The 144,179-nt window shown below is 38.8% G+C and overlaps 1 protein-coding gene and 1 pseudogene across 1 annotated transcript; both read right to left on the minus strand.

The window, feature by feature from the left end:
* Positions 1–3,584: 3,584 nt before the first annotated feature.
* On the minus strand, positions 3,585–77,039 carry LOC139945792 (lysine-specific demethylase 4A-like). Its single transcript, XM_071943218.1, has 18 exons — positions 76,593–77,039; positions 64,145–64,287; positions 63,447–63,622; positions 61,549–61,727; positions 51,153–51,282; positions 50,406–50,455; positions 49,499–49,602; positions 47,200–47,337; positions 44,355–44,518; positions 30,798–31,882; positions 29,198–29,361; positions 27,623–27,842; positions 26,487–26,560; positions 16,563–16,727; positions 14,836–15,036; positions 11,492–11,662; positions 8,724–8,936; positions 3,585–7,928 (listed from the first exon to the last, which is right to left on the minus strand). Exons 2-18 carry the CDS (start codon positions 64,274–64,276, stop codon positions 7,527–7,529), a joined length of 3,768 nt encoding a protein of 1,255 aa, XP_071799319.1. The 5' UTR covers positions 64,277–64,287; positions 76,593–77,039; the 3' UTR covers positions 3,585–7,526.
* On the minus strand, positions 51,789–58,261 carry LOC139946196 (uncharacterized; annotated as a pseudogene).
* Positions 77,040–144,179: the final 67,140 nt, after the last annotated feature.

Consider the following 144,179-nt stretch of genomic DNA (forward strand, 5'->3'; position numbering starts at 1 on the left):
TCAAAATTTTTACTCCCATAAATGGCCGACCGTGTTAGTTCGCACAGTAGAAGGAAAACCACGCAATTTCGAGGCAAACTTGTGTGGATCATTGTATTCTACTTTTGAAACATCTTTCCAACCATATGCATTTTATAAAAAACGGTTACAAACGCTTTTGTTTTGACCAACTCGTCCGATCCAAGGCAACGTGTTCCTTTAAGCGGGAACGCGCTTGAGCTGAACAGTCATGGATTTGTTATGTAATTCATTGTCCAGAATCTCATTGTCCAGAACGGGTATTTATACAGGGTGCGTTCGATTAGCTTCCCCGGGTCGACCCCGGTTTGTGGCGTTCTTTTTCCAACCCCATACTTCCAACCGCCAGTCTATAGCCCTTTTCACGCTACAGGTATTTCCCGGGAAATTCCCGGGAAATGTTAGTCGATCTGTTCACACTACAAAACATTTCCCGGGAAATAACATTTTCCCGGGAAATAATTTACCCAGTTAAAGGGTAGGGTTAAAGGAGTTAACCCCGGGAAAAAACGTTTTTCCCGGGAAAAGCAGCTAGTGAGAACGAAAGCGGGTTAAACTTACCCCACCTTTTGCTTCCACTGTGTTGAGACGTCACTAATCTCGAAAGGTCACAGACGTCAAAAATAGCGCGCCAAATAATTCGCGTGGTAACAATAGCCCTTTTTTGTTTTCTCCTTCTGAAAGTGTTTACGTTTAGGTACGAAATAAAGTGAATTACATCAGTAATTTACAAATAAATATATGAATTAAAAAAATTGACCACGTGAATGGAATAGGAATAGAATAAAAATAGTTAGCGTGAACAAGCTTCCTACTCGTACACACGCCATGTGAGTATGGTATTTCTTATTTACATGTACTTGGCCGTTGGTGGACTTTTGTTGTCCAGAGTCAGATTGGAGTTCTCCGATCGACATTGCTGTCTACCACCTGACAGTAAATATTTTAGTTCAATTTGTTGCTCAATTTCTTACGATGGGTAGAAGTGACCGATGGAGTGATGATGAAATTTTGAAACTAGTTGCATTTTTGGCCGACGATGCAGTCCAAAAAAAGCTAGATGGGATAGGCCTACAAGAAACGGGAAAGTTTTTTCAAAATTGACTGACTGACTGCCTGCGTGAAGCTGGATATGAACGGACCCCTGCCCATTGCAGAAAAAAACTGAAAACCTAGGTAGGATAATAGTTTTGTTTTTCAAGGCCTAAATATTTCCTATTGCATAAGTGTTCTCCTGCAAAAACTTTTTTCTTTAGAAGAAACATTTAAAAGTCTTTATGAAGCCATGAAAAAATGCTAGCCAATATAGGGTTAAAGCCTATTCCGTGTTCTTTCTTTGCACAATACGGAAAACAGCACTGCTGATGTTGGAAGGGAAGATTGCTTCTTTTCCTTTCTACTTCTATTGTCAGATTGTGCAAAATCGACCACATGCGGTATTTTTTTTATAAAACCTTTAACTATCTTGGCCCTAACATCATGGACATTATTATGCAATTCTTCGAAAATGCCATTCAGAAAATTTCTAGGCCTTACCCCAGGGTTGATTCCCTTAACCCTGCCCCTGAGCAGGGTTAAATATTTCCTGGGAAAACGTCATTTCCCGGGAAATTCCCGGGAGTATTTTTGTAGTGTGAACACTATAGTGTGAACAGGCAAAAATTGATATGAACGCCAACACAAAACCTCTGGGTAAAACACGGACACAAAAGTCCATTCAATTACAGTTCTCAAAAGAAAAAAAAGCTGTCGCAAAGTAGAAAGCTCCCTTTCGCTTTTTCTAATAGCAACTTGCTCCCACCAGTGGCCAATCTTCATGGTAGACCAGATTGACCTTTGACCAATACTTCCAGCAAGTGCCATGAAACCCGTCAATCGCACGACAAATTCCATCCGATTGTTATACCGCATGTCTTTAAAACACTGTCACAGCAATCGTCTTCTCCTGACAAGACGTCAGGGACGTCTTCCCCGCACTGCAAGACTTCTTCTCCGCCGTAATCACACAATACATTGGTATAACAACACGCAAATACACAATTAATGTGCAGCCATTTTGGGTCGCATGTGGCAAGGATTTTGCAGCCGGCCGCGTGGCATTGTGGGAACGGACTTTCGTCCACAAACATTGTAACTTCCGCATGGGCTGACCTGTTTACCACATTTCCTGGGGTTTGATCGTAAGTGTGAAACGACCGTGCATATTCCTAGGAAATAGTACTCCCGGGAGTTACCAAATTGGGATGGTGAGAACGGTTGCTGGGGTGGCACATGCCCCCACCCCCGATTGACGCCCATGGTAATGGGTATATAGCCTAAATCATGGAGGTAGAATTGTTTTTTTCTGTTTTTATTAACAACGGTAATGGGTAAATGGCTTTGCTGTTACCTTTTGAAGATCTCAAAAGGGTAAACGGTAAACGGGTTTCTTTTCCATTTTGTTGTTAAAGATTTTAAATTTGGTCAAGGAAACCGGGTTTTTTTTTCTTTAAAAGATTCAAAAACGACAACAGGTAAATGGCTTGTTTCCCCCTTCTTTTTTAAACGTAAAACTGGTAATCAATAGGATCGTCCCCCCACCATTGAAGATTAACAAACGATAAGGGGAATGGGGTTGTTTTTCCTTTTGAGATTTTTGAACGAAGAGTGAGGGAGTTGTTTTTCCTTTACAGATTTAAAGGAACATTACAGAATTGGTTTTTGCTAACAAAACAGTTGTAGGCAGTGTAAGCACTTTATGTAATCCACCATATACATAAACTGACAAACCTGAAGAAGTTTGAGATCGATCGGCCATCTGGGTCAAGAGAATAGTGAAAAACCGATTACAAATTTTGCATTGCATCGATGCCAAAATAAAAATGAATAAAACGCTCACTGAGCGAGTAACTCCAAACGCAAAGTTAGATTATTAATTTCTCATCAAATATGACATTTCAGACAGAAATATTTCAAGGGATGTTTTCAACTATCATCATCATCATTAGACCGTGTAAGTTTTATGTAAATCTGTGATCTTCACGATGTTTTCCTCACCAATTCTGTAACGTCCCTTTAAGATTGGTAAAAGGTTAATTTTTCCTATTTCTTTCTACAATTTTAAAACGGTAACTGATTGGATGTTATGTAGTACTTGGATCCTCTGACAATAGTTAAGACTTATTTTTTTAGAAGCAGATTACTTGTCAGTTGTTATACCGCCCTCTATTGATCATGTTATAGTTAGTTTCTATTATAATCTAAGGTGGCTGATTAGTGAGAATAACCAAATAATGAAGCATACAAATCGGTCTTGTCCATTGTCTCAGAGGTTAAGCCTAAATGCCACAAAGACTTGGACAGGACAGAAACATCCCGGACCACATGACTGTTTTCCTTTCTCTCTTGAAATTCTACAAAGTTGACACTTCATTATCAATTATTTGATTTTGCCCAATCACTACTCATAACCAGTATCATCAAAAGAAAGTAGGCCCTATTGAACAAATTTTCACGCAATGAGAAGAGCAGAAAATACTTTTTTGTTTTCTGGAAGACTCCAAAAACAAACAAATTTATTAGAGCAAACTTTAACTGGAATTCCTATTCCCATTTTGAGAAACAACATTTATATGTACATCTGTTTCCCCACATTTACAAAGTCTCTTAACAAGATACATTCTATTAAAACGAAAATAGGAAAAACTAAAATGAACAAATCGGCCAGTATAACAACTGAAAACACAACAGAATATATAATAATATTTAACTTATCATGCATCAAACACTGTACACCTAGTTGAACAACTACATTTAAACATTGTCTTACTAATGGACTTCTGTAAACAGCAAAATTACAAGCGATAAACATTTCATTTTAATTACCAAATTCAATTGACCTATGGGCTGGGCACAATTTCTGACAAATTAAATTATTGTAAAATGTTCTCACAAAATATTTGTATATTTACATCAAATAGCACAGACAATTTAAAGAATAGCTTAAAGTTGTAATATTATTACAAATAGTATTATTTTACAAAGTGATTTTTAACTTACATATATTCTTTCAGAAATGATTGTGTATCAAAATTGACTAGTATGACTCACTTATTATGATAGTGATGTCTCTGATGTGTACTGTAAATGGTGTTTGAAGCTTTGCATGGTGTTCAGAATAAGAAGTAACTATAAATACTAAATAGTAAACTTGCGGGTCCAACCATGTATAATATCTCTTTTGAGGGAGTGTTAGCATTCTCCTGAAGACTATTGGTAATCACTCAAAATAATTGTTAGCATCAAAATTTACTTGTTAATGGAGAACTGTTGATAGTGTAAAACATTATGAGAAATGGCTCCCTCTGAAGTAAAATATTTTTTGAGAGAGAAGTAATTTCTCACTAAAATATTTGAATTTGCTTTCGAGACCTCAGAATTTGATTTTGAGGTCTCAAAAATCAACTTGTTGCGACAAGGAAGCTAAATTTGCCACAGGTTTGTTATTTTATGCATATGTTGAGGTACATCAAGTGAGATATTATACATGGTTGTACCTGCAAGTTTACTATTAAGTATTTATAGTTACTTCTGATATGATTTGAGATGCTCTTCAAATCAAAACCCAAAGCAACCAACCTGTTTTAAATGAGTAGGTTTTGAATGTGGAAGCATAGTGAAAATATAGTTCAACGATGCAGGCTAAATAATGTACAACATGAAACCTTGTTTTAAAAGTTGGAATCCATAGGCGAGGTCAGTGTTGGTCTGACATATTTGTCCCTGAACAGTACATTGGTAATTTGAGCTGGACTCTTAACATAAGTATTATTTTTCTGGCAATCGATTTGTAACCCAGCTCGTTCTCACAAAAAAAATTGCAATGAAAGTGCATAGCTTGTGATGCAAAAAATCTCAAAGGAGAAAGTTTGTCCTCATTTTAGTATGAAATATCAAAATTAATCTTCATAGTTTCTTTTAAAGATTATCCACATGTACCAAGGGTTTAAATGAAATCATGACCCTCAACATTCTTGAGCACACACCTCAACCAATACATAAATACATGGTGACAAATGCCCAATTTCCACCCCAATACAAGAAACGGCAAGCAACTCTTCAAGGAATTCGAGAATTTTGAACATGCCAAAGTGCACAATTTGAAAACTCCTACATTTACTAGTTATAAATAAACATGTAATAAGGTTCCCTCCAAGAGTTCCCCAGTTCAGATTAAGGGTTCCCTCCAAGGGTTCCCCGGTTCAGATCAAGGGTTCCCTCCAAGGGTTCCCCGGTTCAGATGAAGGGTTCCCTCCGAGGGTTCCCCAGTTCAGATTAAGGGTTCCCTCCAAGGGTTCCCCGGTTCAGATTAAGGGTTCCCTCCAAGGGTTCCCCGGTTCAGATTAAGGGTTCCTTCCAAAGGTTCCCCGGTCCAGATTAAGGGTTCCCTCCAAGGGTTCCCCGGTTCAGATTAAGGGTTCCCTCCAAGGGTTCCACAGTTAGATTAAGGGTTCCCTCCAAGGGTTCCCCGGTTCAGATTAAGGGTTCCCTCCAAGAGTTCCCCGGTTCAGATTAAGGGTTCCCTCCAAGGGTTCCCCGGTTCAGATTAAGGGTTCCCTCCAAGGATTCCCTGGTTCAGATTAAGGGTTCCTTCCAAAGGTTCCCGGTTCAGATTAAGGGTTCCCTCCAAGGGTTCCCCGGTTCAGATTAAGGGTTCCCTCCAAGAGTTCCCCGGTTCAGATTAAGGGTTCCCTCCAAAGGTTCCCTGGTTCAGATTAAGGGTTTCCCTCCAAGGGTTCCCCGGTTCAGATTAAGGGTTCCTTCCAAAGGTTCCCCGGTTCAGATTAAGGGTTCCCTCCAAAGGTTCCCCGGTTCAGATTAAGGGTTTCCCTCCAAGGGTTCCCCGGTTCAGATTAAGGGTTCCCTCCAAGGGTTCCCCGGTTCAGACTAAGTCTAAATACAAATTCAACTCAAGTTTCTGTGGACTCTCGATGTTGTGCAGAACTCGGAAACTGAATTGCTTTGAAATACAGGTGCAGGAAACACAAGATTACAGGTGTGCTACTTATTATGGAAATTGAACGGAGTATTTCAGCTAATCAGTCTAGCAGTCAAGACATCTACTCTTAACAAATGACGAGCACTGCAAGGTTGAGAACGGTACTTATTATTTGATTTATGGAAATTATTCTGTAACAAAGAAATAGTGTTCTGTCTCTTTTCCAGGGTATAAAGCATGGAGCATAATTTTACAGCCTAAATTGTAGGTTTGATTGAACCATGCAATTACCTGTACAAAAAAGACGAATTTTGTAACTTTGGAAGACAAGAAAGAGAGCGGAATTCCGTTTTTATGACTTTTGCTTAATCATAGAAACTGGTTAGACACAAACTACAACTTATCTTCAAATATTAAAAAATGATACTTGAAGTTTAACAATATATCACATTAACATAGAGACACTCATGCTATCCATAATGATTTCAATAATAACGATAACATTTAAAAGAACTCTTGCTACCAGGGCCCAATTTCATGGTTTTGCTTACCCTAGAAGTCTGCGCTTACGATCACCATTCTCCGCTTGCTGACTTTCTGGGCTAGCTGTGTAAGCACAGAATGCCCAGTAACGTGGAGTACGCACATGCACATTCAAAAATTCTCCGCTAACCTGTAAAATACACTTGACGTAAGCACGGAATCGTCTGCTTTCGTTAGCACCGATTCTTTGCTTACTGCATGCAGAGCCATGAAATTGGGCCCAGTTATAGTCAGATGTCTTATATAAAATAGAACTCTATTTTTAGGAGCTGTTTGAACTTAAGGATAAAGTTTTCTTCTAGCAATATATAAAAATTACAAATCAGAAACGAAAGAAGGGCTTTGTAACACCAAAATAAATTAGCAATTAAAATTGATGAACTCCCATTGCTCAAGAAACCAAAATGCATTGTTCCTTCTTCCTCTATACTATTGAAATATTATATAAACATTAGAAAATCATTATTAACATTTTGTACATAATAAAATGAAGGAAGAAATTATTATACCATGCCATATGAGGGGTGTATGCGAAATGTATAGTGCGCCTTTCTGGTAAACCTAAGACATATTTTGTTGGTCTCTTTTCTTTGTCAATGTCATTGTTCAGGGGTGGCCATTCTGAAGCCATACTACCTGCTCTTTGTTCAATCCCAAATTATTTAGAAAAACACACCTTTCAGTTTCCCTTGTGGTTTATTATTGATGTTTCAATGGGTCAACCTTTGACTTAACTTGAAACAGCAGAAACTTCATTGTCCCTGAAAAGGTTGTGCTTATAAGCACTGATAATTAATTATTGTGCTATGTCAGACTGACCTTGATGCAGTAATTAGGTACAAATGCATATTGCCCTCAATTTGCAGAATACAATGTCAGATTTATTTCTAGAAATACATTGCACACGTCCAATCAGCATCAAGAATTCAAATTTGCTGTGTATATAACCTGACACCAGATATTAACCACTGGCATCAAATCTGTGACATCATTCTGTACCGTTCTCTGCCACCGGCATCTCACCTTCTAATTTCCATTTTTCTTTGAGTTCATGAAAGATTGTCGCCGGTGCCGTCTGTTGCTGATCATCTGGGATACTAGAGACATCTTGAGAAGGGACACTACTGTCTATCGAATCGTTGTCCAGACATTGAGTGTTGATCATCTTCTTGTCGTGCTTGTGGCTCATGCAGTATTTACTACATGCACTTCCCTCTGCTGTTGCTGACTGCATACTATTTTGGCCTGACATCTCGCCAGCATTAGGTGGTGTCATCATGTCATTAGAAGCTTCCAGGTTTGAGGCATAGAGGCTGCAGACATGCCGATGACGATCAGTCACAACCTTACTCTCTAAAAAGCTTTCATGACGCATGTCTGAAGCTGTTGACTGAAAAAAGAAGAAGTCTTATTTGTTTTATGTCTTACAAATGCCACTGAACAGGGCCCAATGTCATAGAGCTGCTAAGCACAAAAATTTCCTTAGCATGAAATTTCTTCCTTGCTAAAAGTAGGATTACCGAACAAACTTCCATTTGTTGCATATTACTTGTTACTGATATTCAGCTGTCGTTTGCTTATCCTCAAAATAACGTGGAAATTTGGTTGGTAATCATGTTTTTGTCACGGAAGAAATGTCATGGTAAGCAAATGTTTGTGCTTAGTAGCTCTATGAAATTGGGCCCTGTTGACTGAGATTAACAGTGTGTGAAATGTTGGATATTTTCCCGCTCCCCCTGGTGTTGAGGTCACCACATTTTACTGTGCACTCCATCAACTAGTGTCCAGTGGGTAAGGCACTGGACACTTTTGGTAATTACTCAAAATAATTGTTGGCATAAAAACTTCTTCGATGAAGAGTAATGGGGAGCTGTTGATAGTAAAAAAACATTGTGAGAAACGGCTCCCTAGAAGTAACATAGTTTTTGAGAAAGAAGTAATTTCTCACTCGAATATTTGAACTGAATTTGATACCTCCGCTGAGGTCTCAAAATCAAACATCTGAAAGCACACAACTTGTTATTATTCTTCCATTATTCTCTTGCAACTTCGACGACCAATTGAGCTCAAATTCTCACAGGTTTCTTATTTTATGCATCCGTTGAGATACACCAAGTGAGAAGATTAGTCTTTGACAATTTCCAAAGGTATCTAGATGCTTTAAGTTACTGTTATTTATACTAACCAACTTTGTGCGAACTTTTTTAGGTAGTGGTTCCTCATGGGTGTAGATGTCTTCACGCTTGACTCTTGAAACAGATCTATCTTCAAATTCCACATCAAACAGCTTGACATTGTAGCTACTCACAAAAGTTCCCTTGTAGACTAGTCCATCAGTCCAGCGTACCTGTACAGCAGCACCTTGATCTGGAAGTCCATCATTCAGGCAGTCATGACTCTATAAAGTAAACAATCAATCAATCAATCAATCAAATCGATCGATAAATCGATCGATAAATCGATCGATAAATCGATCAATCAATCAATCAATCAATCAATCAATCAACCAACCAATCAATCAATCAATCAATCAATCAATCAATCAATCAATCAGTTTATTTCTAAAGTATCAACATCACAATCAAAATTGAATCAAAGAGGTCGTTCACACGCCGTACTAAAGTTGGTCTAAGTCCACTTAGACCGGTTCGGGTTCAACTTTTGTGCGTGTGAACGCAAATAAAGTTAGACCGGATCGGGTTTAAACCCCAAAACTTAAACCGTCCAGCGAGGCGGTCTAAGTCTAAACCGGTTCGGGTTTATCTTTTAACACTGCGTGTGGACAGAATGACATCCGGTTTTAACTCACAACGGACGACCCATTGTGTGGTTCAATGCACACGCCCGGGACCCGGAGTGCTTGTATACGGTTTCTGTTGCCTCTGATGCTGAAAAGCACCGAGTATTTATATTACTTTCTTGCCGCTTACCGAGTTGGCGAAACCCTCTCGATCGGTGTATGCAGTTTAACACAGGCCCACGCCCATGATTTATTAAATTCTGAAACAAAATTATATTTTTCAAGCTTTTTTTGTTGAGTGTCCTACAATAAATTGAAACTGTTTTTCATGCGTATACTACGAGCGCAGCGAAGAAGCATTTTGTAATGCTTCTCACATGTACAGCGCTGCCATCCCATAGTGATCACTCTCTGATATCCCATAGTTACCATCACCGATCCCTTGGATGTGCCTTTCTCTTGCCGTCACCGTTACTAGCGTGCTGTACTTTCAATCTAGGAGAATGAACTGCAGTGGGCACGAGGCTGTGTGTAGGGGAAATTCCCTACGCCAGCAATATCACCACGTTGTTGGGAAGTTGGGAAAATACCGCAAAGTACATGTATTTACGTAACTTGCACGTGTGTAGTTGTGTTTATGAACGAATCAGAATAAAAATCGCGGCACCGGCTTTTGAGAGATGACAACTTCCAATCGATTGAAGTACAAACTAAAAGTACTTATTAAATCGGAAACAGTGGAATAAAACAAAACACAAAAATGAAATGTGTTCTGTTTCATGGAATATGGACAATATTTTGGTGAGTTTTCTCGGCGGTTTGTATCAATATTTTGTTTGTTTAAAAAAATAGTTTGAGTCGTGTTCATGTTTGTTTTAAGTGCTCATATCCTCCCAATGGTAAAAGTGTTACCGCGTTCGATTGAGCCATTTGTATCCAATAATTATGCCCTGTCTGATCATCCATGGCATGGGGCACTCAGTATCTCGGCATACTCGGTGCGTGAATCTGATGAATAAAACCGGATGTTAGAGCAACGGGGTCGCGTCTACTTTGACCTCTTAAAACCGAAGATAAACCGGATCGGGTTTAACTCTCTGCTGTCTGGACGCAATGGGTTTTTATTTTTACGACCACCCCCCGCTGCTCGTAAAAGTTAGACCGGTTCGGGTCTAAGTTAGTACGCTGTCTGAACATACCCAAAGGCAATGTAAATTGGAAGTTAAGAGATAAATAGTTGTTTGATAGATAAAGTAATATTAATTTTGGTTTTTACCCATACACCGATGTGTGTAAGCACTGTATACTCAGTACTTTCCCCAACTGTGAACAAATAATCACAGCCATATTACTCGGGTGGGATTCGAACCCACGACCTTTGCAATTCTAGAGCAGTGTCATACCAACTAGACTACCGAGGTTGCCCGGTAGCTAGAGGCAGTTCGAATCTTATGTTTTGGCATCGGGTACCGCAACGATACATATTATTTAAATAAAGAATAAAGCATGGACATTCATGAAACTGTGGAGGGACCCATAAAGAAGCAAAGCTTGTGGGTCCCTGAGCAAGCGTGTGCATTGAGACGATAATTATTTTGATGTCTTGTGGAACATACCACTCCATGTAGGAAACCCTTATCCTGAAAGGACAGGTGTATTCAAGAAGGCTCAATGCACAAGCTGCTAACAATGAAAGTAGTTACGCACATGCTCCGCGCCTTTGGAACCGTCTCCCTCATCAAATTCGTTCAGCGGAGTCACTCGCAGTTTTCAAGAAACATCTCAAAACTTTCCTGTTCAATGACTGATTGCTTTGACTGTTTTCCCATTATCAGTGCCATTGTTTATTTATTTGGTAATTGTATAGTTTCTTGTAAAGCGCTGTGGTACCTCGTGTAAGAGCGCTATATAAATGTCTTTTTATTATTATTATTATTATTATTATTAGTTACCTAGACAAATAAACAAAGACATGTCAGCAAAGTAAAAACAAAAAAACTGAAAGTACACAAATTTGTGCATTAAGGGTGTTTTTTCCTTTCATTTTTCTCTCGCAACTTCGATGACCAATTTAGTTTCTAATTTATAAAACACACAAATCTGCCAATCCACATAAGTGTCGCATGCCTGTCATCATCACGATCAGCTTCTTAGAGAAAAAAAAAAATTATTGATAGAGATTTGAAAACACTTCAGCTCCCTGTTCATCATACCTCAATATCCTGAGGAAACAGATTCTCACTGTAAGAGCCATCATCAAACTTCACATGTAGAAAGACCTGCTGGCGCTCCCCAGTTATCTCAGACCTGTAGTAACGTCCGTTCTTGTGTTTGGCTATGACTGCATCACTCACTGACACATTCTTAAGCGGAGACTCTCTTGGCTAGAAAACAAATTTGAAGAGGGATGGGTACCAAAATAAGCACAAAAACAAAAGTATACATATCTATCATCTTTTTTTATCAGTTTTTTTGCTGACATTATTTTTAATTTAAATTTTTATCATGATACATTGTATTCAACTAAACACTTACACTGGGCGGCTGGTTTGTCAAATTTAATTTTAGTATTATTTTAGCGGCGTGTTCACGGCCCAAGTTGTGTGATGGCATCTGCAACTCTCAAATTATAAATATGAAGAAAATATTGCTTTAATTATTTAGGTCAAGTCTGTTTAGCCCGGACCATATCTACATACACATACATGTATATAATGGTTAAAGGCACTGGTTACCTTTGGTAATTGTCAATGACAAGTCTTCTCACTTCTCACTTGAGATGTTGCCGTTTCTCACAATGTTTTAAACTATCAACAGCTCTCCATTGCTTGTAACCAAGTAAGTTTTTATGATAACAAATAATTTGAGTAATTAGCAATAGTGTCCAGTGCCTTTAATCCCAGAGTGTGATTTATATCAAAACAAATAACGCATTAACTGCTACATGTAGTCATGGTTGTAGCAAGGATGAAAAAGACCCTTGGAAGTGTCTTGGTCGGCCAGTTAAGAGCACCGAATTCAAACTCTGGTGTCTCTGTTCAGCAGAGTGTGGGTTCGAGTCCCAGTGGTGACACTCGCTTCATCCTTCGGATGGGTAACACCATTGGTTCAGTGTGTTGTGTTATTAACAATAATAATAATTACTGTGTTTTTAACCAGGCATGCAACTGCCCGTTGAAAAAAAAAAGAGGACATTTTCAAAGGCACAATGCAAGTGCGGAGCGAGGCAGCCGAAACGCCACAGGACAATGATACCCACAATGGTACCCTAGAAAATGTTGAGGTTTATGATGCTCTTAGGTGCACTTTTAGCATGTACTAGACTTATTTTACATGATTGTAGTTGTACACTGTTGTTGTCAGGCATATATTAGCCTTAAAAAAAAAAGCAAAAAAAAAAAAAAACGAGGAAGAGGTTCATGCCTGTATAACGCGCCCTTTGCCAAAGGATACAAAGCGCCAGGTATTACTACTGCAAGGAGTGGGACGTAGTTTGAGATATATGACCTAATCCTTAGCACCATGTAACGGGTGGCGCAAAAGAACCCAGCGCATTTATCAAAAAGAGTAGGGGTTCGCCCCTGTGTTCCTGGATTGATTGGCAGCATGTTGCGTCACAGAAGCTTGTAAACCATTACACTGTGCTTTAAAGGAATAGGTCTCATACTTCAAATTGTATCTCCACCAACGTGTTAGCTAGCGAGCCGTGCACGCCGTGTTAGCACGGCCAGTTGGGCTGAAAACACGGGCAAAAATTTGATGCACGGGTGAAGCCGTGCTGTCTAATAATTTCAGTGAAAATTACTGAACTTCTTTTATTATTTTTTTGTTGTTGAACAGTTTAAACAGCAGTGAGTAAAATTAGATTTGGTTTTACCAGATTTCCTTCTTCTTTTTGAATCAAAATTTCAACGACGCAACCATAAAACAATCACTCGAAGCTGCCTCTAAAACGCTGACCACATTGCGACCACACAAAACACAACGCACAAACCACAAATTACTCAACGCACATGCAAATTACACAATGCAAGCAAGACACGCAGACTTCGTTTTAACTGTCAGTCGTCGTCATCGACCGTCATCAGCAGGCAGCATGAACTCCATGCACGCGTGGTATGATAGAGGCGAATTCACACGCGTTTTCGTTCAGATTATTTTAGGTACCAATCTCATCTCCACCATCCTACAAACCAACGCGCTCTGGATTTTTCTACTATGACGTCAGTATCCGTAACTGAGTGACACGCTGCGCAGTGCACCTTTTACCGCATACATTCTGCAGTTGCTTTGTAGATTGGTTCTGCAGTTTTTTCCAACTCGACGGCGGCAAACATGACGATCTTTTTTCCTTCTAGAAATTCAAGGGCACATCGTTTGTTCGTGGTAGAGTTTGTTTGAAACATCAAGTATTTTTTGGATTTCAATGTTTGCATCTCTTGGGTGTTAATGCAGTTGACAAAACGATGTTTATTTTCCGCTCGAAAGGTTCAAAAACTGGTTCATGTTTATTTTCAAATCTCAAGTCGGTTTTGCTGTAGGGGGGATAGACCTCCCAAATTAATTTTTCAATGCATGGTACGTTTTTTTGCCCAGTGGAACTACTTAAATGGCACTGTCTTTCGTAACTATTTGTTCCTTTATTCTCCGCAGACTGTTTACAAATTGCCTTTGCCCCAGTTTCAACAATTAAACAACCTATAAGACTTAAACATTATGAAACCTAAACACATACTAAGGAAAATATTAATTACCATGATCAGTCAGTTTAAATTAAGCAAACAATTATGGTACATGTAAATTACTCTTGGCATTTTTATTGGTTGCAAATACTTGTGTGAATCATTATTTTACATTAATTAATTTATTTGTTTAAATTAAATACATAAACTATTATCAGCTTCTTGACTTTAGGCCTATAGTTCTGAAATCGAATGGACAAGAATGGATAGAAAATTAACATTAGTAAATGATAACTCTTAATTTCTTCAATACCTCTTCATTTGTTTTAGTCTTTAAGCAAAAATTTGTATCAAGAGTAACACATGCCAAAAAATATTTTGTTGACAGCAAACTTGTACTGCATTATTTGATCGCTTTTGAATCATTTCAGGCTAAATGGGTCCAAGCGCAGCTCCATGGTCCAAGTAACTGCTTTGAACTGGCCTATTGACCCAGACACATTTTATAGAGTTTAATAATGTATAGTGGACGTCGATCACCTTTACAATATCTGTGCTTTAAAGCCTCTCATTTTCGAGTTGAAAAAAAAAAAAAAAAATTAAATCAAAATAGTTTACTTGTTAATGTAACAGAAATAGGTACCAGAAATGCTTCCAGGGCCCCTGCGCGCTCGTGTTGTGTGCTACGCACACGTTTCTATTTTTTTGTAGTGATTTTAGGTTGCACTCCCACTTTTTCAGTTTGCACTCCCACTTTCCAAATTCCTGGCTAAGACACTGACCTCCACATACCTTGCAGGGCAAAATACTGAGTGCTTTGATACGCCCCGAGGGATGTTATAAAGCGCTATGTAAGAACTCGTTTAAGAACTCACCTTGTCTCTCATTTTTTCTTGATAGGGATGCCTTAGGCACGTAGCATAAACTGCACACGGCCAATCACATGGCTCCATCACAACTCCAGCAGCTTGAGCACACGTTACATGGAATGCTAATGCACATCTCCCTACTGAACACTGAATCAAACCACCGTACCGGTTCCCCATCTTAATAAACGGCCGGCAGAAAAAACATTTCTGTAATACAAAGGAATAGAGCAACAGTCATTATCTTGTTTATATTTGGTTTGCGGTAACACCATGTGTGTATCTACTTGCCAGGCAGAAAAGGCTAAAAAACAATATAGGTAAGGGGTTACAAGAAGAAAATGGAAGTATGAAAATAACTCAGGGGAGCTGGAGGCAGGAATTGATATTTCTCTCAACACAGTCCAGATTGTAGGATGGGGGAATCATCCACCAGTCAAGGAGTTCTAAAGAGATGCAGTACATGGAATAAAGCTGTTGGAATGGCTCCTTGTTTTACATCTCAACAAATCAAGAGTATATGGGTGAGAAGAAGCAGAAAGTCTGGTTTCACGCTCAAACACCTTAATAGGAAGAACTAGGTTGGACATACTGGTGGCACATTTACCATGAAAATATCTTTAGAAAAAAAACAAGACTGGTTACAGTACAGACCTTCGGTGGGAAAGAGGTTGTAATATTGACCCCAACACTTCTACCGTGGAGTAGATTTATCAGGTTGGTCAGGAGACTTCTCAGTTCTGAAAGGAACTGTCCTGCTTCTTAACTACTACCCGGGCGGAAGGTAGAAAACTGGCGGGGACTATTAATTAACCTTATAAGATCGTTATTAACTGCACTACCACAGAGTGAGTTCTTAAATAGGTCTCAATGTTTCGACTAGCTTGCTCTATTTATAGTCATTACCTTCACAGGAGGGGGTTTATAAATCAGCCTGCAACATGCGGGTGGGTCACATGGCAAAAATTTAAATTTGAACTTAAATTTGTAAATTTAATTTATAACTTTTTTGAAAAGTCCGACCGAGTTGAAACTTAATGTATTGGTAGTTAAGGACATTAAATCTTTCAATTCGTAGTGACATCATAACAACGTCATCATGTTGTATTTTTGCAATTTCAATAATTTATTAAATATATTGAGAACAAAGCAACTGTTTAATTTTCTTCTACCTATTGGTATTGCTATCTGACCTTTATAAGGTAACTGCATGTTTGCTTATATTGTATTATTTGCATGGTGTGTGTGGGAAAAAACATAAAAGAACTGAACTGTGAATTATAATGCTAATAAAGACACTGGACACTTTTTGGATAACAAGGGCCAGTCTTCTCACTTGGTGTATCTCAACAAATGGACAAAATAACAAATCTGTGAAAATTTGAACCCAATTGGTCGTCGTAGTTGCGAGATAATAATGGAAGAAAAAAACACCATGGTCACACAAACTTGTGTACTTTCAGATGCTTGATTACAGCAACTCAAAATTTAAATCTGAGGTCTCAAAATCAAATTCGTCGAAAATTACTTCTTTCTCGAAAACTATGTTTTTTCAGAGGGAGCCGTTTCTCACAATGTTTTATACTATCAACAGCTCCCCATTACTCGTTACCAAGTAAGGTTTTATGCTAATAAATATTTTGAGTAATTACCAAAAGTGTCCAGTGCCTTTAACAAGGCAAACATGAAGGTAGCTCATGTTTTCCCTGTGACTACCACCCACTGTAATTTCTTACCAGTTTTAATCTCGCAGATGAAATGTTTTCAATGTTGATAGAATCTCTTTCCATTACATCTTCAAAAAGAACTTCCGGGATGGCCATCGCACAGACAATGTGAGCCCAGCGACCGTTTGTTGTATGTTTCAACGCTCCCCCACGAAGATTACACAAACAACACTCCTGTGGAACAAACAACAACAAACAAACAAAAATGAGAAAATCGGTCATTTTTTTGTGGATAAAAAGTGTTGAAAGTGCCACGTTGTCTGTAAACGATTGAAGACAATAAATCACTACAATTTCTGGTAGGGTCAGGATACAAGGTCGAATCGGTGTCATGTCAATGTTCATTTCGTTTGCTTTTTCAAGATCTTTCACAGGCCTTCATTTTAAAGGAGCGCGATAGCGCTCCTCAGCGCTCCTTAATATTTTTAAGGAGAGCAAAAAAAACCCGCTCCTTACAAGTTTAACAAGAGCATTTTTAGTTTCAATTTGCAACACATATTTTGCAACATTTATGCTTGATACTTAAGTTGAAAATAATATTTTTTTAAACTTAAATATTTTAGTATATTTCCGCATGAAAACCGATGCTAAATTAATAAGAAATCACAGTCGACAACAAACTTAGTTTCCTCCGTGATTTTCATTCTTTGACACCCTCTAGCAGTAGGGCAAAATCGACCAATGAAATAAATCAGTACTCGCTATGTGGAAATTCAACAGCCAATAGAAATACTTGTCTCTTGACTGGGTCTGGTGTTTGCCTCTACACGGACCAGTACTGTGCAGTTAACCAGACTGTATGGTTGTTTTGACACACGATCACCCACACGTGTATCTGAGCGACGGTGACTTGGGATTAAATCTAAACTGATGTTTCTTCTTGCAAAGTAAGATCAAAAAACTGTTTATTTATTTTAAGAACATCTGCAAGTTATAGTAAATCATTCAAACTGTTGTTTTTTGTTGACATGGAAGCTGGAAAATTGCAAGAACTTCGATCAAATTTTTGTTTAATCGTGTGAAGATACATCGCTACACTATTGAGTCCTGCTCTGCTAATTCAGTGTGCTGCAAAAATACTTTAGCGACGATCGTAGTAGTATATGGAACCCTCCCTCTCCAAAACTGCATATCATAGGTTCAAAAACAATGTCTTTTTTTAACCTCATGTCGTTCCTTTTATTGTTCAATTTGTTTAAAAGTCGTCTCCTAATTTTGCACACTATTATTATTCTTAATAATAATGGAAATTATTGGTTGTCTGTATCCAACATGTCCAAAGATCCTTTCAAACTTATTAGTATTTAATAATAAAACTATTGATTTTTATTTATTACTGTGATTTTAAGGGGGCAATATTTGTGCAATTATTTTTACATTTCAAATCAATTTCAGGAAGTTTTCCCCCTTTTTCATTTATAAATAAACTTGATGCACTGATGCACTGATGCACCGATTGAAGGTTAACTTTAAATTAAGCTTGGGCGATATCGATTTATTTTATTCACGATATATCGCCGACAATATATCACGATATTCGATATAATCGCGATTAATTCAATTTGACATCATCAGTCTTCAAACCCAGTGAAAAATGTAGAAGAGACAGTCACAGCATAAGAGAGGTGTTCTAATGACCTATGCTCCCGGTTTTACTCCAAATCTATGGGGTGCAAGATGTCTCAGCTAGAAAATACATCCCGATATTGCGATATATCTAATATTGCGATATATTTAATCGATATCACGATATATCGCGATATATCGCGATATTTCGATATTTCGATTAAAACCAAATCGATCCGATATCGAAATCGTTTCCAAGTTAGTATCGCGATATTCGATAATATCGTGATATCGCCCAAGCTTACTTTAAATTAAATATTTAAGTATGTTTTTTGGTGTGTTTATTTTATATTAAACCAAGTCTACATTAATTTTGAATCATTCTTTTGTGGATTTGTTTTCTATCTTTCTTCTGCTGGTGTACAGACTTTTATTTTGCACTGGAATGGTATGAAATGGGATTGATTAAAGTTAACTCATTAAATTTAGCAATAAAAAGGATAACTATTGTGCTATTGAGTGTTAATTAAACTTGGGTTTTTTGGAAGAGCAAATCACTCTCCTTAGTTCACTTTCTTGATTTAAGGAGAGCGACTAGGAAATCACTCTCCTTAAATCGCTTGTTTGATTTAAGGAGAGCGATGTACAGCTCTCCTCGATTTTTTTAAAATGAAGGTCTGCTTTCAGATAATAAAATGAAACATTTAATAAAAAAATAAAAAAATAATGAATGATGTAATGTTGTGACTGATGACATGACATTAGTGTTAATAATGAATGATGTAATGTTGTGACTGATGACATGACATTAGTGTTAATAATGAATGATGTAATGTTGTGACTGATGACATGACATTAGTGTTAAAGGAACACGTTGCCTTGGATCGGACGAGTTGGTCAAAACAAAAGCGTTTGTAACCGTTTTTTATAAAATGCATATGGTTGGAAAGATGTTTTAAAAGTAGAATACAATGATCCACACAAGTTTGCCTCGAAATTGCGTGGTTTTCCTTCTACTGTGCGAACTAACATGGTCGGCCATTTATGGGAGTCAAAATTTTGACCCCCATAAATGGCCGACGTGTTAGTCGACGAGGTAAAAGGAAAACCACGCAATTTCGAGGCATGTTTGTGTGGATCATTGTATTCTACTTTTACAACATCTTTCTACCCATATGCATTTTATAAAAAACGGTTACAAACGCTTTTCAAAGACCAACTCGACCGATCCATGGCAACGTGTTCCTTTAATAATGAATGATGTAATGTTGTGACTGATGACATGACATTAGTGTTAATAATGAATGATGTAATGTTGTGACTGATGACATGACATTAGTGTTAATAATGCAATACACCCAGACCTAGCAACATTATGTAGCATAATTTCTCTTCATAACTTTTGGCTGAACACCTCAAACCAATAACAAAGAGCTTTAAACTATTGCCACATTTCGCAGTAGTGTCTTTATCAAACCCCCCTTTTGTCTCAAAATGCGTCAACCAAACGCGACAACCATACAAGTGAATCAAGTACAGTTTAGTGTTTTATGATGTTAAATATATGTATTGTTATTAGCTGTTTCGTAGCGAAGCGAAACAGCTCTTGTTTTTGTTAAAGTTTTTTTTATTATTATTATTATTTTTAATTTTTTTTATTTGTCTGATTCAGTACTCGCAATTTTTTGCATAGTTCCCAAAGAGCAATTGTAATGAAACTTTCAGGGATTGATGGTGACGTCATCAGCCAGTGTCAGCGTTCACGTGACGTCATCTTAAAGGTGTTTTATGTTGAATGTTTGAAAATCTATATCAAATCAGCCACAAGAGACCGTAGGTTTCTGTTTGCGGGATTGGGAAGGGATAAATTAGGTCTTCATTTTGTTTTGTGTGCGTGACCTCACATGACCTCTACTTCCGGTCGAAACTGGAAGTGTCCCTCTAATTCAAATGTTGCAAAAGATATGAAGTTGCTTTTAACGATGTTAGTGCCTAGTAAGAGTGGGCAGTTAAAAAAAAATACCAATGACGTCAAAAAATGCAACAGCGCCCTCTAGCGGCAGGTTGAAACCTCGTCAAAATGGACTTTTTGAAGATGTGTGTGGTGAAGTTTATAACACACGTTAACTGTCAGGCAGCCAATGACGTCATCGGGGGTCACGTGATGCGGCCTTAAAGGTGCACTTTTTGAACTAATATAACTCCCTAAGTAATTATGCGACCATGTTGAAACTTGGTAGGTTGTTGGATATTGACAAGTTCTTGTAAAATGTGAAATGACGTCATGATGACGTCATCACATGATTTTTTTATGATTTTTTTCATTTTTGCACCTTTAATTTATTATTGTTATTATTATTATTATTATTATTATTATTATTATTATTATTATTATTATTATTATTATTATTATTATTATTATTATTATTATTATTATTATTATTATTATTATTATTATTATTATTATTATTATTATTATTATTATTATTATTATTATTATTGTAACCCTGACCCAAATGAGGTCTCAGGTTACAGTATATTTTGTGTTTTACAAAATATGATTTATATTTCATTGTGTAACTTTGATTTCCCTTTTTCATTGCTCATGTGTTTATTCCACATGTGTATTTTCAATTTGCCATGGTGTGCATTTTATCTAGCGATGGTGTCCCTTTTGTTTACTTGTGCTTACCAGCCAGGCTATTCAGCTGGTGCCATGCTATTCAACTTGTGTTTTATTCATGCTCTTTGATCTTCACCTATCTATTCAAGCCTGCTTGAAATCTCTACCATCTTGGAGGAAGTGGAGATTCACCTTTTGTTTATTTCTGGGAATGGCCAGTGCCTTTTTCTTTAATCCACGACCACGAACCCAAGCTGTGAAGTCGTAAAGATTTATCTTTCCTTCACTCCCTCTAGTTCAAATGGACCAATCAACTTTAGAGCATTAAGTGATATTTTTCAAACCATCCAATGAGAGTGAACAGCTGACCTAAGCTGAGGCATGGTCGGAGGGCTGGCTTGGCCCAAAATTCTGGTCAGACCAAGCACTCCACCATTTGCCATCGCTCCAGCTGGATGTGTGTCCGCACATGCCTCTACGACTACCTTTTCTTCAAGTGCTTGTTAAATCATTTCTCCAAGCAACTTTCTTATTCTGGAGCGAAGACAACTTCTACTTTTAAATGAATGTTGGCTCTCTATAATAGGTGAGTTTTAGTATTTAAGTATTTAAGAGTACCTGCCTGTAAGAGTGTACCAAGTGGTGATTCATGGGTTCTCAGATCTTCTTCTAAAAAATTAGAGTGATACATCATCATACCAAACGAATAAATCCAAAATTTGAGTTTGCTGACGCTTTCGGTTTTGGAGTTACCAGTTATCAAAGTTTCGACCTAAAAGCCCTCGAGAAACGAATAGTACATTCCCTGTAAACACAAAAATGTGCGCCAAGGTCATCCCAACAAAAGTAAAACATTTTTTGAAACCTCCAGTTGGGCTTATAACAAAAGTAAAAAAAAAAAATTGGGATCTCGTTGGCGCATCATGTTACGCACACCTGAACCTTTGACGAACAGTGCCCTCGTGCCATTTTCAACGCCTCATAACTCAGCGCGCCTATAAGTTCCCATGAATTAAACAAGTTCAAATGAAAGAGCTTGCATCCCTAAAACAAATTTAAGTGCAAAGTGCGTGGGATCTCGTTGGCGCAGAGAGATAATAGAGGTCAAAGTTCAAATTTTACCAATATATTGCGTTTTTGCACCTCCGTAACTTCGCGCGCCAACAACAAAAAATTGTTTTTATGGCAACTGGGTATTGGAACAGTTTTCATCTAATGACAAATGAAAAAAGAATCTTGAGATCTCTGCATCTTGCATGTCAAAAGATTTTTTGAAAATTTTCTAAAGTATTGTCATTCCACACATTTTGGCCTAAATTGGGACAACATTCACTTTTTTCATCACTGTAAGTATCTGTGCCGACAAGATCCCATCAATGTTTTCTTGTTTTTGGTTAAGTTGAGTGTTCCTAAACAGATTTCAATTGAAAAATAATTGGGATCATGTTGGTCCACCAATATAACAAAGGTCAAAGGTCATATGAAACTACACTACTGCCTATTTCAGGCAATTTTACGTCGTCTAGAAATCCACACGCCAATATGATCCCATTAAATTGTCTGCATTTTATGATTATATAGATTCTCAGCAACACATAAAAAGCAAAAAGCTAATGGGATTTGAGTGGCGCTAACAAATATTACAGATCAAAAGTTTGCAATACATGCCTCTACACATTGTACTTATGCATTGCTGTGGCAACAGAAAGTGAGAAATATCCCCCAATTTGAAAATGTTGGCAAACCATGAAGGGGATAGGTTTCCAAAACGAATTTTGGTCAAGAGATAGACTGGACTTGTTTTTACAAATGGTGTTAGTTTAATGTTGGTGGGTAACTGTTGCCAAGGTCAAAGGTTACACAGAATATGGGTGTTTTTTATATTTCTGTCAAGAGCCAACTTCAGAGCCTTTTCAAGATTTTATTTAAAGAACAAGGGCTCTATCCTTTCAGTTTGGGACAGCCACTTATAATATCTAGGCACATATGGTTGTCCAAAATTAATTATAGAGCCCTTCCTTATTTGATAAAATGTTGACAGGGCTTCGAAGTTGGCTCTCCACAGAAAATGAATTACAAAACACCAATATTTTCTGTGTAAAAACAAGTCCAGTCTATCTCTTGACCAAAATTCACTTTGGAGACCTATCCCCTTCATGGTTTGCCAACATTTTCAAATTGGGGGATATTTCTCACTTTCGGTTGCCACAGCAATGCATAAGTATAGGCATGTATTGCGAACTTTTGATCTGTAATATTTGTTAGCGCCACTCAAATCCCATTTGATTTTTGCTTTTTATGTGTTGCTGAGAATCTATATAATCATAAAATGCGGACAACTTAATGGGATCATATTGGCGCGTGGATTTCTAGACGACGCAAAATCGCCCAAAATAGGCAGTAGTGTAGTTTCATATGACCTTTGACCTTTGTTACATTGGTGGACCAACATGATCCCAAATATTTTTCAATTGAAATCTGTTTAGGAACACTCAACTTAACCAAAAACAAGAAAACATTGATGGGATCTTGTCGGCACAGATACTTACAGTGATGAAAAAAGTGAATGTTGTCCCAATTTAGGCCAAAATGTGTGGAATGACAATACTTTAGAAAATTTTCAAAAAATCTTTTGACATGCAAGTTGCAGAGATCCCAAGATTCTTTTTTCATTTGTCATTAGATGAAAACTGTTCCAATACCCAGTTGCCATAAAAACAATTTTTTGTTGTTGGCGCGCGAAGTTACGGAGGTGCGAAAACGCAATATATTGGTAAAATTTGAAATTTGACCTCTATTATCTCTCTGCGCCAACGAGATCCCACGCACTTTGCACTTAAATTTGTTTTAGGGATGCAAGCTCTTTCATTTGAACTTGTTTAATTCATGGGATCCTATAGGCGCGCTGAGTTATGAGGCGTTGAAAATGGCACGAGGGCACTGTTCGTCAAAGGTTCAGGTGCGCGTAACATGACGCGCCAACGAGATCCCAACTTTTTTTTTTTACTTTTGATATAAGCCCAACTGGAGGTTTCAAAAAATGTTTTACTTTTTTTGGGATGACCTTGGCGCTGGTTTTTGTGTTTACAGGGAATGTACTATTCGTTTCTCGAGGGCTTTTTGGCCCAAACTTTGATAACTGGTAACTCCAAAACCGACAGCGTCAGCAAACTAAAATTTTGGATTTATTCGTTTGGTATGATGGTGTATCACTCTAATTTTTTGGAAGAAGATCTGCGAACCCATAAATCACACCCCCCCTAATTTGGTACATTCTTACAGGCAGGGACTCTTAAGTAATATTTGTAACTTGTTATTTGGAAGTTTCCAGTAAGGTCTCTGTTGAAGTTAGAATTTGATTTATGATTTTTGAACTTCACAGACAACCTTTAAACTTTCATTTTTATTAAATGTATTTCCTTAAATTCTCTGAAGCACTTTTGTTTTATATTTGTTTCCATGATGAAAGATCTATCGTATGCTATTTTCTGAATTTGAGAAATAGATCTTTATGCTTTTAGGCATTGTAGGTTTTAAGTTCTTTGAAATTTGTTACAACTTTTGGTTTATTGAGGAGAGACCTATTTGCTTTCTGCCGATTTATTATTTTGTATTCTTGATAAGAACTAACAGAATAGTCATGATATTTACCACCAGCTGATTCAGTTGATGTATTGTGGTAAGTCATGCTATTTGTGCAGTCCTCATTATTTGGACTGGTTCTAAATACTATCAAGATATATTTTAGGTCTGCTGTGTTTCAAGTTTTACAATGTACATGTATATACTTTATATTTTAATGGCAATCCCGCATAAGACTTAAAGACACAAAGTGTTGTCTAGTGATAGAGTTTTTTGCAGAAAGCCAGATTTTGCTTTTGTACCCGAGGGTACTTCATACCTTATTTTATGTATTGTGCACTTGCTAAGATTTTAGACAACGTGCTGTTTGATGTAAAACTCTTAGCTCATTTAAGCTTGGACGATTTTAAGTTTGCTAAGCTGTCTTAATGAGGCAGATGATTATTTTGACATGCTACATGAGGGAGTAATTTTCTCCTTGTAGCCAGATAGCCAAAAGTATTGGCTTGTCTTTATTTAACTTACTGGCTTGTGGAGTTTTAACAAGTATTTGATATATACTGTATTTCCTGAGCGTTCCATCAGTTAGCTGACTGATATTTTATATTCCTAGAGAGGATTGTATTGTAATATGGCATGGACCATTATCGCTCTCTATAATAGGTACAGAAGACCGAACGTGATGTGGTGAAGAAGATTGACTGGCCCTGTACATACTAATACAAAGGCAGATTCCCATCCACTTCATCTGTAACCTATTGCAAGTATAAATGTTTTTTAACCCTCTTGCAAGCATTATTGGAAGAAGATTCCGTACATGTATACTGACACGTGAAGTGTCCTTCCGCAACAAGAGGAACTGGGTCGTCTCCCAACTGATGTTTGGACCTCGCCTGTAGGACGCGAAACGCGGTTTAGGGTCTATTTTAGATTTGGCGCCCATCTGAGCTCATTTTTGTATTATTTAAATATTACAGGATCCTTTAATTGTATTGTTTAAATCTGCATTTCTTTTATTGGTGATTTATCGTTCAAATAAATCAGAGTTTCTGTTATTGTGCATCATATTTCGAATTCTCTAAACTTGGTTTTATTTCAAAAAGGGAGTTGTAAATTTATTTCGGTTCCCGCTATTTTTGATTGGCGAACCCACAGTTACATTATTATTATTATTATTTTTTTTTTTATTTGTCTGATTTAGTACTCGCAATTTTTTGCATAGTTCCCGAAGAGCAATTGCAATGAAACTTTCAGGGATTGAAGGTTATGGTGCAATAATGATCCTAAAGCAAAAATGTCATGATGACGTCATCACTGGTCACGTGACGTCATCTTAAAGGTGTTTTATGTTAAATGTTTGAAAATCTATATCAAATCAGCCAAAAGAGACCGTAGGTTTCTGTTTGCGGGATTGGATAGGGATTAATTAGGTCTTCATTTTGTTTCGTGTGCGTGACCTCACATGACCTCTACTTCCAAAAGTGGCAAAAGTTATGAGGTTGCTTTCCAAGGACGTAAGTGTCTAGCAAAGGTGGGCAGTTCAAAAAAATATAAATGACGTCACAAATTGCAACAGCGCCCTCTAGCGGCAGGTTGAAAACTCTTCAAAATGGACTTTTTGAAGATGTCTGTGGTGAAGTTTTTTGTAATCACTTCAAATTTTACACACATGGTTACTGTCAGCTAGGCATCATATGTGTGAAGTTTCAGATCAATGACGTCATCGGGGGTCACGTGATGTAGCATTGAAGGTGCACTTTTTGAAGTCGTATAACTCTCGAAGTAACGACACGATTGTGTTGAAACTTTGTAGATTATTAGATATTGGCAAGTTCTCGTAAATTGTTAAATGACGTCATGATGACGTCATCACACGATTTTTTATGATTTTTTTCCATTTTTGCACCTTTAACACATAAATTGCTATCTGAACATGGTATAATCAAAACTTATGTTTTTATTTATGCCACATTGGGCAAATTGCTTTGAATACCCAACAAATTTAAAACTCAGTTGAGAAATTAGAAATTTTTATTGACGAAACAGCTCTGCATTTGTGCACAAATGCAGTTTAGCTCTAGTTTTTCCTGTTATTGGCTCTTGCACTGTTTGGACGTTAAGTAAAATAAAACAAAGTGTTTTTAAAAGCACAATGAACTTACAGCCAGATAATCCTGTTCCTCACAGCGTTTACATTTCCACTTGTCAGATGAAGTTACAGTCGCCCCATAACAGCCTGTCAATAGGTCAATAACAGCAATGTCAATCAATTAATTTTTTGTAATAGAAATGTTGGATTGATTCTCAATTGAATTTCATCAGATCAAACAATAAAAACATAACAATAGACCGATTGTGCTCCATGCGTCACATGACCTACATGTATAGTGGGTATAAGATGTAAACAAACACGGCGTACTGCACATAAACGTGCGTTAAAAAGACATGATTACTGTTGCAAGTTTTGGCCCAATAAAGACTCAATACTTGAAACCACTGATTGAATATTCTGGAGTTTGTAACATGAGACCTTACCTGTGGCTGAACAATGCCAGTAATGGGTAAAAACAGTTCCACTTAAATAATAGGAAATTCCACGAGAATGTTCACACGATGTAATGTGTTTGTACACAGAAAGTGTGGTTTTACATTGCCCTCGTTGTAATGATTTTGCTGCCAATAGTTTTGATAAAATCTCATTAAGAAGCTGCAAATCCCTTTATTATCACCCTCAAATTTTTTGATTAGAAGGGGTAGCTGTCAGCTTTGAGTCGGACAACTTCGCAATCTCCCTTATCACAGCCCGACTTCACGCCGTGCACAACGCAAAATCCACGGCACGTGAGCTCGCTCAAACCTCAGTAATTTACGTAGTCTAACCATACTCTCAAAAGAAACCTCTTTTGTAGAAGAATACTGGAAATATCAAACAGCAAATGTGATTTAAATCAATGTCACAACATTCAACTTTATAAAAAGGGTCCTTTTTTTAACTAAAAGTGTTATTTATCGAAAATCTGATTATGGTCCATCGGTACGAGTCTTCACATGTCTTAACTAAGTAGCGGTGTTTTTCTATACCCACTATAGGTCACGTGATCACATGTTAACATTGGTAGCGCAATTGGTCTCTTAGTGATCAGTGAAAGAGCATGCTGGTCTAGATAGTGCTCCGGTTTGATCCCTAGCTAGATCAGCATGCACCTCATTCAAAAGTTTGCGCTTACGCTAAGAGTAACTGCAAAAAGGTCTATGTTAAATTGTGTAAACATAGTAAGAAAAATTGATATGTACTTACTTGCATGAACTGTAATCTTGCACTGGCTACAGTTCAATAATAAGCTATGGCCTTCATCAGTTAATGAGTCGTTCCAGCAATCAGGAAACCGATTCTCACTGGTTGCAGCAAAACACATCTCTGGAGTCAGCACAAATGTTTTCCTAGGATCGGACAAGGCTGCTTCACTGCTGCCTGAGGTACAAGTCAAATTCTTCTTATCCCAATCTTTTCCATCGATCTGTCAGAAGTCAATGGTCATGATAATAACTTTATATATGTTTGCAGTAACAACATGTGTGTATCTACTTACCAGGTAGAGTCTGTTTTTAGAGAGCTGTCTTTCTTTATTCTACTACTGCGGAGTAGATTTATCGGATGTTTGGGAGACTTCTCAGTTCTGAAAAGAACTGTCCTGCTTTTAACTAGTACCCGGGCTGAAGGTATATCAAATTGGCTGGGACTACGACTTAGCTTATAGGATCATAATTAACTGCACTACCGCAGAGTCAGTTCTTGAATTGGTCTCAATGTTTTGACTAGCTTGCTATGGTCATCATCAAGAGACATTTGTAGAAGTTTGTGTAGTTGTTACACTTTCGGTAAACAGTAATGTCCAAGGCCCACACTTCGTGTATCACAAACCTCTGAAAATTTAAAATAACAAACCTGTAAAAATTTAGGCTCCATCGGTCGTAGGAGTCTGGATAAAATAATGGGAAAACCCACCCTTGTTTCTGCACGTTTCGCCGTGTCATAACATGTGTAAAAAACAAATCCGTAATTTTCGATATCGCAAATTGATATTGTTTTAATGTGTTCTCAAAAAGTAAAGCATTTCATGGAATAATATTTCAAGAGAAGTGTTTCACCATTACCTTCTGTAAACCCTGTAAGTTATTTATAAATCTGTGAACATTTTTTTTTTCTGTACCGAAAGTGTCCATTGGCTTTAAAGGAACACGTTGCCTTGGAACGGTCGAGTTGGTCTTTAAAAAGCGTTTGTAACCGTTTGTTATAAAATGCATGGTTAGAAAGATGATTTAACAGTAGAATACAATGATCCACACAAATTTGCCTCGAAATTCCATGGTTTTCCTTTTACTTTGCGAACTAACACAGTCAGCTATATATGGATTGACTCCCACTAATGGCTGAGCGTGTTAGTCGACGAGGTTAAAGGAAAACCCCGCAATTTTGCGTGATACTTGCATGGATCATTATTTCTACTTTTAAAGTATCTATGTAATCTTATGCATTTTATAACAATCGGTTACAAACGCTTTTTAAAGACCAAATCGATCGATCCAAGGCAACGTGTTCCTTTAATGATATTCAAATTAAAATTTCACACTGCATTTTTACTAGTAGGATGTAAAGTTAATGGTTGTATGGCTTCTGACTGCCCCCCACCCCTCCCACCCAACAAAGACATTGACAAAATAGGGACGCCGCCAACATAGGGCTAGATAGCTCAGTTGGTAGAGCACTGGCACGTTAATCAAGTCAACTATTTGTTGAACCCCAAAATTAATTACAAAATTTACTCGGTCAGTTTCAATTGTAGCTTTTATTGATAAAGTTACAATAGCTCACCTTTTCATTATAGAACAGCATACAGACACAACAGCCTGGTCTTTGATCAGCAATGGAGAGGTTATAGGCAAGTTCCATGTCATAGCTATGGGGTTGTGTAACCCACAGCCCATTCATAGAGCGAGCCCAAGCTTTCATAACGGAGAACTCGTGTGATGTGAAGTCTAAGTAGAAATTAAAAAACATGGTTTAAAGGGTCTATTTACTTTTGTAGGATAAAAAACACAAATGTCCACAGATTCACATTAAACTTTCAGTGAGAAGACTGGTCTTTGACAATTACCAAAGGTGTACACTGCCTTTAACAATTGGATTTAATTGTATTTCATTGAACTTTAAGATGAAACAAACGTCAAGATCGTGAGGTTTCTATTTTAGGAAGCATCTAAATAATCTGAACAGCTGGAACACTCTGCTTGGACTTTGCCATCAATCCTCGTGAGGTATGTAAATGCTGCCATGAAAACTACATGCTCAACAAAACATTCATCTGGGAATACAAATTATAGCAAATTCAAGGGCCAAAAATGTATTACAGCGTGAAGTCCCTAGTCCCTACGGACCTCCTTCAGGACACACCCAACTCATACTCTACTCAGCTCAGTATTTGTGGCCAAACTTTTTAACAACAAAACAAAAACATCAACAACAATTTTTTTTACCACATTTAAAGGCACTGGATGCTGTTGATAGTATAAAACATTGTGAGAAATGGTTCCCTCTAAAGTACTGTAGTCTTTGTATTGAGAAAGAAGTAATTTCTCACTCAAATATTTTGGTTGAATAGGTCTCGAATGCCTATTTACATTAAACTTGCGCGATTTTGAGATAATGATGGTAGAAAGCTTCCCTTAAAATATTGCTAGCCATGAGGTGCTGTAGATTAAAATAAAAATACAAGCCACAAAAATAACTTTCGTCATGACGAAACAAATTATTTTAGCATGTAACAACGCATTAAACAGGTAAAATACCATAACTAGTGAATACTTTTTACATGCTAAAACCGAGAATTTTGTTATAGTTGAGACATTGCTTTACTCATTTCTCAAAAAACTACAGCACTTCATCAATCAATATAGGTTTTCTCGGTCAAATTCAGGAAATGAGCAGCCAATTTCATTTTCATGCGTTCGAGTTAAAGCTGTTTTGCCTCTCCAGTTGTTACTGTGTTTCAAAGTCAGAATTCGGCCATTCAATTTCATTTTGAGTAGATTCAAAATCCTTCAGCACTCTGTTCAATTTAGCGTATCGTCATTCTTTTTTGTGGCAAACACGCCTCAAGAAACATCTGCGAATTTGAATGCTGCTTTAAATAGTTTTTAAATTGAATGATTGTTTTGTTAAATTGAATGTTGCAACATTACATTAGACTAATCATAAAATAAAATAGAGTGACCCCTTTCAGTAGCATTCTATTTCGTGCGAAATAGAATAGCTTGGTGGTTAAATTGGCTGAGAAAACCTATATTTTAAAGGAAGCTTTTTACTTTCATTATCTCCAAACTGTGTAAGTTTATAATACTCTGTGGACATTGTGTTTTGTGTTACAAAAAGTACCAGACCCTTCAAATCGCTTAAGAAATATGATTCTTCTTACCATGTTTTGTCTTTCTTGTTTTGGCCGTGTTCTCAATACCTGCTTTTCCTAAAGTGGGTCTTGCAAGGTTTCCAGCAGCCACATTGCCATCTGTTACTGCAACAGTTTCCGTTTTTACACCATTTTCTGTTTGACTGATGCCATCAAGCTGGTTAACATGCATCTCTCTTGGAATATCAGTCAACTTTGCCCGTTTTGATTTCCCAAAAAGAGTATCCAATTTGAGTGTCTTCCGTTTCCCTTTATTCTTGTCCTTAGTACGACTACTTTTGCTTTGTGCAGCCTGACGTTTAACTTCTTTCACCTTCAACAACCTTTTATTTTCTTTGACAGTTTTTTTCTTCTTGTCTGCTATTTCTTTTTCTAGCAGTAGACCACTTTTCGTAGGGATTTCCTTTGGTCCACCAACGTCCAGTTTTGTTTCACTTAAAAGACCACTGCTGCATTTATGCATTTCTAGATGGTCTCGTCTTTCATTCTCTTCTTGACATTGTGATGGTCTTTTTTTACTATCCTTCAAAGTCCCTGCATTCTGATTTGGTTTTGTGCCGTCCTTTTTCGCCTTGGCGTGTTTCTTATTGGACTTGGCATGCCTTTTTTTCGTCTCGGTGTCATTTCTAAACGTACTGGAAGCATCCCCATTGGAATGCGAGGGTTTCTTCTTAGATTTTGAATCTCTCTTTGTAGACTTTGATTTCTTCTTTTTACTTTTCGGAGTACTGACTTCAGTTTGTTCATGTGATGAGTCAGTGAGACGTGTTACTTGGATTCCTGGTTCCACTTTGACACTGACATCAATACCCTGGAGGGTCTTGGATAAGCTGTTCTGACTGTCATTTACTTCCAAATGTTGTGAGGTAGTTTCAACAGATTCTATTTTCATTTTAAATACAGGTATCGAGACAGTGGGGGACATTTCTTGCAAAATTTGCGTCTTTTTTGTGTCGTCTGTATCATCTTGAAGACTACGTTTGCCATGGCTTGTTGTTCCTGCCTTAGTTCCTGCCTTAGTTCTTCGACCATCCCTCTTGTGAAGTGGTTGACGTCTAGTCTTGAGTGCCACTTCATTGGCTATGGACTTGAGGCTTCAAAGATAAAAATATGTAAACAATTAAAATAATATTAAATGTTTTGTAACTCAAAATGCAAATGTTGAGATGCTTTGTTTTCTTTTCTTTACCAGATAATCAAAAGCGACTGAAAAAAAGTGTGCATGGGCAGTACATACTTTCAACCAATGGAAAACCTATCGGAACGAATGTGCTATTCAGGATTTTTCATCCAACCGGAGTGCCATCAGGCGAGAGCTACTTGAAATGACAACAGATGAGCTTTCTACACACTCATCCGTTTTGCTCTAGAGGTACAGTACAGCCCCATAATTGCCATCGAGGCACGCAAGGGAAACGAGGGCTGTAACGAGCGTGTTATTACCCCTATCGAGTGCACACGCCTCGTAGCGAGCGAGTGAAAAGGGGCCTGTTAGGACCATCTTTTCGAGATGAGGTCTTCGTGTCCGCTGAAGCAGATCAATAGCCCTCGTTACACACAGAGCAAAGATTAAGCCACGTGAGGCACACAGGCTGCTTCTGTAAGGGATGATCTCAGATAGGGATATAACAAAAAACCACTTGGACAGACGGACATGATAATAAAGAATGCAACCAGAAATTCAAGCCGCCCGCTTCCATTGGTGTCGGTGTCGTCATGAATTTCATTCATAATGGAGGAGTTAAACTCTTGGGGGAATGACGTTGCAAAGTTGTAAAACCATGGGAAGGGATAAGAAATAGAAGACTAAAACTCTTCGACTGGAAACTTGTCAGAGTCAGAGTCTGACAATATTTATTTGTTTTTGTTTTTCCTTTTTTTTCTGGTGTGTATCAAAAAAATTCCACGCCTGATTCTCGTTCAAAATTAAATAAACCCATGGATGTGGTTTCGTGTGGTGTTGAAGTTGTTCTGTTGTCAAAAAATACCCACAGATTTCTAGAGTTTATCCCTGCAGTCTGGCTGACAGATTTTGTCGTCCAATGAAACTCCATCTTCTTTTAAAATTGCTGTTTGAGACGTTGTAGTAGTGGAAAACATTTTTTTTTTCATGGTAGCCGAAGATTGTCCAAACTTTGTCTGTTTAATAAATTGCCGTTCAACATTTGTGTGTTCAATTAATGATAAGAATGTCCGACCCACCTGTTCAACTTAAATTCCCATTTTGACATTGGAGTATTGGAAAATAATCAAGAGTGTCCGCCCCGTCTGTTGAATAAATTGCCGTTTTGAGATGTTGGGAGTATTGGAGAAAAAAAAACGTTTCTGAAATGTAAAAAATGTTCAACCCGTCTGTATCAAATTGCTGTTGTGTAACGTTCGAGTAGGCCTATTGGGGGGAAAAATGTTAAAATGGTAAGATTGTCCAAACTCCGTCTGTTTGATAATTTGCCGTTTTGTAACTTCGAGTATAGGAAAAGAATGCCCGGACGTTGGAGTGTTGAACAAGTTTTTTTTTTAAATGGTAAGATTGTCCAAACTCTCTCTCTGTAATAAATTGCCGTTTTGTAACATTCGAGTATTGGAAAACAAATTGTTTAAATGTAAGAATGTCCGATCGGTCTGTTTAATAAATTGCCATTTTGAGACGTTTTATTTCTGGGAAAAAAAAATGTTTTAAACGGCAAGATTGCCGGTTTGTAACGTTCCAGAACTTCCAGTATTGTAAAACATTATTGTTTAAATATTAAGAATGTCCGACCCGTCTGTTAAATAAATTGCCGTAGTGAGACGTTCGAGTGTTAGAAGAAAAAAAAAATCGTTTTTAAAATGTTAAGAATGTCAGACCCGTCTGTTTAATAAATTGCCATTGTGTATCAGTTGGAGTATTGGGGGAAAACGTTTAATTGGTAAGATTGTCCAAACTCCGTCTGTTGAATAAATTGCCATTTTGTAACTTCGAGTATTGGGAAACATTTTAGTTGAAAATTGTATGTCCGGACCCGTCTGTTTAATAAATTGCCGTTGGTGTAACGTTGAGTTTTTGGGGAAAATGTTTAAATGGTAAGATTAGCCAACCGTCTGTTTAATAAATTGCCGTTCGAGACGTTCGAATACTGGAAAACATTTTTGTTTAAATTTTAAGAATTTTTTAGTGTTTAATAAATTGCCGTAAAACGTTTGAGTAATGGAATACGTTTTTATTTAAATATTAAGATTGTCCAAACTCCGTCTGTTTAATAAACTGACGTTCGAGTATTGGAAAACATTTCTGTGTAAATGTTAAGATTGTCCAAACTCCGTCTGTATAATAAATTGCCGTTTTGTAACATTCGAGTATTGAAGAAGAACAAAAAAGAGTCTAAATATAAGAATGTATGACCCGTCTGTTTAATAAATTTCCATTGTGTAACGTTCGAGTTTTTGGGGAAAATTTCCGTTGTTTGGGGAAAAGGGTAATGGGGAAAAGTTGCTGAGTTTTGGGGGAAAATTCTTAAATGGTAAGATTGTCCACACTCTGTCTGTGTTATAAATTTCCGCTGTGTAACGTTTGAGTTTTGGGGAAAATTGCCGTTGTTTGGGGAAAACAAGTTTTGGGGAAAAGTTGCGACTGTTTGGGGAACAAAAATCAAAACTCTGAACAAATTGCCCCGTTTGAGACGTTCGAGTAATGGAAAACAATTTTATTTAACTGATAATATTGTCCAAACTCCGTCTGTTTAATAAATTGAGAAAATAGAATTAGCTGTTGCAAACAACTTACCAACCAAATGGACCGAGATTATAAATGCAATAAATAGTTAATGGCCTGACGTTTCGACCCTAGCAGAGTCTTTCTCGAAGGCTAAATGACAACACAACAAACATGAACAGGTAACTAAGTGAAACATAAGCAGTGAAGTGGAAATACATGAATGGGTTAGAAAGCACACATAAAAAAGCAGGGGGTAAACAATTAATAGGGGAACAAAAAGGGGGGTGGTGAAGGGAAGGGACTGGCTTGACCACAAGCAAGAAGATGGAAACACAAAGGACAACATCAAGGGTGGTGAGGTTGGGTAAAAAGTAATTTATTAGTGAATGAGGCTCAAGCTAAAAGGCTATGGGGAAAAAAGGAGATGGCAAAACAAAAGGTTTATTAGTCGTTTCCTTCTAGGATGTTCAGACCATGGGGTTGGATGTTCAGACCATGGGGTTGAATGGTCTGGAGGCGTCTAATCCAGAGTTTCTCCCTACTCAAACGCACAGTCTCTCTGTGGTTGCCTAGTGCCTCTATGCCCTGTAAGATCATGTCAGAAATTGAGTGATTAGGAAGATTGAAGTGATGACCTACAGGTGTACATGTATCTAGCTTTTGGGTCTTGACTGTGGATCTGTGGCCGTAAAAACGCCTCTTGAGTGTAGTTCTTGTTTCACCTATATATTGAACACCACAGACTCTGCAAGATATGAGATAAATGAGATTAGTGGTGGTGCAGGTGACATGACCCCTTGTCTTATGGGTGGTACCGCCGGTGTTACTGGTGAAGGAGTCCGATTCCCTGATGTGTTGTCTACAGACGATGCATTTGGAGATGTTGGAACACCTAAAAGTTCCCTGTGGTAGAGGGGGATTAACATCATCATTAATGGGAGGGACTTCTGCTCGGACAATGAGATCCCTGAGACTTTGTGGGCGTCTGTAGGCAACTATGGGTTCTTCCTGTACAGCACGTTGAAGTCGATCTGATGTGTGAAGAATATGATGGTTAGAATTGGTTATTTTACGAATGGGAGGAAGTGAGGGGTGGAAAGTGACAACAAAAGGAACTTTCCCCGTAGGACTCTGTTGTTTCTTGGGTCCTTTGGAAAGTACTGACTCCCTAGAACGAGCCTCTGGATAGCTCGATGGACTGCTAGAGAGCTATGACCCCTGGAAACAAGGTGTTTCTTAAAGTCACCTGGAAGTGGTATTTTTTCAAAATAAAGCTTTTGTCACTAATATATGTGTTTTGATGAGTGGAATGTGAATAAACAGTTAACTAAGGTTTTTAAAAATCAGTTCTTATGTTATTTACAAATTTTAAGAGTAGACCCTGACCCGAGAGGGCGCTGTTCGTGACGTCAACCGAGGCAGACTTTGCCTGTAATGCGTAGAGTAAACACAATTGCAAAGTACATGTACGGATCAAGTCGTGAGTTTGTACGTTTCAAAAAAAAAAAAAAAAAATGTTTTTTTTTTCCGGCAATGCTGACCAGGTGTATTGCTGCTTAATGCAGAAAAACACTTTTTGAAATGTACCAACTCACGACTTGGACGTACATGTACTTTGCACGTGTGTTTACTATACGCATTGCAGGCAAAGTCTGCCTCGATTGACGTCACAAAAGGGGTAGGCGGAGTCAGCCCCCCAAACAACTTTATATATTTTTTAAACATATAAATCGTGACAAACAATTACTAAAAAAATTGTTTTATTGTTCGTAAGCATATACTCTTATGTTTGAAAGAAAAACAAATCTATTTCCAGCAGGTGACTTTAAGTTCCTGTGAGTGGTGGATAAAATCAGAATCATTAGAACGAATTCCGTTGTTTGGGGAAAAAAGTTTCGGGGAAAAGTTGCCGAGTTTTGGGCAAAAATGTTTAAATGTTAAGATTGTCCAAACTCCGTCTGTTTTTATAAATTGCCGTTGTGTAACGTTCGAGTTTTTGGGGAAAATTGCCGTTGTTCGGGGAAAACAAGTTTTGGGGAAAAGTTGCGACTGTTTGGGGAACAAAAATCAAAACTCTGAATAAATTGCCCCGTTTGAGACGTTCGAGTAATGGAATACATTTTTATTTAAATGATAAGATTGTCCAAACTCTGTCTGTTTAATAAACTGACGTTCGAGTATTGGAAAACATTTGTGTGTAAATGTTAAGATTGTCCAAACTCCGTCTGTATAATAAATTGCCGTTTTGTAACATTCGAGTAATGGGAAAAAAAAGTCTAAATATAAGAATGTCTGACCCTTCTGTTTAATAAATTTCCGTTGTGTAACGTTCGAGTTTTTTGGGAAAATTTCCGTTGTTTGGGGAAAAGGGTTTTGGGGAAAAGTTGTGTGGAGTTTTGGGGGAACATTTTTGAATGGTTAGATTGTCCACACTCCGTCTATGTTAAAAATTGCCGTTGTGTAATGTTCGAATTTTTGGGAAAATTGCCGTTGTTTGGGGAAAACAAGTTGCGACTGTTTGGGGAACAAAAATCAAACTTCTGAATAAATTGCCCCGTTTGAGACGTTCGTGTAATGGAAAACAATTTTATTTAACTAATAATATTGTCCAAACTCCGTCTGTTTAATAAATTGACGTTTGAGTATTGGAAAACATTTTTGTTTAAATGATAAGGTTGTCCAAACTCCGTCTGTATAACAAATTGCCGTTTTGTTACATTCGAGTATTGGAAAAATTTTTGTTTAAAGGAACACGTTGCCTTGGATCGGACGAGTTGGTCAAAACAAAAGCACTAAACGTGAACGTCAAAAAAGTGTTTTGTTTATTGTCACTTTGGGCTTATTGCATCTCGCGGAATTTTTTACGACAATCGACACAATTTCTGACCGCGTTCATGTTCACGCTGCTCTAGGAACAAACCTCCATACATCCCATATCTCTGGAACCCTATATCGTACAAACTAAATAAAAACGATAAATTCATCCTCACTCCTTAATTTTCTCTAACTTATTTCACTTTCAGAAAGCATGTCAAGTTATTTTTAGGGTTTGTTACGTCCAGTTTGGGTCAATAGACAAACTCCTAAAAATGTACCCCATTCAGCTGCACGAGGTCTCTTTTGTTGATATTATCTCCAGTAACCAACCCCACGGGCCGATTGCTAAATTAGGCTACAAAATGGATTTGGCAAAATGTACATTCTGAGACCTGACCGACACACTGCTCTAACCAATTTTGTGAATGGACTTATTCAAAAGGAAACTTAATGTCGTTTTGCTTAACAACTTTGACCAAATGCAAAGTTCTTTTTTTCAGCTTCAAAACAGCCTTTGACGAGTACGTGTATAAGTTTCACAAACTTCCGTGATGGGGTAAACTTTGAAACTGCAACACTATACCTCCATGAACAGACCATATTCTAAAACGGTATTCATGTACTCATTTGAGTTTACTGGCAAAAGATAGTGTCCATAGTTTAAAAACAGCAAGATACGTTTTGCATCAATAGTGCAATTTCTGTATGGAGATTTATTGCAAGTCCAAGGTCGCCACCCACTTTCAACCACGGCGACCTCCTTCACCAAGCAACAGGTGGCATGTCTCAAAACCAGACAACACACCACTCACAATACACTGACCAGAATGTAAGGAGCGGTTAGGCTCTTTGTGTAAGGCCCCCCCCCCAACCCCAAAATGTTATTAATTGTAAAGTTCCCTTAGACACCTTCCAACCTATAGCCGGCCCTACCCAATGTTTCCAAATTATAAAGCTTCCGTTTGATCCCATCCTTGTCCATCATGATAATTCTCGTGCCGTTTGGAAGTGAATGCTTTTTTATAAATATTCTCCATTTAATCTTTTCAACAAATGAGTCACCTGTCAGAAGAATTTCTAGGAAGTCTGCTAACAACATTGACCAGTGGCTGACACATGGAGTTACTTCATTCATTCAATGCAAATTCGTGAGATTTGTTTCGGTTTTGTCCTGGCACCCAGCCTCTTCGACCCTTTCGACCCTGCGCGGCAATGAATGAACCAATCCGGAGAACCATGCTTAGTACAACATGAAAGTAACCCGACCAAAAAGGGCGGATCGAATGGCGGGTAAGGGGCAATGAGTGAACCAATCCGGAGAACCATCTGCGAAACACTGTCCAATGAGTCGCCTGTCAGAAAGATTTCTAGGAAGTCTGATAACAACATCGACCAGTGGTTGACACACGGTCGCTGCCCAAACTTTCTCCAATCAGATGACTTGTAAGTGGGAGTTTGGGTCAGGGTTTTGTAGACTTGCAACCCGACGTCTGAAACCACACATACGTATTGAATTCCACACACTTAACCGTGTTGATTTCCACAAGGATGCCATGCCACTGGACCTTCTAATTTTCAATCCAAGATGGCGCGGGTTACGCTTTTAATAGTATAGATTAGCCGACACTCAATACTTTCCCCTGTATGCCCTATTTGAAACGACCCTCATCCTGTATTATGGTACTCATTGGAAAAACTCCTATGGGCTGTGACTACCAGTATGATAATTTACCCTCTCGTAAACCCCACCAACAACAACTCCTTCCCACAAATAAAGCTGCATTCACGCCTCTTTGTGGTTTTAGCTGACTGGTCTCAAAGCCAAGTGGTGATCTCTAACAAATTAAACAATGGGGGCCCCCACGCTTTACTTAAACACCTCTTGGTGTGCGTTGTCTGTGATTCACTTGCTGTGGGTCTTATCTGGTGTTGTAATGATACACTAGCCACTACTGGTTGCCAGCATTCCCAGCAACATCAACGTTTATTGTCATATGCCGATACGTTTTCAATGAGCCATCATTGAGAGAAGCAGAATATTAATTACAAATGCTTTTAGCGTTTAACCATCAGAGCTGACGACTCTCCCTGGTTCAAGTTTGGAATGATGTGGAAACTTCGTATCTTCTATGCTGAATGTAATTCTAAAATACATGTAGGTCCCTGAGTGATAGTGACTGCCCTGCAAAATCTCCCTTGTTGCAAGTTGCAACTTTGTAACGGAGTGAACATGATAAAAAAATATCCCACAACGGCAATAATATATTATTGTAACAATAACAACTTCGGACATTCTACACTTTTACAATATTTTTTCAAATTTGCAAATTTCCCATAACGGCAATATTATCAAAAGGAGGAGTTCGGACCTTCTTACCCTTACAAAAACAAATTCTCAAATACTCAATATAGTTTACAATTAAAACAATTTTTGTGTATGGAAATGTCCCACAACGACGGTTATTATTAAAAACATGGGAGTTCGTTTTGACATTCTTACTAATTAATAAACAGCATTATTTTTTTCTCCATTACTCGAACGTCTCATACAGCAATTACAGACGGAGTTCGGACCTTATTAACCCTACAAAATATTCACTGTTATCAATATCTCAAAACGGCAACTTATTAAAGACAGAGTACGGACATTCTTACTGTTGAAATAAAAGTAAAGCCAACCCTAAATGTCCCACAACTGCAATACTATTGAAAACATTCAGTTCGAACTGACGTCTTCCCCTTAAAAAAATGTTTTCCAAGTCCCAAAAGAGCATTGTTATTCACGGCGGAGTATTGACCTTTTTACAATTAAAACACTGTACTTGGAGATGTCCCACAACGGCGATTATCATTAAAACATAGCTCGTCGGATATTCTACTAATCAATAAACTACATTATTTTTTTCTCCAACACTCGAACGTCTCATACAGCAATTACAGACAGAGTTAGGACCTCTTTACCCTTCAAAAGAAAATTTTTATCAATATCTCAAAACGGCAACTTATTAAAAGACGGAGTACAGACATTTTTTACTGTTAAAATAAAAGTAAAGCCAACTATTAATGTCCACAACCGCAATATTATTGAAAACATTCAGTTCGAACTGACGTCTTCCCCTTAAAAAAAATGTTCCCAAATACTCAAAAGTCCCAAAACGGCAAGATGTTATTCACGACGACAGAGTACCGACATTTTTACAATAAAAACAATTTTGGTACATGAAAATGTGCCACAACGGCGATTGTTATTAAACATGGGAGTTCGTCGGACATTCTTACTAAATTAATAAACAACATATTGCTTTCTCCAATACTTGAACGTCTCATACGGCAATTACAGACAGAGTTAGGACCTCCATACCCTTTAAAAAAATTGTATCAATGTCTCAAAACGGCAATTTATTGAAGACGGAGTATGGACATTCTTACCGTTGAAATAAAATTAAAGTCAGTTCAAGGTGACGTTCTCCACTTTAAAAATTGTTCAAAATACTCAAAAGTCCCAAATTGGCAATTTGTTATTCACGACGACGGAGTACCGACATTTTTACAATAAAAACAATTTTGGTACATGAAAATGTCCCACAACGGCGATTATTATTAAAAACATGGGAGTTCGTTGGACATGCTTATTAATTAATAAACAATATTATTTTTTCACCAATACTGGATCATCTCATACGGCAATTACAAACGGAGTTTGGACCTCCCCTTTACAAATTTTTTTTATCAATGTCTCAAAATGGCAACTTATTGAAGACGGAGTACGGACATTCTTACTGTTGAAATAAAATTAAAGCCAACTGCTTATCGTCCCACAACAGCAATATTATTTAAAAAATTCAGTTCGAACTGCCGTCTTCTCCTTAAATTTTTTTCCCCAAATACTCAAAAGTCCCAAAACGGCAAGGAGTATAGAAAAAAAAATGTTGTACATATGTATATGGAAACGTCCCTTAACGGCGATTATTATTAAAAACATGGGAGTTCGTCGAAAATTCTTACTATTTTAACAAACAATATTGGAAGTCTCGAACGGCAACAACAAACAGGAGTTTGGAGCCAGCCACTCCTAGCCTCACAGTATAGTGACAACTTCCCCTTAGATGTGCCGCAATTGTAACTACATTTTAAAATTGCTACACTTTGTTGTAACTTGTTACAAAGTTTAACAACGCTTCAATGTTTTGCTTTGTACGCCGCTCTGCTCTCATTTTTGGTCAATACCGACACTCATTGTGTTTACTGCATTTGTAACAACTTTCAAGAAGACGATCCCTGAAATTGTCCTTGCATTGTGCGGCGCTCGTTTCGTTTCGTGGGTACTCGATAGTTTCGCGGGTCCTCGCTCGTTTGTCTCGTATAGCTGCTTCCCAACTGAATGTGGGATCCCTTGTCTCGAGAGGCGCCCTCGTTTGATTGACAAACGAGCGAGCTTCCCTCTCGTGTAGCGAGCAGGGGCACAAGTTGCCGGTCTCACTCGTCTCGGTCCCTCCGTGCCTCGATGGCAACTAAAGGGCTGTACCGTATGAAAAGTAAATGGACTGGAGTACCCAAATGAGACTTTGTACATTTTCGATGTGAATCCCTGCGTCTGAAAAATAACTCACCAATACAACTGCGTAAAGAGAGCCAAGTTTGGTTTGTTTAGCTGTAAAACCAACAGATCCAAAATAGCCCCTTACCCTAACTCACAAAGCTCCTTAACACCTAAAACCATTTTTATTGTATTGCTAAATGTTCTGTCATTAATTGTATATTATATCAAACTGTTTGTACATTTCTGCCAGGCAAGAGATCAATAGCTCCCCCTTGCATAACGAGAAAAGCTACACGTACGCCGAGGTCACGCACGATTTTTTACGCACAGAGAACAGCTATTGTCCAATGATCTGCCTCCTTTTTGAGAGTGTGATGTCATATGCAATCCGTTTATAAATTTTGCTTTTCGTGCTGGGGAAGAGCACAAGCAGCTCCGCTTTATAAATTCAAAACTTGCCGTTCTTAAAAGCAAAGATGGTAAATGTTCTTGAGATACACTGAAGATGTTTCCAAAGTCTGCCTGGAGAATGACACCTAAAACAGTAGACGCCAATGAGAATACTGCAGATCCTGGAAGATGTATTGTAACGTTATTTGACAAGATAATGAGAATACGTTCATCGTAGGTCCATCACCCCAAAGTGTTCCCCAGCATTCTATCTTCAACCCTTGCCAAACCAAATGGTGAAGTTGGTATAGCTGTCAACCACAGAGTGTTCACCAATTAAGCCTATGAGAATACTGCAGATCCTGGAAGATGTATTGTCTAGTTGTATGAGAATACATTCACTGTAGGCCCACCACTCCAAAGTGCTCCCCAGCATTCCATCTTCGATCCCTAGCCGAACCAAACGGTGAAGTTTGGTATAGCTGTCAACCACAGGGTGTTCACCAATTAACCAACACTGCTGAACGACTTTCTACTCCAACCGTTTGCTGAGAGCAACAGCTCCTTCAAGGCTGTACCAGCAAAATTTTGATGAGCAGCTCTTCCGAGAAACCACTGGACCACCGTTCATCAGCCGTAAGATCTTATAAAAGGACAACGGATGGACAACAAGAGGCCATCAGTAAAGCTCTGAGTACGAGTACTGCATATGACTGCCCCGCATCCAACTACTGTCTCTAAGAACTCGCGAGCATCCTCATCGACAGACAGTCATGCTGTTTACATTACTGGTTTTAAACAAGCCCGAGCTGGAAGTGAATAACCTCAAGAACTATAGACCACACTGAGAAATCTACAGTTGGAGCAGACAAAGAAATCATTTACTGTTAACATTAATAAAGTATTAATAAACATTCCAAAGTAACTTTGATCCTTTCCTTTTTTTATGCTTGATATGACCACATCTGCGTATGACTCTGCCCCACATTCAATTACTGTCTCTATGAACTCGGGAGCATCTTCATCGACAGACGGCCGTGCAGTTCACATTACTGTTAACGTTAATATTCCAAAGTAACTTTGATCCTTTCCTCCATGCTTGATATGACCACATCACAGTAATACCTCATCAACTTCACTGGCTTTCTGTACAGTTCAGAGTTCAGTTCAAAATCCTCCTCCTAACTTTTAAGGCACTTCATCAAATCGCTCCAATCTCCATCTGGGACATACTACACCTTCGTAATGTCTGGCCTAGTGAGACTAGTAGTCTACAATCCTCGGCTCTCACACTCCATGTACCTATATCCCGCCTCACTAGTTATGGAGACAAAGCTTTCTCTAACATCGCATCTCGTCTTGGAACTCACTGCCGTTTGACCTCAGAACACAGAACAATCCTTCAATCCTCAAACGGCAGTTCAAAACTCACCTTTTTAAATGAGCATTTTAAATCCTGGTCTTTTGACTTTGTGAACCGGCGCCCTTGAGTGGCATTTTTGTCTGATACTGTGCGCTTTTTAAATACTGTACATTATTTTTATTATTGATCCTTCGATCATCTTGTTAATATTATGTATGTAAAGATAAGTTGTTTATCTAATTAATTAGATCTCTGCCTGTGATACAGTTTCTATAGTAAAGTGCAGGTTATATTAAGGAATGTTTAAAACTGCATTTGATTCCTTAAGTTATACAATTTGTGTGCTTTGTACAACAACATTTTGTCACATTTATAACTTATTTTGCAAAATGTATAATTATTGAGTACAAAGTGTTGATCAGTTTGCAATTGTGTTACTAAAATTAATTTTTTAACTGGATTGAAAATTGTAAATTGAAAGCTAACATGTTTTCAGCTGTGTTTGGTGCACATCATGTTATCCCAATCAGGGAATCTGACTCTCTACAACATTCAAGAAGTGTATCAAACATTATCTATACCTGTGTTCTTGATGTAGTGGCGCTCTACAAATGCCTTATATGTATGTATGTATATATCCTTTCAATTTGGAAAGACAGTCATTTTCCGATCGAACAATTTAGTTTGTAACAAACCTACACTCAACTGTAGATTCGTTACGAACGTTACATACATGTAGATAGGAATGGAATGAATGTTTACCTTTGCTGTAGCATGGTTTGAGACTGTACCCCACTGCTTGGCTTGTCCAAATCTTCAATATGCACAACATCTTCACCTGCCTTCCATGTTTCATAGCGATGGGGCTGGAATATCCTAATAAATGGATCCATGTTGATCTTCACTGAGTCCTTCTGACATGAGCACTGCAATTCAAATCATCAGGTATGGTTAATGAATGTCTTCAAAACTTGGTCTCCTTATTATACCATGTGCATTGTAAGTATTGTTTGAAGCTTTGCATGGTGTGGAGAAACAGGAAGAAACTATGAATAAATAGTAAACCTGGAGAACAATCATGTGTTAATATCTTTTATGTGAGTGTTGGCTCTGAGAAGAGCTGGTGTGGTCTCGACGTTTCAAACACTCTGCTCGTCTTCAGGACAAACTTCAAAGTTTCTCTTTGTACTTTTTATTTACTGTTTCTTCCTACATTTGCATTGTCTTATGAAACTGGCACTTATCATGGGAGCTCTGATAAAGAGTAAAAGTGTTCTGGAAAACAATGTGGTTAACATATTTGATTTCGAGACATTATGCTTTACAGACACTGGTAATTGTCAAAGACCAGTTTTCTCACTTGGTGTATCTCGACAAATGCAAATGCAAAAAAACAAAAAACTGTGAAAACTCGATTGGTCGTCAAAGTTGCGAGAATGAAAAAAAAAAACACCCTTGGCACACAAAGTTGTGTGCTTTCAGATGCTTGATTTCGGGACCTCAAAATCTAATTCTGAGGTCTCGAAATCACATTTATTGAAATTACTTCTTTACTAGTGTCTTAGTCACAACTATTAAATCATTAGTCTAGTCTCAACTACTGTTTTTCAACTACAAAAATAGTCACGACTACTTCAAAAATCTGTTTGGTGAACCAACTGTGTCGCTCATGACTATTCACGGCATAATAATCTACTTACAAAACACAATCAGACATCAGTGACACAATCCTTCCAGCTTGAAATTACTATTTTGCGCTTGCGGCACACATTGCCACAATGCATCTTGTGAATTAAAAATTTGTCGCAACTAGTGTTGTAGTCACTTCACTAGACACCCAAGTGTAACCAATGCACAAGGCTGATGGCAACACCTATTTTAAGTCAGGCGTATTCACCTGACACCCAGGTCTAACCAACGCACAAGGCTGATGGCAACACCTGTTTTAAGTCAGGCGTATTCACTAGACACCCAGGTCTAATCAACGCACAAGGCTGATGGCAACACCTGTTTTAAGTCAGGCGTATTCACTAGACACCCAGGTCTAACCAACGCACAAGGCTGATGGCAACACCTATTTTAAGTCAGGTGAATTCACTAGACACCCAGGTCTAACCAACGCCGAGGCTGATGGCAACACCTGTTTTAAGTCGGGCGTATTCACTAGACACCCATGTCTAACAAACGCCGAGGCTGATGGCAACACCTATTTTAAGTCAGGCGTATTCACTAGACACCCATGTCTAACCAACGCACAAGGCTGATGGCAACACCTATTTTAAGTCAGGTGAATTCACTAGACACCCAGGTCTAACCAACGCCGAGGCTGATGGCAACACCTGTTTTAAGTCGGGCGTATTCACTAGACACCCATGTCTAACAAACGCCGAGGCTGATGGCAACACCTATTTTAAGTCAGGCGTATTCACTAGACACCCAGGTCTAACCAACGCACAAGGCTGATGGCAACACCTATTTTAAGTCAGGCGTATTCACTAGACACCCAGGTCTAATCAACGCACAAGGCTGATGGCAACACCTATTTTAAGTCAGGCGTATTCACTAGACACCCAGGTCTAACCAATGCACAAGGCTGATGGCAACACCTATTTTAAGTCAGGCGTATTCACTAGACACCCAGGTCTAACCAACGCACAAGGCTGATGGCAACACCTATTTTAAGTCAGGCGTATTCACTAGACACCCAGGTCTAACCAACGCACAAGGCTGATGGCAACACCTATTTTAAGTCAGGCGTATTCACCTGACACCCAGGTCTAACCAATCCACAAGGCTGATGGCAACACCCATTTTAAGTCAGGCGTATTCACCCGACACCCAGGTCTAACCAACGCACAAGGCTGATGGCAACACCTATTTTAAGTCAGGCGTATTCACCTGACACCCAGGTCTAACCAACGCACAAGGCTGATGGCAACACCTATTTTAAGTCAGGCGTATTCACCTGACACCCAGGTCTAACCAATGCACAAGGCTGATGGCAACCGCCATTTTAAGTCAGGGGTATTCACTAGACACCCAGGTCTAACCAATGCACAAGGCTGATGGCAACACCTATTTTAAGTCAGGCGTATTCACCTGACACCCAGGTCTAACCAACGCACAAGGCTGATGGCAACACCTATTTTAAGTCAGGCGTATTCACCTGACACCCAGGTCTAACCAATGCACAAGGCTGATGGCAACCGCCATTTTAAGTCAGGGGTATTCACTAGACACCCAGGTCTAACCAATGCACAAGGCTGATGGCAACACCTGTTTTAAGTCAGGCTTATTCACTAGACACCCAGGTCTAACCAACGCACAAGGCTGATGGCAACCGCCATTTTAAGTCAGGGGTATTCACTAGACACCCAGGTCTAACCAACGCACAAGGCTGATGGCAACACCTGTTTTAAGTCAGGCGTATTCACTAGACACCCATGTCTAACCAACGCACAAGGCTGATGGCAACACCTATTTTAAGTCAGGCGTATTCTTATATCAAATTATGAATTCAGATTGAACCCAAAGACATTAAAAATTCATCAAAGACATTTCCCTTATACTCAAAATACTTAGACAACAAAATGAAATTCATACTTACACATTTTGCTCTCTTTCCAAAATCAATCCAACGCAAGGACGCAAAGTTGGTTGACTCAGCACAGTTGAAACCATGATTGTAGCCAGCATGGTATCCATAGGGAAATGTAATCATGAATTCACCTGTTTCTTGTGTAATCTAAAAAATACAAACACACCCAAGAGAAGAAAGTGTTGATTAAAGGTCGGGTCACACTGCAGCGATAACTAAAACGATAACGATAACAGCGCAATGAGAGCGCATTCTATTGGTTGAATTGCTCCACGCAGAATAAGCCCACACTTATTCAACCAATCGAGGGCGTGCATTTTTAACATTATCGTGTTCGTTATCGAGGCCCGTGTGACCAGGCCTTTAAAGAAGCTACATCCATCAAAAAACTGGTACAAAGATACAGCTTCAAAATAAATAGTTTGTACCTGGCATTGAGGGCTTTTATGAATTAATTCATTAATTACAACCCTCACTGTTGTTCATTCTAGCTACAAATTAGATATTTCTTTTGATACTTATTTAATAAACGACTTGTCGCTTGAATGTTGATTTATTTTGTTTAATATTTATTGTATCATCATTTTATTAATTTATCCTTTTTTTCTTTTTTTTTGGGGGGGGGGGGGGGGGGGGGTGGGTGCGGGGTCGGGGATTACTACTTCACTTTCACAAAATTGTATGAGATTTGCAATGAAGTGTTCACAACTAACAGATAGGGGTCATTCCGTGTCGAATCACCACCCCCCCCCCCCCCCCAAAAAAAAAAAAAATATAGCCTGAAAACATAATTGGGTCTCAAAATTCATAACTTCAATAAAATGTATACACTAAGCGCCTTGCGTACATTGATGGTAGATACGTGCGCAATATTAGACTTTGATATTATTACTATTAAATTGAATATTTATTAAAGGCACTGGACACTATTGGTTATTACTCAAAATAATTATTAGCATAAAACATTCCTTGGTAATAAGTAATGGCGAGCTGTGTACAACATTGTGAGAAACGGCTCCCTGTGAAGTAACATTGTTTCTGAGAAAGAAGTCAATTCCACAAATTTAATTTTGGAACCTCAGAATTAGATGGTCTTGAAATCAAGCATCTGAGAGCACATAAGTTTGTTTGACAACAGTGTTTTTTCTTTCATTGTTATCTTGCAACTTCTAATTTATGGGGCGCCGTCTGTCAATTAATTGTTTGGCACTTTTAAGGCATGTTTTTACCATGGTTTATAGCAATTAGATGTAAACCATAGAAAGTGTTGCCAAATCCTTTTTATGGTTTACATACCAGTAGTATTTGATGTGTGTAAGTTTATGGTTTACAAACCATGAACATGCAACAAACATTTGTAAATCATGGTTCATAAACCATGGAAACTTTACGCATCTTTAAAACATGGTTTATAAACCAGAAAAAATTAAGCATCAAATTCATGGTTTACAAATCATGGTTTATAAACCATGAAAATTGGGTCATCTTAAAAACATGGTTTATAAACCATAAAAATTGAAGCATGAAAATCATGGTTTACATACCATGTTTTTACAATGCCTCCGATTTCATGGTTTATAAACCATGAGTTTCACGTTTCAATTTTCATGGTTTATAAACCATGTTTTCAAGATGCCTCAACTTTCATGGTGTATAAACCATGATTTGTAAACCACGTTTTTCATGCTACGATTTTCATGGTTTATAAACCATGATTTGTAAACCATGTTTTTTAAATGCCTCAATTTTTATGGTTTATAAACCATAATTTTTAAACCATGATTTTCGTGCTCCTATTTTTATGGTTTATAAACCATGATTTTCATGCTTCAATTTTTATGGTTTATAAACCATGTTTTTAAGATGACCCAATTTTCATGGTTTATAAACCATGATTTGTACACCATGAATTTGATGCTTCATTTTTCTGGTTTATAAACCATGTTTTAAAGATGCGTAAAGTTTCCATGGTTTATGAACCATGATTTACAAGTGTTTGTTGCATGTTCATGGTTTGTAAACCATAAACTTACACACATCAAATACTACTGGTATGTAAACCATAAAAAGGATTTGGCTGACTTTCTATGGTTTACATCTAATTGCTATAAACCATGGTAAAAACATGCCTTAAAAGTGCCAAACAATTAATTGACAGACGGCGCCCCATACTAATTGAGCTCAAGTTTTCACAGGTTTCTTTTTTTGTGCATATGTCGGGATACACTAAGTGAGAAGACTGGTCTTTGACAATTACCAATAGTGTCCAGTGCCTTCAAATTGAATATTTATTAAGCCAAAGACAAACCTTATCGTATGGAATGGAGTATTTCTTGAGGATCTGTGGTGATATGAGAGTCATTTTGTGTCGAAGAAAATTGGGACAAATCTGAAAACTCTGTGGAAAAAATCCTGAAATAAGAAACAAAATTAACTTGTTACTGACAAGATTTTGAAACATTATTACATACAATATATAAACAAAAACCGAAAAGTTTATCCATTCTGTTTGGTTAAGATAAGAGGAAATCATGTGGCTTTTTGTAAACGTCCGATATAAACAAAGTGAGGAGTGTTTAAACATGTGTGTGCCATGCAAGCTTATGAGGGCACAAATTTACTCAAAATCAAATACAGGTAGGCAATGCACACGTGCATATACACAACCATTGAGCTTTGCATGCAATTTGAACCCACACAAGAGGAGCCTACGGATGTGACAGGGTTTCAACCATTTACAGAAAATTCAAAAGATTTTCTAACATTGTCAACAATTTGAGCTACTTTTTAAATTTCCTAGACACCCCTATCATCTCCTGCCATAAAGGCATCCAAATATTATACAGGGCTCATTAGGTTTGCAGTAATAAGTTTGCACTAATTTGAGTCTATTCCAGGCTGATGTTAGAAAGCAACATTTGGCTATGAACTATGTAAAATTATACATTATAAAATTCCTATACATATATTTGGTTTGCAGTAACACCACCTGTGCATCTACTTGCCAGGTAGAGTTTGTTCTTTAGAGAACTGTCTTTCTATATATTCTACTACGGCGAAGTAGATTATCGGTAGTAGGGTATAGCAAGACAGTTCTCTAAAGACCATCTCTACTTGGCAAGTAGATACACACATGGTGTTACCGAACACAAATATATATTGATACCTCACCATGCAATGCCTCAAATCATACTTGATATAAAATTGCTATTTACCAGAAGCTAGTCTTTCCAGCCTCTTTGCATGCTCTGGAGGGATTCCATACCTGAAAGAGGAACAAATCACAAAATCAAGATCAATTAAAATAATGACTGAGGACCATCATGTAAATGTCAATACACAAGATCAATCAAAATAGACCTTGATCATGCTGCCTCCATCTTGGTAATGTTCCTCATATTGAATAATAATTATGAATGCTAATAATCATTTTGCAAATAGGAACCAGACTATTTTGTTCTTCCAGCCTCGGTTTGGTAACATTGATATCAATGAAAGAAATTCATGATGGCTGCACTATGATAAAGGTCTATCATGGAAGTAGGAGACCATAATTCAAATAACAAGGAAAGGGACATCGGACTATTGGATGAGGCGTGTATGGTTTACAACAACAGAAAATAGCTTGTCCTTTCTACGTACTTCCAAGAACTCATCAAGATCTAGACTAACAAAGGCACTGGACACTATTGGTAATTACTCAAAATAAATGTTAGCTTGAAAACTTACTTGGTAATGAGCAATGGAGAGCTCTTGTTAGTATACAACATTGTGAGAAACGGCTCCCTCTGAAGTAACGTAGTTTTTAAGAAAGAAGTAATTTCTCAAAAAAATATTTAATTGAATAAGAGACCTTAGCTGCGATCTCGAATTCAAGGCATCTGAAAGCAGACCTGTGCGACAAGGGTGTTTTTTTTCATTCACATTAAACAACTTGCAGATTGGAAAATGAATCAACTCACCATGATTTGGGTGCTCCAAAATGCAGGTAATTAATGCTGTAGAGATCCATGTCTTCCGTGTGCCATGCAAACGTTGTCTTCCACATCCCAAAGTAAAGGTAAGCTGTATTGACTCCTTCTATCTTCACACCTTCAAGTACAAATCATTATCACATAAGGCACATGCAAACAGTCTGGGCTAAATTTGGGTCTATGTTACTTTTGTAGGACAAAAAACACAATGTCCACAGATTTACACTAAACTTACACAGTTTGAAGATACCTGAAAATATTACGTGCTGAGTTGCTGTGGTTTTGGGGAAATGAGTAAAACAATGTCATGACAATTGTTTTAATCATTTACAAACATATTTCTATGACATTGTTTTATTCATTTCTCAAAAACTACAGCACTTCAGTAAGTAATATTTGAAGGGAAGCTTTCCACGATCATTATCTTCAAACCCTGTAAGTTTAATGTAAATCTATGGACATTTTGAAAAAGTACCCAAATCTTTTTAAGGAACGTAACAGAATTGGTAAGAAAAAAAAATCGTGAAGATCACAGATTGAAACAAAACTTACACGATCTAATGATGATCTGATGATGATAGTAGAAAACAACCCTTGAAATATTCCTGTCTGAAATGTGGGTCTTTCCATGAAGTTGAGGAACAAAGTGTGACATACAGGCCAAAAATTCAAGTTTCTTTGATTTTGAAGAAAGACTCACATTTGGATAGCTGATTGTTTATACTTCACATAAAAAAAAATGGAAATGATAACATTGACAGCAAACAATAATTAGGCACCGAATATAGTGAAGACTAGAAGGTTCTGGATGTAACATTGAAAACTATTTTTATTTTAGTTGAAGCTATCAGAACATATAGAAAATTTATTTCATCATCGAAAGGTTATGCAGTAATTGAGGTAGGGTGAACCTTTCATAAAAAATATTAAAAAAAAGAATTTGAGACTCCCATTGCCCAAAACGGGTGAACCTTTCATAAAAAATATTAAAAAAAAGAATTTGAGACTCCCATTGCCCAAAACATTTTGTTGTCGTTTACAATCAAAGTATTTTCTTGTCTTGTTCCAACCAAACTAAAAACAAAGTTTTTATACATCATAAACATTAACACTTCTGTGTTTGATAATTTCATTTATTAATTTTCACATACAGTCGATCCATATTAAGATAGAAATTACCAGAAAATTAATTAGTTTTTTAACTGACGCAAGTATAGCATGAGTTAATGAAGAGGTTGTGGATGTAACAGGAAACTGTTTCCCATTACATCCATACCACATCATACATCATGTATAGTTTTCAGTTTTACCAGCTAAACATCAACTACCAAAAACTTTTCCCTTCAACACGAGAGGAATTATAAACTGGGAAACATTTTTTTTTTAGATATAGTATGTATATCAGTGATTCTGTGCAAAATATCTGCCAACACAACACACCTATGTTATTATCGTTAAGGAATTCACAGGGTGTGGATGTAAAACAAAACCATGTGTAGTATAAAGGCAATGATTTGTTAGACTAAGCACCCTACTACACTGTACATGTATAATTAGAAACACACTTTTTATGGGAACATTAACAAATGCAAGTACAGCGTCAGTTTATGAAGAAGGTGTGGATGTAACAGGAAACCGTTTCCCATTACATGTACATCCAAATCTAATCGTATGCAGTTTATAAGTTCCACACAGGAGACCTGCACTGCCATAAAATCATTTATTGCGATGCTGGATGCCGTGTCGGATACGGTGTCGGATGGGTTGCTGGATGCGTTGCCCAATCTGATGGTGGGTGCACTGCTGGATGCGTTGCCGACTGCATTGCTAGATGCAATGTGGATTGCAACACTGGATGAGATGCTGGAAGCAGTCGGTGTTGAGTCGGTTGGGAGGTTGTACTCCAGAACTGCATCAAGGGAAAAAAAGCATGGCTCATTAGTCAGTTGTATGTTAATTGTGCATTTTTCTATTGTTTTAATCGAACAGTCTTTTAATTGGAACAATTAATTTGTGATACATATGAAATGAATTTAATAAAACATTGGCTGAAAACATTTTTGTGATTTTTATATATAAGTTTTAGGTCCTACCTTTCGGTGGTCTGGTGAAAATGACAGACTTCTGCATTTTGTCCACATAGTCTTCATTCACACACCCACTTTCAGCAGAGACAAGGCAAGAGTGACAAAAACATGACAAGTTTCTTGTCATTACAGCTCCGTCTGGTGTGCCCTTGATGGAATGCAGCTTCCTAGTTCCTTTTAGTGTCTTCAAATCGACTTTATCGTGTCCTCGAAGATGGTCGATTTCCTCCACATAAAACACAGAGCGCTGGAAATGGAGGCATTTGCCATTCACAGGCTGCTTGGAGATCAGTTTGGAGAAGTTAAAAAGATCCTTAGCATTATTGATGATAAACTCTCCCCCAATCACGGCTTGAGATGCCTGGCGCTTGACAACAGCTGATTCGCCATCACTTGGACCCTTACCATGACGTGATCCCAAAAAATGGTAGATGATTGGTATTCCAAACGTTGCCTTGGACATTGCTACATCAAGAAAGGGCCCCTTACTCTTGTATTGACAGGAGGCACCGTCCGAAAATCTTAAAATCTGTTGTAGGGGCCCCAATTTGGAAGCCAGGTGCTTTACGGCTAGAGATGTGAAATGATGAACCGCATGATAATCGTGTTTTTTGTCGGGCGTGATGAAAACTAACAACTCTTCCATAGTGCTGACATTGCAGTGAGGGCAGTTATAATAACAAACAATGGGATGAATGGTGGCGCTGGAATGGTTCCAGTGGGCGGACTGAATTTCATCTTGACAGATGCACATGAAATTCTCTGCAAAGTCTTGCACCATCACCACAGTTCCACATGGGACTTCTCCTTCAATGAGGTTTGAAAATTGACGGTTTTGCCAAGATGCATTAAAAAGGTGCTGACTGATGGACATTACCTCCTTTTCCAATTCTATGAGGCATTCTGAGACAGTTCCTGACTCTTTAACAAGTTCCTGCTTGACAGTATCCTTACCATTTACTTCTATGGAGATTTTTTTCCACATACGCCATGAAATTACTTTGCTTTCATGATTTTGGATTACATTTTCTAGATGTAAATCTAAGTTGTTGACTCCACACTTGGTACATTTTCTTTCAATGCATTCTCTTTTGTTGTACTTTTTGTTGTTCTCTTTTGCACACATGGTTTGACGGGAAACCCCATAGACTCCTTGGAATGGTGATTTCAGCTGGTGAACATTACAAATTTTATTCAAAGCAGCAACTTTAAGCTCAATGTTGGAACAGTATTCGCACAAACATCCACGAAATTTGATAGCACCAACAGGTTTTATGTGCTTGGGTTGCAGGGCAAAGAATTTCTTTAAACCGATTTTCAGGGAAGGATGCATCTCCTTAAAATCTTCGAAGAGTAATGCAATGGGTCTTTGTAGAAACCCGGTTTTCTTCAGTGTTTTCTTTGATATCAGTTTCTTGTCTGGTAGTACAACCGCACATTGTTCATAGAACTTGATCACATGGTTCTTGGTTGTTTCACTGACTGCTCCTTTACTTGCTTTTCTTGTTGTGGAGAGGGTTAAGGTTCTCGATGAAACATTGAAATGCCTGCAGACCTTACGCTGAAACCTTGTATTTCTTCATCACTGCCAGGGACTGTATGAGGAGACGTTTCTTCACGGAATCTTCTTTCATCCTACTGGTTTTCATTGACCGTAGCTGATCGGTGAGAGAGCTGGAAATAACTTTCTGCATTTTATTGTCTCCACCTTCAAAACCCAAGCTTTTCAGTGCTGCCTTCTTTTTGGGGCTTGCCTTTTCTAGAATGTCAACAATTGTACCAGCAAATTTTGTTGGAGACTTTGGTAGGCCTTTTAAGGCTCTTGATCTGGACTTTCGCTTGGCTGCATGGGTCCTCTCATCTTCAAAATTTTGTCCGATTTGTAACTCAGCTTCTTCTTCTAATTGTTTTTGTCTTTCCTCTAATTGCCTTTGCTCTCTTCTCTTCTAATCTTTTATCATCTGCTCTTGTAGTTATAGACCTTTTCCCCCTTGGTGCATTTGTTGATGATTCTTGGGATCTTAGTTTTCTTTCCTTGTCCTTCTGCCTTTTTTTCCTCATCCTTAGTTTGCTCTGATTGTTAAAATGAACCCTTTGATCTTCATTTAGATTGGCCCTGTAGAGTCTTGATTTAAGGGCATCTTTTTGGCAAAATTGGTGGTACATATCAGGGTTATTTTTTAAACGTTCCCTGAACTTGTAACTTTTCATTGCAGATTTTGAAGGTGGGACCCTTGGCAGTGAGACAGATTTGTTTTGCTGGCGAGGCGAAATGCGTAACCTCAGTGGTGGAGGCATCTTGCTGTTACAAATAAAGAAAACAATAAATGTAGAAACTTATCAACAGTTTTTATACGTCCACTGTCTGACTGTACTACTTTTCTCCCCCAGTCCGAGTTTTTTACAACGCATTTTTTACATTTTGACATTATTTGGCGTATTTGGGGTCAAAGTGAATGCTCACATGTTTCGGAACTGGGCGTTCGGAAAATCATAGCAAATTTGCCTGGGGCGCTAGTAGGACCAATAATGTAAAGAGTACAGCTTATCAATTACTGTATGGGTGTACCACTAACTTTAACTATTACTATACAATTTACAAATTAAATGCCCTACAAAAAGTACAAGATTCACAACTCTAGTCTATGGTGTAGTTCTTGAGATATGATCCAACTTCCGGGAAGTAAAGGTCAATACACCTGTACTGGGTCACGGTAAATCAAGTTCGATTTTGAATGCCTAAAGAGTCTAAAACCGAAAAAGATTGAAAATCGGTTGTGTAGTTCTTAAGATATGGTCCCACTTCCGGTTGACCCGGAAGAAAAGGTCAACATGGGGGTCATGGTTTTCAAAGTTAATATTTAATGTCTAAGTAGTCTACAACTGAAAAAAGTTTGAAAATAGGTTGCGTAGTTCTTGAGATATGGTCCCACTTCCGGTTTACCCAGAAGAAGAGGTCAAAATGGGGTCACGAATTTTCCTCAACAAAATTTAATGCCTAAGCAGTCTTTAACTGAAGAAAAAAAGTAAATCGGTTGTGTAACTCTTGAGATATGGTCCCACTTCCGGTTAACCCGGAAGTAGAGGTCAAATCGGGGTCACGGTTACCCAATGCAAATCTATCATGCCTAAGGAGTATATTACTGAAAAAAACTTTGAATTCGGCCGTTCACTTCTTGAGATATAGTGCTGCAAAGAAAAACTCATTAAAGCTTCTAATTATCATAAATTATCACGTGATGACGTCACAGTTTTAAAATTGTGTTTTTCGTACTAACAAATTTCATAAGGTACACGATGGTGTGTAACTTACCCCAATCCAATGTCTTTTACAAAAAAACCTATTAGAACGTACATTCGTTTTAACGAATACACTGAACCATCGTAGGATTCCAATGTATGCCTATTGGTTGTGTACAAATCCAATGGAGTATGTCCAGAACACGGTTAGAAAAAAAAAGAATACAATGGTCTAACATCAGGACAGCGTGGTAGACTCCCCTCAAGTAAGTCCTCAATGCAAACAGGTCCACACTGTATTGCACCCACCCATAGAGAAAGTGTACAGCCACATGAAAGCGACTGCACCCAGTTTAGTGACTACATCCAGCAGTACGTTGTACCCATGACGGCAAGATTTTAATTTATTCGTTAATGATAGACGTCCCTTGATTGGTTTTAATGGACGGAAACCATTATTTTTAGAATCAGTATATTTTTTGACACAAAATATCAAATTTAGAACACAAAAAGATAAATGTTTCTGAAGTTATTTAGTTTTTGACCATTTAAATGTTGACATTTGAAGAGCCATTGTGTTTGTGCACAGACACAAAACGTGCAATACATGACGTCATGGTGACGTCGTCCGGATTTTAAGGCCATGGAATAGTTATACAGTACCCACAAAGTACAAAATTGAAAAAAAAATTGCGATCGGACGAATAGTTTGTGACATATGGCAGTCTAAAGATTGGCTAATTAAATATTCATGTCGTTATAACTTAGTTAATTAATTATTTAATTTATGCAAATTACATTTAACTGAAACTTCAAGACCTAAGCTTTAATATGATATAGGGTCTGACTCTTTTATACTAAGCCAAGTATGATTTTTGGCTATAACAAAATGCCCTGGTTAAACCTATGGGCTTTTGACGGATACAAATAATAATAATAATAATAATAATAATAATAATAATAATAATAATAATAATAACAAATAAAAATCTTGACGATTTCAATAGCTGTTCCGACCACTACGTCGGAACAGCTAATAACAATAACAATGAACAATAACAATAACAATAACAACAATAATAATAATATTTCATTCTTATATAGCGCATTACATCAACAAAAAACAATACACTTTAAATAATTATTAAAAAAAACTGGTAATCAATTAAAATAATGATGATTGTGATTGAATGATTTAAAAGGAAAAAAAAGGAAAAAAACATAGAGTGAAAAAGAATAGCTCAAAAATCCATAAATTAAAAGACCATAAATTAAAAGACCTCTATAAAATACATCTACTTTAGGCTCACCTGAGGTACGTAGGAGATGCTGGTACGACTGTGTCACATAAAGAAATTTTCAGCTAAAATCTGAACCGATGTCGAAACAACAACAAACAAATTTCTGTTGTGTTTCGATCCTCGTGGAGCGCATTATTGGATTTTGCACAATCTGCCGACTGCGCTCTGATGATCAAGCAGCTCCTTAGCAAATTGTGCGCAATCTGAAGATTGTGCAAATCCAAGAATAAGCTCCATGAGGATCGACGCACAACAGAATTCCCCGGAAATTTGTTTGTTGTTGTTTCGACATCGGTTCAGATTTTAGCCGAAAATTTCTTTATGTGACACAGTCGTACCACCATATTAATCGGAAACATTTCCTGCGTACCCCAAGTGCGTTTATATAATTAGAGCAGTTCTGTGTGTTTTGTGTGTACATTGGTCATGATGAATCATGTTGGTCTAATTCTACCTCCATCCATTCCATGGTCAATCTAAAATGTGAAAAAATGCATTGTTGGGTCCATCCAGTAAATCAAACTAAATTCCAGCCCATCGTTAACAAGAACACAAACAAAAACTAACAAAAGTCAAGAAACGTGTGTTACCTGGTGTATTTCGGCTACGTATTAGTAGATTAACTTGGGGTTTGCAGCATCATGCAACAGCCCTTCCACCAAGTGCAGACGACCTGACGACGAAAAAGCGTTTTCGAAATCTTTCCCTCGAAAATCAACACTCGGAACTGTGTGTGTTTTCCATGTGTTTTCGTAGTGTGGTGCCTGCTTTCTGTACGCGCGTGACCGTCCTTGTATCGAGACGAAGAACACGACACTCCACAGTCGAAACGATTTATACAATGGTACTTTTATGAATCGCTAAAACAATTATATTGGATTTTTGTACTAATAAACCGCCGAAAAATATGACAAACATAAACGGATAAAGGCTGCTTAATGTGTGAACATTTAACTCTTCAAATGTATAACTCTTCAAATTAATATTGCAATTTCGTTCGGTTAACTCCCATAATGCACCCCTTAAAAGATAATGGTGCGGTCTCATAGCTTTGGCTCTGGGGACGTAACTTGGAAGCCGTCAGCATGTTGACCAGTAGATTAATTGAGAAATGATTTTGACATGAAAACATACGATTAAAACATCGACTAATCTTTATAATAATGTGTTTATGTTCGTTTACATAATTGATGACAGACAATAACAAATATGAAATGTTATCAAATATTTTTCTATTTTAAAACCACATGGGACGTAACAATCGTTTCGGACGTATCGTCTGGAAGCCAATCATTACAGACGTTTATTTTCACAAATAACAATGTTGGATGTGTATGTGAGCAACGGGATTTCCCAGAAGATCGCCAGGGGTTATGGAATACTCAATTTTTGTTTAGGGGACTTTTTGTTATTATTTAGCGAACACCGGAAGGGTCGGACGTAACAAGAAGTTTGCAGAAGCCAAGTAGGCTTTCAGTAACAAGAACCATTCAAACTTTATGTTCGAAATTAAACTGCAGATTTCCGATCCACAGTAAGATGCACAAGCTTTAAGTTGATGAATTGATACAATAACATTTTAAAAAGTCGTTTCATAGAGGTTGATTTTTATCTCCCGTTACGGACGTAACAGGTACGTTTCTGGTGGAAACCATGTGATCTGTCCAGAACTATAAACTTAATGGGCCACGCCCTTCATAAACTTTTCTAATCTCGGATTTTTTTTTTTTTAATTAAAAAGATCGTTGATTTAGCAGTATGATTATATAGGAAAAACAAAATTAATCATTTATAAAAGATAGTAGTTTTTCTGTAATAAAACTTCAAAACTCTTGTCACAATTTATTACACTTTTTGTCGTCAGAAACCACAAAATAACACATTTTTTCCCCAAAATGTGTGAACTCAGTTTCATTTAAAAAATATTTAAATACACCTACATATATGATCTTTCTTTTGTGGGAAGGAAAATACTTCAATAATTGAACATCATTGTGAATTGGAGGTTTGTTTTATGAAATATGGAATAACAACAGGTGTTGCTCAACTTCGTGGAAAGACCCATGTCATATTTGATGAGAAATGTATAATCTAACTGCGCATTTGGAGTTTATCGCTCAGTGAGCGTTTTATTTATTTTTATTTTGGCATCAATGCAATGCAAAATTTTTAATCCATTTTTCACTATTCTCTCGTGACACAGATGGTCAATCGATTTCAAACTTCTTGAGGTTTGTCAGTTTATGTATATATTATATGGTGCAATACATTTAAAGTGCTTATAATTGCCAGAAACTGTTTTGTTAGCAAAACCAATTCTGTAATGTTCCTTGAAGGTCCAAGTTTTGAAATTTAAATTCAAAATGAGTTGAATTCCGTATACATAGACGTCAGGACGTATTGAACCAATCATAAGTTAGGACGGGTCACCTGCCTAATTTGAGATGGGACTAATCCTAGCGTTTCGTAAAATCGGCATCAGTGCCTTTAAAGGGTCTATGTACTTTTTTCAAAGATTTAACACAACGATTTAACAAGACAGATTAACATTAAATTTGCACAGTTTGAAGATAATGATAGTAGAAAGGTTCCCTTAACATATTACAGTCGACTCCCGTTATTACGAGCTCGCATGTTACGAGGTTCCGGTTACTACAAGGTTTTTTGCCGGTCCCCAACTGCCCCACGCGTGTTTCAATGCATTAAAATATTGATTATACGAGCACGGTAGTAGCGAGAACACAGTTATAACGAGGCAAGTTTGGGCTACCCATTACGAGCCAAACATTGTTAAAAACCCTTTTATAACGAGTACAATTCAAAAACCAACAAAGGAAATACCCGTACAGCCTGTCAGGTCGTTATTTGTGGCTTTTAAGACATACAATAGAGGTGCAAGTGGTCGCTACGCTAGCAATACTAATCCGAAACCGGGAGTCACGAGTCAGCAAGCAAGGTTGTTAATTCCAGACAATGGTGGGATTGGGAGGTTTGCATGGTTCAATTAATGGAGAAATCTTTAGAAAAGATACTGATCCACCGAGTTTATAAGCGCATTATGCATTTTCAGAAGAAAAAAAAACACCCGCAACTTACAAGCAAAACTAGTTGGGTGATCAATATTATTGAATGCAAAAGCAAGATTTTACCTGGTATCCCTCATTGGCAATGAACCATCTAACATGACACAGGTGTTTACCAATGAAAATCAAGATTCTATTTTGTGTTAACTGCTTGCTGCGACTAGGTGTATGCACGTGCACACACATGCATGAGCAATATAAAAAAAACACGGAACAGCAAGATCTTCCCTGGCATCTCGCGTTAGCAATGAACCATCCATTATTACACTAGTGGTTACCAATGAAAATCCAGCTTTTATTTTATTGACTGCTACGGCCGAAGTTTTTCACAGCGTGTGCAATATGATTGCAGCAGCAAGATTTGCCCTGGTATCTCGCAGTAGCAATGAATCATCCAGCATTATACAGGTGGTTACCGATGAAAATCAAGACTCTTTTGTTGCTGCATTGGCAATAAAACGCCAGGTGATAGTCACCGGACTATCACACGGCAAACGATGCACTATCACACTGCAAACGATGCACTATCACACGGCCGCCGTCTAGTACAACTAAGACATATCGTGTGACGCACTCTAAATCAATGAAAAAGGCACAATTTTTGTAAGGGGTGTTATAATATAAAACATTGTGAGTACCCAAATCCTTTAAAACAAGAAATTGCCTTGTTTACCTTGCTCCTCTTCAATGACATCAAGCAGTGTGTTGAGTTTATTGACGTTCCATATGTTACAGCCTTTGCTATACAGTGAGCCAGATATATCAGCACCATAGATTGGTGGGTTGTAGGTAATGTTCTTCCAGTACTTCCTCTCCAGATCATCATAATCAAAGTGTGGAGGTGTCGCATATCTGCAAAAAAGGAACATAATAGGGTTGATTGCGTAACGCAGTTAACAGATTTAACACCGAGAAATATACATAGTCATGTTACAGTTGGGGCTAAGCAAGTGTGATTGTCAGGGTGCATTCAGACGTGTTTCCATTGTTCTCTTCAACCAACTAAAGCAAGGCATCTCGGGGTAAGGGTGCTTGTCTTTCTGGGAACCGTCATTGAATATTCTGCCACCAAGGAGTTAAGGTAGATGTAGTTTCGCAAAATTCCCTCCCTCCCTCCCTCCCTGGGGTTTAATGGAAGGGTCAGGGTATTACGTCGATGGGATATGGAGTTGACTAATAATCTTACAACTTACACTTCACTAAATTAAAGCGGTAAGTTTAGGTTTTTCCTGTAAAAAATAAGCCAATAGGCATGGAAGCTTGTGAGGAAAGTGGTAAATTGATTTATGTGAATTGATATATACAAATATGGTGGTAATAAAATGATGTGATTGGATAATAAAGAAGTAAATTAAATTGGTACCTTCTTGGCAACTCGCTGGAAGTGGGAACGTCATTGACCCGGAATTTCTCCAGTCAATGAGTGCATTTACATAATAATTGTAAATGATCTGGTACCTTCTTTAGCAAATCGCTGAGAAGTGGGAACCTTTTGGATTGGTCGCAAAGTGTATTTATAATTGGAATTGGTATACTTCTCTATGAGTGGATATCACTGGATGGAATTAAATAAAGGGAAATCCCTTATTATTAATTGGCGCTTTACCACTGAATTCAGAGTATGGAATAAATTAACTCCTGGCAGAGTTCACTACAACAACAAATCCTTGTGTCTGTGTATTTATCAGGTGGTAATGTGTAATTAAGATACATTCATAAATACCCCAGACAGTTTCACTACTCCTATTGGTGGCAAGCACGTCACGTGGGGAGGGGGTTTGCATATCCGAAAACTGTCTCAGTCATAAAAATGCAACACCTGTACAGAGCTCAAGGACGCTGGAAAACATATGTTTTTACAGAGTGTCCTACTTTATTACGCCTTTTAACCAAAATGGCATTTATGAACGAGAAGTAGAGTAGTGAATTGTTCTTAAAGTGCGGTTTAAAACATTGCAGGGTCCACGACCCTACTGGTTTTAACCAACCATTTAAGAACTCGTCGCTACCCTTTTATTTCCTTATTGATAACATACATGTAGTATGATAATCTTTGTTTATCTTAGTTTATTTTCTATCATTATACAAGTTTTGCCTTTTTAAAACTTGTCACTGGGGGCACTTTTTTTAAAATGTATAATGACATCATCAAATCCGCATCACCTGTACTTAAGCAGCATCAGAGGCCTCTGTGCATTTTCCTGAAGTAAGGAACGAATAACTTTCCTCAAAGGGTGGTGCAAATCTTATCTAAAGTTGATTCTCCTGACGATGACTACAGCAAGCTAGTCGAAACGTTGAGACTAATTCAAGAACTGACTTTGCGATAGTGCAGTTAATTATGATCCCATAAGCTAAAGTAGTAGTCCCAGCCAATTTCCTATACCTTCCACCCGGGTTAAAAAGCAGGACAATTCTTTTTTTTTTAAATGAGAAGTCTGCCGAACATAAATCTTCTTTGCGGTAGTAGAATAAAGAAAGACATTTCTCTAAAGAACAAACTCTACCTGGCAAGTAGATACACACAGAGCTACCACAAACCAAATATATATTGATTCATATTGTGAATACCTGCTACTGTTTGCCAGTTTCTTGAACTCCTGGTAAGAAAGAGGCTTCTTCTGTATGTTGTACTGGGTATACAGTCCCTGATGACCCATAACTTCTTGTTGAATGGGTGCTGGAATCGTCTTGCTATCTATGTCGTCATAGTCATAAGCGGCCACAAAGTCCTTTGGTGGGATGATCTATAAATAAAAACTTAAATATTAGTCTTATAATTTTGGGTTGATCGAAGAAAAATTGACTAGAGCGCGATTCAAACTGACGTGCCGGCGCTCTATGCCCCATAACTTCTTGTTGAATGGGTGCTGGAATCGTCTTCCTATCTATGTCGTCATAGTCATAAGCGGCCACAAAGTCCTTTGGTGGGATGATCTCTACAAATAAAAACGTAAATGTTAGTCTTATAATTTGGGGTTGAACCCAAAAAATTGACTAAAGCAGGATTTGAACCAACGTGCCGGCGCTCTACCAATTGAGCTTTCTAGGTTGGCGATCTCCTATTGTCAATAACTTTGTTCAGAGGTGCCAGTCATCGAGATAGAAAAAATTCAACTGTTATTAACTGCCTGGTACTTTTGTAGCCAGGGATCACACCCAAGTTTACGATTCAACCTATAAAGTGGCTTGCCCTTGGTGGACTTCCAATAAAGTTGATTTACACAGTATTTGCCCCCCACTAAAATTAGTCTAGCTACAACCCTGACCTTAGCAATGCCAGCCTTGTGTGCTCCCATTGACTCCATATGAGTGACGTAAGCCGGAAAATCCTTCATCTCCTCCAAGGTTGGTCTGAACACCATTATCTTTGGTGATGAGGAATGATTAGGGGGACTCATGATGGCTGATTCTGAAACAAACACAAATCACATTCATATAATAGATTTTTAATTTGCATTGGGGATAAAGAATACTAGTTTTGGATTTTTCCCATACACCGGTGCGTGTTAGCACTGTACTCAGTACTTTCCCAAGTCCTGTGAAAAAATATCACAGGCATAATAACTCGGTTGGGATTCGTACCCACGACCCTTGCAATTCAAGAGCAGTGGGTCAAATTCATAAGAACTAGCAATTGCTCATTAGAACAGGCACCGAGCAAAAGCAAAAGTTCATCAGCAGGAGCTGAAGCAAGGCAAATGATTAAAAATGTATAAAAAACCTTTTGCTTTGACTAATTGCTTTTTCTCAAGCTAGCCCAGCAATTGCTTGGAGGTTCTTAATAAACAGACCTACCAAGTCTCACGCATTAGGCGTGAGACTCACGCATTTGGGCTCTGTCTCACGCTCACACGCACAGCAACCATTTTCTCACGCATTGGGGCCAGACCGGGAAAAAAATAAAAATTAACGACTATGCATTGCCAAATCGTGCTTGTGTGTACAAAAAAAGCAATCTACAATGTTTGCACAATCTTCAGATTGCACGCAGTTTATCAGAATCATCAGGTTGAGCTGCTGTACAAACAGGGGGCAAATTTGCAGATTGCGCACGCTTTTGCTCTCCCAGCAGGTTCAGCTAAAATTGGTGGTGAGCTTTGAAAAATCTCACCCATAAATGGCCTCTGGACTTGGCATCTCTGAATAAAGCGCTATTCACGTGCGATGAAGCATGCGTTAATGAGGAGCTTAAGTGAAGCAGTTTTGTAAAGGCTGCATCTATAGAGTTGTGATCAAAAGTTTGTCAAATGTGATACAAGAGAGTGCACTTTGGTCCAAAATCATCCTGTGCTATAAGACAAATTTCAACTACCGTAATTTTCGGATTATAAACCGCGCGGCGTATAAACCGCACTTCCTCAAAATATACAAAAAAATATTTAGATGTCGGCAGATATGCCGCGCGGCGTATAAACCACGATCAAAATAAAAAAAACATGAAAAAACTAACCTCAAAACACGGAAGTGAAGTACGCAAACCTGCCGCGTTACGGGTGATTTTTTTTATCTCACACTATCAGTCCTGAGTTATATTTTTTGTCCATCAACAACCCTTTTCAAGAATTTGAGATTTGATGATCGGTTGTGTTGGCCATGTTTTGTTAACTTCATTGGCAACAAACTCTCCGTGAATCAAAGATCGGTCGACAACGCACACCGAGAAATAGTTGAACTTTGCCCTGCATCGCATCGCCCTCTGTTGACAAAAGTTGTTCACGTTTGATTAGACTGGGCCCCGAGCCTCAAAGCGTGGGTCAGACGTTCAAGCTCCCCGTTGTACAATGGGCAGCCGCTCTACTCGATCCGTCCGAAGTCTAGCCAATATTTTATGAATGGAACTATCACCGGGCAATCAACAACGGCCAATCATCAAACGGCCAATCACCGCATGCGTGAACACTTAGGGGCCGTGCTTGTAATTGAAATGATCTATTATAGGATAGCATTCTTTTTGTAAGCTGGCAGCACCCCCTTTGCGGGACCACATAATTGTTTGTGTTGGATAATTATGGATGAAAGTTACAACTGAAAATACGTTTATTATTTGTTTAAATAGAAAATAGACAAAACCAAAACCAAACGGTCCTTTTCAGGGCTACCACAACACAAACGAGAGTATTGTATATGACTGTTGTTTCTGTTTACAATGTATATAGGAACATTTTTTAAACATGCAAAATTCCTTTATAAAATAATTATAAAAGAAATAACAATGTGGACGGCTAAAGTTTTTCCCTCACCTTTATCGTATAGCGGTAGTAATGAAACAAAATGCGCTACCTTATTGTTTGCGTAATCACAAGGACAGGGGATTCACTTTTATTAAACATCGGAGTAGACGGGAAATAAGGTTGAAATGGGTCTTTCAATAAGGGAATTAAAGTAGGGTGGTTGGCCGGTGTTTCTCCCTCCCTTTTATTGTAGTCCCACAACGAGGATCCACACAACAGATTATTGCAACGACGGACGGGCGGACGGACGTAGCGTGTGTGTATGTAGTAATGTATCATGCAGCGTGCACATTAAGCACATGTACACACATGCGAGTTCGTAAAGCTAGCAATCTGTTAATTGCGCTGCTCAATCTCGAGATTGCACAACAGATGTTGGTGGCACCGTATTGAGCGATGTTCGCCGACGGGTTGCGCTACGCCCTCGCATTTGCGCCACCTGGAAATAAAATTCCCAATGTTACTGGACTCAACAATCAGGGCAGGTTGAAAACGTTTTGTTTGATCCCCCGGAGCGGCATAGTTCTTTGCGTACGTCCATTCACCATTCTGCTGTTGCGGTGTGCGTGGTTGAGCTGAAGAAACCGCTGGCTGACACGAGTGTAGCCTGGATGTCTGACGTCAGTATATAAAGATCGTGGGAAAAATAGACAGGGGACGAGTCTATTTCGCTGAGACACGAGTATAGCTTGAATGTCTGACGTCAGCATGTAGAGATCGCTAGGATAAATAGACGGGCACCAGTCTAGTCTAACCCGAGTTGCGCTGAGAGGGGGAGCTAGCTAGCTGAGGGCGGTTGATAAACGTTTTACATGGTTTTACAAAGGAAACATGGAATACAATTGTGGTGGGATTTTCAACAGGTTTTTGTCATCACACAGGCAGGTTTTTGTTCTCGTTTAAGAAAAAAAAACACATTATTTAGAATATTTTACAAACGATCTTTCTTTTTAAAAATGCCGTTTTTTCTCTTAAATATTTATACGTCGGCTTACAAGCCGCCCGGAGAATAAACCGCAGGAGTTCAAAAAAATGTCAAAATCAACATATAAACCGCGGTTTATAATCCGAAAATTACGGTACCGAGTAGCAGGGAAATAGAAGGCACTTCAGGGTGCCAAGCAACAACTAATACAAACACCGGGAAAACATGGATTACAAAAAAAATGTTGAAGAAGGTTGCCAACATGAAAGTAGTAGTACAAAGTTGAATTCATTAGAAATGATTTGATCAAGTATTGTTGGTTTTGCCATTCTATCTTACTGGATATTTAAGTCCCATCCAACATATTCAGTAAAATCTGTATTCCACAGAAATAAAAAGCAGTCGCATCACTTAACAAGTTGAGTAACTATAAATCACCATGGGATTTCAAATAACATGTTTGTGTACATATACCATTCTTTAAACAAAAACACGGATGCCGGAGATCTGCCCATTTTTTCATAAATGAATATTAAACTTTGTTGAGATTCCTTTCCTGTTTTCAATGTCTTTTGGAAAAGTGTCCAAACATAACCCTTATAATTCTGTGTGTGTGTGTGCGTGTGTGTGTGTGTGTGTGTGTGTGTGTGGGGGGGGGGGGGGTGTGGTGGTGGTTGACCCAAAAATGCAAAGAAATCAGCCACATTAGTTGTCAAAGTATTTAGTTTATATATTTTTAAGTCTTATCACTTCAAATGAAGCAACAGGTCTCAACGTTTGATGATTTTTTTTATCATTACGTGCATTGTTTTAAAAAAACGGTTTCCGTCACATAGAGCAAAAATAAGAAAAAGTTATGGCTGCGTAGTATGAACGTGGCAACAGGCACTCAAAAAAGAAGGCGATTAAACGAATTAATTTAAAATACAGGGGATTGGATATTTTGTTCTCAATTAATTCTTGGTGTGTTCACCTTAGGCCGATGAAATCTTCTCTCAAATCCTCTCTGTAAACTGTAAATTCACGAACAAGCAAGAGGTCAAGCTACCCAGAAGGATCTTGCAACACACCAAGCAATTGCTGAGTAACACAAGCTAAAGGTTGTGGTTATGTATGCGTATTTAGGCAATTGCTAAATAAGGTGGCATTTGCTTGCAAAAAACAAGCTTTTGCTTGCTAGCAGCTGCTTATTTTGATGTATGAAGATGTAAGCAAAAGCCTAGAAAAAGCAATTACTACTTTTTATGAATTCGGCCCAGTGTCTTATCAACTAGACTACCGAGGTTGCCTGGACTACCAAGGCTGCCTGGACTACCAAGGCTGCCTGGTAGCTATAGGCAGTGCGAATCCTGTGTTTTGGCAGCGGGTACCGCAACGATATAAAACAACATTCAGTACAAACAGTAGTGTTCCAAATGAGGAACAGGGGTCATTCCATGTCAATTCAACACGCCTTTGGATCTGACCCTCACGGATTTAAATGAAATTCGGTGTGCTGATAAGCCCCCAAATCCCAAATGTTATGTTACGCGGATCATTATTTTGGGAGATACGGCTTAAAGGGAAGGTACACTTTTGGTAATTGTCAAAGACCAGTCTTCTCACTTGGTGTGTCCCAACATAAACATAAAATAACAAACCTGTGAAAATTTGAGCTAAATTGGTCATCGAAGTTGCGAGTTAATGATGAGAGAAAAAACAGCCTTGTCGGACGAATTTGTGTGCTTTCAGATAGAAATAAAAGACTTCTGGCTAGAAGTCTTTTATTATTTTAGTGAAAAATTACCTCTTTCTTAAAATCTATGCTACTTCAGAGGGAGCTATTTCTGACTATGTTTTATACTATCCACAGCTCTCAGGGGTTGCCCTTAACTTTTTTTTCAACTGGCCAGCAGGACCAGTTGGCTAAATTTTTCACTGGTCCGCCAGGTTTTTGACTGGTCCGTCAATTTTTTATTTTATTTTTTTAAACTAATAGTATACTGTTGTATACCAACTGCACGATTTCCGATCGTCGCTATTTTTCAAAATTCAACAACATGAATTGCAACGTCAACTTAACTGCACTAGAGAAGCCATGTTTTATTTATGTGTACCAAGTTATTGTGTTCGTAAGGGGGCTCATTAATTTGAGAGTATTTCCTTTAAAAATGAAATAACAATAATGTTATTAAAATTAATTTAAAAACAGGTCAAATTATTTGTCAGAGCAAAATGATCTTTATTTAAGTAGTTTTCTTTTTAGTCCACGGTTTATTGTAAGCACTCGACATAAAAGTATTCCTAAGTAAGAAGAACTTTTTTATGAACAAAAAAAATAGTGTTTTTACTATAAAAAACACCCCAAAAAACACTTTAAAACCGACTGCTAAATTTAATATGATCTTTAGGTACTTTTTTTAGTCCACGGTTTATTGTGAGCACTCGACATCAAAGTATTCCTAGTAAGAAACACACTTTAAAACCGACTGTTAAAATATCATTAACTTTTTATGTATTGCCTTCAAATCTACGGTGGGGGAGGGTTACGTGCGATCGCTCAAGTTATTTTATCATGTATAAACATTGCTTATTATTTTATCATGTATAAACATTGCTTATTATTTTAGTTTTAATAAATATTCATAAACATAATACATCGTACCGAAGTTCCCAAAATCTTCCCACTTTCGTCCAGAAAAACCCCCAACAAAAAGTAGACATCAAAATAGTTGCAACATCCATGAAGAAGCGTATGAGTTTTACGGTATTTTTTTTCAATTATGTGTATGGAATGGTCGGTGCCGGCGTCTGTTTTGTAAAAAAAAATTCATTTAAAAAACGTTTTTAAAAGCAGCAAAAACAACTGCGCCTTTGTTTAACACATGATTGCCTTCTAGAACCCAAGTGTTTCTTGAAATCAACCCGCAAAAAAAACCAAACAACCGCGCATTATATGTGACCAATAAAACCACGGAACAATGGGTCGTATGAATAAAAAGTAGTACTTACTTTTACTTGAAAATTTCAAGTATTTACTACCATCCATATGAATAAAAGGAAGTAAAAACTGTTACTTAAAAGTATTTACTAAAATGCTAAAAGTATCTACTTTTACCAAAAAGTAAATTCTTTTAATTTTAGCACTTACTTACTTCCATATGAATAAAACGGAGAATATACTACAAAATGCAAGTAAATACTAGTGATTTTTCAAGGTAGCTCCAGAGCTACCTTGGGCACAGAAGTAAAAGGCTCGTCCGAAGAAATGACAGTGTTTATGAATGTTCCTCACAGGATAAATGTTTTAGTCCAAAGGAAAGACATCACTGAAATATTAAATAGACACATACACAGTGTTTCACAACAGAAACAATACACACAAACTCAAACTGCTTTTAATCAAACTTGTTAAATATATATGCTGAGGATAAAATAAAACCGTTTGTAAAAGAAAACGTTTTGTATCATTACAGTAAGCTTTTTAAAAAGATATAAAGAATTTTTTCAACTCAGAAATGAATGCCTCGATCATTAAGGCGTATTGTTCATAAAATCAGAAGAAGTAATTTTTTAAACAATTAAATGCATTTCAATAGAGTGTTGTTCGTGTTATTCAAACTTTTAAGTTTAAGTTAAATAGCTATGCTCATATCCAGCTCTCATGTTCTCTATACAGCGCTGTCATGCTCCACTCCAAGTTTCAAAAGCTTAACAAAAACGTTTTTATTCTGTGTGTCCAGATGAGTCGTCTTCATCAAAATGTTGTCAGAATGAAAAACCTCATGGCTGACTTGAAGATTTCTATGTTTCTGTTAAATCAAATGCTGCTTTGGCTGTGTGTGTGAGCGCGTACGTAGACGTGAATGGGAGTTGTAATATAAAGGAAACCTTTTGTTAAGAGCCATTCAGCCATGGTATATCAGAAGTATTTACTCCAAAGCATTAAGTAAATACTTTGCAGTAAAAGAATAGGTTTATTCATACGGAATTTAGAAGATGCTTTTACTGAATGCTTCTACTTGGAAGTTTATGCTTTTACTTTTTGCTAGTACTTGTCAGTAAATACTACTTTTTATTCATACAACCCAATAAACTAGATCGTCCCGTCCACCAATCACCCGCAAAAAAAAAAAGCCCCAAGTAACAACTAAACACAATTAACTAAACACAATTAACTACTCCTTTTTGCTCATCCAGAGCATTCCAGAGTATCCTGACTTGGTAACTTTTGTTGAATGAAGCCTCACCGTCTCGCTCGTCTTTCGAAAACACGCTAGACTCTTTTTCCCACACGGAAATCTAGTCCATTGACGACCATGCATGCTGCTGACAGAATGTGTTTTGCTTTGTGGTCTTTTGTCAAGGCGATTGAAGCTAATTTTGTAAGCTATCGCGTACTTTCACCAATAGAGGGCGTCTTTTCCCACGCTATCAAATATCCTGAAACGCCCTCTAGCGTTCAATATTTCTTACACTTTTTGACTTTTTGCCACACGTGAAGACTACAAGCCTTTGCGTTGCACGATGGGATTTTGCGCTGTGTATGCGTGATCGTGGGAAGTTTGCCAGCGTTCAGCGGCACTTCGAGTGATTTTTTTTACGTTTTATCCAAACCTTAAGTGAATGTTTTTACGTTTTATTCGAGCCTGAAAATAGTTTTAAGAATAGTCATAGTTCTGTAGTACCACTGCCGATATTACTGACTGGTCAGCCGGACCAGTTGGCAAGGGGTTTCAGGTGGTCCGCCGTGATTTCTACTGGCATTTGGCCAACGGACCAGCGTTAAGGTCGAACGCTGGCTCTCCAATGCTCGTTACCAAGTCAGATTTTAAGTTAATTTTTGTTTTGAGTTATTACCAAACGTGTACCTTCCCTTTAACAATTTTTGACTAATTAGCATGACCTGCTATGTTTGGACAATCATATCTCCAAAAGTAAAGCAACGTCTACAGAGATAACATTTATTTTGAAGCTCTTGACATGGCCCACTTTTGATAACATAAAATCAGAAAAATTCCTCGTACCACCGAAAAAATATGCAAAAATTTAACCTTTGACTTGATTTGCAAAAATGAGTATTTTTCAAAATGCGTAATTTTTTTTCTTTCTGCTACATTAAGCACGAAAATGTGTTTACCAATAAGCAGTGCTATGAAATTGGGCCCAGGTTCTTGCCCAGGAAGCATTTTCTGGACCAATAAGGGTGCTCGATACGTTTGCCCATCCCAGCACCTTTGGTTAAGGAAAGGCGCTTGGGATGAGCGAAATTGTGAACCCCTTTCCTTCCCACAATGCCCTTCGACAATTGAGAAAAATCAGCCAGGCGTAAGGTCTATGGGGAGGATTGGGAGCTACAATAACTGCATTATTGCAAATGTATTAACTATGTAGCTTAATAGATGTAAAATTTGCACCAGGGATAAAGAATATTCATTTTTGTTTTACCCAAGACACCACCGTGTGTTAGCACAGTACTTTCCCCGAGTTCTGTGAAAAAAATAGGATTCGAACTGCTTCTTGCTACAACCCAGGAAATCTCTGTGGTCTAGTTGGTATGACACTGCTCTAGTATTGCAAAGGTCTTGGGTTTGAATCCCACCCAAGTAATAAGCCTGTGATTTTTTTTACAGAACTCGGGAAAGTACTGACTATACAGTATAATAATACATCAGTGTTTTAAGTAAAACCTGAGACGAATATGGCGTTTACTATTTAGTCAGAATTGTCAAGATCACCGTACCCCACAATGACCTTTAAATGATCTCAACACTTCGTAATTTTTTATATGTTATCAAGGTAAAAATGTCTCTGTATACATGCTGAATTTATTTAGAATGGAAAGCCTGACCGAGTAAAATGGAAAATTGTCATTAATGATTACATGCATGGTGGTTTGAATATGCTTGACTTAGAATCCTTTCAAAAGGGTCTTAAATGTACTTGGATTAAGAGTCTTCTTGATAACTCAAAAGATGCTACATGTAAGTGGAAGCTTTTTATCAATGGCATTTTTAAGCAGGCTGGTATTCAAGATATAATTTGGAAGTTAAATATAACATCTTATAGGAAACCGCCCTTTAAAAAAATGTGGAATGGAAATTTCTCCCTCAGAATTTCCATTCCATATTTTAAAGGACGGTTTCCTCAAAGATGTTGGTACTGTCTAGTCCTTGGTCTTTTTGTTGTCCTTTTCTGTTTGTCTTCTGTCCGTGGTTTTCTTGTGTACTGCCCTTGAGGTTTTTTTGTGTTTAATTCTGTTGGTTGCTTTTTCTGTGATTTATTGTATCTGTATGTCTTTTGTTTCATTATGGAATAAAAAAAAATTAAATAAAATAAAAAGTAAATTTGACGTCACAACCAGTGTTGTAGCCATGGTGGGTGGTGCTGGGCGGGCCCACCCAGGACTCACAATTTTTGCTCAGCACGAGTGCAGTTCTGAGAAAAATACATTATGCCGCCCAGCACAGATTTCAAACATTGCCACTTTGCATTGATCTGAGACACAGCTAATGAGGAGAATCAAATGTCACAGTGAGAATACAATCAAAAGGCCGTCAACTTATATTGCATGGCCCCATAACATGAATAGTTTGGGAACCTGGCCCCACATCAGTTAGGGAGTCCGGCACTTTTGAGGTTTTTCCAGAGCACCTACACAAAATTGGTATCAATGGAAAGCTTGTCGCATGAGTAATGATAGTAATTTTTTTTTATTGCCATAGGTTCATTATTCACAAAGTTATGCTCGTTTAAACGTTCCTTTTTGGGGGGAGGGTGTCTGTCATATATTTGAATCAATTTTTTTTTAGCGCACATACACAACATTGGTACATGTATAAATGGAAAGCTTGTCCTATGTAAGTTGATAGTAAAATAAATACTGCCATAGGTTCATTATCCACATAGTTATGCTCGTTTAAAGTTTTTTTTGGTATTTTTTTTGGGGGGGGGTCATCATGTAATTCAAAATTATTAATTTCAACATTTGTTAAAACCAGGGACAAAGCATTTGACAACAAAATTGGTCGATCCATTCCTGCACGATAAGTTTCAAAATAAAAAACTAAATACATTTTAAACATGAGTCATATGAGTGTAATAAAATCTGATGTCACTTTTCAGTAATTTTTTTGTTTTGTGTCCCTTTATGTTCCCTTGATAAAACCATGATAAAACAGAAAGAAAAAAAAAATTAATGTGCTTCAAGTTTAATTACTTTTTCTCCATTGTGGATGTTCAAAATATAATTTTAAAGTTTTACCACAGAACCATGGCGTAATCGCTAACATGCAGTTCAAAATGGAGGGGGCTGTAATACTTGCCGTCAACCTGCCGTCAATTCGCTACATGTAGGTGCTGTCAACTTGCCGTTTACTCCTCCAATATTAATTTTAAATCCATAAAAGAGGCAGAGAACTGAAAATATTTGCTACAGAGAATTTTCATAAGTTTGAGGTTACATTTCAGTTCTATAATTGAGTTTTTCCTTCGCGAAAAAAACGTATCTCAATCAGCAAAGCCGTCGGCCGACCTCTTGCTTTTTTTGACTTCTCATATGCAGCCTACTACATATAGATCGACGAACTGCCGAGCCGCGGCCGAGTCGGACTAAACCATTCTGTGAGAGGGGTGTTACAAACCTGTGCAGCAGTGCGTGGGCGCTTTATGCGTGAACAAACGGCGGGTATTATTGTAAACAAACAGCACACGCACTGCCACACGGGTTTGTAACACCCCTTCTACAAAATGGTTTAGTCCAACTCGGTTGTGGCTCGGCAGTTCGGCGAGTAGGCTGGTGTACATCGCTTGGTGATCGAGTGACCAAAAGATAAAGCGTTGAGCATATTGAGAAGTAAAAAAACGTGCGATGCGGCAGAAAAACAACAATGAGTACCGAGCAGAAAATTGCATTTCTTGACGATGTTTTTTAAATTTCACTCAACAAAAAGGAAATGCAAGCATTATGAATGTATATATTGAGTATGTGGGGAAAGTTTTGGTAGTGTAGTACAAAAGAAACTTCAGTTATTCAGGGTTCGAAATTAGCGGTCGCCCGGTCGCCAAATGCGAGTGAAAATAGCGGCGGGCAAGTGAAAACCCTTTCTCACTAGCCCGCCGGGCGAGTCAAATAATTATTCCTTTTCACATATAAATGAGGGTTCAGTGTCAAAATCCCACAGAAAACTTTTACTATAAAAGCTTTTAAACTAGTTAGTTTGACATTTCTAGATACTTGCTAGATTTAATTTTGCAGTGATCGGGATCGGAATTGCTGTCGTTCGTTTCAGAAAACACGTACAAAAATCAATCAATTGGAAACACGATGCACAAACCACATGGTGCCGAGTATCCTTACAGTACATGTACACGGTCGCCCACTGGTACGTCCATGTCCATGCAGTATGCACAGCACATACACAACACGCACAGTCGTCCAAAGTCCATTCTGACCAACACTCTGCACGCTGTGATTGGCCGTTGATGGCTGTTGATAATTCCATATTCATGATGTTCTTGACTAGACTTCAATGCAGTACAATAGAATCGTCCAAGTACGTCGAAAGACAACATGGCGGATATTTCCGTTTGTTACTAAATTCGGGGTAAAAAACACTTTTTGTACACTTAAAAATACAATTTTTTCAACAGTTTGAAAGTGATTTTGGTGCATATGACTCTTGTGCATATTTTTACCGGTTGAATTACGTTCAAATGTTCTGTTAAAGTGCATTTAAAAATTGTTGTCATGAGTTGTCGTGAGGGGTCGTGAGTTGTAGGTATTTAGTGCGACCGTGCTAAATCACTAATTCTATGGGTGATGAAAATTCCGAACTTTCAAGAACATTTGGACCCCCGGAAGTTTACCGTCCGGCCCGAATGTGCCGTGGTTTAGTCAACAACATAGTAGGCTGCATGTCGGTGAAAGTGCAGTGCCATTTTCTTATGATTTTGGATCTGAACATTTTTAATAAGGGTTTGTTTAGTTAGGTCAATAATTTTCAATGGACTTTTGCCTCTTAAAAATTAACCGAGCGTGATTTGCCGAAACACACTGGACGAATAATTTTCCCGAGGGCTCCGTTTTGTGCGTAAAACGGACGGCACGCACACGCCACAAGATCGTTTGTTGTGCACACTCCTTCAAGTTCCAGTGCAATTTTATTTTAACGATAATCATATTCCAATAATATTTGCAATGTTTTTAGCCTACTACTATAGTACTACCTAGTGTAGTAGTATACTAATAACTTTATAACAGAATCAAGCTTTTTATGGGACTATGGACTGATAACATAAAAATGAGGCCTACCACAGTGTGAAAATCGAACTTTTTCAACTGGGTGCCGAGTTTGTATTTGTACAAATGCCGAGTTTGCAAGGTGCCGAAGTGACCGGTACCCGTTTACCCCTCAGAGAGTGTGTAAACCACGATAAACCGTGCATGCCGTTATTGGTGTTGACTGTCTGTAGGCCTATATTATTAAATTTTTAGAAATCACTCAAAATTATTTTCTTTTCAGCACAAATCAAGTTAGTCTAATTTCACCAATTTCGAACCAACAAAAATCGACCCACCTTTTCAGCGAATACAATTGTCAGGCTTCAAACAATTCCACGTTCAGTAGATTCACAGGCAGCCATGTTTTTCTTTAATATTTATTGGTAGACGGTATTTTTTCTACTCTCTTCTTCAACAATCGGCAACCCACAGAAACTGTAAAGAGTTGATGATCTGCACTCAGTTAGCTTATGAGTGAGAGTCGAGTGTGGACTACTAGACCCCTCAAAAGCACACGTACGTCCGTGCCGGGTAAAAGCTATCACGACAAACACGAAACAACAACGAACGTTTACTATGTGTACATGCATGTGCTTGTGTGGTACATGCATGTAGTCGTGTGTTCATATGAGGTTGTACATGTATCCATGAACATGTACATCCGTGTACATGTACTGTACGAAGTGCCAGCTGCGCGGAGACTACGGGTAATGTAGGGTGTACAAAACATAAGACAGTTCACACCCAAGCGATGTTGCGGCTCGTACATCCGCGCACTAAAAGTAGCTCCTTTGATAGTTCGGCTTGAAAAGAACGGGCCGCTGCATATTGGCTAGACTTGATTCAAGTCCCGTTCTCGCACCGTCTAGATAGTAAACAAGCCGTACTATTTATGGGCGTCAATAGAGGGACAGGGGGGGGGGGGGGGTCAAGCTTTTGAAGGATGGGGCATGCTACAATATAAAATGTGTTTTTGACCACTGAAGCACACTAAACCCTTTGTCCCGCCAACAGCACAATCCTGGGGGCAATTTTGAAAGGTGGGACATGTTCGACCCCTCAAAATTGACCTGAGATTGCACACCATACAGCATCTAGAATGCAAAATTTTCCCGGGACCTTATGTGGGCCCGGACCTCATGCCTGAAAGATTCACACTCGAATGCTCCATCATTGACAGATTTGCGGCACCTCCCCTCGTAAAAGAGTGGGACAGACGTGCCTTTCCCCCTTTTTTAAAGGGTGGGGGAACATAATATCAAATGTCCCTTTATGTCTTTGACCCTACTCAAGTATATTGCACCGTGTGTAAAAAGACCAAACCCTGTGTCTCGTAATTATGGGCATCAATCTATACTATTAAAAATGGGGGCGGGAACACGTACCTCACTTTTTGAAGGGTTGGGGTGGGGGGGGGACACTATCAAAAGTCCCTCAATGTTTTTGACCATTTTTTATCACGAGGCTCAAGGATACACTTATGGAAAAAACTAACATAGTGCCACTTCCGTCATGAGGGCTGTGGTGTGGTGAATGATTCCGGGAATATGCAAATGAGAGTTACTTTATGAAAAATAATGAACAAACTTAATTTTGTGTACAAATACACAAACATGTACAGTATTGCAAATTTCTCAAACTTAGTTTTAATGCAAATGTATGTTAACCTCGACTTCTCCTCATTAATTTTCTCAAATAATTCACTTTGAAAATATTGACTAACCCTTTTAGACTTGAGGTAATACATGCAGGCAAACCCCCAGCTATGTCCCGGGAATCGGCTAACCGGCCCACTTGGGAGTAGGTTAAGCAAAAGTTAACACCATCGTTATGCTAGGAGTCCACTGGGCCACCGTCAGTTGGTGCCAGTTCGCGCCAATTGGCGCGAAGTGGCTCGCTGTGGCATGTGTCGCCAAGTGGAATAAACTGGGTGCCATATTATGGTGTACGCCAAATGCCACCCGGCTTGCTCCAAAATGTTGCGCCAGTTCGCGCCATTACACGGCCATTTGATTCCAAAATTCAGCCTGTTTGCGCCATTCGCGCCAATAGACGGCTACTTTGCTCCACTTGGTGATTAGTTTGTGCCAAAGGTCGCCAAATTGGTTTGAACTTGCCGCCGCTTGGCGCTACTTGCCGACTATATAAATACCTGCCATCGGCTACCTGGTTCAGATCCTCCTCAGCTGCATCTTCGTTGAAAATTGGGTGAAATCTTGTAGAAATTGTGAAGGAAAAACTGCGTGGAGGTGTTGTCGAGTCGAATCTTGAAAGTTGTGTGAGAAAGTCCTGCGATGCCGCCCTGCTTTTATAGGCGGCAAGTGGCGCCGAATGGCGGGCAACCAGGTGGCATTTGGCGCGGAGTAGTCACCAATCGGGTGCCATTCGGCGTGCTTTGGCGGGCTATCCGCGCCTCTGTTGGAATTATTTGGCGCATAGTGGCGCAAACAAGGTGCCACTTGGCGCCAAGTGGCGCCATGTGGCGCGAAATCTCATTGGCGCAATATTCCAGTGGATTACAATAGGCGGATTGTTTGCGCCAAAGGGCGATTTGTTCGCGCCATTTGGTTCCAATTGGCGGACACTTGGCGCTGATTGCTCGATGTAAGTGGCGCGACGAAAATTTCAAAAATTTTGAAATGTTCTTGCCGCCACATTCAAATTTGGTGCCGTTACGGGCCACAACGAGCCAGTTGGGAGGCAGTTTGAGCCAATACACGTCACTATAGGCACCTTATTGGCGACACTAGGCGACACAGTAAATTGCATTGGTGCAAACTGGCACCAACTGGCGCTGGCCCAGTGGACTCCTAGCATGACCCACTGAATACTTCCCCGTGAGCCTTATGTAGGGGTATAATATTTTGGACCTCCTTAACGCTATACGTTTTTAAAATCGGCGTTGAAAGTTGAAAGTTTTACGACCGTTCGCCATCAAAAGCTAAAACTTCATTTGTACTTCATACCCAAAACTTATCCACACACTCAATATAAATTTATGATGCTTGGTTTTTTTAAGTTAAATTAAAAAACATCTTCCAAAAAGGCAATTTTCTGCTCGGTACTCATTGTTGTTTTTCTGCCGCATCGCACTTGTTTGGACTCATGCTCAACGCTTTATTTTTTGGTCACCAAGCGCTGTACACGCGGGCACCAGTCTACTCGCTTGCCGAACTGCCGAGCCACAACCGAGTTGGACCAAGGAGGAAGAAAATCTCTGTAAATTGAGTGTGTTGGATAAGTTTTGGTTGTACATAGGAAACTTCAGTTATCGATGGCTAACTGTCGTAAAACTTTCATCTATCAACGATGATTTGAAAAACGTATAAGACCCATATAAGGCTCACGGGGGAGCCTTAAAGAAGTACCCACTGAAGTGCTCATTTTCCACACAAAAATAGCATCAAAAGTATGAAACACACATTAAATTGGAGACAGTGAAACTTTCCAAGAATTCTCCATACTCCAGGTTACAATGCCTTGGAATTGGCCAGTGTATAGTGTGTTGAAATGGCAGGACTCGAAATTAACACTGGACCAAATGCCTGAGGCCAGTGATTTAAGCCTCATTGGACCAGTAAACTCACAACTGGACAAGGGCAAGACCAGTGATGCTGTTATGGTGTTACATGCACCCCTGCTCCCATGCACAGAGCACAGAGCATACAAGAGCATAATATTATTAGCAATCATAACTGCACAACTTCTGAGCAAACTTTTCTGAGTGGGTTATTAATAAGGGATTCATAAATACAGTTTCCCTATTCTTATTGGTGGAGAGCGCGTCACGTGGGTGTGTATAAACCTTTGTTTATGACCAGTTAAAAGTGTGGAAACCAGTACCAGGGCGTGACACGCGAGCTTGCACAAGACAGTTTCTACATTCATATTGGTCGAGAGCAACGGCCGAAACAGTTGAAAACCTCTTCACCACACATTGATTCCCTTAATCAATGTGTGGTGAAGAGGTTTTCAACTACTGGTTTAATCCCAACGAGGCCTGGGGTGGATTTCACAAAGGTAGTCCTAACTTCGGACTAGTCCTAGGCAATGCTAAGAGATATGGCCAGTCCTAAGTTAGGATGAGTTAATACTGGTCCTAACTTAGGACCAGTCCCATCTCTTAGCATTGTCTAGGACTAGTCCCAAGTTAGGACTACCTTTGTGAAATCCACCCCTGGTTCTTGATAATTTTATGATTTCTTTCAACACACCACCCCCAGCTATGAAATGGTAAAGCCCTCCGCCGCCCTCGGGTAAACAACTCCTTATAAGGGAATGCTGTGCGCGTCGTGCGTATCACGTGATGTGGCACAACTGTTTCAGCCGTTGCTCTCGACCAATACGCCTCTCTTAATATTTATGCATGAGGTACGTCACAATGCTAACTCAAAACGAGGCGATTGGCGCAGCCACTGCAAGTGATGGGAAACGTGCGCCCATAGCCTCATTTTGGGTAGGTAAGAACAGGTGCAAGCTCGCGTGTCACGAACATGTTTCAACACTTTTTACTGATCATGTCATAAACAAAGGTTTAAATACACCCACGTGACGCGCTCTCCACAAATAGGAATAGCGAAACTGTCTGAGGTATTGATTTAGCATAAAAAATTTATAGAGACTGTCAACCATTAATTCATGACCACCAGTTACTCTATTATATAGCTTGCTTTACCCTGTCCAACTTGCCTCGATCCTGTGCCCCCATATTACCAAAACAAATAACAAGACAAGGCCTAGTAATAATACTTTGCATGGCAGAGCAGACTCGAAAAACCTTTACAAAATGGTTATTTCCATGGAATGAATTAAGTTCCCGCACCCGAAGATTACCTTGCGGGGACCCTGCAACACGTCCGTGGTGTTCAAAAAAAGTTGAAGCAAGCCTGTATCCCGAATGGTCGGCACAAAGAGTGTTTTCCAGACGTCAATTTCAGCCGTTTTGGAGAAAAATGCACATATAACCCTAAATAAATAACTTGATCTGCACATACTACGCACAAACGGAGAGACCTATAGCCTACCCAAGGTCTACAAGTTCATGTGTTTTTTGTGTCAGTGGCATTAGTCTGTGCGACCAAGCGGCGACAGAGCCATTCCTCACCTTAAAGGCAGTGGACATTATTGGTAATTACTCAAAATAATTATTAGCATAAAACTTTACTTAGTTACGAGTAATGGGGAAAGGTTGATGGTATAAAACATTGTGAGAAACGGCTCCCTCTGAAGTGACATAGTTTTCGAGAAAGAAGTAATTTTCCACGTAATTGATTTCAAGAATCAGATTTAGAATTTGAGGTCTCGAAATCAAGCATCTGAAAGCACACAATTTTGTGTGACAAGGGTGTGTAGTGACTGCTCCTTTAAAGCGATCAACCAATCAACACAGACCAGAGAAAAGTGACTGGTACCCTGCAAGCTACAGGGAGTGTTTATATAGTTTTTTCGCTGGTTTGTAACATGTGTGTTATGACCATTGATCTCCATTATACTGACTGGATAGGACATCGCGTCCAAACGCAGGCCGCACGCGGGTGAAGACCGTTCGTCACACAAAATGCGTTGTACACTTTTAAACGGAGTTGCTGCAAGCAGAGAGAAGTTTTCGTCCTTTTAATTGTCATGTTGGGATTAATACAATTGGAATCGGATCAAACAAGCTAAGCTGATGGTAAAGTCGTGCGCGGCTGTCAATCACCGGAGGAGGGAAAACTGAGTCGGCAAAGGGATTGTCTTTCCATAAGTAAGTAGGCCTTTGCATTTTTTAAAGCGATTCATATTATTATTATTATATCTAACATTACAAATATTAGGCAGGAAATTTAAACTATCTTTCATAAAAATAATTATTATAGGCCAAGTATTTGTTATTTTTACCGAGCAATACTATTTTTGTTTTCGCTCCGTTACAGATGGTTTTCTGAAATCGACGAGGACGGGAAGCCCGGATTTCAACAGATGTTCGTTATAGCATCAATAATTATAAAAGGTTCGGGAAAGCGAGAAGTATGCGAATTATGTAGCATTTAAGACGGTACAGACGATACAAGTTCGTTGAGAGGATCAGTCATCTCGGAAATATCCGACTTCGTTATTTGTGACCAAAATAAAATTATTTATTTCTGGCGGAACAGTAAAACGGTTATGGAAGTTTTGCTGTTGGGATTGTTTTTCAATTAAAATGATGAATAGAAGCTTAACAATAAAAAGTTTAAATTTGTTAATGGAGGCAACTCTCAATTATCACATTGTGTTTTGTTTTTATCTTTCTTGTTCTTTTCCCTCGATTTTAGCGAGTAGTTCTCACTCTAGTCTTAGTTTGCATCGGCCTACTCGATTTTTTTTATTGAAGGAGCGACTCTTGTTTTGTCTTTATATGGTTTATTGCCATTTTCCAATGGTGTCGAGAAAGATACATTTAACTATCTCCTCCCACATGACCCCCGTACAGCAAGGTTCTACCTTCTACCTATACACAAACCCAATAACCCGGGAGACCTATTGTATCTGGGAATGGTAGCCCCACAGAGCGCATTTCTGAGTTTGTCGATAGCTTCCTCAAACCCTTAGTCTGCCGTATTCCTTCCTTCATCAAGGATACCAAAGACTTTCTCCACAAACTAGATGAGGTCAAGCACCAAATACCTGACTCTGCTATTTTGGTTACTTTTGATGTTTCATCACTGTATACTAACATACCCCATCATGAAGGCATGAGTGCATCTGTCTCTGCCCTCAATGCTAGTAATCAGTCCCGCCCCTCAGTGAGTCATATTAAGGAACTCATGAGCCACATTCTAATGAAGAATAATTTCACATTTTCTGACAGGCATTTTCTACAGGTACAGGGTACTGCCATGGGTACCAAAATGGCACCCTCATATGCTAACCTATTCATGTCTCAGTTGGAGGACAGACTCCTGTCCTCCGCCCCCAACCGACCACTAGTTTGGTGGAGATTTATTGATGATATTTTCTCCATCTGGTGTGGTGACCAAGACAGCTTGGATGAGTTTATTGACCATATCAACTCATTTCACCCCACCATAAAGTTCACTACCGAACAATCTCTCACCAGTGTGAACTTTCTAGATGTGACAATAACCAAGTCTACTAATGGCCTTGTCACAGATGTTTACAGTAAACCCACCGACACCCACCAGTACCTTCTCTCCAATAGCTGTCACCCTAGTCACTGTAAGAAGGCAATTGCTTACAGTCAGGCCTTACGTATCAGGCGTATCTGTTCCACAGATACCCTGTACAAGAGACGCTCATCAGAGCTAAGGAAACACCTTGTATCTAGGGGACACAGCGAACGTAGGGTCCAACTTGCTATCAACAGGGCTCTCAACGTACCTCGTCATACTCTGTTGACTAACACGGGAGCTAAAAAAGCTCCTACCAATAGAGTTGCTTTGGTCACCACCTTCCACCCCAAACTACCCAAACTTCCCTCAATTCTCAATTATAACATGCCTATACTTCACTCCTCCAGCAGGTTACACTCAGCATCCCTGAGGTTCCCATGGTTGCATTCCGCCGCCCTAAGAACCTTGGTGACATACTAGTCAGGGCCAAACTTCCCCAGGTACAGTCCAAACACAACCCCCGACAGATATACTGGGCTGTCACAAATGTACCCGTTCCAAATGCAAAACGTGTCTGCACATTAAGCCCCCACTTAAGGTGAAGAGTCATACCACTGGCTCTTCATACAACATATCAATACCGACTCTGAATGCAGCACGTCTAATGTAGTCTATGTCATATCATAAAGAGATGTGGGCTACAATATGTGGGAGAGACTAAGACCAAACTTAGTCTTCGCTTTGCGAATCATGTCTCTTCCATAAAGACTAAGAAACCGTACCCAGTCTCTATCCACTTCAACAGCCCCAATCATAGTGTCATTGATGTTGAACTTCTGGTGATTGAAGCTTGCAATGGTGATGACACACACCGCAAGAATAGAGAATCACACTGGATTCACCAACTCAAGACAGTCAAACCCTTTGGACTAAACATAAACACTGGTGTTAAACAACTTCTCATTACCCTCCACTTCACTTCTGCCTAAGAACTTATATGTTGTATACATTCTGTACGTAAAGTATAAATTAATCTTGTTTAAAGTTGTTTTTATAAATTCATCACTGTAACTATCTGATGTAAGTAACCCCCCTTTTTTCCCCAAAGGTCCCTCATATATACCTATTTTTAAAGTCATCATACCTTTGATCTTGCTATTCTTATTAATTGACCATTGTTAGTTGCATCATGATGCAACTTGCTCTCTAATCCTACCCTTTCATGTCTCCCTGCATTGTTGTCGAACAATACATTTACCACTTTTATGGTCCAGTAACCCATCCTTTCATTCTAAACATCCTTTGTCCTCGCCACTTCACTCCTATTGGTTCATAGCCACCAATATTGTTTCTGAAATAGAAACTTTGATTGGCTGTTATTTTCCCGCTTCTTTCTAGATCCTTTCCTTAATCCCTTTCCCTCTCTCTTTTTCTATAAATGGATATGTATTTGTTTGTACTTGTTTTATGCCTCTGAAGAAGGTCCGGATTGGATCGAAAGCTAAGGCCATCTACCCTATTCATTATTATATATTATATATACTAGCGGGATGCCGCGCTTCGCGCGGCACCCCGCTAGATGAGGAGGATTCTAGTATACAAATGTTGTAAAAGGTAACGTGGGGGCAAGGAAGGTATACTTACAGGTAATAATCATTTCGTAGGATTGGATTAGAATTGTATTTATAATCGGTATGGAAATTTGTCATTAATGTTGTATTTTGATAAAATTGTTGAGCGTGCACAACTTAGTTGTGAAACGTCGCGACGCGTCGCCTCCCCTCACCTTCTCTCTTGCGTTCTCCAACTCAAGGAATTGGTGTTCGTTTCTGGAATTGAGCTTTAATATTGGGGATGGGTATACTTGGCATGATATGTAGGGTAATTCGTAATATTTTAGTGTTGATCGAGCGGGCCAACGCATTATCCGTAATGTGGATTATGTTTCGCCTCATTTACGCATAGTTTTAATTCAATCGGCTTTTGTCATTGTGTCAATTTTATCCACTGCACTGAGTATTTCCCAGCTAAGATTACTGTAAGGGTAATAATGCTTAGTCAACTAAAAATATAGCACGTACACTGCACCAATGACACACTTATTTTATTGTGTTGAGCACATTTGGTATAATTCAGTTCCACGGATTTGAGTGGTCTAAGTCTGGTCTCCCCCCTCAACAATAATCACCGCTGCTAATAGCACAGGAGAAATCCGACTAAAAAGGCTTGTATGAAAGTGGTACCCTCTTTTAAAACAAACTCATAATCACAGCCACTAATAGCCGCGGAGGTTATCTGACTGAAAAGGAAGCTTCGAAGAAGTTCTGGTATACAGCAGATAAAAAAAACCGCGCCAGTTGGTATGGACTTTAACGACAAAGTCATTTTCTGCAAGTTGTATTGAAAATAAATATATTTAATTATTGGTTGCTATAGCTGTTGAATGATTTTTGCTTTGTTTCCTATGACGTGTACACGATTTTAGAATCTAAGGCCCCATTCATCGTGATTTATTGAGCGTACGTCCAACGACGCATACAAAGTTGTCTGAGCACCAAATAAAGCGAGTTTTCGAAAACTGCTGTGCAACATCTAATCTACTGTTTTTTTACCACCGCTTTTGGGAGTAACAGAGCGTCGGCCTCATTAATTTTTAGTTTATTGTCATATCAATTAATTCTCATGTAAACTTTCTGGTCAACATCCGCCGGGGCGCGCGCCCCGCGTGACGAAGTCCCCTGATGAAACATCCAATTTTATATGTTATCATATCTCTGGAACCCTATATACAAACTAAAATAATAGAAACGGTAATTGTATGGGTCTTTAATAACTACTCCTACATTCTCTCACTTAATTCACTTTCAGAAAACATTTGCCTAGTTATTTTGAGGGTTTGTATGACAGCTACCCCTTACATCCTCTCACTTAATTCACTTTCAGAAAACATTTGCCAGTTTGGTTAATTTTGTATAGAGAAATTCGTAAAAAGTACCCGATTCAGCGCTCTTTCGATAACAAAACCCGACGGCCGATTGCTTAACCCTCTAGTCCCTGCACCGCCCGAGTTTGCTGAAAACTAATACTTCAAGATTCTTGCAGTTAATTACTGGAATCGTAGTTCAAATTTTAAAAGATAGCCACAGCTTAATTTTTATGCACAATTTGAACCTTGATATTTGTATAAAAGTACAAGTTCGCATGAGAACAATACATGTCTCTCGTTAAACGGCTACGGTAATTTTTATGGCGAATATTTGTTTGTAAGGATAAAATGGACACAATAGCTTTTCAAGGCTTTTATCTGACTCAATGATTATACTGATGAAATGCGAAGGCGTGAGTTTTCGACAATATTATCATGAATGATGAATAAATACAGTTTCCTTTGTGTTTACTAATGAGCGTCTTGTTGGGGTAAGAGCTAAATTATTTCACCATTATTAGCTTCAAATAGCTTAATAATGACTATCGAGGATTCTTTTGATGTTCCCTTTTTTCTACAAACACAAGCTAGCAAGGTTTCCTCCGACCACTACAGTATATCGATAGGCGGCTAGGCGGTCCAGTGGCTAAATGGTTAATACAAAAAGGATTTGGCAAAATCTACATCCTGAGTCCTGACCAGGCTGCGTTTTAACAATTTTGTTGCTTCAGAACTTTGAATGGAATGTTCGTTTACAGCTTCAAAACAGCCGTTGATGTTTCACAAAGTTCGTAACTATGAAAGCATACTATTCTTAAACGGTGATTTCATGTACTCTTTTGTAGGTTTAACTGGCAAAACCTATACAATGTATATGAAAAGAATCAGTAATGCATTTACTTTCTTTTTGAAAATGTTTCAACTTTTGCGTGTATACGTTCTGTGTGTGGGGGATGACATATGGACTGTACCACTAATGGTGCAGAGTTAAATGGAACAAATAAAGTTTCACAACAATGGGTTGCTGTTTGATGCGTTTAAAAAATGCTGGAAAGTTTGGTAGGCCTACATGAGTGACTTAATTGTAATAAACACATATGTAACAGATGCATGTATTAAAGCCTAATGTTTTTTATTTAACACGCGAAATTAAACCCCCTTGTACAAAATGGTATAATACACAAGGCCATGTACCCCTCTGCGAAACATCAATGAGTCACTCCGGAATGTTAATGGGAGTCCGAGGTTGCCACCCATACCTAAAGAGGTGGCTCTGTGTGCAGCCTACAGCTCCCCCCCCACCCCCCCTTAGACCAACAGGTGGCCCATATCAAAACCAGACAACCACACATGTAAGGAGATATCGCTCGTGACTCCAGCCAATCAGACAACTCGTAAGAGGGAGTTCGGTTCAGGGTTTTGTAGACTTGCAACCCGACGTCTGTAACGATACAACCATGTTGGATTCCACAAGGATGCCATGCCACTGGACCTTCTAATTTTCAATCCAAGATGGCGCGGGTTACGCTTTTAATAGTATAGATATATATATATATCAAATAATAAACCACAAGGGAAACTGACTGGGTACATTTCTAAATGATTTAGGATTGAACAAAGAAAAATTGACTAGAGTGGGATTTGAACCAACGACCTCCGGTTTAACGTGCCGGCGCTCTACCAACTGAGCTATCTAGCCCTATGTTGGTGCGAAAGATAAATTTTGAAAGTAACAAAAAAAATGCGTACAGCGCCCCACCCAGTTACTGGCTCTAATGTAAGTATAATGTCACCCACATCAGTAGTCCTAAGTCATTACTCGTTAATATGGCCATGTAAAAAATGGTTGATGTTTTTTCTATTATAAGCTTTGAATTAACAAGTGGTCCAAAATAGGATGTAAACATTAAAAATAGTATAGTCTTGTGCCCTAGACCCAGTGACTGGGGCGCTAGATACCTTTTCTTTCGAAATTTTGACATTATCGGTCATAAGGACGCTAGATTCTTTTCTTTTTTAATTTGACATTATCGGTCATCTAGATGACCGATAATGTCAAAATTTCGAAAAAAAGAAACTAGCGCCCAAGTCACTGGGTCTACTTGTGCACAGTCTTTAAGTCAAGGTAGAGCGTGCCGTGACACAACCTTATTGACATCGTGTTGAAGACTGCGCTCTGTCTAATCTTGTGCTACTCTCACACTTGGCCGAATATTCTTGAGAATATGGATATTTGAAATTCGCGGTGAATTCGCCCAAACTTTGCGAATTGAAAATGAATATTGTCACGTTCGCCCTCGGTCACCCCTCGACCTGTCCGTACCAATATGTTACGAATTTTTAGGAATGCTTAACAATGTTAGCCAATGATTGCTAATGCCTTACAAAAGCTTGCGAAAGTTGCCAACGCATACGCACGCTTTACCAACGTTACCAATGGCCACCGATGCTTACGACAATCTACGGCGAATGACTGTCTTCGGAACATTCGCTGAAATTAAAAAGCGCTTCCCAATGCTGTTTCACACTATTGCGAATAATATTAGAGCGAATGTGTTTATACGAATGAAAATATTTCACAATCGCTCATACTTCGCAACATTTGCCGTGTCTTCGTAAGCGTTCGTAACAAATTCGGAGCGGTTACCAGTCACGCCCCATCTGCTTACGAAGATCGGTCAATTTACAAACCGGTTTGTTGCAGCGAATGTTGCGAAGACCGTCATTCGCCTCGACATCCGTAGGAATTGGTAAGCCATTGTTAACGTCTGTAAATCATGCGTAAGCGTTGGCAACGTTCGTTAAGGCACCTGTCAGGCGTTTGTAACCTTCGCGGGTCCCCTTTCTTACAAATGTGGTGTTGCTGTTTGTCAAACGAACAAGTGCCCAGAGCGAGATTCGCCCCGGTATTTATAGCAATCGCGGCCGCGTAATCCATTGTTCGGAAATTAGTCAGAAAATGACAAGACATTGGCAACGATGGTAAGACATTCGAAACATTCCTACGTGCATTATTAACGTTTATAAGCCCTATCGTAAGCATTCGCAAGCATTCGTAACATACGCTAGCAATCGCTTCATTTGTTTGAAACTGTTGGTAAGCTCAGTCGCGACGTGCGCAACTTCCGTTGCCTGTTTGTAAGGCATTGGCTAGCATTGTCAAGCGTTGGTAAGCATTCGTCGTATATTGTTAAGGAGAGGTCGAGGGACGACCGAGGGGTGACCAAGATGAAAATATTCACCATCCAGTCGCAATTGTTTGGCGAATTCACCGCAAATGTAAACATTTTTATTCGCAAGAATTTATTCATAATCGCAAGAATATTTGCCACATTTTGATTGAGTGATCTTCGAAAAGATGTGGAAAATGACTAGTGAACGTTCCGAAATTGTTACAAACGCATAGGAAACACGGCGAATGTTGCGATTGCGAAGTTTGAGCGGTTGTCAAATATAAAGCCCATTCGCTAGCTTACTTTCCCTAGTGTGAGAGGAGCATTAATAAAGCATAATTCAAAGAGGTACGACAGTTCCTCGTATAAATACACTACATGGTACTGAGATATAATTATAAATATAACTATCAAATACAAACAAAGGTTTGAAATTACCCATGTCTAATAATTTAATAAACAAAGTCATTACCGGTACAATTTTGGGTCGTGGATGGAAACAATTAAAACGCTCGATCCCATGAGTGGGAAATTAATTTGCCATTCATAAATACCTCAGACAGTGTCGCTATTCCTATTGGTGGAGAGCGCGTCACGTGGGTGTGTATATAAACCTTTGTTTATGACCGGTAAAAAGTGTTAATTCATGGGCGTGACACGGGACCTTGCACCTGTTCTTATAAGACAGTTTCTTCATTCCTATTGGTCGAGAGCAACGGCTGAATGGACCCTTCCCATGAATTATGCTAATTACATTCACGCATGCGTACAGACCCTGTTGGTTGGCAAACGCCATAGAGTTGTACACTAAGCAGACGCGCAATCGCGTCTGCGTCACGCACCCATTAGCCGTGTACAAAACAGCGCGATGTTCCCTCATTTTGCCAACCAAAACGTTAGTGCGCACGCGATTTTTGTAATTTAAATATTTCATGGGAAGGGTCTATAGACTGTGCAAGTCTCGCGCACATTTGAACTTCCGGGACCAGTGTGGTCCCAACCTTATGGAGTTTTACGTTGGGGAGATTTTGTTTCGTCCATTACTTTAGTTTAATATAGTTTATGACCATAAAAATGACATATGTTGTTAAAAATGTAATACTAATTAACAACATATATAAAAGTAAAAATAAAGTAAACATAATAACGAAGAAAAACCGATATTTAAACTTGACCTCAGGTCAGGTTATTTGTAAAAAATTAAGAATTTGTGCCCATCTCTGATCACGAAACTTACGCAGACGCTTGTTTTGGCCGCGCGGGGTGGAAAGCCTTTTCATTGGTCGCTTAGGCGTCGGCTTCCTCTTTAAAATGTGTCACGCGTTTATCTAACGCCCTTGCGGACCATCGTGCGTCCGCGTATAAACCAGCTTTCAGTAGTTTCACATTCGGGCGTAGATTTACAAATGGGGTTTCAAAACATTTAAGATCAAACAAACATCCTTGTCCCACAGTTTTACTTTTGTCTATATATAGACTTTAACCGATAATTGTGTATTATCCCGGACAAATAATGAAAGACTCATGACACAAAGTATTTGTTGTTCGCTGTCTAGCACGGACAGGGTCAAAATTTATTTCTCTCAATTTTACTCTTTCGTTCAACAGAAAACATTTCAACAATGAAAGGAGTCAGCCAACTCAAAAGGTTAAAACAAAAGTGGACAAAATGCCACTACACACAATTCTTTACCTCCAGTGATAATACTTGAGGAACTTCCTGATGTCTACCAGGAATCCAAGAATTATTCAATTCAAATAAGTTCGCCGCGGACTTACAATACACATTGCCTCCCAATAAACGGGTTTGGAAGTGTCTACTCCAAAGCACTGACTCCACCACACAGTGTCTATTACCGGTGAAGCCAAAGGGACCTGGCAATAAAAACAAGCATGCACATGAGATGTAATGGCTGACACCTTAATTCTTGTCTCTTGTTATAAGTACACATGTATACATAATACATCACCTGCTCCGAGCGTCTGCCGAAGCATTTCTCATAGGAGTCTACCTGAAAGAAACTATGAATTCAAGCTAATTATTTATATTTTATCATAATTTAAATCAGTTTTTACAAACCACAACATTCCCCACATATCATTTAATCACAGGTTAGCATTGTAACTATTTTGCAGAGAACAACCTTAATCCAGATTTTAATGTATCATGGTCGAGGGTGATATTATCAATTGCTGATATAAATGTGTCTTTATTGTGGGAGAGGTGGGTGGGGAGAAAAATTATTTTGACCCTCTCTATCCGTTGCCGAGACAGAGAGTGAACTGCAACAATGCTTACCGAAGCGTTATCGACCTACACGCCGGTTGTGATTGGTCCTTCAAATTGATCGAACCTTTAAAACACGCATCATGATTAGTCCAGACCGTGCGTCTCCAAAACAAGGAGACAATGAGGCCTAGCGGACCGGATCACTATTTGCCGTGGATAAATGAGTTTTTCTTCGATGCTCGAAATAAAACTTTATTAGTTTAAAAAGCTAAAACTAATTTAAACAAGCTCAAATGGGTATTTTTGTTGTTCAGATTCGGCATTAAGAAAAAATTAAAGCAAAGATTTGATTCATAAAAAAATTAAGTTCTTCAGTTGTCGTGTTTTCTCGCTCCGGTGCGCGCGAGACTTGCACAGTCTATTAACAGGGGTGCGTTCCACTCGTGCAAACGACTCGCAACTGTTCGCGCAAACGGTTTTTTTCTTTTGAACGATTGGTGCGTATACGCGATGTCAACATGGCGGCGCCCTGAAATGAAGATGGCGCGCACCATACGAAATTTTTTTTAAAACTTTGTTTTTGCTGCAATAGTCCTCTTTTTGACATCATTACGTCAACTTATTAACTTTGTTATTCCAAATCTGCATTATCGTCCACCAAAAATACACTGTAATTATGTTTGTGACAAAGAAATAATACCGCATAACACCTCCGAAGTATGTTCGCCTAAAGTTGCCAACGTTCGCCAACGGTGGCAGCGAACAACTCGTTCCACTTGAAATTGTTGGCGAACGTGCGCAACTGCTGGCAACGTTTGCGCGAGTGGAACGCACCCCTGTTGTGCCACATCACGCGATACGCGCGACGCGCACAGCATTCCCTTATAAGGAGTTGTTTACCCGAGGGCGGCGGCGGGCTTTACCATTTTCATAGCTGGAGGGGTGTTGTGTTGAAAGAAATTCTTATTCTTATTCTTATTCTTTATTTGGTCATTAAACAATTACAACAAATCATGTAACAGTTATGATTTTTGCATTTATTTAATTTTTTGACCTAAAAGTGATAATGTTTTTGACCGAAAAGGTATGTATGAATGGGAATCAAAGTGTGTTAAATCGGTTTTCAACTCGTGGTTTAAACCCGCCGAGGCCTGGTTCTTTATAATTTACCTCGACCTCGTCTCGGTAAAATTATCAAGAACCAGGCCTCGTTGGGATTAAACCACTAGTTGAAAACCTCACCCCCACACACACATTGATTCCCTTATTCATAAATACCTCAGACAGTTTCGCTATTCCTATTGGTGGAGAGCGCGTCATGTGGGTGTGTATAAACCTTTGTTTATGACCGGTAAAAAGTGTTAATTCGTGGGCGTGACACGCGACCTTGCACCTGTTCTTATTATAAGACAGTTTCTTCATTCCTATTGGTCGAAAGCGGCTGAAACAGTTGTGCCACATCACGCGATACGCGCGAAGGAGTTGTTTACCCGAGGGCGGCGGAGGGCTTTACCAGTTCACAGCTGGAGGGGTGTTGTGTTGAAAGAAATCATTTAACAATTAATTTTTGCATTTATTTTACTACTTGACCGAAAAGGTATTTCTGAATGAGAATCAAAGTGTGTTGAATCGGTTTTCAACTAGTGGTTTAAACCCGCCGAGGCCTGGTTCTTAATAATTTACCTCGACTTCGTCTCGGTAAAATTATCAAGAACCAGGCCTCGTTGGGATTAAACCACTAGTTGAAAACCCTTAAAGCCATTATACACTTTCGGTAAACAGTATTGTCCAAGTCCCACACTTCGTGTATCACAACTAATGTATAAAATAACAAACCTGTGAAAATTTAGGTTCAATCGGTCATCGGAGTCGGGAGAAAATAACGGAAAACCCATTCTTGTTTCCGCGCGTTTCGCCGTGTCATGACATGTGTTTAAAATAAATTCGTAATTCTCGCTAACGAGAATTTATATTGTTTGAATGTTTTCTCAAAAAGTAAAGCATTTCATGGAACAATATTTCAAGAGAAGTCTTTCACCATTACCTTCTGTAAACCCTGTAAATTATTTGTAAATCTGTGATTTTTTTTTCTGTACCGAAAGTGTATAATGGCTTTAATCATCCACCAAAATTCATAATGTTTGTTTGTAAGTGCAGGCCCTATGTACTTGATTAAAATTGAGACTTTGAATATGATGTTCAAACCACATGATTTACATTATGTCTGTACATTGCAGTTACCGACAATTTTTTTAATTTATTATACGCTGTTGTTTTTAACAGGTAAGAATGGAGGCAAAGCAAGGGACGTATCATCAAGATATCAACAAGAAATCAAACTTGAGAAGACATTGCTCAGGGACTCATCACACGCTTTAGACGCGCCAATTCTGCATCGCTGAAGGTGCTCTACGCTTACAACAACGGTTGTACATGTAGTTATAGGTCAAGTATTGTGTGCGATCAGAGCATACTGATCGAGACGTCGAGTTAATCCAACGGTTCTTTTCAGAACCACCCCAACTCATTTAGAGATTGTTATTACATGGCGTTACCGCAAACTCTTCTATATCTTATTTCCACCATGCAAAGTTTCAAATCCTACTTATTGTGTGCTTATTTTCGTGCTTATAGCGTGTGTACATTTATCATTGGGTCTACGGTGAAGAAGAAAAAGTACAACAGTAAATTGCCGCAATATCAGCTTTTCACCAGGGTCCCATTCCACAGCCATTAAAACCAGGAAATTATCAGAATAATTGATCTTCATTGGACAACAACATGCTGACCCTCGATCGTACAACCCCAAATGAACAGATGCGATACATAATCGCTTGACAATCAAGTGGTTACAGTAGGATAGTCCGAAGGTTCGATGGTCCGAAGGTTAGTTAGTCCGAAGGTTAGTTAGTCCGAAGGTTAGTTAGTCCGAAGGTTAGTTAGTCCGAAGGTTCGTTAGTCCGAAGGTTAGTTAGTCCGAAGGTTAGTTAGTCCGAAGGTTAGTTAGTCCGAAGGTTCGTTAGTCCGAAGGTTCGTTAGTCCGAAGGTTCGTTAGTCGAAAGGTTAGTTAGTCCGACGGTTCGTTAGTCCGAAGGTTCGTTTGCCAAATGGTTCGTTAGTCAGTTGAAGGTTCGATAGTCCAAATTGATAAGGTCCGATAGTCCGGATTGAAAGTAAGGTTCGATCGTCGATTAGGACTATCGGACCTTATCGTCGATTCGGACTACCAAACCTTCGGACCGGTGAACCTTCGGATCAATGAACCTTCGGACTTATGAATCTTCGGACTATCACATCAAATGTTCGGGTTAACAAACCCTATTTCATTTTCGGACTAGTGAAACCCTTGTTATGGATGAGACATTTGTGCGTTCGGACTATCGAACCTTCGGACTATATTGAACCTTCGGACTAACGTACCCTTGGACTATCAAGTGACGTGACGACTTGTGAAGTTTACTACATGTACTTGATTATTTTTGTAGTAGTCACGAGTAGTTTAACCGAGTAGTAGAATAACGGTAGTCACGTCTGGAGATCAATAGTCGCAACTTCGACACTAGTTACATTTTTTTATTTGAATGTACCATGGCAATATTTAAATTCATCAACAATGACGTCTTCATTGACCTTAATATGCAAAGCTGCAAGTGTGTGTTTTTTATGAGCAATTTTGTTGCTTAAACAATCCATGAAGTGATCTTATTTTCACTCTATGATGTTTTTTGTTTCAGGAATGGTGGGCCTCATGGCTTCAATCCCTCCTCCAAGACTGGAGTAATGATGGTATGGTAATCAGACTTGGCAGTCACATGTCAAGTATGGAGTGTTCATCAATGCTCTAGCTGGCAACAAACATGACATGCACCAACCATAGAGTAAGGACAGAGACGCACCAACTCATGCAAGCCATCGCAAAGAGCACAAGGACTTCGCGCTGTCTTTCCTCGAGTGACACATGGTGTCCAGGTAAACCGATGTCATTTCTTTGTGATCTTGGGGTTGACATTGTTTTATTACACAGGGGGACGTGACTCAAACCAAAAACCTACAAATTTACTGCGGCTTTTTTGGCAGTGCATCAGCCTTAGCTACATCATCGGTGTGATGCCTGCAAAAAGCTTTTATTTCGGGAAGTCCCCATGATGGGGTTTTCGCTTAAATGGCTCTGCTACCTCCCTGCTCTGCCGTTAGCAAAAAAAATCATCGCTTTCGGAAGCAGGGAATTCTGTGCTTAGTGCTCCACGTCAGCACTGGCAGCCCGTTATTTCAACTGCTTACCGCAAGGGCAAATAATCGAAGCTTGGAAGCAAGGAATTCTTTGTTTCTGTCAAGCGTTTTACGGGTTAGCAAGGGATTTTGTACTCAACTTTAGTATTCTAAGCTTACACAGCTAGCGCAGAAATTTGGCGCTTGTCGCTCTACTTACCGTGAGCAAAGTATTTAACGCTTGCGAAAAAGAAAATTCTTCGCTTACGTCAAGCGTATCTGGATCTGGATATTATACTCGGATAAAAACGGATACCCGCATCGCATCAGAGTAAAAACACCATCAGGGGGACTCATGGGGACTTCCCGGAATAACAGCTTTTTGCAGGCATATCACACTAACGATTGAGCCAAGGTTGATGCACAGCCAAAAGAGCCGCAGTCAACTGTGAATTACAATTTGAAATCTCGTGTTTTTTTGCAAAGTTCAGAGAATTGCTATATGGCTATATGCGGCGTTCGTTCGCGTACGTAGTGTAGGCTACACATTGTGTATTATTAGGCCATTGCAGCATATAATTGCAGCCCTAATTAATACGTGTATAATGTTACCATAGAGCAATATTTACAGTGCATACAAAATGCTCTATGGTACCATCACACACACTTCGTGGTTGTGTATAAAGGCAATAGCTGAATTCCCACTGATGAATAGTTCAGCGTCAAGTGCGTGGCAGCCAATGGGAGCGTGTATGCAAACCTATTGGCCTTTACCATCCTGGAATTTTTTTTTTCGCTGCCCGGGGAATAAACTTTTTAATTTTCGAGCCACCCCGAAAAGCCGAACTATCGTGATTACTTCTTGCGGATACCCCAACCGAGTGTGCTGGTGGAAATTTGAACCCCGTCACTATTATATTTTGGCGGTTATCGACAATTTTTGGTCAAATTATGACGTCACTTTTGCACCAAAAAGTTGTAATTCCAAAGGTTTTACGAATTTTGCATGACTCCACACAAGAAAGTTGTTCAGGATGCTCAACTTGGTCGATTTGCACCGTCAAAACGCGATTTCCAGAGTTGACTATTAAACAAAACAAGATGACCGCTCTTCGCTTTTCCCTGCCCGCTGAATACACTTTTTAATTTTCGAGCCACCCCGAAAAGCCGAATTAGCGTGATTACTTCTTGCGCATAACCCACCCGAGTGTGCTGGTGGAAATTTGAACTCCGTCACCGTTATATTTTGGCGGTAATCTACGATTTTTAGTCAATTTATGACGTCACTTTTGCACAAAAAAATTGTTATTCACAAGGTTTTGCGAATTTTGCATGACTCCACACAGGAAAGTTGTTCAGGATGCTCAACTTGGTCGATTTGTACCGTCAAAACGCGATATCCAGAATTGACTATTAGAAAAACAAGATGGCCGCTCTTCCCTTTTCACTGCCCAGTGAATAAACTTTTTAATTTTAGAGCCACCCCGAAAAGCCGAATTAGCGTGAATACTTCTTGCGTATACCCCCGAGAGTGTGCTGGTGCAAATTTTAACTCCGTCACTGTTATATTTTGGCGGTAATCGACGATTTTTGGTCAAACTAAGACGTCACTTTTGCACCAAAAAGTTGTAATTCCCAAGGTTTTGCGAATTTTGCATGACTCCACAAAGGAAAGTTGTTCAGGATGCTCAACTTGGTCAATTTGCACCGTCAAAACGCGATTTCCAGAGTTGACTATTACAATAAATAGATGGCCGTTCTTCCCTTTTCACTACCTGGGGAATAAACTTTTTAATTTTCGAGCCACCCCGAAAAGCCGAATTAGCGTGAATAATTTTTGCGGATACCCCACCCGAGTGTGCTGGTGCAAATTTGAACTCCTTCACTATTTTAATTTGGCGGTAATCGACGATTTTTGGTCAAATTCTGCACCAAAACGTTGTATTGCCCAAGTTTTTGCAAATTTTGCATGATTTCACACAGGAAAGTTGTTCAGGATGCCCAACTTGTTCGATTAGTACCGTCAAAACGCGATTTCAAGAGTTGACTATTTAACAAAACAAGATGACCGCTCTTCCCTTTTCCCTGCCCGGGGAATGCACTTTTTAATTTTCGAGCCACCCCGAAAAGCCGAATAAGCGTGATTACTTCTTGCGCATACCCCACCCGAGTGTGCTGGTGGAAATTTGAACTCCGTCACTGTTATATTTTATATATTGGCGGTAATCGACAATTTTTGGTCTAATTGTGACGTCACTTCTGCACCAAAAAATTGTTATTTCCAAGGTTTTGCAAATTTTGCATGACTCCACACAGGAAAGTTGTTCAGGATGCTCAACTTGTTCGATTTGCACCGTCAAAACGCGATTTCCAGAGTTGACTATAAGAAAAACAAGATTGTCGCTCTTCCCTTTTCCCTGCCCGGGGAATAAACTTTTTAATTTTCGAGCTACCCCGAAAAGCCGAATTAGCGTGATTACTTCTTGCAGATACCCCAAACGAGTGTGCTGGTGCAAATTTGAACCCCGTCACTGTTATATTTTGGCGGTTATCTACGATTTTTAGTCAATTTATGACGTCTCTTTTGCACTAAAAAATTGTAATTCCCAAGGTTTTGCGAATTTTGCATGACTCCACACAGGAAAGTTGTTCAGGATGCTCAATTTGGTCGATTTGTACCGTCAAAACGCGATTTCCGGAGTTGACTATAAGTAAAACAAGATGGCCGCTCTTCCCTTTTCCCTGCCCGGGGAATATACGTTTTAATTTTCGAGCCACCCCGTAATTCTTGCGGATACCCCAGCCGTGTGTGCCGGTGCAAATTTGAACTCCTTCACTGTTTTACATTGGCGGTATTCGACGATTTTGGGTCAAATTATGACGTCACTTTTGCACCAAAAAGTTGTAATTCCCATGGTTATGCGATATTTGCATGACTCCACAAAGGAAAGTTGTTCAGGATGCTCAACTTTGTCGATTTGCATCGTCAAAACGCGATTTCCAGAGTTGACTATTAGAAAAAACAAGATGGCCGCTCTTCCCTTTTTCCCAGTCCGGGGAATAAACTTTTTAATTTTCGAGCCACCCCGAAAAGCCGAATTAGAGTGATTACTTCTTGCAGATACCCCAAACGAGCGTGCTGGTGCAAATTTAACCCGTCACTGTTATATTTTGGCGGTAATCGACGATTTTGGGTCAAATTATGACGTCACTTTTGCACCAAAAAGTTGTAATTCCCATGGTTATGCGATATTTGCATGACTCCACAAAGGAAAGTTGTTCAGGATGCTCAACTTTGTCGATTTGCATCGTCAAAACGCGATTTCCAGAGTTGACTATTAGAAAAAACAAGATGGCCGCTCTTCCCTTTTTCCCAGCCCGGGGAATAAACTTTTTAATTTTCGAGCCACCCCGAAAAGCCGAATTAGAGTGATTACTTCTTGCAGATACCCCAAACGAGCGTGCTGGTGCAAATTTAACCCGTCACTGTTATATTTTGGCGGTAATCGACGATTTTTGGTCAAATTATGACGTCACTTTTGCACCAAAAAGTTGTAATTCCCATGGTTATGCGATATTTGCATGACTCCACAAAGGAAAGTTGTTCAGGATGCTCAACTTTGTCGATTTGCATCGTCAAAACGCGATTTCCAGAGTTGACTATTAGAAAAAACAAGATGGCCGCTCTTCCCTTTTTCCCAGCCCGGGGAATAAACTTTTTAATTTTCGAGCCACCCCGAAAAGCCGAATTAGAGTGATTACTTCTTGCAGATACCCCAAACGAGCGTGCTGGTGCAAATTAAACCCGTCACTGTTATATTTTGGCGGTAATCGACGATTTTTGGTCAAACTATGAGGTCACTTTTGCACCAAAAAGTTGTAATTCCCAATGTTTTGCGGAATTTGCATGACTCCACACAGGAAAGTTGTTCAGGATGCTCAACTTTGTCGATTTGCATCGTCAAAACGCGATTTCCAGAGTTGACTATTAGAAAAAACAAGATGGCCGCTCTTCCCTTTTTCCCAGCCCGGGGAATGAACTTTTAATTTTCGAGCCACCCCGAAAAGCCGAATTAGAGTGATTACTTCTTGCAGATACCCCAAACGAGTGTGCCGGTGCAAATTTAACCCCGTCACTGTTATATTTTGGCGGTAATCGACGATTTTTGGTCAAACTGTGACGTCACTTCTGCACCAAAAAGTTGTAATTCCCAATGTTTTGCGGAATTTGCATGACTCCACACAGGAAAATTGTTCAGGATGCTCAACTTGGTCGATTTGTACCGTCAAAACGCGATTTCCAGAGTTGACTGTTAGAAAAACAAGATGGCCGCTCTTCACTTTTCCCTGCCCGGGGAATATACGTTTTAATTTTCGAGCCACCCCGTAAAACCGAAATAGCGTGATTACTTCTTGCGGATACCCCACCCGTGTGTGCCGGTGCAAATTTGAACTCCTTCACTGTTTTACATTGGCGGTAATCGACGATTTGGGGTCAAATTATGACGTCACTTTTGCACCAAAAAGTTGTAATTCCCAAGGTTTTGCGAATTTTGCATGACTCCACACAGAAAAGTTGTTCAGGATGCTCAACGTTGTCGATTTGCATCGTCAAAACGCAATTTCCAGAGTTGATTATCAGAAAAACAAGATGGCCGCTCTTCCCTTTTCCGCTCTTGTAATTCCTAATGTTTTGCGGAATTTGCATGACTCCACACAGGAAAGTTGTTCAGGATGCTCAACTTGGTCGATTTGTACCGTCAAAACGCGATTTCCAGAGCGGATACCCCACCCGTGTGTGCCGGTGCAAATTTGAACTCCTTCACTCTTTTACATTGGCGGTAATCGACGATTTTGGGTCTACTTGTGACGTCACTGTGCACCAAAAAGTTGTTATTCCCAAGGTTTTGCGAATTTTGCATGACTCCACACGAGAAAGTTGTTCAGGATGCTCAACTTGGTCGATTTGTACCGTCAAAACGCGATTTCGAGAGTTGACTATAAGAAAAACAAGATGGCCGCTCTTCCCTTTTCCTTGCCCGGGGAATAAACTTTTTAATTTTCGAGCCCACCAAAAAGCCAAATTAGCAGGATTACTTCTTGCGGATACCCACACCCGAGTGTGCCGGTGCACATTTAAACTCCGTCACTGTTTTACTTTGGCTGTAATCGACGAATTTTGGTCAAATTATGAAGTCACCTTTGCACCAAAAAGTTGTAATTCCCAAGGTTTTGCGAATTTCCAGAGTTGACTATTAGAAAAACAAGATGGCCGCTCTTCCCTTTTCCCTGCCCGGGGAATAAACTTTTTAATTTTCGAGCCCCCCATAAAAGCCGATTTAGCGTGATTACTTCTTGCGGATACCCCACTCGAGTGTGCCGGTGCAAAATTGAACTCCGTCACTGTTTTACTTTGGCGGTAATCGACCATTTTTGGTCAAATTATCGCCGAATTAGCGTGATTACTTTTTGCGGATACCCCACCCGAGTGTGCCGGTGCACATTTAAACTCCGTCACTGTTTTACTTTGGCGGTAATCGACGAGTTTTGGTCAAATTACACTGTAAAAAAATTGGGTAAAAAAATGCCCAACTTTTTACCCATTTAAGGGCGAATAGTGAACTCCTCCAACTTTTGGGCAAAGTATTACCCATCAAAGTTGGGCGCTCTGATTGCCAAATAATTGGGTAATATTTCATCAACCAACAGTTGGGTAATTTTTTGTTTACCCATTTTCTGGGTATTGAATAATTACCACCTGATAAATATACACAGACACAAGGATTTGTTGTTGTAGTGAACTCTGCCAAGAGTTAATTTATTCCGTACTCTGAATTCGGTGGTAAAACGCCAATTCATAATAATATAAGGGATTTCCCTTTATTTAATTCCATCCAGTGATATCCACACTCATAAAGAAGTATACCAGTTCCCATTATAATACACTTTGAGACCAATTCGCAAAGGGTCCCAATTCCTCACTTTGCGAACGGTAAATTTCCAATCCGCAAAGGTTCCCACTTCTCGGCGATTTGCCAAAGAAGGTACCAGACTAATTACAATTATTATAATTAAATTATTATTATAAATTATTATAATTATAAATGCACTCATTGACTGGAGAAAACTCCGGGTCAATGAGGTTCCCACTTCCAGCGAGTTGCCAAGAAGGTACCAAATTAATCTACTTCTTTATATACAATCACATCATTTTATTACCACCATATTTATCCATATCAATTCACATAAATTAATTTACCACTTCCTCACAGGCTACAATGCCTATTAGCTTCTTGTTTATAGGAACAACCTAAACTTACCGCCAAAGCAAATTTTGATATAAAAATTTGCCCAAACACCCCCCCCCCTTTTTTTTTTTTTTTTTTTTTTTGTAACAAAACTTTCTCCGAGTGTGAAGTGGAGAACCTCAACCCGTCTGATAAATTTTGATGGAACCAAATGAATCATGTCTTGCCAGTACGCACCTTCCGGGTTAATGAGATGGGGTTGTTTTATAACAGGTGCGTTTTGCATCTCCCGAAGTATCTTCTTTGCATACATATTTAAATCCCAAGTGCAGCGTTTTTCTGCCCTCCTTTAACTTTACCTTGATACTTCACCCTTAACAAAATGTCTGACCAAATTAACCGTGTGTTGGGTAGGATGTTCCTAATTACCTTGAGGCTCTCTTTACCCTATGTCTACTCTGTCCCGAATTTTCCTTCAAGATATCTTTGGTCCCTAGATATTACACTATTGTCGTCGGGACCTCGCCTTTTGCCAGGTATCTCCTGAGCCTAGTACCAGCCGTCCAGGCGTGCCCCAGACACGTCTTTCCATGTCACTGTCCCACCACTGTGTCGCTGCTGTGGCGAATGATACTGTCCCGGTACCCACGTTCTTGCTTCGGATTGATGAACATCTTTAGGCTCCCTTTTACCCTATGTGTTATCTGTCCCGAATTTTCCTTCAAGATATCTTTGGTCCTTAGATGTAACACTATTGTCGTCGGGACCTCGCCTTTTGCCGTATCACCTGAGCCTAGTCCCAGCCGTCCAGGCGTGCCCCAGACACGCCTTTGTCACTGTACCACCACTGTGCCGCTGCTGTGGCGAATGATACTGTCCCCGATAAACATCTGTATAAAAACAAATTCAAAGAAAAACAGCCTGGGTAATCTGTTCTGACCAATATTTTATCTTGTCAAAGTCTTGTATGTAGTTGAAAATGTTGTACACAATTTGTTAACAACCAACTCAACATTCACCAATCTTGTAAATGATTATTTATCTTAAACAGCAATATGCTAATTAAAGAAGCGGCTGTCTACACTGCTTATTTATGACCTTGCTACAAGCTACCCCTTTTTAGACAATTGAAAACATTAAGTCTGGCCTAATGTAGGATTCAAGTGCTCCAGACTTCCATCTCCCCCATACTTTTGATTTGTTCCTCCCGAACCCCAAACATATCCTGCAACTATGAACTGAAAAGGGTGTGGGGTTTACCTGATGGCCTTAATCCCTACTTTAAGATGTGATTAACTTGTCTGGCTGACATAGGGTCCCCCTCAATGTACAAACGGTGAAGTATTGGCATTCCTGTCAATAGAAATGATTGAACTTTACCCACTTGATCCGTTTTTGAATATCTTAGAACTACTTGCAAATTCCCTTCCTGATTAAAGGAAATATCACCAATACGCAACGCCCGGGAATTTGCCATCGTGAGTTGTAAACTCACTCACCCTCAGAATAACCGAAAAGGGCAACCAAGAATGCTGCTTTTAACAGCAGAGCTTCATATGCTGATTATACTTTAAACATTAACTATGCTACTTTAATAAAGGTCATATAGGTCAAATATGGTATGTCTGCAAGCTATGCTGCAACCGGATGAAGATGTCTGCAAGCTATGCTGCAACCGGAGCAACTGATTCCTTTTTAATCATTCATCTTCTCTTTTCATCTTCACACTCTTCTACGTTTGCATCGAACATTTTTGTCTTCACTGTAAAAATTACACCCTGTAATTGAACCTATTTTTAATCATGCATCTTGTCATTTCATGTGTATGCTATGTTACATTTTAATCCAACATTATAATGGGTTACTTTTTGTAACCACTTTACGAATTGTTATCTTCACTGCCAATAATTACACCCTGTAACTTGAATAAGTGGAGCACTCGATCATTTTTAATCATGCGTCTTCTCATCTCATGTACATACTCTGTACGTTTAGTCCCACATTATAATGTTTGTTACTTTTTGTAACGACCGAATTTTCGTCTTCACTGACAATAATTACACCCTGTAACTTGAATAACCGGATCAACTGATAATTTTTAATCATGCGCCTTTGTTGTTCATATACGTAAGCTTTACGGTTTAGCCCGCCTCCATTGTTCGTTACATTTTGTACCGACATTTTTACGACACAACGTGTCATTGCCATGGAACATCAGTGCTGTGTTGACCGCCAGATACGAAAAACCAACCGATATTGGAAACGTACACCTGATCTATGCAAATCAGCGCTTTCAGGTTCAAGCTAGTACTGACCTCCCTGCTAAGCTATGGAAGCTGCTACTGTTACCGATGATACTTAAACTATATAACGACTAAAAAAAGACTAAATTAACAAAGCTTTAATGTGTATATTGATAGCATAGCCAGATATTATCCTGGGTACCGCACCCAGTCCTATTCAATGTTCCCGCCAAACCATTGAACCGTGTAACTCTTTTATACTTAACAAGTATACAGCAGATTTATTCTAATTCGCCTCAGGACCCAACCGAATAATTCAATATTTTGCAGACTGGCGGTAAAAACTAACCAGACTGCTCAGCACTGGAAATGTAATGGAACATCTTGAATCTTGCCGAGGGTCCAAGCGTCTACAATCCTCATTCATCTTAGAAACAATGAAACTACCCGTGGGATCCTCCCATTTGTGCAATTTATGAACATATGAAATATAACTGCAAGCATAGAGAATCACACTGGATTCACCAACTCAAGACAGTCAAGCCCTTTGGACCAAACATAAACACTGGTGTTAAATAACTTCCCGTTACCCCCACTTCACTTCTGCTTGAGAACTATAATGTTGTTTATATTCTGTAACTCAAGTATAAATTAATTTTTTAAAGTTGTCCTATATATTTGTTACTATAACTATCTCATGTAAGTAACCCCCCTTCTTTTTTCCACAGGTCCCTCATACCTATTTTTAATACCATCGTACTTTTGATCTTGCTTTTCTCTATTAATTGACCATTGTTAATTGCATCATGATGCAACTTGTTCTCTAATTCTACCCTTTCATGTTTCCCTGCATTGTTAACGAACAATGCATTTACCACTTTTATGGTCCAGTAATCCATCCTTTCATATGAAACCTCCTTTGTCCTCGCCACTCTACTCGTATTGGTTCATAGCCACCAATTGTTTCTGAAATAGAAACTTTGATTGGCTGTTATTTTCCCGCTTCTTTCTTTCCCGCTTCTTTCTTCATTTAATCCATTTCCCCTCTCTTTTTCTATGAATGGATATGTATTTGTTTGTACTTGTTTTATGCCTCTGAACTAGGTCCGGTTTGGATCGAAAGCTAAGGCCATCTATACCACCCTATTCATTAAACATATGAAATACCAGATACGTATGTACAAATGGAAGAAGATGCAAAGGTCTTTAATTTTAATATTATGCAATAGGCTACCCCTTAATTTTTGGAAGCTGGCCATTTAGTGTCTAATAATGATCAATCATTCCGAAAGGTCATAATGAAACTTGGTATTGCCCTTCTATTCTTTATGTACACTTTGTTCTAGAGCTTGATTAACACATGGTGCTGTGACGTGCAATGCCCATAATTCATCGTCAATTATGCCCATGATCTAACTGGTGTTAATTGCTGCCTCATTCTAAAAGTGCGCCATCCCCCCTTATTGGACGAGCTGCTGCTCTCTGTGCGTACGATCTGACACTATTTCAATAATTCTATGTGTTCTATGGAGATGAGCTCGCAAATACACTGCTACATAAGTCAAAAAATGCAGAGGTCCATGTAATGTATAGAAGTAATTGGACGCCTGTGTTTATTATCTTTCCATATTATAAAATCCCCCTCGTTTACAGCCAGCAAGAAATATTGTGTCTTGACCGCTATTTGTACTAATATAGGGTCACTCTGCTTTATAAGATCACAGCGAAATCCACAAACTCGCTATGAATAATCTTAAAAATTTTAAGGTTAGCGGTAGGCTATTTGTACTACTATAGGGTCACTCTTCTTTATAAGATCACAGCAAAATCCACAAACTCGCTATGAATAATCTTAAAAATTTTAAGGTTAGCGGTTGGCCCTCGCCCAATTCGCTACGAACCGATATCAATGGATTAAAGGGAGTTGATGGTTAATTCATATGCTGCATGTTATCCGCCATCGGTATGCTTCAAGAGCCCGCTGTGCAATCAATGGACCCCCACATGCAACTGCTCCCTACTGTAATTATTTTGCACCCTGCATTTGAAAGTTGGGCACCGCCCAGTTCTATTGAAGATGATGTCCCTCCTAACCTACTACATGCCCCATCCCTGTTATGTATGGAATACCCTGAATATTGACTAGAGTTTGCCAAGTTGTACACTAAACTACTAGACTTACTTATTCCTGATTGGCCTGACTGACACAAGCTCTGACTAACTTTCATATTAAACGGCAAGCTGCCAGAAAATTTTTATTGTCCGCCCTTTATTGTCCTTGTGTACCTGTACTCATGCTTTGAGAATGTTGGCCTGTTATACCCCGAGTTACGTGTAAAGGCCGTGAAATATCCTGACTATTAATCTGTGGGATGTTCGCAATTATTGACCCTTTATAAATACTAGATGTTTGAAACCTTTCCGTATTCACGGTACTCGTGTTACCTACTAGCGTTACTGTTGGGGCTGTACTTGCCCCAGCATTAGGTCTGAAAATGTAGCGACTCACCCGATTGGCCCGGCTAGTAAGCCATCGGCTTCACCACTCTCTGTAGCCGCCCATCTTCGCCCTCCTCATCAGGTATCACTTGGATTTCTTCAATGCGGTTCCCACTTCCAGCGAGTTGCCAAGAAGGTACCGAATTTTGCGAAACTATACAATCTATCTTAACTCCTCGGTGGCAGAATATTCAATGACGGTTCCCAGAAAGACAAGCACCCTTTCCCCAAATGCCTTGCTTTGGTTGGTTGAAAAGAACAATGGAACCACGTCTGAATGCGCCCTGACAATCCCAATCGCTTATAGCCCCGACTGTGCAACCTGACTATAATTATGCATATTTCCTGGTGTTAAATCGGTTTACTGCGTTACGCATTAAACCCTATTATCAATTACCCACTTATTGGGCGATGATTTTATTCATGATCTAGTTAAAATGTTTAACCATTTTCGGTGTTATCCAACAAATGGTGAATGTATTTAACCCTTTGATTTACAGTTTATCCTGTGATACGTCATACAACCAGGCATATAAAATTTATTTTCCACGATGGCAAACGGTGGTGAGTTGTGACCTTGGCATCTCTCTCAAAATCGTGAGGGTGCTCAGTGGTTTGTAGATGCTTTGGAAGGTTAGTTTTTAACTAAATAAAGTTTGTTTCCTGTTCAGTTGTTGTACACAGTCGTGACAGTTGCAGCGCAAGCAATGCAGTGATAGTTCCACGCATGTATTTCATACACAAAGCAACACAACAACCACGCATACATGCCACAACCGGCGTTGCACATAATGGCATGATGATAAAACTGAAACTATCACAGTAGTGTCAATGTGTTGCTCGCTCTGCAATTGTCACGACTATATGTACGACTGAATAGAAAACACAACTTCATATTTAGTTAAAAACTCACCTTCAAATTGGATCTATATCCACTGGACAACCCCGCTCGTCACAGCCACTCCTCCACTCGCCATGTTGGAAAATATCTTTGTTCTACTGTTTAATGCCCAACTTTTTGGCAACTCTTTAATCGTAGTGCGCATGATCGGACGATTTTGACCAACTAATGTGCATAATTTTAACCAACAATCGAGATTAATTAAAATTACCAAAAAGTTGCCCAATAAATAAGCAAAAGTGTAACCAACAGTTATGATGAATTCAGATTACGAAATATTTTCCCAACACTTGCCCAACTTTTGTTCCCCTTTTAAACAAAGAATGGGCAAACAAAATGTTTGCCCAACAAGACCAATTATTTGGTTTGTTGGGCAATTATCGACCAATAATTGTTGAAGTTACTTTGCCCAACAAATGATTTGACCAACGTTTTTGCAGTGTATGACGTCACTTTTACACAAAAAAGTTGTCATTTCCAAGGTTTTGCGAATTTTGCATGACTCACCACAGGAAAGTTGTTCAGGATGCTCAACTTGGTCGATTTGCACCGTCAAAACGCGATTTCCAGAGTTGACTATTAGACAAACAAGGTGGCCGCTCTTCCCTTTTGCTTGCCCGGGGAATAAACTTTTTAAATTTCGAGCCACCCCGAAAAGCCGAATTAGCGTGATTACTTCTGCGGATACCCCACTCGAGTGTGCCGGTGCAAAATTGAACTCCGTCACTGTTTTACTTTGGCGGTAATCGACCATTTTTGGTCAAATTATCGCGACACCTTTGCACCAAAGTTGTAATTCCCAAGGTTTTGCGAATTTTGCATGACTCCAGACACGAAAGTTGTTCAATATGCTCAACTTTGTCGACTTGCATCGTCAAAACGCGATTTCCAGAGTTGACTATTAGAAAAACAAGATGGCCGCTCTTCCCTTTTGCTTGCCCGGGGAATAAACTTTTTAAACTTCGAGCCACCCCGAAAAGCCGAATTAGCGTGATTACTTCTTGCGGATACCCCGACCGAGTGTGCCGGTGCAAATTTGAACTCCGTCACTGTTTTACTTTGGCGATAATCGACGATTTTTGGTCAAATTATGACGCCACTTTTGCACCAAAAAGTTGTAATTCTCAAGGTTTTGCGAAATTTGCATGACTCCACACAGGAAAGTTGTTCAGGATGCTCAACTTGGTCGATTTGCACCGTCAAAAAGCGATTTCCAGAGTTGAAAATTAGAAAAACAAGATGGCCGCTCTTCCCTTTTCCCTGCCCTGGGAATAACCTTTTTAATTTTCGAGCCACCCCGAAAAGCTGAATTACCGTGATTACTTTTGCGGATACCCCACCCGAGTGTGCCGGTGCAAATTTAAACTCCGTCACTGTTTTACTTTGGCGTTAATCGACAATTTTCTGTCAAATTATGACGTCACTTTTGCACCAAAAAGTTGTATTCCCAAGGTTTTGCAAATTTTGCATGCCTCCACACAGGAAAGTTGTTCAGGATGCTCAACTTGGTCGATTTGCACCGTTAAAACGCGATTTGCAGAGTTGAAAAATTAATCGAGTGCCAAATTAATCGTGAACTTGAGTCGTGCAATCAGATGACTTTAACTGAGCATGTATGATCATGAGCATGGTTAGACTTTCTACTGAAAAATTTCCATAACAAGTGGTCTACCAAAATGTACAACTCAAGATTTTTGGTCAAACTATGACGTCACTTTTGCACCAAAAAGTTGTAATTCCCAATGTTTTGCGGAATTTGCATGACTCCACACAGGAAAATTGTTCAGGATGCTCAACTTGGTCGATTTGTACCGTCAAAACGCGATTTCCAGAGTTGACTGTTAGAAAAACAAGATGGCCGCTCTTCACTTTTCCCTGCCCGGGGAATATACGTTTTAATTTTCGAGCCACCCCGTAAAACCGAAATAGCGTGATTACTTCTTGCGGATACCCCACCCGTGTGTGCCGGTGCAAATTTGAACTCCTTCACTGTTTTACATTGGCGGTAATCGACGATTTGGGGTCAAATTATGACGTCACTTTTGCACCAAAAAGTTGTAATTCCCAAGGTTTTGCGAATTTTGCATGACTCCACACAGGAAAGTTGTTCAGGATGCTCAACGTTGTCGATTTGCATCGTCAAAACGCAATTTCCAGAGTTGATTATCAGAAAAACAAGATGGCCGCTCTTCCCTTTTCCGCTCTTGTAATTCCTAATGTTTTGCGGAATTTGCATGACTCCACACAGGAAAGTTGTTCAGGATGCTCAACTTGGTCGATTTGTACCGTCAAAACGCGATTTCCAGAGCGGATACCCCACCCGTGTGTGCCGGTGCAAATTTGAACTCCTTCACTGTTTTACATTGGCGGTAATCGACGATTTTGGGTCAAATTATGACGTCACTTTTGCACCAAAAAGTTGTAATTCCCAAGGTTTTGCGAATTTTGCATGACTCCACACGAGAAAGTTGTTCAGGATGCTCAACTTGGTCGATTTGTACCGTCAAAACGCGATTTCGAGAGTTGACTATAAGAAAAACAAGATGGCCGCTCTTCCCTTTTCCAAACTCTCGAAAATCAGCTGTTCCAAGGCTGCTGGTCCTGATGGCATACCAGCTAAGATAATCCGTGAATTTGCCTGTGAATTGAGTTTACCTCTCACGGACATCCTCAATACCTCGTTCAAGGATTCGGTCGCCCCCCCCCCCCCCCCCCCCCCCCCCCCCCCTCAGTGGAAGAAAGCGGTCGTCGTTCCTATACCCAAAACTAACCCCCCGACGTGGAATCAACTGAGACATATCGCTAACGGATCATTTTGCGAAAGTCGTAGAGTCATTTATAATTAATTGGCTCATGGAAGATATTGAACCTCTCATTGACCCCAACCAGTTCGGAGCTAGCAAGGGCCATTCTACAAAACACTACTCGGTCAAACTCCTGAACAACATGTTTCAACACGCTGATAACTCTAAAAGCCTTCCACGTTTAGTTGTACCAGACTTTAGCAAAGCCTTTGATCGGGTGGACCATAACATAGCTATCACTAAACTGCTTGATATGGGCGCTAGACCGTTGTGGCGCAACAGAGGTAGAACGCCCCTGCGCGAGGAATGGAACCATCCCAACAGCAGTGACCCCGCATAGCGCGTGCTATTGGTTAGCGCGATCACGTGTGCACGTGGCCAAATGCTATAAAAGCTGGACTGATACTCAAGAAATACTGATTGTTCTTGCCACACTCTGACTGCACTGTGTCCCGTCCAAAGATCGTATAGCGCCGCTAAGCGGCGCTATACGATCTTTGGTCCCGTCTACTAGGTAAGTGGACTGAGGGGCTGCTGCGTGTAAGGGAATCGGCTGACTATAGTCGGCTGTAACGGTTCTTGTATATGAGCTAAATTGAGGGGACCTTGTAGTGTAGTTGAGGGGCCATACTGGGTTGTGCGGCGAATAAGTTCCTCACTTGAGGGGCATACTGGGTAGTGCGGCGAAAAGGGTTCCTTTAGGAGTCCTCTGAGGGGATTATTGCCATTCGTGGTGATATCCTCTATGGTCCAATAACGAGATTACATTGTCCAATCATAGAGCTTGTGGGTTTGTCGAGTCATTGCTGGCGTGGTGCTGGTCTGCTAACTGCTGAGCTATAGAGCGCTGTGCCCCCTCTTGTTGTTGCTGGTACCATAGAGGAAGAGGCTGGTACTGCTGGTGCAGATCATTTGTGCTGAAAGGGCGCCCTCTGCTGTCGGTCTCCTGTAATTGAGAAGCCACCTTCAACCCCTGCATGTACCTTTTCTCGGGACGGTATACATTCATCCCAACGGACTCGTCTCCAGCCGCTCGGAGACGTTCTCGTCGTTGCCGTCCGCGCACCGCCCTCTACGTCGGAGGGTGAGGCGCCACACCGTGTATAGTAGTCCCATGGACTGCCCAGGGATTTTCTCTCGAACAGACTTCAGTGTGTGAAATATCACAACTCCCTCTCTAGCTGGTCAGTACTCAAAGTTGGCGTGACACAAGGAACTTTGACCGGACCTGCCAGCCTGCCACCTTTCTCAGCATGATCAACGATGCAGCAATACCTACTGAGAATTGTAACCTCACCCTCAAGTATGTTGATGATATGACCTTGATAGAGAACACATTAAATTAGCAGTACCAGCACCATGCAAGATACTCTTGACCAACTTGACTTATGTGCGTCAGAGAACAATATGCTAATAAACCCAGCTAAATGTTATTCTATGGACATTACATTTGCTAAGAACCCTGTTCCCAGTGACCCACTTCAATAATTGTCGGGTCAAGAACTTCAATCAAGTGAAGTCTGCAAAATACTTGGTATTAAGGTGGCCAATAATCTGAAATGGGACATACATATCAATGACATTATCTGTAAAGCCAGTGGGCGATTATTTATGTTGACTACCCTTAGAAGGTTTGGACTAGCAATCAAAGACCCTGTCACCATTTATGTTGGTTTTATTCGACCACTTTTAGAATATGCTGTCCCCGTCTGGCATCCTGGTCTCATACTAAACAACACAATTCTCTGGAACGCATTCAAAAAAGAGCTTGTAGGATTATTTTAGCTAAAAATGATTGCGATTAATACCACCATGCCCTTCATTTATTCAAGTTACAAAACCTCCAACAACGCCGTCTACTATGGAACGCCAAAGAGGCATTTAATCATCGGTGATGGTCTTTTGCAACCGGTGATCAAATTTGTCATCGGTGGTGGTCCTATGCGATCGGTGATCAACTTTAGCAATCGGTGATAAAACACGATCGGTGGTCCATTTTAGCGATCGGTCATGCATATTCATGATCGGTGATGGTATATAGCGATCGGTCATGCATATTCACGACCGGTGATGGCTTTTTGCAATCGGTGGTCAACTTTAGTGATCGGTGATGGCTTTTTGCAATCGGTCAACTTTAGGTATCGGTGATGGCTTTTTGCAATCGGTCAACTTTAGGGATCGGTGATGGCTTTTTGCAATCGGTCAACTTTTGCAATCGGTCAACTTTAAGGATCGGTGCTGGCTTTTTGCAATCGGTCAACTTTAAGGATCGGTGCTGGCTTTTTGCAATCGGTCAACTTTAAGGATCGGTGCTGGCTTTTTGCAATCGGTCAACTTTTGCAATCGGTCAACTTTAGGGATCGGTGATGGCTTTTTGCAATCGGTCAACTTTTGCAATCGGTCAACTTTAGGGATCGGTGCTGGCTTTTTGCAATCGGTCAACTTTAGGGATCGGTGCTGGCTTTTTGCAATCGGTAAACTTTTGCAACCGGTGATGGAATTTTGGGATATCCGAATTTTGCGTCCGGTCGGTGCAGGCCTACTTCAAAATCTATGATTGTGTAGATTGTTGTTATTTTCTAGTTCACACCACCATGGAGAAATAAATTACACTCACCAGCGGGTTGACTGACTTGCCAAACATTTTTAGAAGAGTACCATTTATAACTATAAGGGGGAACGCAACAAACATCAAATTAATTAGCTCTTTCTAAAAATTAAAAATAATAATAACAAAGGGGTATGAGAGGGTGTGCAAGCGGATATATGTCCCACAATTGGTTGTCGTCTTCCGGAAATGGTGTATGCTGGGGAAATACAAATAGTTATATTCAGTGAAGGGAAATGTTTTTGAACAAGAGTCTTTTAACCGATAGTTTTGTGTGTTAGGGGAAATCTGAAATCATACAAGCAGCCCCGTGTAAACAGACCCGGAGGTGAGAACATTATGACCACACAAAAACCGTTTTTGATCGAAAAAAACATAATTTTTATGTGCTTCATATGAATGTTTTTTTTTAGGACAAGCACAGATATAGTAAAACCGGGACGCGCTCAACACGTTTTATAAAAGGCTAGGTAAAGTATTATACAAATATTTCCTTTTAAACGGAGAGGCATGTATTAATTGAATCCAAAGCGAAAAACGTACTGTATAAAGTTCTTAATTTAGGGGGGGGGGCGCAAGGCGAAACAGGTGTTATAAAGTACTAAAGCGGAAATAATACAGGAGCGAGAAATTCTCAACCAAATCCAGTGTCAGGGGGGTGGAGGTGTTTGGAAAAGGAAAACATGTTATCGGTGTGGTCTCTGACTGTTGGAGTCATTGATAACATAATCATAAAAAATAAAATAAAAGTTTACGTTAAAACCTAATTTAATAGCATTGACAATTCGAGAAAATCGCCAAAGCTCTGACGTGGTATGACACTCTCATTGGGGACTGTACTTCACTGAATAATCATTTACTTGACCAGTTTATCTCATAGTTTATCTCCCAATCATGGAGGAATGTCCCGATCAACACCCATCTCTGGACGTCCCCAGCAGGAGTCTTCCTGTGTCCATGTACTGTACTGTAGTATAGGTATCTTTAACCACCTGGCTGCATATCATTATAAAATTGTTAAACCGTACCACGTTTTAATAAGAACCAAGCTTTAGTGCAGTGGCTATGGGAAACAATAAATTAACAATACCCAAAGGCGTGGGGGACAACTTGAGTGACTGGTCTCACTTCATTGATCATCTGTATGTCTATATCTTCTAGAATTTGGAAATCTCCAGTTCAAATACTCATACAAAAACTAGTGATTTCCTTTTCCAAACTCAATTTGTAAATCTACCGTATCTAAAGTTTAAACTTCTCCTCTGAACAAAGCTAACTTCTCCTTTGAACAAAGGGGCAAAATTTCATTCCCTGAACTATATGCACACAAAGACACACCAACCATGGCCAAACAAAAGCGAATAAATTATGTGAGAAATCTGAGTAGGGTCACTTATCAAACAAAATGAGAGTATTTTGTCACAATTTCATAGAGCAATCATGAAATTCAGAAAAATTATCGGTACAGACTCGTATTAGTTGTTCAAAAAACATTTACAAATATTTGTATTCCCACACCATTTCTGGAGGACGACAACCAATTGAGACATGGATCCCCTTCCACACCCTCTCCTACCCCGTTGTTATTTTACATTATAGAAAGAGCTAGCTAATTTGATGTTTGTTGCGTCCCCCTGACATAGTTATTCAATGGGACTCTTCTATGAATGTATGGCAAGTCAGTCAAAGAAACTGGTGAGTGGCGTAATCTGCAAACATAGGTTTTGAAATAGGCTTGCACCGGACGCAAAATACCATCACCGATTATTATTTGCCTCTTTGGCGTGGCGCCCCCGCGCCAACGCCAAAGAGGCAAATAATCATCGGTGATACTTGGCGTAAAATGTGTCACTGACCTCATTACTATAATAAGCGAAGAGTTCCCACGGCCAACTCATTACCATATTGCCCGCGAAAGACGAGACATGTTTACATCACACCACCACCACGGACGCTCAGTGAGCATGATAGGGTCCAAAGGTTGTAATAAGAGAAGTGCGTGATTGGACGTCAAAATGCTTCACATCCTGTGTTGTCTGATGTCTGACGAAAGATATACATATTCATGAGCTGCATACTAGCATATCAAAGAGCCCCCCTTAATTTCCTCGTGTGAAAAGGCCTAAAGATACCCCAACCCATACCCTCTCCTACCGATTTGTTATTATTATTATTATTTTTTTGAAACAGCTAATTAAGACTGGGTTGCTCTAAAAATCAAAGAAGTGGTAGCAGACTTTCAAAAATGGATTTCGTTTAAACTTTGCACAAGTGAAGGCCATCAACCAAAATGTAAAAATAAAGCATAAATTTTGCATTTACACCTTCGTTGCCATGGCAACGGTCAAAAGTAGAAAATTACCATATTGCACCCAATTTAGCTCTTTTCATGAGTAAAAATTACCCAAAGTTGAGGGCTCCACTGTGTAAAAACCAAATAGTGGACCTACCTCTCTGCTGGATATGATAAATATGCATCCTTAATCTTTCCAAAAATGCGTTTGACAAAAGTACAGTTAATTGTGAATGGAAGATTCCATTATTTCAAAAAGGGGTGTTGTGAGGAAAAGTCAATTTGGGAAATACAGGGGGTTGCTAAAATTGTCAGAAGTCCCAAAGTGGCATATTTAGGAAAGTTTTGCTTCTAGGCATGAAAGATAAGATACTGGTCTGTAAGAATTTCAAAAAAAAAAGTTTTGGTATTTGTTGTACTGGGGAGCAGTGCTGCCATAAACTTCGTCCTTTTTTGGAAAAAATTGTGTTTATTTTCAAATTGTAAAACAAAAAAATATAAATTTTTGTTTTAATGGATTTTGTTTACTCTTTGCACATGTTAATTCCTTCAACCAAAGTGTAAAAAGAAAGCATAGTTTTTGCATTGCACTTTGGTTGCCATGACAACGGTTAAAAATAAGAAATCTGCCATATTTCACCTAATTTAGCTCTTTTCTGAAAATGACCCAAAGTTGAAGGCTTCACTGTGTAAAGACCAAATATATTACCTGCCTTTCAACTGAATATAGTAAATATACACCCTTGGTCTTTCCAAAAGTGCACCTGACACAGGTACAGTCAATTGTGAATGGAATAATCCATTATTTAAAAAAGGGGTGTTTTGAACAAAGTTCAATTTGGGAAATAGAGGGGGTTGCTAAGTTTGTCAGAAGTCCGAAAGTAGCATATTTAAGAAAGTTGGGCTACCAGGCTTGAAAGATACTGGTCTGTAGGAATTTCAACAAAATGTTTTGGTATTTGTTGAACTGGGGAGCAGTGTTGTCAAAGCTTCATGCTTTTTGGCGATTGTATAGATTTAAGTTGTAAAATAATGCTCTTGTTATGACTTTCTACATGCTTAACAGTGATGAAGACTGACAAAATATCAGGACAAAATATAAAAAAGCATCTTATGACAACATAACTCCCAGTTGTATAAACAGGCATCACATAATTAAAAAAGAAAGTTTTTGTATTTTTTGAACTGTGGAGCAGTGTTGCCAGAAACTTCATGCCTTTAAAAAAAAAGGGTGTATTTTGCAAATTTCATAATCATATGAAACATAATGCTCTCTCTAATTACTTTTTACACGCTGAACAATGATGTTGATTGAAAAAAAAACAGGCACACAATAGAGCAAAGCAACTTACAAGTATAAAAATATAACTCTCAATTGTATAAACATGCATCACAAAGAGATTCTGTGGTATGTGTGTGGTCATTTACGTTTAGCTATAATTATCAGCTATACAATCTTAAACAAAATGTTCAATTTTCTTGACAAAATGGACGTTCACAGCTCTTCGTTTGAACATCAAAAATGTCTAACACGTCCTTAACACTGCACAGAGGCATCACATAATCAGTGACTGTGTGTACAATTAATGGTTACGTAAATCAATTAATTTCCAAGTTCCCTAATGGAATAACACTATTACCAGCCGAATTAGCTTGGGGTGATTCTTCGAACTATACATTGTATACAGTTATATTTTTTTAACTTTTTTTTTTCAATCAACATCATTGTTCAGCATGTAAGAAATGCCAATAAAGAGAATTAATTTGTTCTATTTCTTTTCAAATTTTACCATGTTGAGGCAGTGCCACTACATGATGCAGTTGCCTATTTGTGCTCCCCAGACATGAAAACACAAACAATCCCCCAATCACAACCGAAATGGCAAATATTCCCTAAAGGTGACTGAAGACAGCACAAACTTTCCTACTATTAATGATGTGCAATGGAAATTTTAAAAAGGGACTTTCAACAAAGGAGGCGCTTTGTAATGCATTGTCAACAAAATTTAATATGCTTGCGGGCTGGGCATGCAGGGGAGGGGGGGGGGGGGGGTAGTATAAAATCCAAAACTTAGGTCATTAAGAATATTCTTGATCAATGTTGGGTAGTCCACAAGGCTACAGGGTGCTCATGAAAGGTGCCGGATTGATGGAAGACTTAAAAGTATTATTTTACAGGATACAATTGCCCAAGTTTTTCTCAAAATGGAAGGACCAATGTTGGCCCGAAATACAACCGAAAGAAAAACATTCTGAGACCCCTGGCAAATTGTCATTTTGAGGGCCAAAAATAGGGTAAAAATGTTGATTTTGCAAATTTCTAAAAACATGCGCTAATGATGTTCTAAAAATGGCATTAGGGTAAAAGTTAAAGCAATAATTTTTTTTTTTTCTCAAGTTAAGCATAGGACGACTCAATGTATTGATGTGAAAGGTTTTATGAAAAAAAGAATGCACATTGGCTGGGTGGAGTTGCAAATATATGCTAAAATACAGTTTTTTAGACCCCAAAATTGGCAAAAAATAGCCAAAACACAAATGAGCTGTTACCATGGCAACGGGCTATATAGTGATTTCAAAAGTTTAGTTTGTTTGAATGCACCTCAAGTCCCTTCCACCCATAAGGTTTAAAAAAAAAAATCCTGATATTTTTACCTAATAATAATGTATAATTTGTTGCCATTTGTTGCGTTTTTGCCCTGCCAAACTGCCAATTTTCCGGCAAAACTGTGTTCGCGCACTTAAAATACCAAAACATTTTACTGCATTTTTATGTAGGTTGGTACCTTATCTTCCAACTATAAAAGTGTCATAATCCACAAAGTGCCACTTTCGGACTTATGGCCCCATTCGATACCCCTATTTTTCGCTATAAGAAAATATGACAAAAACACCCCTATTTGAAATAGTGGTTTGATCCAAAGTTGATCGCACACTTAATTTTTAAAAACATTTTCTGAAAAAGTAAACATGGTTGTGCAACATGTGTGAAAGAAAAACTTCAACGTTTTCCCCTTTAGACGTACCAGTGCTTTCAATTTACCTATATTTTAACTCTTAAATAAGGAAAAAACTTCGAAAATTTGCTGAAAATCTTATTTTGGCCGTAACCATGGCAACCAATGTCTGATATAACTTTTTTTTCGATTTTTGTGTTTTGTGTACCCAAACCTACTCATACATGGAGTTTTGCCAAAATCCATTTATTGAAATCTTTGATTTTTACAGCAACCCAGTCTTAATTTGATGTTTGTTGCGTTCCCCCTTACATAGTTACATGGAATGGTACTCTTCTAAAAATGTTTGGCAAGTCAGTCAACCCGCTGATGAGTGTAATTTATTCCTCCATGGTGGTGTGAACTAGAAAATAACAACAATTAATATCCACAATCTACACAATCATAGGTTTTGAAGTAGGCCTGCACCGACCGGACGCAAAATTCGGATATCCCAAAATTCCACCACCGATCCCTAAAGTTGACCGATTGCAAAAAGCCATCACCGATCACTAAAGTTGACCGATTGCAAAAAGTCATCACCGATCACTAAAGTTGACCGATTGCAAAAAGCCATCACCGATCCCTAAAGTTGACCGATTGCAAAAAGCCATCACCGATACCTAAAGTTGACCGATTGCAAAAAGCCATCACCGATCCCTAAAGTTGACCACCGATTGCAAACAGCCATCACCGATCACTAAAGTTGACCGATTGCAAAAAGCCATCACCGATCAATAAAGTTGACCGATTGCAAAAAGCCATCACTGATCGTGAATATGCATGACCGATCGCTAATACTATCACCGATCATGAATATGCATGACCGATCGCTAAAATGGACCACCGATCGTGTTTTATCACCGATTGCTAAAGTTGATCACCGATCGCATAGGACCACCACCGATGACAAATTTGATCACCGGTTGCAAAAGACCATCACCGATGATTAAATGCCTCTTTGGCGTTCCCTAGAAAAGGGGCCTATTTTGGGGGTTTCGTGGTCCCCATCTCCGGACTGCATGAAATTTGACGCACAAGGGTTTTCAATGGTACTGAATCCGAATTTGGTTGTTGCTAAGCTCTTAAACTGCACAGTTCGTGAACAGACCAATTTTTGGGTCATTTTAGGTCAAAAACAGTATTTTTTGATAACGTCTGTATACACTGGACTATTTACCAATCATTCACGGCAGTGCAAGAACCTTTTCCAAGTGTTTAATGTGAACGAAATTTTCCCCTTTTCTGTCCGATTAACATGCAAAGGCCTACAACAAAAACCCATGATTTTTATTGATTGAACATCAAGTACAATGCCGTTTGTTTTTCGTTGCTACGACGTGCGTGTGTTACATTTTTATTATCACGCGCGCGGCTGAGTTAGATGTGGGACGCAGACGCACTATTTGTTCGTATTCCACTCGCGCTTGTGTGATAACTTGTAGTTTTGTCGAACGAGCCTGTGAATCGGCATCCTTTTATTCAGGGGTTTGAAGAAATACTCTGTATGTTATAATGGTACAGTGTAGGAACGAAACACGATAATGCTTCGAATGACGTCACCCACATCGCAGGCTTCCGAGGATTTGTAGATAACTATTTGTCGCCGTAATTGTTTCTTTTCGGGATTCGGTGCAGGATTTTCGCCAAGCAACAGCAAGTAATGGATTTTCTGTATTTTATTTCATACCTACATATAAAAATTGCGTGGTCCAAAAGTGGGGACTACGGTTTTGAACAATTCTAGCGATCATCCCATGGTCTATTAGGTTTAGGCGTATTTTGGTTTAATCGGCTAATGGACGCTGGAAAATCTCTACAGGCAAAATGATGTCTAGTATTTGGAGAGTGCCTCCATCCAGAGATCATGATTTGAAGCTTTTAGACGTACAAAATAAGTTTATATACATATTTGTGTAGGGCCAGTAGGGGAGATAGCCTTAGCTTTGATCCACACCGGGTCTTCGTCAGATGTGTAAGCAAACACAAGCAACATAGCAAAAGGAGGGCAAAGAACTATGGGAAGGCTCCGAAAAAGCGGAAATTATACCCATTCAAAGTTGTTATCTTACAGACATGGGGTGGCTACGATCCCTTAAGAGTAACGTAGTGAGGACAGAATGATGGTCAATGGAAGGGTGGATTACCGGCCATAAAGGCTCGTAGGGAGCAGGACTTTCGTATCTTATAAAGTTAGAAATAAAAGGAGAGGCAACGGGGAATGCCACACTTCCGGTTTTGGCGGGCAGCAGGGGAAGGCCCTATAGGAAATGGACTTGGAAGTGTGCACTCTGAAAGTTTGGTGCATCTGTTGGTTTGGCCTTTGGCCTTAGTTAGCCTTGGTAGGAGGGCGGTATTTATAGGTACGGCTCAGGGGGAGTACCCCCTTAGTTACCCCTTAGTCTGAATGGCGTTGCGTTTATGCATTGAGTATGGTCTGAGAGAGTTTTAAATAGGGGGTGCCTTTATAGCGGTTTTGGCACCATAATATAGGAAACTGGCCCGGTTAATGGGGTTCCTATAAGACTAGAGCTCAATAAAAGTAGCTTCTTAAAGGAGGTTTGGCAGATTGTTTGCACGTTTTTTCACTACAGGCAAAGTTGGCTCTGAAAGTCCATAAACCTGGCAGGCTTCAGTTGCTCAAGGCTTCTCAAAGAGAAGCAGTTGCATGTCAACCTTTTGTCTGATTGCAACAAGCACGTTGAGACCAAGACGCCTGGCATAGCAATGAACATGTATAAGTCAATTACGGGGGAAGATTCTGACAAGCGTCTGCGCTTTGCATGCAAGGAAGCATATTGGTGACATCGTCCCTCCTGTTGATGTCAAACCTCGCTCAGCGACCCAGAGTGGCACAGCCTTCAGAGCCAGGCAACATCAGCGACAGGGCGTCAGACAAATCCGTCAGCCAGGTGTGCCGAGAGACAGGGATGTCTGTTTCCGATGCCGAAAAAGGGGTAATTTTTATCGAGACTGCAAGGAAATACTCTAAGTTTTCCCGAGCCGGTTTGGCATGGGGGACTTTTAGTCAACGTACGTCGGGGGAAGGGAGCCTCGGGGTGATATTTGGGTTTTCTATGTGCATGCTCTAAAGTGGGGAATCATTAGATATTCAGGTTTGCTCAAGGAATGCCTCGCCCCCTACTTACTCCATACAAAAAATAAAAAAAGTTGCACGTAGAACACTGAGTCGTTTTATAGTGTTGTGGTTTAGTGTGTCAAATAAAACAATTTGAACGGTTGGCAGTTGGCGCTAAGAAATGACATTTCTATGTGAAATGTATTCATTATTTATGGTCCGAGTTCTGTTCCCCTTTTATATATTGTATAGATCGGTCATTGGCCGTTGGAAATGTTTTACAAGTTGTGCTTTGAACGGTTTCTCTCTTGATTAAACCTAGGAGTATAGGCGGTTCTTGAAGATATTGTGAACCCATGTGTGGGAGCGCTCATCTTGCTACCCCTTTGATCTTGTTGCAGCTCAGGCTGCAAGGCGGCGCCGAGGTTCGTGTTTCTGGGTAGATATATCATGAGTTGTTGCAGGGCCCCCCGATGGATCAGAGCCAAGTCCTGCTAAAGTTCTTTCAGGTGTTTACCGGCCTAATTTTCAAGCCCTGCTGTTTCGAGACCCAGATTTATTTGTAGCTGGGAGGTCTGCACGATCATCCCCAGGCGTGGAATGACATATTGACTGAGTGCCCTCACGCCGGCCAGCAGATAGGGCGATGGTTGCGTCATGGCGTAGACTTGTTTGAGTTTTCCCAACCCTTTAGAGGGAAATACCGGGGAAGAACCTTTGACTCGGCTATCCTTCCACCCATGTACTTTTCTAACGCCCCTATTTGCAAAGAATTCACCCCTTTCATTAATGAGACAATTTCGAAGCGCCCTGTATAGAGGGGTCAATGGAGCTTATTGGGGCGGTAAAAAGCACGAAACCGCCGAGGTGTGTCAATGCGCTCACCATCGAACCCCCCAAAAACTAGTTTTGTCGATGAAGGGGCCAAACATCTGGTGTAAGGATACACCTTTCAAATTAGTTCCATTGGGGGATACTGTGAAATCGATTAGTCGAGATGGAAAGTTCTCGGGAACCGACGACGCTCAGGGATACAAACAAATCCTTCTAAATAAGAGGTCTAGGACCTTCTGTGGCTTCGAATGGGCGGGATTCTATTTTGTTGACACTACTCTCCCGTTCGGTTTCAAAAACAGTGCCTACATATATTCCTCACTTGGGTTTTGTCTCTCAACCTGGTAAAAAAAACCGGGGGCATTCACACAGAAGTTTGGATCGTCGACCGTTTCATTGGAGAGTGTGGAGAGTGTGGTGGAGAGGGGAAGTCTTGTTCCTAAAGGCAGAATGTTTATTTTTGTTTGTTTGCAGGGCTCGATCAGCGACTCGAGTCAAAAAGCTGCTAGAGCGTTGTATGTAGTCTGGTACATGCAGTCACTTGGATACTTCATCAACCCGAAGAAGAGCCAATTGCAGCCGGTTTCACGGATGGTGCATTTGGGTCTAGGGGTTTGTTCAGACTCCCTATCTTTCTGGATCCCGGATAAGAAGAAGTGCTCATTCGCCTGTGTTAGGGAGGACATGTTGAAAGCAGGTTCGGTGCTTCTGAAAAAGATGCAGCACTTTGTCGGAAAATGCCAAAGCTTCATTTTAGTGATCATTGCTACTCCCTTTTGTCCGGGAGTGTTGCTCCTATATGGTCGAGTTGGATGAGGTCACACCTGTTCATTTAACTCAACCGGTGCGCGATGAAGTGCTCTTTTGAAGTTTTGTCGACTCATTTTCAGAGCCTATCCCATGGAGGAAAACGCGGCACCAGTGACAGTAAGGTTGGCGTCGGATATGGCACGCCAAAGCGGAATTTATTCAACACTGCACGGAATCTGCGTCAACATAAAAAATATATCACAACATAACATTACTGTTCAACATTTAACCGAATTAGTGGCAACAAATTTAAATTGTGTCAACATGACGAAACATTGGTGTTCTGAAGCTACTGGTTGAATATCGGTAGGATCTGAGATGATCAATTTGTTAAATTGCTCAGATTGAGCTGAGATTAATTTTGTGCTAAGAAACATGGGTGTTCTGAAGCTACAGGTTGAATCTCGGCAGGTTCTTTGATGTTCAATTTTTTAAATTGCTCAGATTGAGCTGAGATCAATTCTTTACTAAGAAACAACGGTGTTCTCAAGCTACTGGTTGAATCTAAGCGAGATCTGAGTTGATGATTTTTTAAATCTGCTCAGATTGAGCTGAGATTAATTCTGTACTAAGAAACATTGGTGTTCTGAAGCTACTGGTTGAATCTCGGCAGGAACTGACATGATTAATTTTTCAAAGATGCTCAGATTGAGCTAAGACTAATTTTGTATTAAGAAACATTGATGTTCTGAAGCTACTGATTGAATCTTAACGAGATCTGAGTTGATGATTTTTTAAATCTGCTCAGATTGAGCTGAGATTAATTCTGTACTAAGAAACTTTGGTGTTCTGAAGCTACTGTGGAATCTCGGCAGGAACTGACATGATCAATTTTTCAAAGATGCTCAGATTGAGCTGAGATTAGTTCTGTACTAAGAAACATTGGTGTTCTGAAGCTACTGGTTGAATCTTAACGAGATCTGAGTTGATGATTTTTTAAATCTGCTCAGATTGAGCTGAGATTAATTCTGTACTAAGAAACATTGGTGTTCTGAAGGTACTGGTTGAATCTTAACGACATCTGAGTTGATGATTTTTAAATCTGCTCAGATTGAGCTGATATTAATTGTGTACTAAGAAACAACGGTGTTCTCAAGCTACTGGTTGAATCTAAGCGAGATCTGAGTTGATGATTTTTTTAATCTGCTCAGATTGAGCTGAGATTAATTATGTACTAAGAAACATTGGTGTTCTGAAGCTACTGGTTGAATCTCGGCAGGAACTGACATGATCAATTTTTCAAAGATGCTCAGATTGAGCTTAGATTAATTCTGTATTAAGTATCATTGGTGTTCTGAAGCTACTGGTTGAATCTTAACGAGTTCTGAGTTGATGATTTTTTAAATCTGCTCAGATTGAGCTGAGATTAATTCTGCTCTAAGAAGCATTGGTGTTGTGAAGCTACGTGTTAAATCTCGGCAGGATCTGAGTTGATGATTTTTTTTTAATATGCTCAGATTGAGCTGAGATTAATTCTGCAGTAAAAAACAAGGGTGTTCTGAAGCTACTGGTTGAATCTAAACGAGATCAGAGTTGATGATTTTTAAAATCTGCTCAGATTGAGCTGAGATTAATTCTTTACTAAGAAACATGGGTGTTCTGAAGCTACTGGTTGAATCTCGGTAGGATCTAAGATGATCAATTTGTTAAATTGCTCAGATTGAGCTGAGATTAATTGTGTGCTAAGAAACATTGGTGTTCTGAAGCTACTGGTGGAATCTAAGCGAGATCTGAGTTGATGATTTTTTAAATCTGCAGAGATTGAGCTGCGATTAATTCTGTACTAAGAAACATTGGTGTTCTGTAGCTACTGGTTGAATCTCGGCAGCAACTGACATGATCAATTTTTCAAAGATGCTCAGATTGAGCTGAGATTAATTCTGTACTAAGAAACATTGGTGTTCTGAAGCTACTGATTGAATCTTAACGAGATCTGAGTTGATGATTTTTTTAATCTGCTCAGATTGAGCTGAGATTAATTCTGTATTAAGAAACATTGGTATTCTGAAGGTACTGGTTGAATCTTAACGACATCTGAGTAGATGATGTTTTAAATCTGCTCAGATTGAGCTGAGATTAATTCTGTTCTAAGAAACATTGGTGTTGTGAAGCTACGTGTTGAATCTCGGCAGGATCTGAGTTAATGATTTTTTAAATCTGCTCAGATTGAGCTGAGATTAATTCTGTACTAAGAAACATTGGTTTTCTGAAGGTACTGGTTGAATCTTAACGACATCCGAGTTGATGATTTTTTAAATCTGCTCAGATTGAGCTGAGATTAATGCTGTACTAAGAAACATTGGTGTTCTGAAGCTACTGGTTGAATCTTAACGAGATCAGAGTTGATGATTTTTTAAATCTGCTTAGATTGAGCTGAGATTAATTCTGTACTAAGAAACATTGGTGTTCTGAAGCTACTGTTTGAATCTCGGCAGCAACTGACATGATCAATTTTTCAAAGATGCTCAGATTGAGCTGAGATTAGTTCTGTTCTAAGAAACATTGGTGTTCTGAAGGTACTGGTTGAATCTTAACGACATCTGAGTTGATGATTTTTTTAATCTGCTCAGATTTAGCTGAGATTAATTTTGTGCTAAGAAACCTGGGGCCTTATTCATGAAGCCTTCTTAGGCCTTAGTAAGCACTTACGTGTTACTAGTTCGTTCTTAGCGAGTTGCGTCATATTCACGAAGCACTCGTAACTTCAATCGAGTGCGTAAGTCCTTACTAGTGCTACGTGGGGTGTTTTCAGCTTCGTAGCGTTTTCTTAAGCCCTTTTTCAACATTCCTGGCCAAAATCTTCGGGCGAATTGAGTAGGTCAATAACAACAACTTTTAATATGTTCTACAATCCTTGCGACATTTTCAAAAACATTCTCAAAATTTTTGAGAATTTACTTACCTATTTTTTCTCACTTTTTAGTAAACTTTTCGTGATTTTGTTATTTTATTTCATCATTAAAAAAGTAATTATGTTTATTTATTTAGTTAATAGTAATAATAATAATAATGGGCATTTATAATGCGCGGGTATCCATCTAAATATGCTCATGGCGCAATGACACAATAAACGGAAAAAAGTTATGAAGTCCTCATTAGATGAGGCTTGAGGGAAGTTTTGAACAAAGCTATTGATAGAGAAAGTTTAACATGATCCGGCAAGACGTTCCATAATGGGAGCAGCAGAAGTAATTGATCTTTCACCCCATGATGTTTTGGCTAGGGGTTTCCTTAAAAGATGTTTGTTATTACATCGCATATAGACTGGCGGTTTGAAGTATGGGATTGGAGTCCTTCTGAGAGATATGGTGATAAAGTGCCTTTTGATATGAGCGATAGACATACACGAGGATCTTGAAGATGATTCTATCCTTAATGGGTAGCCAATGTAGATCTTGTAGGATAGGTGTGATGTGACTCTAGTGTTGGACCGGGTTACAATTCTGACGGCAATATTTTGAAGGCGAGACAAGCGGTAAATTTGATTATTATGCAGTCCATAGAGGAGAGAGAGTCCCATGCCAAGTCGGGAGGTTACAAAGGTGCGAACGAGTTGCTTTGTAGTAGTATTTACTTCATTTACTTTATTTACTTCGTTTATTTACTTCGTTTATTTATTTTATATTTTTAGTTTAGGGGTAACCAACTACATTTTGTACTCTCATTGCATGTTTGCGTCGTGTGAAAGCTTGCGAAATCTCTGAATGTCATCCCATTTGTGATGAACCACTTCGGTAGTTCTGAGGACTTTTCCAACACAGTTGATTCTCCGCGATTTGCCCAGGTGTCGGCCTTTCTCTTCAGCGTTACAAACTTACAACATCTGAAAATTTGTTGTTAAGCACCAACCAATTCAATGCAACAAGGTCAACTAACTTCACTATCTCAGCAGGCGAGGAACTTCGCCTTCCAATGATTCCCCTTTGCCTCCTCCTCGCATTGAACGGTCTTCCTCCTTGCTTTAGTCTGGCTCTGCTCCATGTTTGCAGGGTGACTGTAGCCAGTCCAGTCACTGTATAAACACTCGTTCTGGACAATGAGATCACGCTCCAGTGAATTACGTAACAAATCCATGACTGTTCAGCTCAAGCGCGTTCCCGCTTAAGAAGGCGTTACGAGAGGTTTAGTAAGTAACGCGGTAGTAAAGCGATACGAATGCTTCGTGAATAACACGTAAGGGCTTACTAAAGTCTTACTAACGTCTTACTTAGAGCCACGTAAGTGACCGATTTACGAGGGCTTCATGAATAAGGCCCCTGGTGTTCTGAAGCTACGTGTTGAATTTCGGCAGGTTCTTTGATGATCAATTTTTTAAATCTGCTCAGATTGAGCTGAGATCAATTCTGTACTAAGAAACAACGGTGTTCTCAAGCTACTGGTTGAATCTAAGCGAAATCTGAGTTGATGATTTTTTAAATCTGCTCAGATTGAGCTGAGATTCATTCTGTTGTAAGAAACATTGGTGTTGTGAAGCTACGTGTTAAATCTCGGCATGATCTGAGTTGATGATTTTCTTTAAATCTGCTCAGATTGAGCTGATTTTTTAAATCTGCTCAGATTGAGCTGAGATTAATTCTGTACTAAGAAACATTGGTGTTTTGAAGCTACGTGTTGAATCACGGCAGGATCTGAGATGATCAATTATTTAAATTGCTCAGATTGAGCTGAAATTAATTATGTGCTACGAAACATTGGTGTTCTGAAGCTACGTGTTGAATCTCGGCAGGTTCTGAGATGACCAACTTTTCAAAATTGCTCAGTATGAGCTCAGATTAATTCGGTACTAAGAAACATGGGTGTTCTGAAGCTACTGGTTGAATTTCGGTAGGATTTAAGATGATCAATTTGTTAAATTGCTCAGATTGAGCTGAGATTAATTTTGTGCACAGAAACATGGGTGTTCTCAAGCTACTGGTTGAATCTCGGCAGGTTCTTTGATGATCAATTTTTGTAAACTGCTCAGATTGAGCTGAGATCAATTCTGTACTAAGAAACATTGGTGTTCTCAAGCTACTGGTTGAATCTAAGCGAGATCTGAGTTGATGATTTTTTAAATCTGCTCAGATTGAGCTGAGATTAATTCTTTACTAAGAAACATTGGTGTTCTGAAGCTACTGGTTGAATCTCTGCAGGAACTGACATGATCAATTTTTCAAAGATGCTCAGATTGAGCTGAGATTAATTCTGTACTAAGAAACCTGGGTGTTCTGAAGCTACTGGTTGAATCTTAACGAGATTAGAGTTGATGATTTTGTAAACCTGCTCAGATTGAGCTGAGACTAATTCTGTACTAAGAAACATTGGTGTTCTGAAGCTACTGTTTGAATCTCGGCAGCAACTGACATGATCAATTTTTTAAATCTGCTCAGATTTAGCTGAGATTAATTTTGTGCTAAGAAACCTGGGTGTTCTGAAGCTACGTGTTGAATCTCGGCAGGTTCTTTGATGATCATGTTTTTAAATCTGCTCAGATTGAGCTGAGATCAATTCTGTACTAAGAAACAACGGTGTTCTCAAGCTACTGGTTGAATCTTAACGACATCTGAGTAGATGATTTTTTAAATCTGCTCAGATTGAGCTGAGATTAATTCTGTTCTAAGAAACATTGGTGTTGTGAAGCTACGTGTTGAATCTCGGCAGGATCTGAGTTGATGATTTTTTAAATCTGCTCAGATTGAGCTGAGATTAATTCTGTACTAAGAAACATTGGTGTTTTGAAGCTACGTGTTGAATCTCGGCAGGATCTGAGATGATCAATTATTTAAATTGTTCAGATTGAGCTGAAGTTAATTATGTGCTACGAAACATTGGTGTTCTGAAGCTACGTGTTGAATCTCGGCAGGATCTGAGATGAACAACTTTTCAAAATTGCTCAGTATGAGCTCAGAATAATTCGGTACTAAGAAACATGGGTGTTCTGAAGCTACTGGTTGAATCTCGGTAGGATTTAAGATGATCAATTTTTGTAAATTGCTCAGATTGAGCTGAGATCAATTCTGTACTAAGAAACATGGGTGTTCTCAAGCTACTGGTTGAATCTAAGCGAGATCTGAGTTGATAATTTTTTAAATCTGCAGAGATTGAGCTGAGATTAATTCTGTACTAAGAAACATTGGTGTTCTGAAGCTACTGGTTGAATCTCGGCAGCAACTGACATGATCAATTTTTCAAAGATGCTCAGATTGAGCTGAGATTAATTCTGTACTAAGAAACATTGGTGTTCTGAAGCTACTGGTTGAATCTTAACGAGATCTGAGTTGATGATTTTTTAAATCTGCAGATATTGAGCTGAGATTAATTCTGTAGTAAGAAACATTGGTGTTCTGAAGCTACTGGTTGAATCTCGGCAGCAACTGACATGATCAATTTTTCAAAGATGCTCAGATTGAGCTGAGATTAATTCTGAAGTAAGAAACAAGGGTGTTCTGAAGCTACTGGTTGAATCTAAACGAGATCAGAGTTAATGATTTTTTAAATCTGCTCAGATTGAGCTGAGATTAATTCTTTACTAAGAAACATGGGTGTTCTGAAGCTACTGGTTAAATCTCGGTAGGATCTAAGATGATCAATTTGTTAAATTGCTCAGATTGAGCTGAGATTAATTGTGTGCTAAGAAACATTGGTGTTCTGAAGCTACTGGTTGAACTCGGCAGCAACTGACATGATCAATTTTTCAAAGATGCTCAGATTGAGCTGAGATTAATTCTGTACTAAGAAACATTGGTGTTTTGAAGCTACGTGTTGAATCTTAACGAGTTCTGAGTTGATGATTTTTTTAATCTGCTCAGATTGAGCTGAGATTAATTCTGTACTAAGAAACATTGGTGTTCTGAAGCTACTGGTTGAATTTTAACGAGATCTGAGTTGATGATTTTTTAAATCTGCAGAGATTGAGCTGAGATTAATTCTGTACTAAGAAACATTGGTGTTCTGAAGCTTCGTGTTGATTCTCGGCAGGTTCTTTGATGATCAATTTTTTAAATCTGCTCAGATTGAGCTGAGATCAATTCTGTACTAAGAAACAACGGTGTTCTCAAGCTACTGGTTGAATCTAAGCGAGATCAGAGTTGATGATTTTTTAAATTTGCTCAGATTGAGCTGAGATTAATTCTGTACTAAGAAACATTGGTGTTCTGAAGGTACTGGTTGAATCTTAACGACATCTGAGTTGATAATTTTTTTTAATCTGCTCAGATTTAGCTGAGATTAATTTTGTGCTAAGAAACCTGGGTGTTCTGAAGCTACGTGTTGATTCTCGGCAGGTTCTTTGATGATCAATTTTTTAAATCTGCTCAGATTGAGCTGAGATCAATTCTGTACTAAGAAACAACGGTGTTCTCAAGCTACTGGTTGAATCTAAGCGAGATCTGAGTTTATAATCTTTTAAATTTGCTCAGATTGAGCTGAGATTAATTTTGTGCTAATAAACATTGGTGTTCTGAAGGTACTGGTTGAATCTTAACGACATCTGAGTTGATTTTTTAAATCTGCTCAGATTGAGCTGAGATTAATTCTGTTATAAGAAACATTGGTATTGTGGAGCTACGTGTTAAATCTCGGCAGGATCTGAGTTGATGATTTTTTAAATCTGCTCAGATTGAGCTGAGATTAATTCTGTACTAAGAAACAACGGTGTTCTCAAGCTACTGGTTGAATCTAAGCGAGATCTGAGTTTATAATTTTTTAAATCTGCTCAGATTGAGCTGAGATTAATTCTGTACTAAGAAACATTGGTGTTCTGAAGCTACTGTTTGAATTTCGGCAGGATCTGAGTTGATGATGTTTTTAAATCTGCTCAGATTTAGCTGAGATTAATTTTGTGCTAAGAAACCTGGGTGTTCTGAAGCTACGTGTTGAATCTCGGCAGGTTCTTTGATGATCAATTTTTTAAATCTGCTCAGATTGAGCTGAGATCAATTCTGTACTAAGAAACAACGGTGTTCTCAAGCTACTGGTTGAATCTTAACGACATCTGAGTAGATGATTTTTTAAATCTGCTCAGATTGAGCTGAGATTAATTCTGTTCTAAGAAACATTGGTGTTGTGAAGCTACGTGTTGAATCTCGGCAGGATCTGAGTTGATGATTTTTTAAATCTGCTCAGATTGAGCTGAGATTAATTCTGTACTAAGAAACATTGGTGTTTTGAAGCTACGTGTTGAATCTCGGCAGGATCTGAGATGATCAATTATTTAAATTGTTCAGATTGAGCTGAAATTAATTATGTGCTACGAAACATTGGTGTTCTGAAGCTACGTGTTGAATCTCGGCAGGATCTGAGATGAACAACTTTTCAAAATTGCTCAGTATGAGCTCAGAATAATTCTGTACTAAGAAACATGGGTGTTCTGAAGCTACTGGTTGAATCTCGGTAGGATTTAAGATGATCAATTTTTGTAAATTGCTCAGATTGAGCTGAGATCAATTCTGTACTAAGAAACATGGGTGTTCTCAAGCTACTGGTTGAATCTAAGCGAGATCTGAGTTGATGATTTTTTAAATCTGCAGAGATTGAGCTGAGATTAATTCTGTACTAAGAAACATTGGTGTTCTGAAGCTACTGGTTGAATCTCGGCAGCAACTGACATGATCAATTTTTCAAAGATGCTCAGATTGAGCTGAGATTAATTCTGTACTAAGAAACATTGGTGTTCTGAAGCTACTGGTTGAATCTTAACGAGATCTGAGTTGATGATTTTTTAAATCTGCAGATATTGAGCTGAGATTAATTCTGTACTAAGAAACATTGGTGTTCTGAAGCTACTGGTTGAATCTCGGCAGCAACTGACATGATCAATTTTTCAAAGATGCTCAGATTGAGCTGAGATTAATTCTGAAGTAAGAAACAAGGGTGTTCTGAAGCTACTGGTTGAATCTAAACGAGATCAGAGTTAATGATTTTTTAAATCTGCTCAGATTGAGCTGAGATTAATTCTTTACTAAGAAACATGGGTGTTCTGAAGCTACTGGTTAAATCTCGGTAGGATCTAAGATGATCAATTTGTTAAATTGCTCAGATTGAGCTGAGATTAATTGTGTGCTAAGAAACATTGGTGTTCTGAAGCTACTGGTTGAATCTCGGCAGCAACTGACATGATCAATTTTTCAAAGATGCTCAGATTGAGCTGAGATTAATTCTGTACTAAGAAACATTGGTGTTTTGAAGCTACGTGTTGAATCTTAACGAGTTCTGAGTTGATGATTTTTTTAATCTGCTCAGATTGAGCTGAGATTAATTCTGTACTAAGAAACATTGGTGTTCTGAAGCTACTGGTTGAATTTTAACGAGATCTGAGTTGATGATTTGTTGAATCTGCAGAGATTGAGCTGAGATTAATTCTGTACTAAGAAACATTGGTGTTCTGAAGCTTCGTGTTGATTCTCGGCAGGTTCTTTGATGATCAATTTTTTAAATCTGCTCAGATTGAGCTGAGATCAATTCTGTACTAAGAAACAACGGTGTTCTCAAGCTACTGGTTGAATCTAAGCGAGATCAGAGTTGATGATTTTTTAAATTTGCTCAGATTGAGCTGAGATTAATTCTGTACTAAGAAACATTGGTGTTCTGAAGGTACTGGTTGAATCTTAACGACATCTGAGTTGATAATTTTTTTAAATCTGCTCAGATTTAGCTGAGATTAATTTTGTGCTAAGAAACCTGGGTGTTCTGAAGCTACGTGTTGATTCTCGGCAGGTTCTTTGATGATCAATTTTTTAAATCTGCTCAGATTGAGCTGAGATCAATTCTGTACTAAGAAACAACGGTGTTCTCAAGCTACTGGTTGAATCTAAGCGAGATCTGAGTTTATAATCTTTTAAATTTGCTCAGATTGAGCTGAGATTAATTTTGTGCTAATAAACATTGGTGTTCTGAAGGTACTGGTTGAATCTTAACGACATCTGAGTTGATTTTTTAAATCTGCTCAGATTGAGCTGAGATTAATTCTGTTATAAGAAACATTGGTATTGTGGAGCTACGTGTTAAATCTCGGCAGGATCTGAGTTGATGATTTTTTAAATCTGCTCAGATTGAGCTGAGATTAATTCTGTACTAAGAAACAACGGTGTTCTCAAGCTACTGGTTCAATCTAAGCGAGATCTGAGTTTATAATTTTTTAAATCTGCTCAGATTGAGCTGAGATTAATTTTGTGCTAATAAACATTGGTGTTCTGAAGGTACTGGTTGAATCTTAACGACATCTGAGTTGATTTTTTAAATCTGCTCAGATTGAGCTGAGATTAATTCTGTTATAAGAAACATTGGTATTGTGGAGCTACGTAATAAATCTCGGCAGGATCTGAGTTGATGATTTTTTAAATCTGCTCAGATTGAGCTGAGATTAATTCTGTACTAAGAAAAAACGGTGTTCTCAAGCTACTGGTTGAATCTAAGCGAGATCTGAGTTTATAATTTTTTAAATCTGCTCAGATTGAGCTGAGATTAATTCTGTTATAAGAAACAATGGTGTTCTGAAGCTACTGTTTGAATCTCGGCAGGATCTGAGTTGATGATTTTTTAAATCTGCTCAGATTGAGCTGAGATTAATTCTGTACTAAGAAACAACGGTGTTCTCAAGCTACTTGTTGATTCTAAGCGAGATCTGAGTTTATAATTTTTTTAATCTGCACAGATTGAGCTGAAATTAATTCTGTACTAAGAAACATTGGTGTTCTGAAGGTACTGGTTGAATCTTAACGACATCTGAGTTGATGATTTTTTTAAATCTGCTCAGATTTAGCTGAGATTAATTTTGTGCTAAGAAACGTGGGTGTTCTGAAGCTACGTGTTGATTCTCGGCAGGTTCTTTGATGTTTTTTTTTTTTAAATCTGCTCAGATTGAGCTGAGATCAATTCTGTACTAAGAAACAACGGTGTTCTGAAGCTACTGGTTGAATCTAAGCGAGATCTGAGTTTATAATTTTTTAAATTTGCTCAGATTGAGCTGAGATTAATTTTGTGCTAATAAACATTGGTGTTCTGAAGGTACTGGTTGAATCTTAACGACATCTGAGTTGATTTTTTAAATCTGCTCAGATTGAGCTGAGATTAATTCTGTTATAAGAAACAATGGTGTTCTGAAGCTACTGTTTGAATCTCGGCAGGATCTGAGTTGATGATTTTTTAAATCTGCTCAGATTGAGCTGAGATTAATTCTGTACTAAGAAACAACGGTGTTCTCAAGCTACTGGTTGATTCTAAGCGAGATCTGAGTTTATAATTTTTTTAATCTGCACAGATTGAGCTGAAATTAATTCTGTACTAAGAAACATTGGTGTTCTGAAGGTACTGGTTGAATCTTAACGACATCTGAGTTGATTTTTTAAATCTGCTCAGATTGAGCTGAGATTAATTCTGTTATAAGAAACATTGGTATTGTGGAGCTACGTGTTAAATCTCGGCAGGATCTGAGTTGATGATTTTTTGAATCTGCTCAGATTGAGCTGAGATTAATTCTGTACTAAGAAACATTGGTTTTCTGAAGGTACTGGTTGAATCTTAACATCTGAGTTGATGATTTTTTTAAATCTGCTCAGATTTAGCTGAGATTAATTTTGTGCTAAGAAACCGGGTGTTCTGAAGCTACGTGTTGATTCTCGGCATGTTCTTAGATGATCATTTTTTTAAATCTGCTCAGATTGAGCTGAGATCAATTCTGTACTAAAAAACAACGGTGTTCTCAAGCAACTGGTTGAATCTAAGCGAGATCTGAGTTCATAATTTTTTAAATTTGCTCAGATTGAGCTGAGATTAATTTTGTGCTAATAAACATTGGTGTTCTGAAGGTACTGGTTGAATCTTAACGACATCTGAGTTGATTTTTTAAATCTGCTCAGATTGAGCTGAGATTAATTCTGTTATAAGAAACATTGGTATTGTGGAGCTACGTGTTAAATCTCGGCAAGATCTGAGTTGATGATTTTTTAAATCTGCTCAGATTGAGCTGAGATTAATTCTGTACTAAGAAACATTGGTGTTCTGAAGGTACTGGTTGAATCTTAACGACATCTGAGTTGATTTTTTAAATCTGCTCAGATTGAGCTGAGATTAATTCTGTTATAAGAAACAATGGTGTTCTGAAGCTACTGTTTGAATCTCGGCAGGATCTGAGTTGATGATTTTTTAAATCTGCTCAGATTGAGCTGAGATTAATTCTGTACTAAGAAACAAGGGTGTTCTCAAGCTACTGGTTGAATCTAAGCTAGATCTGAGTTTAAAATTTTTTTAATCTGCACAGATTGAGCTGAAATTAATTCTGTACTAAGAAACATTGGTGTCTGAAGGTACTGGTTGAATCTTAACGACATCTGAGTTGATTTTTTAAATCTGCTCAGATTGAGCTGAGATTAATTCTGTTATAAGAAACAATGGTGTTCTGAAGCTACTGTTTGAATCTCGGCAGGATCTGAGTTGATGATTTTTTAAATCTGCTCAATTTGAGCTGAGATCAATTCTGTACCAAGAAACAACGGTCTTCCCAAGCTACTGGTTGAATCTAAGCGAGATATGAGTTGATGATTTTTTAAATTTGCTCAGATTGAGCTGAGATTAATTTTGTGCTAATAAACATTGGTGTTCTAAAGGTACTGGTTGAATCTTAACGACATCTGAGTTGATTTTTTAAATCTGCTCAGATTGAGCTGAGATTTATTCTGTTATAAGAAACATTGGTATTGTGGAGCTACGTGTTAAATCTCGGCAGGATCTGAGTTGATGATTTTTTGAATCTGCTCAGATTGAGCTGAGATTAATTCTGTATTACGAAACAACGGTGTTCTCAAGCTACTGGTTGAATCTAAGCGAGATCTGAGTTTATAATTTTTTAAATTTGCTCACATTGCGCTGAGATTAATTCTGTACTAAACATTGGTGTTCTGAAGGTACTGGTTGAATCTTAACGACATCTGAGTTGATTTTTTAAATCTGCTCAGATTGAGCTGAGATTAATTTTGTTATAAGAAACATTGGTATTGTGGAGCTACGTGTTAAATCTCGGCAGGATCTGAGTTGATGATTTTTTGAATCTGCTCAGATTGAGCTGAGATTAATTCTGTACTAAGAAACAACGGTGTTCTCAAACTACGGGTTGAATCTAAGCGAGATCTGAGTTTATAATTTTTTTTAATTTGCTCAGATTGCGCTGAGATCAATTCTGTACTAAGAAACATTGGTGTTCTGAAGGTACTTGTTGAATCTTAACGGCATCTGAGTTAATTTTTTAAATATGCTCAGATTGAGCTGAGATCAATTCTGTTATAAGAAACATTGGTATTGTGGAGCTACGTGTTAAATCTCGGCAGGATCTGAGTTGATGATTTTTTAAATCTGCTCTGATTGAGCTGAGATTAATTCTGTACTAAGAAACATTGGTGTTCTAAGGCTACTGTTTGAATCTCGGCAGGATCTGAGTTGATGATTTTTTAAATCTGCTCAGATTGAGCTGAGATTAATTCTGTACTAAGAAACAACGGTGTTCTCAAGCTACTGGTTGAATCTAAGCGAGATCTGAGTTTACACATTGGTGTTCTGAAGGTACTGGTTGAATCTTAACATCTGAGTTGATGATTTTTTTAAATCTGCTCAGATTTAGCTGAGATTAATTTTGTGCTAAGAAACCGGGTGTTCTGAAGCTACGTGTTGATTCTCGGCATGTTCTTAGATGATCATTTTTTTAAATCTGCTCAGATTGAGCTAAGATCAATTCTGTACTAAAAAACAACGGTGTTCTCAAGCTACTGGTTGAATCTTAGCGAGATCTGAGTTCATAATTTTTTAAATTTGCTCAGATTGAGCTGAGATTAATTTTGTGCTAATAAACATTGGTGTTCTGAAGGTACTGGTTGAATCTTAACGACATCTGAGTTGATTTTTTAAATCTGCTCAGATTGAGCTGAGATTAATTCTGTTATAAGAAACATTGGTATTGTGGAGCTACGTGTTAAATCTCGGCAGGATCTGAGTTGATGATTTTTTAAATCTGCTCAGATTGAGCTGAGATTAATTCTGTACTAAGAAACATTGGTGTTCTGAAGGTACTGGTTGAATCTCGGCAGGATCTGAGTTGATGATTTTTTAAATCTGCTCAGATTGAGCTGAGATTAATTCTGTACTAAGAAACAAGGGTGTTCTCAAGCTACTGGTTGAATCTAAGCGAGATCTGAGTTTAAAATTTTTTTAATCTGCACAGATTGAGCTGAAATTAATTCTGTACTAAGAAACATTGGTGTTCTGAAGGTACTTGTTGAATCTTAACGGCATCTGAGTTAATTTTTTAAATCTGCTCAGATTGAGCTGAGATCAATTCTGTACTAAGAAACATTGGTATTGTGGAGCTACGTGTTAAATCTCGGCAGGATCTGAGTTGATGATTTTTTAAATCTGCTCAGATTGAGCTGAGATTAATTCTGTACTAAGAAACATTGGTGTTCTGAAGCTACTGTTTGAATCTCGGCAGGATCTGAGTTGATGATTTTTTAAATCTGCTCAGATTGAGCTGAGATTAATTCTGTACTAAGAAACATTGGTGTTCTGAAGGTACTGGTTGAATCTTAACGACATCTGAGTTGATTTTTTAAATCTGCTCAGATTGAGCTGAGATTAATTCTGTTATAAGAAACATTGGTATTGTGGAGCTACGTGTTAAATCTCGGCAGGATCTGAGTTGATGATTTTTTGAATCTGCTCAGATTGAGCTGAGATTAATTCTGTACTAAGAAACATTGGTTTTCTGAAGGTACTGGTTGAATCTTAACATCTGAGTTGATGATTTTTTTAAATCTGCTCAGATTTAGCTGAGATTAATTTTGTGCTAAGAAACCGGGTGTTCTGAAGCTACGTGTTGATTCTCGGCATGTTCTTAGATGATCATTTTTTTAAATCTGCTCAGATTGAGCTGAGATCAATTCTGTACTAAAAAACAACGGTGTTCTCAAGCAACTGGTTGAATCTAAGCGAGATCTGAGTTCATAATTTTTTAAATTTGCTCAGATTGAGCTGAGATTAATTTTGTGCTAATAAACATTGGTGTTCTGAAGGTACTGGTTGAATCTTAACGACATCTGAGTTGATTTTTTAAATCTGCTCAGATTGAGCTGAGATTAATTCTGTTATAAGAAACATTGGTATTGTGGAGCTACGTGTTAAATCTCGGCAAGATCTGAGTTGATGATTTTTTAAATCTGCTCAGATTGAGCTGAGATTAATTCTGTACTAAGAAACATTGGTGTTCTGAAGGTACTGGTTGAATCTTAACGACATCTGAGTTGATTTTTTAAATCTGCTCAGATTGAGCTGAGATTAATTCTGTTATAAGAAACAATGGTGTTCTGAAGCTACTGTTTGAATCTCGGCAGGATCTGAGTTGATGATTTTTTAAATCTGCTCAGATTGAGCTGAGATTAATTCTGTACTAAGAAACAAGGGTGTTCTCAAGCTACTGGTTGAATCTAAGCTAGATCTGAGTTTAAAATTTTTTTAATCTGCACAGATTGAGCTGAAATTAATTCTGTACTAAGAAACATTGGTGTCTGAAGGTACTGGTTGAATCTTAACGACATCTGAGTTGATTTTTTAAATCTGCTCAGATTGAGCTGAGATTAATTCTGTTATAAGAAACAATGGTGTTCTGAAGCTACTGTTTGAATCTCGGCAGGATCTGAGTTGATGATTTTTTAAATCTGCTCAATTTGAGCTGAGATCAATTCTGTACCAAGAAACAACGGTCTTCCCAAGCTACTGGTTGAATCTAAGCGAGATATGAGTTGATGATTTTTTAAATTTGCTCAGATTGAGCTGAGATTAATTTTGTGCTAATAAACATTGGTGTTCTAAAGGTACTGGTTGAATCTTAACGACATCTGAGTTGATTTTTTAAATCTGCTCAGATTGAGCTGAGATTTATTCTGTTATAAGAAACATTGGTATTGTGGAGCTACGTGTTAAATCTCGGCAGGATCTGAGTTGATGATTTTTTGAATCTGCTCAGATTGAGCTGAGATTAATTCTGTATTACGAAACAACGGTGTTCTCAAGCTACTGGTTGAATCTAAGCGAGATCTGAGTTTATAATTTTTTAAATTTGCTCACATTGCGCTGAGATTAATTCTGTACTAAACATTGGTGTTCTGAAGGTACTGGTTGAATCTTAACGACATCTGAGTTGATTTTTTAAATCTGCTCAGATTGAGCTGAGATTAATTTTGTTATAAGAAACATTGGTATTGTGGAGCTACGTGTTAAATCTCGGCAGGATCTGAGTTGATGATTTTTTGAATCTGCTCAGATTGAGCTGAGATTAATTCTGTACTAAGAAACAACGGTGTTCTCAAACTACGGGTTGAATCTAAGCGAGATCTGAGTTTATAATTTTTTTTAATTTGCTCAGATTGCGCTGAGATCAATTCTGTACTAAGAAACATTGGTGTTCTGAAGGTACTTGTTGAATCTTAACGGCATCTGAGTTAATTTTTTAAATATGCTCAGATTGAGCTGAGATCAATTCTGTTATAAGAAACATTGGTATTGTGGAGCTACGTGTTAAATCTCGGCAGGATCTGAGTTGATGATTTTTTAAATCTGCTCTGATTGAGCTGAGATTAATTCTGTACTAAGAAACATTGGTGTTCTAAGGCTACTGTTTGAATCTCGGCAGGATCTGAGTTGATGATTTTTTAAATCTGCTCAGATTGAGCTGAGATTAATTCTGTACTAAGAAACAACGGTGTTCTCAAGCTACTGGTTGAATCTAAGCGAGATCTGAGTTTACACATTGGTGTTCTGAAGGTACTGGTTGAATCTTAACATCTGAGTTGATGATTTTTTTAAATCTGCTCAGATTTAGCTGAGATTAATTTTGTGCTAAGAAACCGGGTGTTCTGAAGCTACGTGTTGATTCTCGGCATGTTCTTAGATGATCATTTTTTTAAATCTGCTCAGATTGAGCTAAGATCAATTCTGTACTAAAAAACAACGGTGTTCTCAAGCTACTGGTTGAATCTTAGCGAGATCTGAGTTCATAATTTTTTAAATTTGCTCAGATTGAGCTGAGATTAATTTTGTGCTAATAAACATTGGTGTTCTGAAGGTACTGGTTGAATCTTAACGACATCTGAGTTGATTTTTTAAATCTGCTCAGATTGAGCTGAGATTAATTCTGTTATAAGAAACATTGGTATTGTGGAGCTACGTGTTAAATCTCGGCAGGATCTGAGTTGATGATTTTTTAAATCTGCTCAGATTGAGCTGAGATTAATTCTGTACTAAGAAACATTGGTGTTCTGAAGGTACTGGTTGAATCTCGGCAGGATCTGAGTTGATGATTTTTTAAATCTGCTCAGATTGAGCTGAGATTAATTCTGTACTAAGAAACAAGGGTGTTCTCAAGCTACTGGTTGAATCTAAGCGAGATCTGAGTTTAAAATTTTTTTAATCTGCACAGATTGAGCTGAAATTAATTCTGTACTAAGAAACATTGGTGTTCTGAAGGTACTTGTTGAATCTTAACGGCATCTGAGTTAATTTTTTAAATCTGCTCAGATTGAGCTGAGATCAATTCTGTACTAAGAAACATTGGTATTGTGGAGCTACGTGTTAAATCTCGGCAGGATCTGAGTTGATGATTTTTTAAATCTGCTCAGATTGAGCTGAGATTAATTCTGTACTAAGAAACATTGGTGTTCTGAAGCTACTGTTTGAATCTCGGCAGGATCTGAGTTGATGATTTTTTAAATCTGCTCAGATTGAGCTGAGATTAATTCTGTACTAAGAAACAACGGTGTTCTCAAGCTACTGGTTGAATCTAAGCGAGATCTGAGTTTACACATTGGTGTTCTGAAGGTACTTGTTGAATCTTAACATCTGAGTTGATGATTTTTTTAAATCTGCTCAGATTTAGCTGAGATTAATTTTGTGCTAAGAAACGTGGGTGTTCTGAAGCTACGTGTTGATTCTCGGCAGGTTCTTTGATGATCATTTTTTTAAATCTGCTCAGATTGAGCTGAGATCAATTCTGTTATAAGAAACAATGGTGTTCTGAAGCTACTGTTTGAATCTCGGCAGGATCTGAGTTGATGATTTTTTAAATCTGCTCAGATTGAGCTGAGATTAATTCTGTACTAAGAAACAACGGTGTTCTCAAGCTACTGGTTGAATCTAAGCGAGATCTGAGTTTACACATTGGTGTTCTGAAGGTACTGGTTGAATCTTAACATCTGAGTTTATGATTTTTTAAATCTGCTCAGATTGAGCTGAGATTAATTCTGTACTAAGAAACAACGGTGTTCTCAAGCTACTGGTTGATTCTAAGCGAGATCTGAGTTTATAATTTTTCTAATCTGCACAGATTGAGCTGAAATTAATTCTGTACTAAGAAACATTGGTGTTCTGAAGGTACTTGTTGAATCTTAACGGCATCTGAGTTAATTTTTTAAATCTGCTCAGATTGAGCTGAGATTAATTCTGTTATAAGAAACATTGGTATTGTGGAGCTACTGGTTGAATCTAAGCGAGATCTGAGTTTATAATTTTTTAAATTTGCTCAGATTGCGCTGAGATCAATTCTGTACTAAGAAACAATGGTGTTCTCAAGCTACTGGTTGAATCTAAGCGAGATCTGAGTTTATAATTTTTTAAATTTGCTCAGATTGCGCTGAGATCAATTCTGTACTAAGAAACATTGGTGTTCTGAAGGTACTTGTTGAATCTTAACGGCATCTGAGTTAATTTTTTAAATCTGCTCAGATTGAGCTGAGATCAATTCTGTTATAAGAAACATTGGTATTGTGGAGCTACGTGTTAAATCTCGGCAGGATCTGAGTTGATGATTTTTTTAATCTGCTCAGATTGAGCTGAGATTAATTCTGTACTAAGAAACATTGGTGTTCTGAAGGTACTGGTTGAATCTTAACATCTGAGTTGATGATTTTTTTAAATCTGCTCAGATTTAGCTGAGATTAATTTTGTGCTAAGAAACCGGGTGTTCTGAAGCTACGTGTTGATTCTCGGCATGTTCTTAGATGATCATTTTTTTAAATCTGCTCAGATTGAGCTGAGATCAATTCTGTACTAACAAACAACGGTGTTCTCAAGCTACTGGTTGAATCTAAGCGAGATCTGAGTTCATAATTTTTTAAATCTGCTCAGATTGAGCTGAGATTAATTCTGTTATAAGAAACATTGGTATTGTGGAGCTACGTGTTAAATCTCGGCAGGATCTGAGTTGATGATTTTTTAAATCTGCTCAGATTGAGCTGAGATTAATTCTGTACTAAGAAACATTGGTGTTCTGAAGGTACTGGTTGAATCTTAACGACATCTGAGTTGATTTTTTAAATCTGCTGAGATTGAGCTGAGATTAATTCTGTTATAAGAAACAATGGTGTTCTGAAGCTACTGTTTGAATCTCGGCAGGATCTGAGTTGATGATTTTTTAAATCTGCTCAGATTGAGCTGAGATTAATTCTGTACTAAGAAACAACGGTGTTCTCAAGCTACTGGTTGATTCTAAGCGAGATCTGAGTTTATAATTTTTTTAATCTGCACAGATTGAGCTGAAATTAATTCTGTACTAAGAAACATTGGTGTTCTGAAGGTACTGGTTGAATCTTAACGACATCTGAGTTGATTTTTTAAATCTGCTCAGATTGAGCTGAGATTAATTCTGTACTAAGAAACATTGGTGTTCTGAAGCTACTGTTTGAATCTCGGCAGGATCTGAGTTGATGATTTTTTAAATCTGCTCAGATTGAGCTGAGATTAATTCTGTACTAAGAAACAACGGTGTTCTCAAGCTACTGGTTGAATCTAAGCGAGATCTGAGTTTACACATTGGTGTTCTGAAGGTACTTGTTGAATCTTAACATCTGAGTTGATGATTTTTTTAAATCTGCTCAGATTTAGCTGAGATTAATTTTGTGCTAAGAAACGTGGGTGTTCTGAAGCTACGTGTTGATTCTCGGCAGGTTCTTTGATGATCATTTTTTTAAATCTGCTCAGATTGAGCTGAGATCAATTCTGTTATAAGAAACAATGGTGTTCTGAAGCTACTGTTTGAATCTCGGCAGGATCTGAGTTGATGATTTTTTAAATCTGCTCAGATTGAGCTGAGATTAATTCTGTACTAAGAAACAACGGTGTTCTCAAGCTACTGGTTGAATCTAAGCGAGATCTGAGTTTACACATTGGTGTTCTGAAGGTACTGGTTGAATCTTAACATCTGAGTTTATGATTTTTTAAATCTGCTCAGATTGAGCTGAGATTAATTCTGTACTAAGAAACAACGGTGTTCTCAAGCTACTGGTTGATTCTAAGCGAGATCTGAGTTTATAATTTTTTTAATCTGCACAGATTGAGCTGAAATTAATTCTGTACTAAGAAACATTGGTGTTCTGAAGGTACTTGTTGAATCTTAACGGCATCTGAGTTAATTTTTTAAATCTGCTCAGATTGAGCTGAGATTAATTCTGTTATAAGAAACATTGGTATTGTGGAGCTACTGGTTGAATCTAAGCGAGATCTGAGTTTATAATTTTTTAAATTTGCTCAGATTGCGCTGAGATCAATTCTGTACTAAGAAACAATGGTGTTCTCAAGCTACTGGTTGAATCTAAGCGAGATCTGAGTTTATAATTTTTTAAATTTGCTCAGATTGCGCTGAGATCAATTCTGTACTAAGAAACATTGGTGTTCTGAAGGTACTTGTTGAATCTTAACGGCATCTGAGTTAATTTTTTAAATCTGCTCAGATTGAGCTGAGATCAATTCTGTTATAAGAAACATTGGTATTGTGGAGCTACGTGTTAAATCTCGGCAGGATCTGAGTTGATGATTTTTTTAATCTGCTCAGATTGAGCTGAGATTAATTCTGTACTAAGAAACATTGGTGTTCTGAAGGTACTGGTTGAATCTTAACATCTGAGTTGATGATTTTTTTAAATCTGCTCAGA

The sequence above is a fragment of the Asterias amurensis genome, chromosome 13 (genome assembly GCF_032118995.1).
Source record: "Asterias amurensis chromosome 13, ASM3211899v1".
Lineage (NCBI taxonomy): Eukaryota > Metazoa > Echinodermata > Asteroidea > Forcipulatida > Asteriidae > Asterias > Asterias amurensis.

What these genes read in the sequence shown, in the direction of transcription:
- LOC139945792 (XM_071943218.1), bottom strand. Translation starts at nt 64,276, where the DNA reads ATGAGTCCCCCTAATCATTCCTCATCACCAAAGATAATGGTGTTCAGA. An exon ending in TGTTTCCTCAGGATATTGAG is followed by an intron (nt 8,937 to 11,491) that starts GTATGATGAACA and finishes TTTACTTTATAG; the next exon opens with AGTCATGACTGCCTGAATGA. An exon ending in AAAAAGTTCGCACAAAGTTG is followed by an intron (nt 7,929 to 8,723) that starts GTTAGTATAAAT and finishes TTCTTTTTTCAG; the next exon opens with TCAACAGCTTCAGACATGCG.